The sequence below is a fragment of the Diorhabda carinulata genome, chromosome 7 (assembly GCF_026250575.1).
Source record: "Diorhabda carinulata isolate Delta chromosome 7, icDioCari1.1, whole genome shotgun sequence".
In the NCBI taxonomy this organism is placed as follows: domain Eukaryota; kingdom Metazoa; phylum Arthropoda; class Insecta; order Coleoptera; family Chrysomelidae; genus Diorhabda; species Diorhabda carinulata.
In genome coordinates, this window is record NC_079466.1 from 9,423,890 (window position 1) to 9,541,107 (window position 117,218).

At 30.9% G+C, this 117,218-nt stretch overlaps 1 protein-coding gene across 3 annotated transcripts; it reads left to right on the plus strand.

The window, feature by feature from the left end:
* The first annotated feature begins 624 nt into the window (after window positions 1-624).
* Window positions 625-111,592, plus strand: LOC130896664 (cAMP-dependent protein kinase catalytic subunit 3). 3 transcript variants are annotated; one of them, XM_057804911.1, is made up of 7 exons: window positions 625-763; window positions 20,401-20,651; window positions 68,780-68,948; window positions 94,914-95,269; window positions 95,705-95,886; window positions 108,947-109,024; window positions 109,255-111,592. In XM_057804911.1, exons 2-7 carry the CDS (start codon window positions 20,507-20,509, stop codon window positions 109,378-109,380), a joined length of 1,056 nt encoding a protein of 351 aa, XP_057660894.1. In that variant the 5' UTR covers window positions 625-763; window positions 20,401-20,506; the 3' UTR covers window positions 109,381-111,592. The 3 variants fall into 3 exon arrangements, with proteins under 3 accessions (XP_057660894.1, XP_057660896.1, XP_057660895.1); XM_057804912.1 differs by lacking the exon at window positions 625-763 and adding an exon at window positions 55,787-56,234; XM_057804913.1 differs by lacking the exon at window positions 20,401-20,651 and having other exon boundaries at window positions 633-763.
* The last annotated feature ends 5,626 nt before the right edge of the window (window positions 111,593-117,218 follow it).

Below are 117,218 nucleotides of genomic sequence, written 5' to 3' on the forward strand. Positions count from 1 at the left end.
ACTCAAAGACAAATCTGGTGCAATCGATATCGCCAAAAATTACCATTTTTGGCGATATAATAATATATATATATATTGAAAAAGAAAATTTATTGAAATATTTTATCCTCATCTTTCTAATTATATGGTTGTTTTTAATCTGAATTTTCCAATCCTTAATCTTGAGACATTTATCCATAACCCGAAAAATCTACCTGTCTGAAGTTACCAAAATTCTCACTGTTTTCAAAATAATAAGTTTATTCCATAATTTTGCTATGTATAAAGAATATTTATTAGAATCAGAGGACGTAGAACCAGTTGAATATACTTGATAATGAATTTTAAAATTTCACAAAACTTGTACATTACTACATTTTGTGTATTTGATTTAGTTTTTCAATCTCAGTAACTATGGTATGATATGCTCGTTGATAGAGAGATCAAGTGCAAGGAAATGTATCTTCTTGGAAATGTTCAACACAAATTAGTGTTTTTTATTTTGAAAAACGATAATAGAATAAGATGTATTCAATAAAAATCTTATCTATTTTGAGGAGCATGTGTATGCATGACAGAAAAAATAGGTGAAAATTGTATAAAACAGTTCAACTAAAATAAAGTATACAATTATTATCGCGTCATCGAGTCGTCGCTACTTTCAAATTTATATCTACTTCAGTCTACATCTAACGCGGAAACTGAACGGCCACGATCCAATTTTACTCTCTCGTGAGTTCTCACGTGGATCTTTTATTTGTTATCAACTTAATTCAATTAAAAGGTGAGTTTATGGTTTATGTTATGGATCTTTTGAATTATTATTTAAATTTTCTGAGTACTGAACTTTTATTTGTATTAATTCTTATTTATTTTTAAAAAACCTCGATCAATTTACAAGTTTCAAAAATTTACATTTAGTTCGTAGTCTCAAACATTTTTGCCATTTGCCAATAATAATTTTGATTATAAAGGCCCATATTGAGCCGGAACCTCATAGATTATACTTGAAAAACACATTATTTATCCAAAATGAGGATAAGGAATTTCATAATGTTTAAAAATTAAATGATTAATAATGGTTGAGGTTGTATTGTAAAACGGATGCTTCTCAACATACCCATTTTGAACAAGTGTGAATGTTTTATTTTGAATAAGCTTTAAATTAGCTCAAATTTCATAAACATTCAAAGTTTTTAGGAAAGATTTTATACGGGTAATCATCTACTGTATGTTTGTAACTATAACCATTATTATTGACTTCGACTGTTTTTATTGATATTGAATTTTACCTTATTTAATATATTTTCTATTTTCAATAATTCTCCTGAAGAATCGGTAATGTAATTGAATTTCGTTATGAAACTGAAAATTCTTACTATGCTGTGATAATTCCTTTTCTTATTATTATTAATTTTGACTATATTTTCTCTATAGCTGATGAATTTGCTAACTGCTATTGTGAAAAAACTTATCGTTAGTTTTAATGTTGGTCCATCAATAAATTTTTCAAAATTGATATATTCACATAACTACATTGTTGTCACTAAGAACTTATAGTTGTATAGAGATTTTTATACGACAACCGACTCAAGCTGTAGATTGATAAGAAATTAAGCGATCAACTTCATACAAAAACTGTTTTGAAACAAACAATTTCGATGAAGGACGTTATAATTAAATTCTCATTCCAATTCAAAATTTGAGGTAGGTAGGTAGGTATAACAGATAAAAAATTCTCAATTTCAAATTTTATTTTTTGAGTTTAAGCCTGACCTGATAAGAGACTAAATTTTTACATAATTTAAGTTTTAATAATCAAGTATGCTTTGGAAATTTTTTAAAAAACCTATTTTATTTGTCATTTATGTGACAAAAATGGAAAAAAATGATTGGAAAAAGTAGCTTAGAATCTAGCCCTATATAGGTACCAATTTTCGAAATTAGTTGTCAACAATAATTTTCAATCTCTACTATAAAAACAGAATTCTCAATTGGCTCATTACTACTGACCCAACACTAATTAGTGATAATAAAATTAGGACAAATATCCCGTGAATACCTCTAGAGAACAATTCTGTCAAGTAGTAAAGAAAAGAATTGAGACCAACTATTTTAGTCAGCTTCCCGCTAATTTCTTTTTTATGTGAATTTTCAACTGACTTGTAAATTTGAACAATGAATATTCGTGCCGACCAAATAAAAACAAGTTTTCAAAATTGATGTATATAAATTGAGATCAAAAACTGCGTATGCATATAAAAAAATCGAATAAAACTATCAAACAGACAAAAACAATTTAAGTTTGCTTTTTAGTCTGTATTGTATACATTGTTATTATTGTGTTGTGATGAAAATATAAAATTCATCATGTTATTCACGAGTTAAGATGAGCTTATTACTTTTATCCATAAAAATAAATTAATTTTTGTTTTTGAGAGAATGTGTGTATAAACCATAAAAGAAATGTAATTAAATTCAAAATAGATTCTAAACATTGAGCCAAATAAATATATTATTTACACGAGGTGTATTACGTGTGTTCATCTTTAATCTTTTAATCTTTAAAAATAGCACAATCGTTGTAGGTCATTAGTTTTTCTATTGAAAATATTAAGTGATTTTAAGTATTCGATATATTTATTTATTTTCTATCATATGAAATAAGTATACATGGTGAGTGGTGATATTTTTTAAATTTTTCCCATACCATCAATTACGATTACGGCTTCCATCTAAAATGATTTCCAGCTATATATGATGTCAAACAAATCAAATATACGATTTCTCAAATGATATATTCTCTATTGGTACTTTGAACCATGATTTGGGTTATTTGTTGTTTCTATTATTTGTTAAAAAGGTTATTAATATCAAAGGTCTCTTTGGTCAAATGCAAACATCAATTACTTTATTACTTAAAATGGAACACCCCGTATATTTTTAATAACTAATATAATGCATGAAGGTTTCTATATCTATTTTTTACCGTTCTGGAGTTATGAACACTTATGAAATGATGTATTACACTCATTAGTAATGTTTCATTATGCCCCTTATGTTAATTTTGGGAATAAAGTATACATTAATTACTAATTAATCAAGGACATTAGTGTCATTTATCACGAATTGTATTTAAGTTCTGGGGGATAGCAAAGAAAAAAATAACTCAGTTATATTCAAACAGTTAAACAAATAACAAAAAATTTCTACACTTGCTCGAATTCAGCACTATTTTTTGTTAATACAGAGGTATAATATCTCTGAAAATGTCAAGTGTTATTGCGGGGAATACTTTTCTAATTAGTAGTGAGTACTACACACAATACACACACTCCCTATTCATATATTTGGAAATTTCTATTTAGATAACTTCTTATAAATTATTTCAAATTCACGACATCTTTGCTCTGATATTTAAAGGTATATGCTCAAAGAGCTCATTATTGTATTAAGTAGGTAAGTCTGTGATTAAACATAAAGTTGAAAATATCTTCTTTCTACTGGATCAATAGCCTGGAATAGGTATCGCGGTATACCTAAATACTGAATATGATACGGATGGTGTTTGTGCTTTCTAAGAATCCTAGAAACACAAGATTGATTTACATATATATCTGTGTGAGAATACAATTTCATCTTTTAAAATTTCTCTACAACAAAGTGTTATCGTTAGAAGAAAAAAATTACAGACTTAGGCATAAGCAAAGGTTCTGTCTGTTACATTTCACAAATCTGTCAAGAATGGACAAAACGCGACTTGAAACAGATATTACTATTGTGAGAAATATATTGTTTAATGAAGGGTTAATAACTTTTAAAGATAGGAATAGGGAACGCTAATACAATGAATATGATAGAAAGTCAATAGAGTTATTCAATACATTGAAAATATACAGGGTATTTATTGATGCCTTAGTAAAATTCGACCTAGTTTTCTATGTGTGCTTCATATGAAAAATTGTATGTTCGATTTAATTCACGAAAAAATATGGAAATTGTATATTTATTTGAGAAATAATCACCAAACCTGTTCATCTATACCTTTCTTTGATATTTTCAAACGAATTATTTTATTCAGCTTTGTATAAGTTTTTTAAAATTAGAAGTGTTGAAATCATTAAAAATGAGTAATCATTATATAATAATTATACAAACTTTCAAGTCTTTACACATTATAGATGAGAAATCCCAGTTTTTTCTGTTTGTTGGAATATTATCCTAAGAATTATTTTTCTGAACTAGACTTGAAAGAAAGTAGCCTAATCGTATTTCGCAACTGAACTAAAAAGAAGTAGAATAATCATAATAATCGTTTTGTGATTATTGATGAAACTATAAAATATATTGTGAGAAGTGGAATTTTATGAATGACTATGCATATGTTTATAATATTGTTGATTCTCAGAATAGCAAAATTATTCCTACGATTTCTTTTCAGAAAAAAAATTCATTATACCTAATCCTGAAATATTTTGATCTAGCAAACTACGTTAAAAACATTATTTACTTATAAAATCTTTTTATAGACTAGTTGCTTATACAAGAGAAATGTTACAATAATCGTCATAGCGTACAAAATATATGAGACAAAATTGCGTGAATGATTGTGTCTGGAGATTGGCTTCTCGGGGGATTTTTGAGGAAATATTGTTGTTACCCGGAGTTGAGCGAAGTGGATGAAGAAGGGGTTTCCAAGTTGCTGGCAATCTCTGGCTATCGTTGCTCGTGACAGTTTGAATGTTTCTCTTTATCAATAGTTTCTCGAATAATCCTAGACTTGAAGGAGTGGAGTGGGACGATAGTTTTGGATTGGGTTTGAAGATTGTGCGAATACCGTGGGGTTTGAAGATTCTGCAAATTTTGTCTGTTACACCTTTAATGTAAGGAAGGGATGCCCTCATTTAATTTTTCAAACCCGTTGAAGAGGATAGAGGAGTTGGAGACGAAACCTTGTGGCTCCTAGAAATTAGGGATTTGTTGTAACCATTCCGAATCAATGTTTGTCTCAAAAATTGATTTCAGATGGTCAACTGGATTCGTCAGTCAACGAGATGGATCGTGATACGAGTATATTAATGACAGAGTTAAGTTGAGCCGGATGATAACGGGATTGATCGTAACGAGAAAACAATTAGTATGGATGGGTTTGCGATAGACGGAGTGACAGAAACCGTGTAAAGAAAGTTTTCTAATTGTGACGTCATAAAACGGCAGAGTTGACTACTCCTCAACCTCCATTGTGAACTGTATACAAGGATGTCCCCTATTGAGATAGAGCAGGGAGGAATTTTCTCTTCCATGGATCCAAATGAAGTGTCATCAACATATCGTAGCCAACAATTTGGTTAGGTTATATATATATATATATATATATATATATATATATATATATATATATATATATATATATATATATATATATTGGAATAACTTCATATATTTTCCGAGCTTTCGAATACTTATGTAATCATCGTCTGGGAAATAATGAATTATGATTTCTGGTGATTTTCGATATTAAAAATTAAAGCTTATAAAAATTTTTAAACTCATAGAATTCAAAATAAATATATAGAATAAAAAATATAGAATTTTGAATTCTATGAGTAAAAATTTTTACCATTTAATAATATCAAAAATCACCGGAAATCTTGATCAATTATTTCCCAGGCGATAAATAAATAAGTATATAAAATAAAATATATTGAAGTTAGTCCACTTTGGTGTTTTCTTGCCACGGTCCCAATAAAAAACCGCTCATGATATATATATATATATATATATATATATATATATATACTAGATTTCTTAATCCATTTGATTATAAATTTAAAATAAATATCATAAAGTCTATTGAAGCAAATGGTGGGCATTTTGAGCATTTGCTTTGAAGTTTTTTATTTTTGTTTACAAATTTGTTATTGTTACATATTTAAGGAATAATAAAATTTTTTGTTGAAAAAATTAAAATTTATTGAACTTTTTAGAAGCAAATAACTCGATAACCGATTGAGTTACTCGAATCAAAGAAGAGTAACGTTTTTTGTAGATTTTAACGCTTTTTAATATTTTTCTATTATTTTAGTTGTAAGTTTAGCCCACAAAAAGTTTACTTTGATTTAACAAACAAGTGTAACTAGCGCCCTCTATTAGCAATGTTAAATGAGCGCAAATTATGATTCCTCATGCCAAAAAACGTAAAATTGCCAATTTTCAAAGAGAAATTGTGAAAACATAAAAAATTATTGCGAAAATCAAAATTTAAATTAAAACTTTGAGCACCCCATATCTCGGAAACTAGCAATATTTGCATAAGGCATGTTGAGCAGAATCATCATATTTTGATGTCTAGAATCTACAGTTCAGAGATTGGACATTCTTAATGAATCACCCTGTATATTGAAGAACTATTATATAAAACTATAAGTTCAAATTTAAATTTAATAGTCGTCACAGTTATAATTGAAAGAGAGTAATATTTATTCATATACCTATAACAGCTAGACGAATTTTAGCATCAATAAACACTTCAAAGTAATCTCTCACTGTTTAATTAACTAAAATTTTGACATTTTATAATTATATAACAGTGAATAGTCAATATAATTAGCTATCTCTATCTCAACTATTTTGAAAGTATCAACAGAAGGGTGTATAATGAAGTATATATATCATATGCTATTATTAGTGGTATTTAACAAAATCGCCTCACATTATTCATATGATTACTTGAAAATCACTTGTAATAAATCAAATAGTAGATCTGAAGATATTTAGGCTAGGAACAGTTTATGTAAATGGATTTTTCGGAATTTTAAAATCACTTGAGTTGATTTTTGTGTGCGTCAATAGTTTTGTAAGCCCTTGAAAATTTGATTAATACTTGTTGAACACTACGTTCAATCTCACAAAGTTTAAAAATAAATGTAATACTTAGGTCTGCCAAAAAGTCTAGCAACGTTAGAATCGGAAATAAACTTTCAAATTTATTTCATTATTATTTATTTCAAGTTTTAATGAAAAATAGATTTCTATCGTTGGAAACGGTTATAAGTCATCTTTCATTTTGAACCGTTGTATCTACAAAATGTAAATATGAAATTAAATATAGATTAGGTCTGTATGATGTGACAAAAAAATGTAATCCATCAAAATATCTCGAATAGTCACTAGTACGTTGACATGGCATTAGTGCATTATATTTTATTAGGATATAATAGGAGAATAGGTTATGTTTGTCTAGTGGAAAATTGTAAGTTTCCAAATCCTCTAATAAGTAGCAGACAGCATATTGAAACTCATCGATTTATTTGATTGCTGGTTTAAAGTTGTTAAACACAAAAGCATGATATACAAAATGAATGGCTAGTTTACGAAACTACATACTTGCGCCAATACTAATCTAATTAGAGTTATTGACGATTTTATTAATGTAGCTTTTGGTTTAAATAATTCACAGTACTCTATTATTAAATAAATAATTTCAAAGAATCATTTTGCATTCTATTTTTAAATATTAGAGAATATTTTTTTATAATAAGGAATTAGTATAACATACTCCCAGAAGTTTTATTTCTAAAGAACTGAAACTACAAATTTGTAAGTATTGAATAATTTTTATTATTCTCAAGTAAAATGCCTGTTTATGTTTAATATTGTGTGTATAACGTGTTCAAATGCATATTTGTGTTAATTACACGTTACATTACCTTCCTAAAAACCAGTTATTGAAGAAGTAAATAATTGCTTCCATTTTTCTAAAAAAATTCGAACGGTTCCTCAAAAAATCGATCTCTTTGGCTCATCCAAAAATTAAAAACTCTACCTATAAAAAATTTTCTGGTATTCGCTTTCCTTCGTATATATTTAATTGAAAATAAACATACACAAACCAAAATTTAATTCAGGTGTAAATCCGTAAATTCAGCTGTAGACCACAAGAAAATAAAATTATTGGCGCAACGTTTAGGAATATTTGAAAAAGACATCTCAAGCATAAGTATTAAGTCGTTTTGAAAGTATGAAAGAGTATCATCGTACACTGTTTGTAAATATAAAGTTACATTACCCTTCAACCAATTGTTTCGAGTATTCAAATTCTTACCACATTATCAAATTATTTGAAAAATATTTTTAAAAAATTTTATTCCAAAACAAATACTATATCAAAAACACATGAGATTTCAAAGAAAAAATTAAAAGTATAAAAATTCATAACGAATATGTATTTAATTCGTTAGATGTGGTTTCTTTATATACAAATATTCCTATTACCATTGTGAAAAATATATTGATAAAAATTGGGACACAACTAAAGAATATACAGAAATACATCTAAACGAATTTATAAAAGCTATAGAACTCACACTTACAAAAACGTACTTCAAATATGTCAATGAAATATGTTGTGGATGTCATCCTATGTCACAAAAAAATGGTGATAATATGTTTGGCTGATACTGCATTAAAAGAAAATTATCCCGAAAAAAAAACAACATATTCAAGAAAAGGATGAACAGATACTACAATCAATTAAAAAACAAAATAGAAACGAAATATCAAAACATAAAACATTTTTCCTTATCATATGTCTATATATGGTAGACCTCTCAGTATTTAGAAAATAGACTAAAAGGTCATCAATACGATAAAAAATAAAACTGCATTAACGAACCAGGAAATATCAAAAAAACAAATTTAATTATAGAGATTAAAAAATTCTTGGAACGGAATCTAATATACGAAAAAGAGAATTTTCAGAAATGGTTCATTAAAAAACTATAAATACCCAAATAAATTGAAGTTGATAGAAATTTCTATAGATAGAAATTTCTATCAACGTCAATTTGAATATTGAATTCTATGAGTTTAAAATTTTTACAAGCAGTAACCATATCAAAAATCACCGAAAATCTTAATTAATTATTTCCTAGACGATGAATACATAAGTATTCGAAAGCTCGGAAAATATATTGAAGATAGTCCACTTTGGTGTTTCCTTTCCACGTTCCCAATAAAAAACCGCTCTTATATATATATATATATATATATATATATATATATATAAATTAATCTTTCTTCAATTTCTTATTTCTTAGACCTTTTGATATATTAATGCATCTAAATGTTCTTGATTTTAGGTCTCTTCTGTTTTAAAATTATTTTTTTTTAGAGTTTTTAAAAGAAAGATAAAATTTTGACGTTTCGACTTATCTTCAAGAAATGAGTGAGTAGTTTTTTATTGGGAACGTGGCAAGGAAACACCAAAGGGGACTAACTTTAATATATTTTCCGAGCTTTCGAATACTTATGTATTCATCGTCTGGGAATGAAATTATGGCCAAATACAATATACGTAATATGTATAAATGTATAACAATAATAAAATTTTACTTACAAAAATTAATTGAGATTGCCGATGATTTTTGATATTATTAAAGCTTGTAAAAGTTTTTAAACTCATAGAATTCAATATTCAAATTGACGTTGATAGAAATATTAATTAATTGAAATATTAATTCTGGTTATTATAGGAATTTTCATTAATTTTTGATTGGTCAGATTTTGAATGACGTTGAATTTTTATAGGTTAGATAAGGATAAGTTTTAGTGAATGATGTTCAATACTGATTGGTAAATTTATAGATAACATTAAATTTCAATATGTATGAATGTAGTTGAATATTCATTGGGTAGAATATAAATGACAATAAATTTTATAGGTTATGTCGGTATAAGTGAAGTTGAAATTTATATGTTAGGTGAGGTTAGTTCGTTGTTAATGGCGTTGAATTTTCTTAGAATTTTTTTTTAAAAATCTAAAAGATATGCATAAATTACACTAATGTTATTTAAATCAGTTTTCTTATTAATGCATTGATCATTTTGGGAAATATTATGTTGTTTCTAAAAATAAACGTTTTTTGTAGTTTTTTTTTCAATTGTCAAAACTTTGGCAGATTCATAATTCATATTGTGTCATTTGTGATAGACATGAGCCGCTAATGATCATCTATCAGGGATATGATCTGCTATCACTCTTGTGAGAAGTTATCCGACTGATCAGTGACCTTTTCGACCAATGTCACCATTTAAACAAGGTATTTCATATACTATGTTAGGCAATTTATTGATTGGTGTTTTATCTTTTACTTCAGTGAAAATAGATTGAATATTAAGTGTTTGCCTATTTTAATATTTTGTTGTTTAAAGATTCCAGAAAGTTTAGGAGTAACTAATTTTATATATGGTCAGAATTTTTTTGTACCCTATTTTTCATCTGTTTGATTAAATTAATTTTAGTGTTCCGTTGGTGATATGAATGATAATTGATATATCTTCCAGAACTTATTGGTTTCCTATACCAGTCAATTAAAATTTTATTATTTTCGTTCCTTATAAATTAAGTATCAAGAAAAGGTAACGATTTTTCAGTATTCTCCTTTTCTGTAGTAAATTGTATATAAGGATCGAAACTATTGAAGTAAAATAATAAATTATCAATTTCATTATATGGAAGGGATAAAATTATATCATCTACATACTTTTCAATGAAGAATAATTTGAAGGGTAAAACAGATATTACAAAGTCCAAGATATAATCCATTACATAATCTGCTAATATAGGGGATATTGAAGACCCCATTGGTGTTCCAAAAATTTGTTGGTAATAAGAGAAATATGTATTGTTAAAAATTAATGTTTTTAATTCTAATAGAGTTTCTTTATTAAGTTTGCAATTTTCACTTATATCGCTCCATTTATGTTGTAGAGCTGTAAGGCATATATTTAAGTGTACATTACTAAATAGGGATATTACATCCAATCCTAACAATACATAATTCGGTCCTAATATCATATTATTAAAAGTTTCTTTGATTTTAAACTAGTCTTTTTTATAATAATCATTGTGATAATCATAAGATTTAGTCAAAATTTCAGTTAACCAATTTGAAGGGGTTCGATGGGAGTGTTAATTGATGCTACAATAGGTCTAGCTGAGTAGTTTTATGAGTTTTTGGTAAACAGTAGAATTTAGCAGAAATAACGCTATAGTTTGTTAAATTCTTCTGGGTTTCTTTGTCAATTTGTTTTTTGTTAAAAACTTTTTTTATTAATTTGTTACAATTATTAGTATTAAGTTCTTTGTATGATGTATTATTGTAGATAAGTTCTTTGGATAAATCTAAATACTGTTGTTTCTCCATAATGACTGTGACATTACCTTTGTCAGATGGTATGACTATTAAATTTGAATTTTCTTTTAGAAAGTTTTTGGTTTTATATAATAAATCTCTAAAAACAGAAGATTGTTTCGATTCATGAATGTGGTTAGTTAAAATGTTGGTTGCTTTCGCTATAACGACATTTCTTTCTTGTTCATTTTGTATGAAAGAGGATATGTAATCAATATTGGCTAACATAGTTTGTTTGAAATATCTTAGTAATTCTAATTATAGGTTCGATACTGAATTTAGATCCCAAGGATAGAAACTGTGATTTATCCTTAGGTATCTCTGTATTTGAAATATTTTTAATCCAATTATCTTGGGTTCTAAGAACTGAATTGATTTTTTTGTTAATTAGATTATTAAGTTTATTCTTTTGTTTGTTTTTAATTTTATGTAATAATTTATTATAAATAACTTGTCTGCTAGAAAAATGTTCAAAAGTGAATTCATTTGTTATATCAATTATTTGGTTTTCAAATTGTGATAGATCATTCTCAAGTTTGAATATTGTTTTTTGATTACAAACAATTTCATTATTTAAAAGCTTGTGTACTAACCTATTATAGATTTAATAACTATTGTTGGTTTCTTGTTCTTGGCGTATGAGTATTTTTTCAATATGTTTGATATTATTCTGTAGAAAGGTGGGAACAATGTTCTTTTTTCAATATTGTAGTAAGAAGCATCTTCTGTTATATTTTTTCGCCATTTTCATTTTGATTTGGACCATGATTTTAAATTTTTAACAGCTAATTGACCATAAGTTCTTGAGATGGTTTGGAAGTATCCCATATTTGTATGTGAATTGTAAAGAAGTCTTTGGCAGCTATATTATGAGCGGAACGTGGCAAGGACCAAAGTGGACTAACTTCAATATATTTTATATAATTTAATGTATTCCGAGCTTTCGAATACTTATGTCTTCATTCGTCTGGGACTGAAATTATGTTCAAATACAATATAAGTAATATGTATAAATGTATAACAATAATAAAATTTTACTTACAATAATTAATTAAGATTTTCGGTGGTTTCTAATTGTATTAATTCTTGTAAAAAATTCATTCCATGAATATGATTCATTCATCCATATATATATTTCGATAAAGACTGAAGTTGAGTCGAAGCGTCAATTTATTTCTATCTAATTTTGAAACAAAAGAGACCTATATATATATATATATATATATATATATATATATATATATATATATATGTTCTTATTAGATTTTGCATATGCATTTGATTTCAAGTTATGGAGTAATTAAAAATGTTCATCTAGCTTTCGACTCATATCTGAATTTTAACATTAACAAAGTATGCCATGTTCGAGGGTCTAAGGCATTCTGACGTTTTGATGAACTGTCAGTGTACAGTGAACAATAACTGAACATTTAATTTCGAATTTATATGATTGTTAGTGTTACAAAATGCCAGATACTCATTCAAATTTAGAATATGCAAATGTAGTGTTTGTTTATGGTTTTTGTAATGGAAATGTTACAGCTGCTGCTGAAGAATATCGTCAACGTTTTCTACACCAAAGATATCCTAATAAAAACGTTCTATTAGAGTTTTTAACAAATGGTGCGAGACTGGTAAGCTTCCCAGTGCTAACATATCATCTGAACGTGCTACTCGACAAGGTTTGGTAGAAGTAAAAATATTCTGCTTTTAGTAGAAGAAGATGAAATTACTAGATTACGGAGAATTGCCACTCAATTGGGAATTCCGCAAAAAGGGTGATAAACACACTCCACACACTCCTTATCACGTACAGAGAGTACAGCACCTACAACCTAAGGATGGATAACCGTATGGAGTTTTGTCGTTGGATAAATAATAATCATCTGTTGTATCGAGTATACTCATTACGGATGAAGCTACATTTACCCGTGATGGCATTAATAATACTCGTAACTATCATGTATGGTCGGACGAAAATCCCCACCCAACAGTTGAAAGCAAACCTGTTTATATTTTTATCCCGTTGTTTTTTCGAGGCTTTACACTTTTCTATTTTGTGGTGTCGATTGAAATTTCATTAACAATTTTTTTTTCATTATTCCCATTAATCTAACTTCAATGATTACACTATTTGATTACAATTTTGAAAGACATGCTGGTATATAATGTATCTTAGAATAATTACATATCATACATTTGATAATTTCGTATTATTACGAAAAATTATTATAAATAATAACGGTATACGTTCAAAAATACCAAAAACACAAAAAGGTTAGAAAGGGTTTACCCGAGGCAGCGAAATCATACACATATTACGACGACCAGACAACCGCGAAGACAAGGGTGTATAGCCACTAGGTTAACTCGTTACAAAAAGAAAAAGACGTCCCGAATCTTCCATAGAACCTAGGGAAAAGGACAGAGTCTACATGCGAAAGGCGCACGAACGAGGATGAGGAAATGTCCCTCTTCGCATTCATCCGTGGGTTTATCCAGGAGTGGATGCTTAGAGGAGCAGAACTTCTCACTCGCACAGGTGTGTGTTTTTGTGGCCATCAACTGTTTAGTTATGTGTATGCACATTCCGAAGCAAGGCAATTGATATAGAGTCACCGAGAAACCTAGCCTCAAACTTACTGAGTAGTCCGTTAGGTTAACACGGACAGTTTGTGATATAAAAATGTGAAAACTCAATATTATAATAATGTCAACGCTAAGGAAACCTCACTCACCATTTACAATACACATAAACTTTTAAAAAAGCGTTTCTAGAAATTCCTAATAAAAAGTCTGTGACCTATTGCTTTATTTTGATGCCTTCAAACATAAATCCGGTGTCGGCTACGCAAACACTACACACCACAAGTTCCTTCCGCTAACCTTGGACACATAGTGTCTACACTATACAGCATCCTTCAGGCTTTCAAATATGTACTGACTCTCTTTCGTCCATACAAACATTAAAAACATATTCACTGACCACCCAAAACATCTACCAAACTCACATTGCCCATGATATAACAGTCTAACTCATCTGATTTCCATCGCACACTGGAATCACTGGAAACGAATTTGCAGATCGACATGCCAAAAGAGCTTCCTACAATGCTCCTGAAATCGTAGTTCAGCTTGATAATGACCTCAAGACTTATTGTGATATATGTAGCAGGAGATAGCAGTACATAACATCCATCCATCTACTTCTCCCCTGCGCGTAATTTTTTTGAGTTGGAGAGAAGCTGTGACAAGAAGAAGACTTCGCATTAACCACATAAAAATTTCTTTCTTTTAGGCACATCGTCTTTGATTATAGACAAAATTCTACCGCATACCATCAGTTTAATCTGAAACCTAACCTCAAGGAAACACTTAACCGGAATTTCTTATTACCAAGTTGTTTCAGAAAATATAATTAAGTTTTTAATTATGTATCTTTTGTTTATCATGCATGGCGATAAAATGAAATAAAAATAGTAATATTCAAAATAAAAGCTAGTTGACTATTAATTGGTTGACAGCAATGTCGTTACAGGAGCAAGTACAAGATCTTTCTCAAAATTAAACTTAATAAAAAATAATTTATATGAATATTCAAAGATGAATCAAGAAAGATAATTCAATTTGTTTTTAACGTAACGATCTACCCAATAATTTTTTCACTGCATTTTAATTCCTAGTAAGATAAAGAGAAATTATTGTATTTTGTACATTGTATACCAACAATGGACATGGACCAACAAATTCAATCAAAAAGATATTTATATATTATATTCATGAGTTAAATTTATAGAAACGTATAATTTAGAAAATATTTTTTTGACTCAATCAGAGTAGTTCTTCCATTTAATTACGTTGATATTCTCAATCTTTTCAAATAAAACTCTTTGAGACAGTTTGACATTGAAGCAAATTTTGGAAATTGAATAATTTCCAAGATATTTTTAGCATATTTTTGCGACCTCAATTTAGAAAATGTTGATACATTCACACACCTGCCTGTATACATAAAAAATCTTTCATCTTACACCTCCTCTTATTAATTATTAATGATTCACCTTCTTTACAGGAGGAATTATTGATTATTTCATCTGTGATGAGTCATTACCATGAATTCCAAAATATTAAAAGTTAAATGATATCCAATATCATAAATAATCTTCAAAAGCAGTTCGGTACAGTAAGGAGACTAGAATGTGGAATAAACAATAGTAGATACAAACCAAATATTCATATGTCATCATCTCCACCTATCAAAGAAAACTTTTTTTATTTTTCACCTACAGATTTTTCGTTTTTTCTTTCTTGATACAAATAACGATAAATACTTTGTTATCGGGAATACCAATTTCCAAATAATAGAAGCATTTTCTATTTCCTTGTACCCCTCGAGAGTTGGCTCAGTAGCATTTGGCTCTATACGCACAAAAACATACATAATAATTTTTTGATGATTCTATATTATTCTATATTTTCCGATACTAAATCATAAATATTTTTTTTTTGATTTTCCGTATTAAACGTATTAAATTTGCTAGCAATATATGTTTTGTTGTCTTTTCTTTTTCATCCTTGTTATGTGGCTGAACCACTTTTCTTCTTATTACGCTTCTTTTATGTCCCTCAGATATTTGATCTTTATAGCTAGTATAGTTTCGTAGAGCTTTTTACTCGGGATCCTTTATTACATCTTTTTCGTTACTTCTAATTAATCAAAGATGTTTGTTCTATTTCTCTACTGTTAAATGCTATAATTGTTGATATATCACTGTTGACCAGTATCATGATCTTGCAGGAGTGTATTATAACGTTAAAATAATGAAAAAAACTCATTTGTTCTTATCCGATTTTCATTTGTTTCCAAGTTATAGCATATTAACAAATAAACAAATTATCACATAAAATTTTCTCTATCGTAGTGTTCTTTCAATAAATGTTCAAATATACTGCCTATGACTTCTAAACATTTTCTGCTTCGCCTACGAAGAGCGTTTGGTGCTCTCCCAATTGATTCATATCTTTCTTCTTTAATATGGGCTTCAGTATGTGGTGTGAGGTCTGGAGATCTTGCAGGCCAACTAATGGGATCTCCATGACAAATCCAACGCCCTAGAAAACGTTCGTCCAAATGTTGCTTGACCTGACGAGCGACATGTGCAGGAGCTCCATCGTGCATTTTCGTCCGACCATACATGATAGTTACGAGTATTATCACTGGTAAATGTAGCTTCATCTGTAATGAGTATACTCGATACAACACGATGATTATTATTTATCCGCCGACAAAACAAGGATATAAGCCTTGTTCGTGGAGAATGTTTATCACCCTTTTTTGCGAAATTCCCAATTGAGTGGCAATTCACCGTGAGCTAGTAGTTGCATCTTCTTCTATTAGATGCAGAATATTTTTTACTTCTACTAAACCTTGTCGAGTAGCGTGTTCAGATGGTATGTTAGCACTGGGAAGCTTACCAGTCTCGCACAATTTGTTAAAAACTCTAATAAATACGTTTTTATCAGGATATCTTTGGTGTGGAAAACGTTAACGATATTCTTCAGCAGTAGCTGTAGCATTTCCATTACAGAAACCATAAACAAACACCATATTAGCATATTCTAAATTTAAATAAGTATCTGGGATTTTGCGACACTAACAATCATATATATTCGAAATTAAACGTTCTGTTATTGTTCACTGTACACTGACAGTTCAACAAAACATCAGAATTATCGAATGCCTTTGAGCCTCAAACATGGCATACTTTGCATATGGCATATGATGGTGCGCTCCTCCCGACCCACCCTGTATATATATATATATATATATATATATATATATACATATATACATCTATATGTACTTGATTTAAGTTTAGGTCTCTTTTTTGTTTCAAAATTAGATTTTTTTAAATAATTTTGGAAAGATAGAAATAAATTGACGTTTATATATATATATATATATATATATATATATATATATATATATATATATATATATATATATATCTCATTCTTGTTATACATTTATACATATTACTTATATTGTATTTGACCATAATTTCAGTCCCAGACGAAGAATACATAAGTATTCGAAAGCTTGGAAAATATATCGAAGTTAGTCCACTTTGGTGAAACCTTGCCACGTTCCCAATAAAAAAATACGCACTTATTTATTTCTCAAAGAAAAGTCGAAATTTAACTTTTCTTTTAAAAACTATCAAAAAATCTAATTTATATATATATATATATATATATATATATATATATAAATAATGTTTTTGATTTTATGTCTCTTCTGTTTCAAAATTAGTTTTTTTGATAGTTTTTAGAAGAAAGATTAATTTTGATGTTTCGACTTTTCTTTAAGTCTTTATCAAAATATGATATTGACCCTGACAATTTGCTTATTTATATTGATCTATAGATCCCCTTCATCATGAATATCAAAATAAGGATAATATCAATTTAGAACTTTGTTCTAACAAGAAAAATTAATTTTTCCTTGGTACATACATCTCAAATATATAGCAGTTATGAATTAAATTATTTGTATTTTTATTAGAATTTACAAAATAGAGCTATAAATTCTACTTGAATTATTTAGATTTTTATTATTCATGGCGTTTTCGTTCTTATGAATGTGAACCATTTCTAAAAATTCTAAAAAAATAATATTACATCTTTCGTTTTTTGCTGTTTTAGATTTTAATTTAGTGAAATATTTGGATAATGTATTATGTCCTTCATGATTTATACTATTATCATATTTATTGAAATAATTCGATAATTATTTATCATTTTTTCCGGATAATTATTTTCTTTCAATGCAGTTTCTGCCATCCATGAATTGTCCGCTACTGGATAAAATGTTATTTTCTTCCAATTTTTGAATTCCACCATCATTCCTTAATATAAAAGTAATAATATTTGACTACGCTCAATTTATTAGTTTTTAAGGAAAACATAATTTTGTGACCGCTCTTGTGATTATTTAGAAAAAAACAAAAGAGTTTCTTCCGAATTAACTTATATCGATACGTTAATGATATCATACAAACTAAACGTTTTCTTCGAAACAAATGTTATCTTCTACTACGCTAAATCTGTTTTTCAAAAACTCTTAATTCACATTAATACTATTAAGATAACAATTTCGCACAAACAAATCATACAAAATAAAGAGGTAACCTCAAATTTTTTAACTCTTTCATTTTAACATGCACTGACCTTACACAATATTGATAAGCGTATGTTTTAGAAAACATTGGGTGTCTTAAAACTTCAAATTTACTTTGACTTAGAATATTAGGAGATTTTGGAAACAACTGTGTTGTTAAAATGTTTAAGTTCGATTGATATGACGTTTATGTGAAAGTATGCTTCACAAGATGAATTATTAAAATATATACAAAATTGATTACAGTTTTGAAGAATTAGCAGATATTTATTCAATTTACGGAGAAAGTGGACTAAATTTAAGATCGGCGGAAAGACTGTACAGAGAAAGGTTGCATGATAGACATCATTCGAGCCGTTCCATTTTTGCCAGTATTGATAAAAGATTAAGAGAAACGGGAAATTTAAATATTAGAAGCCTTAACGCCGGACGACCTAGAACTACCCGTACAGTTAATTTTGAAAACAACGTTTCGAATAATATAGAGAATCAACCACCTAAGTATGAGATCTCTCAGTCACAGATTGAATACAAATGTAAAGAGGGTTGCAAATGAACAGTTATTGCATCCTCATATATTCACAAATGTAAAAGATGCTTTACCAAGAGATTTTGCGCCTCGCATGGAATTTTTTTTCTAATTAGTATCTTCAACAACATACGGATAATGATCAATTTTCTAAATTAATATTATTTACCGATGGGGCAATGTTTACTAGAGAAGGCATGTTTAATTCTCGAAGCAGTCATGTATGGACGGATGAAAACCCGTACACTACTTTCACCCGTGCATATCAGTAGAAATTTTCTGTAAATTTTTGGGCTGGAATAGTAAAGGATTACATTATGTTTCCTCAAAAATTAAACGGAGAAATTCATTTTATCTTAAGGGACATATTATCAGAACTTCTGAAAATGTACGACTCCATTTGAATGCCATTTATGGATAGGTCGATGTGGGCCAATTTGTTGGCCAGCTAGGTTTCCAGATCTTATTCCCCTTTATTTTTTTCTGTGGAAGCATAAGAAGTCTCTCGACCATCAAAGTTTGGTAGAAAATGAGTAAGGTCTTGTGATCGTATACAAGCAGCAATAGAAGAAATTTCTAATACGCCTAATGTTTTCCGCAATGTGGGCGGGCTGATCAATGCAGCGAAGAGCAGGGCTTGTTTAAAGGAAGGAGGTGGCAATTTAAGCAGCTGCTTTATTTTATTGTGTTTCACCTATTTTGTCTTTTGTAGTAAAAGATAACACTTTTTTATTAGGGAATGGTGATAGAATTCAAAAATTGAATAAAATAACATTCTACTCAGGAGCAGAGAATTCAGGGGAAGAAAAAGGGTCCCTAAATCCTGTTGCACGCCTATGAAAAAACTAGAAATCATCTTTTCATGTTAGAACACGAAGTTTATCAACGTGATAAAACAATCGATCACACTATTTGAAATTTATCGACAATCATTCTGTTTTTAATACTTCAACACCTTGTATCTTAGAGAGATGCGTTTGCAGCAGTAAGTTACCTATCCCGATAGGGATAATTTGACCTTAGGAATTTCGAATTTAGGGACACCCTATATATATATATATATATAATATATATATATATATATATATATATATATATATATATATATATATATATATATATATTAATGCATCTAAATGTTCTTGATTTAGGTTTCTTTTGTTTTAAAATTATTAAAAAAAAACTAATTTTAAAACATAAGGGACCCAAAATCAAGAACATATATATAAATATATATATATATATATATATATATATATATATATATATATATATTAATTATTTTTTTAATTTAATTAATTTTTTTTAATAAATAAACATAAAAATTTTTCTACTTATTTCAGTATTTTTCAAAATATTATATGGGCACTGATAATTTGTATATTTATAATCAATAGATCACCTACATCATGAATATCAAAATAAGAATAAAATCAAAATAGACATTTGTTTATTATATATTTTGATGACCCTTTTTACATAACAGTTGAGTAGTTTTCTTTATTATTATTTTTCAGACTTGTATCTGCCTGCTTACTTGAATAAACATTCTACCTGTCTCATAAACAGTTTAACGCTGAATATTTGAGATAAAAGATAGTTAATAATTGATACTTTCACATCATGACCGAGTACAGTATATGCAGTAGACAGGAGAGTACTGAAAGTTTGACATCATCGTCTGCCGTCACAAGCGAAGAATATTCAGACGATGATAAAGAAAAAGACGGCTACGGTATACAAGATTTCAATATTATCAAGACTATAGGTGAGTAGGTGTTTCTAGGTCACCAAAATTGATGTATTGTTTACAATTATTGTTTATATCGACAATTATTACATGGTAATTTACTAATGGAATAATTATATACTGCATATATTTACCAGGGTTCACATCCTGTATAAAATAGGGTGCTTTTTATATAATTTAGGTTGCTAATTGCGTTTGTCCCTAAGACTCTTCAAAATTGGTTCTATGCGCAATAAATTTATATTAATTAATTTATAAAATGGAAATTTTAGTTTACCTCACTCAATTTTTAAAACACAATGTGTATTGAAAATTAAGATTCTAAAATCTTTGATCGTCTTATAAATTGTCAATATAAATATGTCCGAAATCAATGTTATATGGTGGAGTTATCTAATATTTTTATATAACATAATGGTATGTATAATAATTTCTATGTGCTTATGATCTTTGCTTACGATGGTGATCTTCCTATATTTCTACGGCATCTGATAACCTTAATAATTACTTAATAAATCGACTAAATCCGTTAATGTAACCAGCACATAAAAACGAGTGTACACCTATTTTGCTAGATACTCTCAGTTTAAAGAAAAAGTTGGTTAGCCTGATGAAATTTTCCGAAAAGCCCTCTATTATGTATAATTCAAGTTTTATTATATATTAATACTTTGGTAGGTCCGATTTAAGGTCTATGACAGTGTCATAAGTTGTTCAATTGGTGTTTATAATTTTGAATTCGTTTGATTTGCATTATTAATTCACTATTTTTAGCGGGAGGTAACTAAAATTATAAAAAATATTCAATATTTAATTTGAATTGAGTAGAGCATTCCATGTATGTATGGAAACAGCAAGTTTTGTTCCGTTTTGTAATTTCAGTGAATTTAAGTGGTAGCGAATCAACTTTAGAGGTGTGTAGTTGTATTCCAGATCCTTCCATAATGTTAATAAACCCTATTGGATATTTGACAACTTGTTTCTCATTTCTACGTCAATCGATATGTACTTGCCGGGTAGTTATGATTGTTCTAAGCTAATTTTTGTTGTTTACAAATGGTTTTGAAATTATTATACACGACAATTTGAGTTGATGATTATCACGGAAATAGTTTAGCTGAAAAGATTGAAAAAGTTGTTATTTGACTCATGCATGGACAAAGATTGCCTACTGTTTTGTTTTTGGGATCTAAAACTATTTTATTGTAATGTATTGTAATGTAATGTGATGTAGTTGCCTTCCCAATGAAAACGATTTGAGCTATATAAATTTGATGATCTTGAAGTATGTAACGAACATAAGTAGAAACAATATTTGTTTTTTCTATATGTATTTGAAGTAATGCTAGTCTAATGTTATCTAATAATATTCAATTTTCATGTTTGTGTATAAGAAAAACTTGTCCAGGAGAGCATAAGTTTTGAGCCACTAAAGGAACGTACATAAAAATGCATATCGAAGTGAAAAAAAATTAAAACTAGTGATATACTGCACTAAATCCAAATATTCTTAAACAAGTGGGAATGATTACCATTTATTAGAATTATAAGGAAAAGCCCACCTAATAAAAACTAACAAAATAGAAATTTTATGGAATTGGAGGTTTCAATACTTAGCAATAGTTGTCTGGTGATATCATAAGGTCTTACAATTCGAACCATTCCCAAATTCTATATGAAATGAATACCATAAATACCGCTTGACTTATATGTAGAACCTATGTTGGTAACCTTGCCGTTAGTGTCATGATCGTCATCAAAAAATAATACCCAATGACAATTCTCTGTAAATGGCAGCTAGAAAGAGACAATATTTGTTAGATCTACGAGTTTAACTCTCATAACAAAACTCTTGTAGTGTCCCATAAAAAGTTTCACTTCAAAAATTTGATCAGTGAACAATCATTTATTTACCCCGCTAGGAAGTAGGCATCAACTTGTTAACCTACGCTAAACCTCAAAATAAACTAATGTTATACAAATTTATAGTAAAGTGAGAGAATTATTTCAACTTTTATGACAACGTGTGTTTTAAATATTAGATATATATTTTCAACAATAAAATATGACAGCAACTACTATTAAATATTTAAAACAGAATATGCATAAAACTTGAAAAACTAATGAACATACATTTTATATATCCTCACTTTATAACAACATCTTAAAATAAAGTATGTAGGTTTAAATATAACATTTGGACTGGATGAACATAGAAATTGAAAATTGCCAAACCTACAAATTTTTCTTCGAAAACTAGAAGTGAAATATTTCTCCAATAAAATATCCTCAAGCTATTATGATGGAAATATTATACATTTTTCTTATAAATACTTAGTACAATTTTTTTCATGTCATACCACAACATTATTGTCTTTTTATACCTTAGATATCATTTACTTAATGGATTATATAACACGCGCGTGGACCTCAAAGCACAAAAAACAGTTTTGGATCAACGTTTTACTCATGATTCATTGTATCATACTATAGTGACTGTAAGCAAATGCGAGCACTATATGATATGCTTGCTAACATCTTTGGAACTTCATTTATTGAGAATATGCTTTCCTCTATATATTATTCAACCACTGTGGCACACGCATTATCCAATACAGCGTTTATGCATATTCGTACTTGCCAACTAGTGTACTACCCAGAGTTATTCAAAGCAATGAAGAATAATCTCTTATAAGTTTCAAACTCTTCTTTTCGGCTTCATCAACATTGGTGAGAACTCATTTTGTGTCAGTTTTTATTTCTGCCAATGTTACAATAATGACTGATCATCATATTCACAAATTCTTGCCTCTGACATCCGCACAAATGTATTAAATAATAATCCGACCTTGTTCATAACATACGTTTCATTTGGTGCCCCATGAATTAATTTTAGTACATTATCTTTAGATAATACAATTGATTTTTTCAGTTGCTACCCTATTTACATTTGCTGCAAATACCCACATTATGAAAATTATAAATATTAATATCCATATTTGCTTTTTGTCAGCGAATATTTAGCCCACAGACCGCATGCATGGAAAATTTCAAGGGCATATCGTCAAAGTGTCCACAGTTTCGTTAGTGATTTTTTCATCATTTTTTGACACCTTTTTCAGGTGTGTAGTAGGATAAGATAGATTGTGATTCGGCTCCCAATGGTAATTTCTCTCCAAATTCATGTTAAAATATTGTCTCCTCGTATATATGCAATTTATATTAATTAATTAATATATTAAAATTAATTTTTTTATCCTACTCCACTTTAATCTGGAGATATGTATGTATGTATGATTATCCTTCAAACACTCATATCTTAAAAACTAATTAAGCTTAAGAGGTGAATCTAAAATGATATTGTAGGTAACGCTAGATAGTATGTTCGGTATTTTTTTAGAATATTCAAATAATTGTTAGCATAAATAATCAATGAATAAAAATTTCATGTTCCATTTTCTTGGTGTTCTTGGTAACACACAATCATCAAAAAAATATGTACTAATTCGGCACTAGTGAATACAGATGTAGAAGAAGAAATTCCTGACGTTAACTCTGAAGATTCTAATGTAAGTCATGACACCGCTGTTATTCAAACTACTGCAATCAGAGAGATAATTATTTAGAAATGCCATTTATACGAACTTTATCTACTCACAAATATTGCAATATATGTCGGATGACAACTGATCTGAAGATAATCTCCTTAGCAATACGAATAATGTTTTCATTAAAAAATGAATATTCATACCTAATAGCGACCGTTGTTGTCCAACGCATTTACTGGGAAATAATTTACCCGAAAATGAGTTATTGAACGTTGAAAATAGTCTTTTTTAACGCATTAACATATTGATCCTTTATAAATCTTTAAAAGAATGAATGAATTTACGAGGATATATTGAAAAATTCTTAGCCTACTATAGAACCAAACAAAATTTCAATGTCAAAATATTTTATTCCTCAACATATTCTCCTCTTAATTGGATACATTTATTACAGCGAACCTGCAACATCTATAGACCTTTCAAAAAATATGTTTCTTTTTGCTCTGCAAACCAGACCTCCACAGCTTTTATTACCTCCTCGTTGGAAGAAAATTTACGACCTTTTAAACTTTTTTTTAGTTGAGGAAAGAGATGATAGTCGGACGGAGCCTAATCTGGTAAAGAAGGGGGTGTTCTAGTAATTCACACCCTAAATCACGAATTTTTTGCACGGCAACATGAGATTTGTGTGCAGGGGCGTTGTCCTGCAAAAACAAAACACCTTTGGATAGCTTTCCGCGTCGTTTCTCCTTAATTTTTTCCCGTAGAGTGGTCAGTAATGTCGAATAGTAATCTCCAGTTATTGTTCTACCCTTATCCAAAAAATCTATCATGATTACTCCATGGAAATCTCAAAAAACTGAAGCAAGAACTTTTCCAGTAGATTCCATCGATTGTTGCTTTGTTTCTGGATCGTAGAAATGTACCCAAATCTCATCCATAGTAACAATTCGGTTTAAGAAGTCTACATCGTTTTCAAATCGAGCACAGAACGAATGCGATGCTTCTACCCTTGCATGCTTTTGGTCCACATTCAAACATCTGGCAGCAATTTTTCTCATGTCCAAATTGACGTGAACTATATGATGAACGCTTTCGTATGAAATATTCAGTGCTTCAGAAATCCGTCTTAGCCCAATTCGACGGTCTGATAAAATCATATCATAAACTGCATCGATATTTTTGGGAACTGACACAGAAACTGGCCTTCCCGATTGGTCATCATCTTCAATGGAAAATTTACTTCTTTTGAAGCTTGCAGTCCAATTTTTCACGGTCGCATACGAAGGACATTGACCACCAAGGGTATTAAGCATATTTTTGTTAATCTGCTTACCTCTTAATCCTTTTAAATACAGATACTTGATGATGGCTCGATACTCCAATGTTTCATTCTCAAAATTTCGGTGGACATCTTTTTTCTTTTAATTTATTGCGTAACTCTTGGTTTACTTTTTTGACATCAAACTTCGTCATGACACTTCTAATAAGTTATTGTTCGTTTCTATGGTAACGTAATATTTTGTTTATGCATGGAACTGGTCTAGGCTAACTAGATATCAATACATCCTCGTAATATGTCCAAAAGTCAAGTAAATGCTTTGACTGTCTTGGGAAAATATAATAAATCTTAGATCGTTATTGAGATCAATGCGAGGTATAAGTACTTACTTGTTATGTGACACAAGGTTCGTCCATTTTTTTATTCAAGTTCAAGACTGGCAACTCGAATAAACTAATTGCTAGTATTTTTGATTTAACGTACGAATGATATGTGTTAGAATATTGCACTTTTTTTTTGAAAAAGACATTTTGCCGTACTATTTTGGATCTAAGGCTGTTTCTCGTGAAGAACCAATTAACGATATCTGTGAAATTGCAAAAAAAGAACTAATGAATGTTCTTGGCAATAACTTGATTTGATGGCAGATGGTGCATGAATATTACACCAAAAAAGTGAGAATAACTATTATCAAAGATGATCATACTTAGAACAAAAAAAGAATTTGTGGAAGCCCTTCACAATATGCATTCCAGACGGTTTTGTTATTGATTTAGCTGGATCTTTTTTCGGCACCCTAAATTATGCTCCAATTATAAAAAATGCTTTAGAAGACATTAGCTTACATATTTCTGATGGAACTGACTACAGCAGCAATCAGCGTTATTGCTGTGATTGTCCCAATGGTAACCCCACAGTGGAGTGCTGTTCTCATGTAGCAGCTATAATATATCATTTATCATACGGACGATATTTATCCCAAATTTTGCGTTCCGCTGAAGTATTAACAAAGATATTTGAAAGATAAAATGTGACGGTGAAAACTATGATAGCAATGAAGATTAAATTTTGTCTTATAATTTTGATCGTTAAGTTCAAAATAACAATAGTTTATATTGTTAATTTATGATTATATAAACAAAGTGTGTTTTCACTTTTCTCACAATTATCTCATTTAATCCAATGACTTATGACTTGGGTTAATCATGACTTGTATGATGGCCTGTCCATCAAATTCTATTTTTTTTAAGCGTTGCACCACTTGTTTTCGATAAAATGTTCAAGATTATATTATAATATATATTTTTTGGTGGTTGTAAGTCACCGAGAACACTAAAAAAATGGAAGATGGAATTTTTATTCATTGATTATCTATGGTTGTAATTATTTGATTATTCTAAAAAATCTATCTAACATACTCTCTAACGTTACTTACGACCTCATTTTGTATTTATCTCTTTAGCATTACTTTTTGAGATATGGGTGTTTGAAGGATACTCATACATATACCCATATCTCCAGATTAAAGTGGAATACGATAGATAAATTCATATAAGTAACATATATAGGTCGAATATATTTGCGACGTATATATGACTATAAGATGCATTTAGTGAGAAGTTGTCATTGGGAGCCGAAACACAAAACTTACCCTGCTAGACCCAGTCATATGTGCCTCTCCATTTTCACAATAACAAATTTTGCGCTGCCTTTTCACCTTTTTTGCAATTGTGTTATGAATTTCAACATTTTAATACATAATAATAAACAGTACATCTATGTTTGTTTCTAATTTCTAATCAATTTTTCTGAGCAAATACCTCTTTCTCGCATACTCAAAACTGCTAACTGGTCGCAGGATTTGTGATGAATGAAAGATAGAATGATTTTGAGATTGAATGTGGTTTTCCATAAGTAACATGGGGAAAAATTAGGTATTTTCACATAAATTCTCACCATTCCTACCACAACTATAATTGAAATTTAACATGGCTGAGATTGGAAAGATTTGAAAGTGAATGAATGAATTTACAGTATGTATTTGTGGCGAAACCATATGGGAAACTTTTATGTAATTATTTTTACAAAAATAGTTCATTTTAAATAAGAGGTTTTGCATAATATGAAACTTTACATAATGAGATTCACTGATGTGATAGAGTATTCAGCTTACCTAGATTATTGCTCAATAATAATTGAATAATATACCTCTACTGAAGTACCAACAGCAGCAAGACGTCGTCGATCATAAAAATTGATATTCTAGATAATCTACGATTTCGTATACGAATACTGATGACTTTTTTCTCAAATGAGTATAAAAATATATTTTTTTTATCAATTTCATCGGTTATTTAAGATAGTATAACTTTTAAACCTTCCTCTGTACATATTTTATGAAACTATGTTATTTTCGCAAAAATGGTTTATATAGAATAATAAAACGTTCATCTAACTAATTTATGAGTCGCGAACTTATTTTGTAGGGATATAATTATATTGGGAAACATTTTATGTCATGGTCATGAATATTTTGCTCCTTTCAACAACAAACGACATTTTATACTTCCTGAAAATTAGGATTCTGTAGTTTATCCTCATATAAGGGAGTTACTGTAAAAGCCAGAAATGGGTTTTCAATAAAGATTGACCAATGTCTTAAATATGAAAGTCGATCCGATAGTTTATAATTAAAAAGAAAAAAGCTGTGGAATGAACATGTGAAAAATACGGGAATATATATATATATATATATATATATATATATATATATATATATATATATATATATTTATTACAAAATAATTTAATTTCGAAGAGACCAACACAAACAATATTGATGAATAAATGTTTTGGTAAAATATGAAAAATTACTTTATTCTCGAAGCAATCCATGTATCGGGTGGAAAACGTTCTTTGAACTTGACACTATTTAAAGAAATTTACCATTTGAATATTTGCCAAAAAAACTTGGAATAGAACAATTTCAATCAAGCACTCCACAAAGCACCACCGCGATGTTATCTATTAATTAATTTCAAAAATGTCACTGAAATTCTTGGCAAGTTAATGATTTACCGAAAATTGATATGACATCAAAAGCTTTATTCATAGTCACTTTTCATTCATTATTCGTTTTCCTAAATATTGACCATACTAAAATAATAGATAAGTGTAGTGCGTATGACATGTATCACTTAAACATTATTTTGGATACTTTTTCAAATTGTAATTATTTTCATATATACGAAAAAGCATTTATTGGATATTTTATGAATAGAAATCATTAAATATCTTTGACATTGAACAAACATACTTGAACAAATGTTTGTATACTTTCGAAATCTTTCGCCTGGACTTACTACCCGACAAGCGATATTAGTCTCTGAAAGCTTAAATATCAAATAATAAAATGAATAGTAATAATATACTGCTCAAAATATAAATTTATTACGTCTTTGTATTGTATTTACAATTTGATAGATTTTTTTATCCTATTTATTACTATATGCAATCAAAATATACCTATTATGAAAAAATGCATATACATTTTCAATAGTATTATTAGCAAGCTGGTTGTTTGTTATGTAGAATGAGTATGTTTCTAACTGATATTCAGTGACATCATTACTCACTGTTTTCGTTGGTGATTTGTGTGTGTATGTAGGAACTATTATAATTTAATAATATATAAATAAACATTTAAAAACGCTACGGTCCATTAGTGACATTATTTTAATATTTGAGTTTGTTCACTGTTGTCAAGTAGATTCACTGCTAACCCGTTCAGGTGGTTATCAAATCTGCTCCAGTAGAGTTCGTTTAGCGCTATTTTAGTTTAGTTTATAATAATTGGTCATAGTGAACAGAACGAGATAGGAAGTAATCGAAAAATTTAAATAAATTGTTAATTAAGTTAATTAAGTGTTAGTGATAAGTTAATTATTATAAGTTAGTTAAGAGTAGTGTACAGTTCTCTGAATAAGTTCTCTGTTGATCAAGAATTATTTGCCGATGATGAAGCAATAGTAGCAAATCACACAAAACCTACTGTATCAGCAGCATACCCACAACAAAATCTAATCAAAATGAACAAATTGACAAGAATCTGGGAAATCGAAATTAATTAATCAAAATCACTCCAAACCACCTTCATAAAATATAGAAGACACACAGTCTGCAGTAACGCTAAACGAACAAAACCTTACTACAAACAGGCAGCGTAAAAAAACTAGGTACCCAGAAAAAGACAAAGATATAGACAAAGCACACCAACATATCGTTACTAAAAAAACAACTAAAATTTAAATTTAGATGTCAGTCCAAATTATTAGATCCAGTTATAGGCGATAGCAGCCAAATATCACCTTGAGGTTATAAAGAGGTGTCAGTCTAAACTCTAAACTATTACCGGTTCATAGGCAACAATGAAATCAGAAAAGATCTTCAAGTGAATGATAAATAAGTGCCTTCAGTGAATTCTACTTAAACAGACTTAATAACCACCTGAAAGGGCTAGCAGTGAATCTACGTGACAACAGTGAACAAATATGTATAAGAATAATAAAATTTCTACTTAACAATAATTAATTAAAATTTTCCGTGGTTTTGAATCGTATTCTTGTAAAAAATTTAAAAATTCACAAGGTTTCACAATTCAATATTCAAATTGACGTTGATAGAATTATTGATTTATCGAAATATAGATTCTGGTTACTATAGGGATTTTTATTAATTTTTAATTGGTTAGTTTATGAATAACGTTAAATTTTCATAGGTTGGATAATGGTAAATTGTAGTGAATTATGTTGAATATTGATTGGTCAATTTATGGTTAATATTAAATTTCAATAGGCTAGGTCGTTATGAATGTAGCTGAATATTTATTGGTTATAATATAAATGACACTAAATTTTATAGGTGAGGTCGTTATAAGTGAAGTTGAAATTTATAGGTTAGATGACGTTGGTTAGTTGTTAATGGCGTTGAATCTAAAAAATATGCATATATAACACTAAGGTTATTTGAATAATTTTTGATTCTTACGAAATTAAAAATTTATATAAGCTTTAATACTATTCAAAACAACCGAAAATTTAGTTAATTATTTCCCAGACGATGATTACTTAAGTATTCGAAAGCTCGGAATATATATTAAACTTAGTTCACTTAGTTATTTCGTTGCCACGAATAAGATACCGCCCATTATATATATATATATATATATATATATATATATATATATATATATATATATATATATATATATATATATATATATATATATATATATATATATATATATATATATATGTTACGTCCCAAGGCCGATCTTGTACGGAGTCGAGCTTCGTACAATGAATTTGTACGAAGTCCGATCTGTACAAGCCATTTTGTACGAAGCCGAGATTGGCGGACTTCGGACAGAGATGATTGTACGAAGTCGACTCAGTACAACGCTGGTTGTACGGAGTCGGAGCATCGATACTCACTCGGTAATGAGCGCGCTATTAAGAAGTAGTACACGCAACGTAGTAATTGTGATTGAAACTCACAACTAGCCGGAGAACATACTTTCAATCACAATTACTACGTTTGTGTTTACTAACATCTTAATAGCGCGCTCATTACCGAGTGAGTATCGATGCTCCGACTCCGTACAACCAGCGTTGTACAGAGTCGACTTCGTACAATCATCTCTGTCCGAAGTCCGCCAATCTCGGCTTCGTACAAAATGGCTTGTACAGATCGGACTTCGTACAAATCCATTGTACGAAGCTCAACTCCGTCCAAGATCGGCCTTGGGACGTAACATATATATGTATATGTATATATATATATATATATATATATATATATATATATATATATATATTATATATATATATATATATATATATATATATATATATATATATTATATATATATATATATATATATATATATATATATATATATATATATATATATATATATATATATAATAATTATGTAAAATTTCAGAGATAAAATATCAGCAGAAATGTCGCTCTTCATAGTTGAAATCTTTTCGTCAATAGTAGCAGAAATATCATTTTCCAAATTCGACATACCGTCCTTCATAGTCAAAATATCGTTTTTTAATGGCGAAATCTTCTCGTTTGTTTCAGTAGAATTATCGTTCTTCATTTCAGAAATTGATGAGATTAAGGGGGAAGATTCTTTGAATCTCTGAATAGATAAGCTTTTGGATCAATTCCGTCACTTAACAGTGCCACTTTGAGTATCAATAATTCAGTCTGCTTACCGGAAGTTTCCATTTCTCGGTTCTCCAGTTTGTCTTTCAGTTCCTTCACTTTCAGGTCAGTTAGTTGGCCATGTTTATGTCACTATTTATTTAAAATACTCCACACCTGACACCATTGTAGGGTTTTCTCATTTATTAACGCTCTTTCCATTCGTGAGGTGAGTTTATAAACACTGTCTCTTACGTTCTTAATTTATTTAAACACTGTGTACTACTCTTAACTAACTTATAATAATTAACTTATCACTAACACTTGATTAACTTATCTACATTTTTCGGTTACTTTCTAGCTCGTTCTGTTCACTATGACTATTTATTATAAACTAAACTAAAATGCATCAAACGAACTCGTTCATATATCCGAAAAAAAATCTCCAAAGTTATGGAAATTAGAGAAATAAAACAAATAAATGAATAGACCTTCCTAGAAATTAGTTCAAAAAAAACAATGTAAACAAAGTGCCTGCTATGATAAAACTTTTATAAAAAAAAACATGAAACGAATTCCGGGTATATCAACCGTATATCAAAGTTACCGCGCCTTAGCCGAATTTTATAATTCCACTACAACCGGTCAGAACCGGATCTAGGACCCATATCACGGACCAGTTCGTAACAGTACAATAATATGGCTGACCAAATAATAGAATGAATAAAATTTCAATTGATAATTTAGATAGAAAATCAGAAAATATTTACATTTACATTGGGACAAAAAGAGGAAAAAATGCAGTTGGCAAAATAGATAAATGGCTTTTTGGAACTCTTGATTCGAATGATGAAAGAAAATATGATAATGCAATAAATATTTTACAAAAAAATCAAAAACAGATAATATGCCAATATGCCTATGCAAAAAATTAATTGATCGTTATAATAAATCAAAGCAACTTACGGCTTGACCAACAAAAAAATCTAGAAAAATTTACTATATCATTAGAAAAAAATATTTACCTCAAATAATTTTATTACATTTCACAGTGCAATTTCGCAAATAAATCTGGATTGTCAAAACTTAATCACATTAATTGATAGAATTGAAAATGAATTTTCCTATTTAAATTTTATTCATAGTTCAGAGATTTAAAGTCAAAAAATTTTAGAAATAATGAAATATACACTCCACAAAAATGATCGCATCACTCATTATTTTTTAAATATTTTTAATGTGTTGCGTTTTTCGAATGTTATTACTATTATCAATTAAAACACCAATAGATACGCCTTTTGCAATATTTATTTTATATCAGTTTAATCTACAGAGGACAAAAAGTTGGATTTACCAAAACATAGTAAATATCAAAAAAATTGTACAAAACATTTATACAAAAAAATGAACGGTGCTTAAACTAAAACCAGCCAATGAATTTCTAATAGCGTGTGTTACCGCCCCCCGCTCTAATTATAACTTCTATTCATCTTGGAAAGCTTCTAAACAGGTTCTGGACGTATCCTAGCGGCATGTTTTCCCAGAAGTTGAAAAGAACATCTATTGTTCTTATAGGTGCCGGATGTTGCTGAATTTGCCATCCTAGATGGTCCCAGATATGCTGTATTGGGTTAAGGTCTATTAACTATCAGTCTCCCGTATTTGATATATGCTTTATAGCCTTGTTCTCTTATCTGTTTCAATTGAGGTATTAGGTATTTTCTCATTGTTGTATCTCTTTGAAGTAATCTTCGGAGATCCATATCTGTGTTTCTTTCATTTTTCTAGCTTCCTCGAAAATTTCCTTTCTATTTCTCATGTTTTCAAATTCATTCCATAGAGGCCTGTTCTTCTTCTCTCCTATGATATCTTGATATCAATCTTTCCAATGTTTCTTTAATCTTGTTATTTATGGTTTGCTGTGTGTCGTTTTCTGATTCATCTATTACGTATATTACAATATTTTCTCATCTGTCTTTCTAGAGTATTAATTCTCGTGTCTTGCATTACCAATATATAAAATAACTCATTTTCGTGTCGTTTCCAATAATTGATTCTTGTAAACACATCTAGAGCTCAAAACTGAGAATAAAAGATAACTTGTGCCATCTGCATAAACCCTATATAAAACAAATGCTATTATTTAATTCTAATACATATTATATACACAGAACATACCAAATGTTTCCAAAAATACAAAGGTTCTCACTTTTGTAGTCAATTCGAAATTTTCGTTACATAGAAATATTGTAAATAAAGTAAAGATAAAACAGAATATAAAAATAGTAGACCAACATATAATAATTTTTTTATTTTTCTACCTAATATACGAGTACATACTTTTTCCCAGTACTTCCGCAATCAAAGATTATATTCTGAATATAAAAATAGATGTTATGTTCAAAAATAATTATTATTTGGTACAAAATGAATTATAATCTCTATTAAGTTGATACTTAAAATACAATATTTCGTAAGATTAAATAAAACGTTTCAATATTATTTTTGAGTCAGTTTTTATATTCATTGTACGTATTTTGGAACTATCGCTAGTGAGAATCTCAAATATTTGCAATGCATTAAAAATAATGTTTCGTGTATTAGTGTCAGGCGTTTTTGTGACTGATTTTCTCAAGTAGATTACAAGTTTCTATTTCTATTTTATTTCATCAGAAGATAATTGAAGATCACATATAAGAAATTTCTTTATATTCGACGACCTACAAAACATAATTAACTGGAAAATCAAGTAATAATAAACCCGTTTAACAAACTTTCTTTCTCTCACCTCAATGCTGTGTAAATATTTAATTCATTAAAATTTACTTACTTCTTCCATTTATCATTGCACAAATTTATGAGTAGCGAATAAAATTTGATTAACAATAAATAAAAATGATTTTATTATAAAAAGTTATTGAGTATCACCCTATACAATAATTAAATATATGGAATGAGAAATCATTGTTTGTACGAAAAGAAACATAGTATGGAAATCGTCATATGGTCCAGAATTAGAGGAGAAAATTATACTATAAGGCAATTTCTTGTGTGCCCCGTAATATACAGTACTGTCGCGTTAACTGTTCTCAATAGTACAAAGGACGTTTTAATGTTTTTACTACTGAGGAAAAAAAACTTGAATTTAGTAGCAGATAAATATCGTTAACAATTGATTGTAATTGAAGCTGAACATCCACAATACTAACTTAATATTGGTTTTTTAAATATTCACTTTTAGTATATTTTAATGAAATTTGTTGAATTATATACACCAAAATTTAAGTTGAAACTTGAAAAATAGACCACAAGTAAAGCCAATTTCAAGTAAGATAAAGAAATTTTCAGTATGTTTTTTGTACAATATCCAGTAAAATTATTGAAATTAAGTACGAAGAGTATTAACCACCCATATATTGAACATTATAATAATAACTATTTCAGTTCGCCGGATCCTAATATTGAGTATGACACTTTAAAAGTCCTATAATATTTTTCGTTTCTTCTGCTATTTTAGAATTATTGAAAGCAGAAGTTGTAGCGCTCTTTTATCGCACCAATCAAAAATTGTATTCATATCAGATTTAAGTAAGTGGCAGTCATTAATGTTCAAAATGAAATGATATACAGGGTGGCCCATCAGTGTGGGGGAGTACAATAACTTACTTAAGATAAAATATACAAATGAAAGTTGTTATATTTGCGCAGATACACATTTCTAAAAGATTTTGAGGTCTAAGCGTGATAACATGAAGTAAAATAGGATATCCTGTATATTTGTTTACCATCGAGTTGGACGTAAAATTTTGCATCTAGCCCTATCATTTCTTTTCCCATAAATTGTGACGTTGCCAACTTGGAGCGAAAAATATGGAGATTTGATGAAAATTGGTGCACTATAAACGCTGCATAGTAAACGTTATTAGTGAGAAGTAACTAAACTTGTTTGGTAAGTACGGAGTTAAAGGATGGCGAAAATGTCTGAACAGAGTAGAAGTTTCGTTTAGGTTTCAGGGTGTTTTTTAGATAAGCATTAATTCAGGAGATCTCAATTAGCCAATATATTATTTTACCATCTTATAGAACTATTTTTTCCCTTCAAATTGTGTTTAGTAATAATGTACACTCTAAAATTGACTGTTTAAGAAAATTGCATTTTTTTGCCTATGATTTAAAAATTTTCACCTTTTATTAAGTAAACACTGAATGTGACGGTTAAAATACTTCTAGTTTTTGTGACAACATTAAACCAGTAATTTTATACCTTTAAAAATTGTAATAAAATAAATAGGGTATCTACAAAACTACATTAAGCAAACATCACATTACCAACAAATGAAATGAAAATATCCATAGTTTTATCAAGTAACCTGTGAATTTGACATTTTCACAGTTTAAGTTCTGATACAAGAACTGACAGATATGATTTTTGTACTGGGTGCCAGTGTACTGTTTACTCGCACAAAGGATTTATCACCAGAAATTTCCAGATAGAAGACAGCCAAGAAAAGAGACATTGGAGAATTTGCTTCAATGATTTACCAGAATTGGTAGTGTAGCTTACGAAAAAAGCGAAAGGTTGAAGAATGCAATGTCACAGGTCAACGAGATGACCGTAAAGTTAAAAGTTACGGAAGATCCTCATATATCGACACGGGAAATATAAAAACAAACCGAAATAAGTCGTACTGTCGTCGAAAAAATTCTATCTAAGAACAAAATGCATCCTTGCCATATACAGCGAATGCAAGAACTATTGGATGATGATTAAGAAAAGCGGTTAATCTTCTGTGAGTGGGCTCAAGAACAAATTCAGCAAAACAAATTTTTTCAGTTTTGTATTATTTGCCGATGAAGCAACAGTTCATAAGAATGGATGTGTTAATAGACACAATTTCCATTATTATGCAACAGATCAACCGCATTATATACGGACTATCAGTCAAACAAGGTGGTTATTAAATGTATTGGGTGGAATAATTGGGAATCATGTCATAGGCTCATATTTCTTTGACGGAACTGTTAATGAGCAAGTTTATTTAAATTTCTTACAAAACGAATTACTCCAACTACTTCAGCATTTACCTGCTCATTATAGGCGGCGAATGTGGTACCTACATGACGGTGCACCAGTTCACCATACCCAACTGATCCGTATACATTCAAATAATGAATTTCCCTGATGATGGATACGTAGAGAAGAACCCCATAAATGTCCACCTCGTTCACCGTACCTTACAAAAATGGATTTTTTTGGTGGGGTTATGTCAAAAAACAAGCGTACAAAACACCCACGACTACTAAGGAAAACATGAAGAATAGAATTGAGGAGGTTTTCCGGACTGCTTATGTCAATATGTTACATCGTGCTAGAAGAGCTTTTGAAGATAAGTAAATGGTGGTCATTTTGAACATTTAATAAAATAGTTGTCTAAAGTTTTTAGTTCTTTCTTATTTTTTCTTAGTTATTTTTGTTTTACTTAATTTTTTTGTTTTGAGTTTTGTAGATTTATTAGTTTTTAAAGCTATAAAATTACTGGTTTGATTTTGTTACAAAAACTAGAAGTATTTTAAATGTCAAATTCAGTGTTTACTTGTTAAAAAGGTGAATAATTTTAAATCATAGGCAAAAAAATGCAATTTTCTTAAAAACAGTCAATTTTAGAGTGTACATTATTACTAGACATAATATGAAGGGATAAAATAGTTTTATAGGATAGTAAAATAAAATACTGGATGTTCCACTTAAGAAAATTAAGTTTTTGCTAATTGAAATTTCCTGAACTAATGCTTATCTAAAAAACACCCTTAACCCCAAACGAAACTTCTACACTGTTCAGACATTTTAGCCATCTTTTACCTTTGTACTTACCAAACAGGTTCAGTTACTTCTCACTAATAACGTTTACTATGCAGCATTTATAGTGCACCAATTTTCGTCAAATCTTCATATTTTTCGCTCCAATTTGGTAACCTCACAATTTATGGGAAAAGAAAAGATAGGGCTAGATGCAGAATTTTACGCCCAACTCGATGGTAAACAAATATACAGGATATCCTATTTTACTTCATGTTATCACGCTTAGACCTCAAAATCTTTTAGAAATGTGTATCTGCGCAAATATAACAACTTTCATTTGTATATTTTATCTTAAGTAAGTTATTGCACTTCCACACACTAACGGGCCACCCCGTAGCTTCAGATCATCTACATAAATGAAAAAATAGGATTTAATCCCAAGACAATGTCATTTACAAATATCAAAAATAATAGTGGTCCAAGTACTGAGCCCTATGGCACTCCAGAAGATGCGTTAATTTCTATGGAGTTAAAACCGTTGTAAGTTACTGTAAGTTTTCTATCTGTGAGGTATGAAAAGTAGGTAAAGGTAAATGAATCAGTTGAACCACCGATATCCAATTGTGCTCGAATTTAATGTGCTTAACTAAGCTTAGTTAAGTACATTAAATTCGAGACCGTAGATCTACCAGAATAAAAACAAGGCTGTTCATTACATATGGTTAGTTTCAAGTTGTTGGAAATAAATTCGCAAAGCAGAGTTACAAATACATTAGAAAAATTGGAAATAATGATGAGTCGAGAGTTCTCAATAACAATCTTTTTTTAAAACGGGTCAAATTCGTTCAACTTTTCATATCATCGTAAATTTAGCACATTTTAATGAGAAATTGACTAGGTAACATAATGGTTTTGCAAGATCAGACGCATATCTCGCAATAGAAAGGCTGATAACCCATCGGGACCAGAAAAAGAGTTTGGTTTTATTTTTTTGAGGCTAGTTAAATCTTCAGACTCAATAAAATATGGAGTAACAAAAGGCAAACAATTTGAATCAATGTCGTCGAAATAAGGTGTAAATGAGGTAATATATCCTGATAATAATCAGCAAAAACATTCACAATGTCATCTGGTTGGTTAAGAAGTTTGTTTTTATAGAACATACTATTAGCGTTATTTGTTAGCTTTGTTCTACATTTCTCATGTAGTTATGATGACTCCGACGTATTTCTCTCTTAATTTAGGCTCACATATTACTAAATTCATTGTTGTAATCATTATTATTGGTACTCTAAAATTGTTTCACCTCAAGGTTACGAAATTTTTGAAATGTTTGGGAATTTTTTAGAAACGCTAGCAGAGACTGCATCTTGAATTTGTCTGTAAAGATAATCACAAGTTCTGTCAACGTTGCTTTCAACCAATAATTGATTCCGGTTGATATTGAGCAAATCGCTATTGAGTTAGGGGAAATTAGCCTTTCGAAAGTTGTACCTCCAATTCACTGGTGATGGAATGGCTCTTTTGCATTTTTTAGCATGATAATGATGTCAAGAGAGGGGTGAAATCCATCCACATGAGTTAACGGATCAACGCATCTACTTACTGAAAGTTGATTCTGACTGAAAACTAAATCAAGAGTACAATTGTGAGAGTTCATAACTTTTAATCGTGTAACATTAAGAAGTTTTGTGAAGTTGTTTAAGGAAGTCATAAACCTATTATCATTGGTTAAGTCATCATGCATCCTGTAGTATTGGGGAATATTAAAATCACCAATCATAACAATACCATTATCATTCAACAAGTGTATACAGTTTGTGAGAGTAGTATGAAATTTATTGTATACATCTGAACTCAAATTTGGGGGAAAATATATTAACACAAAATACCAAACCTTTCCCGACAAAACAGTCTTGATTCCAATAATATCAACGATAGGAAGATCGTTAGTTATATCCCACAGGACGAAAGAGTTCGCAGTGTAGTGCTTTCTCAGTGCAAACAAACCTCTTTTGGTATTAGTTGATTCAAATTGATGATCTGACCTGAATATTCGGTAAAACGTTCAGATTCAGATACAGAGGGGTTCAACCATGTTTCACTAGTAGCGATTAAATCAAAGGAACAGTCTATAGAAGCATTTCGAACACCAAGAAGTTTAGTATTCATGCCCCGAACATTTTGATAGCAGATGGTGAACCGGTTTTTTTAGGTGGAAAGTTGAAAGGTTGTGTTTGGTCATAAGAAGAACCTCCGCTAGATTCTACAGGACCATTCAAATCTGGTTGTAATTCCTATTTGATACCAAACATATCAGATTCAAATTTTTCGAGTTTATCTCTTGGCATTGTGAATACCTTCTTGCGTAGCCTTCTTGTGGGAGTTAACATCCAGAGATAACTTTGCTTGAAGGATCTTATCATTTTTTTTCAGAAGACATATGCTTATTATATCAATAATAGAAATTCTTCGAGATAACGCTTCGATTTTGCTGTATTAGAAAACTAATTAAGCTATCATGTCCGTGCTTCTCCGTCAGTCCAGAGATCCGTTTTAGAGGATTTTCGAGTCTCGATATCATAATTGCCAGATAATTTGTCATTTGTTTGAAAAAGTTGTGCACCCAACGACAACGCCATCATCTCGTAGATTCTTAATTTTTGCTAAGCTAAAACCTTCGTCAAGAGGATTCATTTGTAGCAACATATCCGATCGAGTTTTAGAGTTGATCTAAGCTGAATCCTTGAGTTTGATCATAATAACATTTGAATTAGAATTTTTTAAGGCCGTTGAATAAGAATTTCATATTGACAGGGGTAGAATTACAATTTTTTATTACAACACGCAGTTCATGAACTTTATTGTCCACCATTGTTTGCAGGTGGTCTTTAAAATATAAGAGAGATTCATTTAGTTTTTGGTAAAATTCCTCCATTTGTTTTTTGACTCTATTTACCAAAACGTCTTTATTAAAACTACTCTTTAGAACTTCAAAATGTTTATAAATGCTGGATAGTTCATCTTTAAACTTACTGAAGGAGGCTGCTTCAATTAACATTTTTTTACAAGAATCACATACATATATCCCAGAGAGAGAAATGCTTTATTGTCAAAAAATTAATACAATTTGTAGACAAAAGCTTGTAAAAACTAAAAAACAAACAAAAATAACTAAACAAATATACAAATGAAATGAAATTTCAATATACACAAGAAAACCAGACATCTTTAATCATTAATTCATCGAACTAAGTCCAGTTGAATGATTCCCAAATCGATAAATATATAAAAAAACTCGTAAGATAGAAATGTTCACAACAACAATTTATTGTGTTGGCAATATTGATTATATATGTAAATTAAGACATGCAAAGACGTACCGCGGCCTTCATGAGCTACAGTAAGGGTTATAAATACCCTAATTAGTGTTTTAATATTTATTTCTATACAGGGTGTCCCACAACGACTTAAAACTATCTGTATATGGCAAAATCATGAAAATTTTTACGTTTGGGTTTTCGAATACAGTCTTTTTAACAAAAATATTTTCAAAGATGGCCAACTTCCGGTTCTGTAACTTTGTTATTTTAAATAAAACACCCTCCAAAAACCTTTTTCGAAAAATGCATACTTTTTGAGTTATAAATTTTTTGTAAAAAATTTGGGCGTTGCAGACCCTTATTTTGACCCGATGATACAAGCACTAAGAAATAAAAAATTCAAATTGCTCTTCTAAAAATGTATTTATGACGATTGAATTGTGAGCAGGAGCACCGTCATGAATAAAAAAAAGTTTGTTTAATTGTTTTTTAAAAAATCTTCGTCTTCCTTATTATCAAAAATTCACCAAACTCTACTCATTTAATAAAATCGGTTGATTTTAAATTTTGACACAAATTGTAAGAATAGGGATGCGTTTTATGATTTCGTTAAATACGGTGAATCGACGATTTGCTTACTCCAAGATCTCTTACGGCAACACGTATTGATGCTTCTGTATAAGCAGTAAAATAAGCAACAACATTAATTTCGGCGTTATTATTGTCAATAACTGGTTTAATTCGATTAAGTTTTGCTTTAAATGAACCGTATATCTTCAAATTGTTAAGGATTCTTATAACAGTGTGCGTGTTTGGTCGTGGTCTATCTGGATATCTTTCAGCAAATAAAGCACATGTTCTTGTAACAACGTTGTCACATTCACCTTGTATTAAAAGCAAATTTACATAATATTCGTTATTAAATTGAGAACGAGCCATTTTAACATTTTTCGATCAACAATTGCCTAATGACAGTAAAATAAGTGTCATCAAAGCCTACTGAAAGTATACATAAAAAATTAAAACTTGTTAAAAAAATATAATAATAATTTAAAGCCATCTTTGAAAATATTTTAGTTAAAAAGACCCAAATGTAGAAATTTTCATGATTTTACTATAAGTATTTTGCCATATACAGATATTTTTAACTCGTCGTTGGACGTATATTACTCAATAAATTCTCTTGCAAAGAAAGAAACTAAAAGGAGCTAATTTAGTTTGCGCTTTCTTTTATCATATCGTTAGTTTTTAACAGTACCATAACAGAACCATAGCGATGCACTGTAGTATTACTCAGAACAAAATGCTTCATTTATTAGATGATTATAAAATAGTATTGATTGCTGTATTATATACAGACATACCAATAACGACTTATAGCTCCTAACAGTTCCATAATGACATCTCTGTTACCAGTCTATAACTCTGTTACTCCTACGTAACTAACATGTAATAAAATTTAAGTAAGTTGTCTTGGATTGGGGGCTGATACACTCGATAGACAAGATGTTGAAGTAGGGGGTTTTCATAGTTCATTCCTTCGGCTCCAATCAGAGTTCGGCCTTTATAAATTTTAACAAAATAACTTTAAATTTGTAATTTAAACATAACCTCCGCTAAAATAAAAATAAGAAAATAATATATTGAAAAAAACTTTTTAGAAGAACACTGTCATCAATGGCGATAAAGAATTGTGTTTCTGTGTCATATCTCAAATCGACAGCTGATAGATAATAGAAAAGAGGAAAATAATAGTATATTATATTATGAGGATTAAAAGTGCATATTTTTTTAAGAGCAATATTTGGATATGCGAAGCGGAGCGCAGCGCAGCCGAGTGAATGCAAAATTGTGAGTATGAATCCCGAACACGATGAAAATATATAGTTGCCCAAGTAGTTTGCTTTACTAAGTTTGTAAGTGACAATGTTTGTTTCTTCAAATTTAAATTAGAGAGCTCAAATGCAATTATTCTTAGTCCTATGATTAAAAGTAGCGTTTTTAATCCTAGGATTAAAGGTGTTGCTAAGCAACGAGCAAATTTTTGTACGGTAAGGGAATTGATGGCTTTTGCAACTGAAAATAGTACAAAAATGTCAACATTTTTTGATGGTTGCAGAAAAACATTATTTTTGAATTCACAGTAACCTTCGATGCTTTGTGCTGTCACAATCCGTTTATATATTTTCAAATTTTCATCAGATTTGGAAATTTATGTAAATTAAAAAAAACATATTTATTTTCCTCTTTTAAAAAGTTATTAAAACATGATCTTTATTTCATTTCCACTTTTTAGATGTCATAAGCACGTTCTTTTATTTTCGACGTTTTTTGCGAATTTATTCAAAAGTCGTTATTTTTCCAAAGCTATTTCATAACTAATTCCATTGGTCTGATTTTTATATGTGAAACTACGTATAACTTATGTGGAATCCAAAAGCACACATAAAATTTATACGTGACTTATACACTTTTAAAGGCTAACGAATTGAAAATTTATATTAAATCAATTAAATACACTCTTCACCATAACAAATATCAAATTGTCAAATTTTTAATACATAAACAGACACAAAAGTGTAGAAACCGTTTTATTTTCATGCCCAAGACATGCCCCTGAAATCTCTGTAATCAAGTGTAATAGCTTGGAGGTTCATATTATTACAGAAAAATCTATGAGTGTACAAAGTGAACTACCGGAAACATTTAGACATGTGCTTAAGTTTGCTTATTCTAAAGACCCAGAGACACATAACAGGTGATACTCGTATTTATCTGTTATGTTATCATCGTTACTAATGGAAAATTAATAATTTTATTCATCAATATCGAAACTAATGAGAAAGTAACTGATTACGATCGATTAACAATCACGATATACATAAATACCAATTTGTTACAAAGATAGATAAGAGAATGGCAAACAGAGCTTTAACAATTCACTTTTAGCAATCTCGACCACCGCACCGTTCATTGATCTTATTACGAGGGGCAATAATGTATATTGCAGTGAAAACTGAATGAATTAATAAGACTTTCACTTAGGTTGATATGCTAAAATACTACAATCAATTGCGATACAATTGTCCAAGTCACTCACACGATACCATGGACTTACTATTTTCTTGCGTGGTGCCGATTATAGGTGCTCCACCTGCTTCTTCCTCTGAACACGTCTGTCTACCTCATTCAAATGCAGGACATCAGAATTTTACTAGTTAAGGTATATAGATTCTCCTAATCTATACACCAAATCTTTGAATTTGCGCCGAAGTCAACTCATTTAAACGCAAGTTTTCAATCACCAAGCGTTGCTTGGCCCAACTCATTTTGTGATGTGACTCTCTAAGACTATGTGACGTATTGATCAATAATGTGTTATTTATAGTTATAGTTATTTATGAATGGGTCAGGGGATAATCCATCGTATCTATTTTCTATATACTGAGTTAAAATACTTTTGTGACGTTATGTTATCAAGAAAATTAATTCTCTCTACACAATTTTTAGAAAGACCCTTACGAAAACTACCTATCAGTGAGCCCCAACATTTTAGAATATTACTCATTTTTTTAACTTTATTGTCATCATTGGCGGCATTACCCAATATATACAATGCAAATATAGTTCTATTCGTATGGAGTTCTCATTAACTTATTTGTAATTCCAAAATATGTCTTTTTCGTTAGATCTCAATTTAAACGTGAGTATCATATCCCTTTTTAGAAAGAAGTTTTAAATCAATTGATAATTTTGAACCATGAAAAATCTTTATTAACTGGTGTATAGCTTGTACTGGTGGGCTCTTCTTTTCAGTTACTTTTGGAAATATTGAGAAGGTTAAGCATATAATTTTAAAGAAGTTCCAAAAGGCAAAGCGAGTAACATGAAACGTTAGAAATGTTATTAATGGTAAACATCATATTCTTTCTAAAACAAACAGATACACAAAAATGTTTACCTGCAGATCTTAAGTCAGTCAATATTTGCTGATCAATGTCGCATCAGTAAGCATCGTCATACACTGCATAGCAGACAATTTAATTTGTACTTGGAAATAACAGTCATGAGTCATTATTGGTATTTTTTGAGCGCATTCCAAAAGATCAGTGGCTTCAAGCTTTTAAGTTGTGTAAACGTGAGTTACAAAGGTGCATTGATGTAGGAGGTAATCACTTTGAACATAAACAAAATCATATTCCTAAAAAGACTTTCTTGGTACACAGCATCATCCACTTAATAGCAATATCAACTAATTTTACGTTGACTATTAAAAGAGGATTCGCTTAATTTATCAGAAGAAAACGAAAAAAGCTAGGCTTTCTGAGTATTACTACCAAATACTACAGCAATGAAAATGGAAATAAAAATTAAAATGAATCAATTAAATATGAACTTATTCAATTATAATTTATAGCAAGCAAGATCTTTGCACCCGAGTAAAAACCTGCAAGTAACTAGGTACAATTGTTTTGCTTCCCTCGTATTTAACTGTGGTTGACCTTCGTCAACTTTCGAAGTGTTTAACAGGAAATTATTTACGTTCACTTTAAACTTTTTCCTCTATCGCAAATCAACGACAATATCATTGTTAGTATTTTGTGAAAACCGAGAAAAATTGCTACTATTCATTAGAATAATCACAATTATTGATGTGTGAAATTGAACGTACTTCCTATTCACATTGTTTCCTATCACTCTTTTAGCATCAATTTAATAACTAAAATATAAGTTAATGGATAAATCAAACAATTTATAAAAAAATACATAGAATAAATGCAAAAAATGATTATGTTTGTGGACGTTTTCATTCTATAATTATCATCTCAATCTAAATCGATTGAAATCATACAAGTTTGTGAATGTATGGAACAAATGAAACATTTGAAAATTGATTATTATCAGGCTATTTAAGAGAAAACATGTAATACTGTGGTAGTGTTGAGTGAAGACAAGAAATTCGTTCTCTTGTATACGAGTATAAAAGTATCAAGCCTTCCTGCATCCCCGCGTTGTGTTTGTTCTTTACATTCGGGGAGTGACATGATTCAAAGTAGTTTTCATTTGACTGAAAAACACGATCTTACGTGTTTCTATTTCTCAAAGAAGTTCTGGAAGTCAGTTCTCTACATGACATTCGTCGCATTAGAATCAACCGTCTGTATGTTATCAAACCGGTGTCCTTTTGACAGCATTTTCAATTTTAGAGTTATGTCGGGACTGTACGGAGACTGGCGAAGGTGTAAGACTTAGACTTGGTACTTTGTCATATTGCTGCACAAAATTAAATTAATAGATGTTAGTCGTACTAAAGAGACTATTCTGGTTAAATTTGATGCCATTTTTGACAACTATTGTTAACTAAAAAATACTATTCAAACATACATCTGGCGAAACTAACTCGACCAGTGGATAATTGCCCTCACAAAACAATTCAGTAAGACTTATTGGAGACGCCCATGCTCCCCAGAAATCGCTATGAAGATAGTTATTTTTGCGAGAATTATTGTGCTAGAACCAATACATAAAAATTGTAGTTTGATAAAGTTTGTTATTATTGTCTGTTTTTACATGGGATTTTGAAATTTATTTGGGTCAAACCTCGCTGGAAGATATAACTTTTAACACATTTCTATATTGTTTATATAAACTAATAATAAAAAGATCTCACCTACTATTCAACTCTGATAACAACAAACGATATCGCTGATGTTATTTTGGTATGTAAAGATTTGGTAACGGGTCAGGTCGGCTCTGTGTACGAAAAAACATATTTTGTGAACAACATTAACAGAGGAAAACGACAAAAGTTTAAATTTGCGTTAGAGATTTCCAAAGAATAGCATAATAAAGAATGAGTTTTACAATAAAAATAAAGTAGACCAGAACTATTCACAAAAATTCATATATGAATTTTCTTGAACTAATCCAAACTTATATTATGAGTGCATGTATATCCACATTGTACATCATTTAACAGCTCTTTGAGTTGTGTTAGGTGTAGTAATTACTATTAATACTAACAAAAAATTAAACAGATGATCGGATTTATTTTCAGTAAAAGCGTTGATTCTAGGAACTAGAACAAAAACGCTATATTTTAGATTTTATTAGTATTTCGAGCAGATTGCTGCTGTCATAACTACTACAAAATTACAAGATTATGTATGGACGATTTATTTTTAGAATTAATATCTTCCTATGTTGTGAAAATGTATTTAGGTTCAGTTCAAAGGGTTCAAAGTTCTACAATTTATATAATTAATACCTCAGACATAAACATGAATTTTATCTCACAAATTGTTATACCTATTATGTTTGTTGGTGTATATAGAACATTGTTTATAAAAGTGACAACAACGCTTAAAAATAAATATTTAGTTTACCACAAATGATCAGCGAAGTAGGATGTCGTACAGGAGAATTATATTTTATGTTCAAAAGTGTTACAGTCCAAGTATATAAGTTCCTCTTAATCAATTAAAATGTACCCCTACATATTTAGGTCCAATCGATCGAATTGTGGTTACTCTTCAAACATAAAAATCCCAATGAAGAAGTGAATCGATTAAAAATTGAGGTTAAAGAAGATACATAAAGGCGGGAACTCATATCAATTATTAGGGTCAAGACAATGTGTTGTTTCCACCAAAAGTGAGTTCGTTCCTTACATTAATCATATTGTTTATTCCTTATTTCATTCAAATTTCGATATAATAGAAAAAACTAATATCACAGATCCAATTACAAAAAATCTGGAGAAAAGGTTAGAAAATTTCGAGACAATATTGCGATATGCGGAAAATAACGAGATTGAACAGTTTGAAGATAATTATTATGAGTTATTGTAAATATTAAATCAGTAACAGATACATATTATAACGAAGTCGATCTTCAATCGGACGCTACAAGGTTGGTTAAGTAACAAATAATTCTAATCGACAAACATATGATACAGTAAAGCTACCTTCTATTCAGTTGCCCAAATTTAACGGTCAATACTGTTTTAGGGTTGGTAGACAAAAACTAGTTCAATAGATTATGAATTTTTTATAATTTGCGACAAACGCTAGTCCCAGAAGGGCTTAAAATACTTAAATCGCTAAGAGTAACGTCTAATAACTATACCATTGCATGGAATAAGTTGGTAGAGCGCTACGAAAATTAGAGTTTAATCATAAATAGCTATAACAAAGATATTTTTGAATCCCCTCCGGTAACGTCAGAATCCGCCTCAGCATTACGTCATTAACATGAACAAACCTCCAATAGTATTTTAGCCCTTTAGGCATTAGGTGAGGAGGTAGATACCTGGGATAGATTAATCATTTACATTTTGATTTCTAAATTTGACATATTTACTAAACGAGAGTCATATAAATGTGCAGAAAAAAGGCAATCCTTAAAGATAGAGAAACCTTTATAAAAAATAAGTGAGATCTCTTGGAGAAACTATCAACTGAGAAGGTAAACAATCGAATGTCAAATAGAAAGGTTTCTACATCTTTTTTAACATCCATCGAAAACATAAATCAACATAGAAAATGCATTCTATGTAAAGACACACATACAATGTATAATTATGAACAATTTTTAAAATTATCATTATCAGAACGGTGGGCAAAATTGAGAGAGTTGAAATTGTGCATCAGTTATTTAAAGCCAAATCCCATTTTGTGGAAATGTAGAGCAAAAAATGTTCAAAATACCAAAAATCCAAAATCCAAAAAATAGTGGAATAGATTCGAGTTCTACCGAAACAACCGGCAACATTCCTCATAGCAACGGTTCTGGCACAGCGCCTATCTTAAACGAGAATGAAGCTAAAGTTTCATTGGTTAAATATGCGGTAGGTAATTCTATACAAAATCAGCCATTACTTTCAACGGCAGAAGTAAAAATAAAAAATATTAATGATGAGTATTTAAATTGCGGAGCCTTATTAGATAGTGGTTCACAAAATCATTTTATTATCGAGAAAATGTGTCTAACTAGGTATACAAGCAGAACCGGCGAACTTTTTACTTAACCCTGCATCATCCAGGTCGATGCTGCGAAACTGCACATTATCACCCAGATGGGATCTGATATACCCCATAATTAGAAACATTCAATTCTGTAGGACTTTATGGAAAACTAATAAAGCAGATGTTCAAGTTATCAGTTAGAAAAGTAATATGTGGCATATCAACAAAAAAAGTTATTCATTCATTTTATTGCAGCAGCTTTCGCAAAAGAAGTGTAGGTAATTCAAACAAATAAATCTTCCGCATGTGTCACAAGTGTAATTCGATTTTTTGTCTTTACTTCTGGGACATTCTTGACATCTTCCTTGTCTGATGTTTTGTTTTTTACCTGGTGGAGGTTCCGTTTTCCCTAATATACCGAAAATCTTGAGACGTAGATCTTTCGACATTCGCGGATTATTTTTTCTTGCTTGCAAAGTTGGTTGAACTAGTGCAAGTCCCAGTTCTTCAAGGAATATCCGTCGTTTCTTGGAAATATCATTAGTATTTACTACGTATATTATTTGGGAATTTATTCCAGCTGAATCCATTAGAGCGAAAAACATTCTTAGCGGCCACCGTCTGCAGTTACGCGCTACACTATAACTTCCTGATAATTCATCCACTGTATCCACTCCTCCCTTCTTGAAATTATAGAAACTGATGATTTCTGGTAGATTTTTGTCACTAGAGGATTTATCGATTGTGTCATCGAGATGAAGGGAGGAGAGTAAGATCATATTTTTACCTTTCTTTGGGACGTGAGAAACTATGGTATTATGTTTTTGGAAACCAAACATTGATGATTTTGGTTTCCTGCTCTTTATCTGCAAAAAGGCTAATGGAATTTGTGTTTTGTTCTTTTTGAGAGTTCCCACTGAAGTCAAACCATATGTCTCACGCAACGTATTTACTAGTTCATAAGAGGTGTACCAATTATCAAAAGTAATATTGCGATGACTCCCAGAAATTGGTGCTACAAGTCTTTGTACTATGTCGATAGGTTTATTGCTTACTTGATATACACCGTTAGGCTGAGTTCCAACATATACTTCCATATTGTAGATATAAGATGAGCGAGCGTCTACCAATGCCTGGATTTTGATTCCATACTTGGCGGGCTTATTCAGAATGTACTGGCGAAATGAACAACGCCTCTGGAAAGATTCCAATTTCTCATCAATTGTCATATATTCTCCTGGTATATTTGCTTCTTGACAGTTTGAAACAAATTTGTCAAACACTGCCCTTATAGCGGCAAGTTTATCCACTTGAAGTCTTGCTTGTATATTTTCAACGTTATCAAAACGCAGGTATAGAAGAAGAAATGAAAATCTATTGAAAGCCATAACTGGTCGGAAAATATCAATCCCGGTTCCATTTGTTCGCAAGAGATCTCGCAGATGGCGATGGCCACTTCTATAAACACCAGCGAGATAAATAATACCAAACAATGCCTTCATTTCAATAATATTGGTTTCGCTGCAATAGTACTTCTCTTTATAAGCTGTGGCTTTTTGGCGTATTACACTGTACAATTGGTGATACTTTCAATAACCATTGAATCAAAAAAGAGAAGCTAGCAGTATAATGCAGTTTTCTTGTTTTTGGCACAGGATTTGGGCTCTGGTAATTGTGAAATTATATTTTCTGATTTGGTTCTGACTTTGTTATTAGCATGATGTTTATTCCATTTTGTTTTATTGTCCTTGCACAAATAAAACGCATTTGTACTTCTCTGACCATCGTATTCTGTTATATTGTCTTCACATTCACTATCGGAATGATAACTGTGAACACTAAGGTGATCCACCTCTTCATCATCATCTGAGTCCATAAACTCTCCATCGTCATCAATTTCTTCGTTCTAGAGTGCCATAAGCCGCTCTTGCTCTTTTTCGTAATGAAATAGGTACTACGAAAATAATTGCAATTGAAAATTATCACTATTTATACCAAAATTTACATTCACCTCTTATAAAAAATGTATCTCTTTATAACACAGGTGGGATTTCCCAAGAATAAATGTTTATCTTTAAGACAGGCGGAATTTCTCACATCCCAGAGTTCTTTACTGCATTGTCGCTCTTTTGACTGAATTCGCTCAAGAAACTCACAGAGTGAAGTGTTTTAGGAAGCTATAGGCAACCAATAAAACGTGCGTTCATTCAGATTGAAATAACGTTGATATGTGTTGGGATATGTCACACCCCACCTGGGTGATGTCGGGTTAAAGAAGTCGGTGGAAAACGTAAACAAACTGATAAATATTACAATAAAATCATGTTTTGATCACTATGATACCTATATCGATTGTTTAGTTTTGCCTACTATAACCAATGGCCAAACTACCAATGACGTCTTTTAATACAACTGTATTTTATATTCCAGAAATTGATTTAGCGGATTATAATTTCATTGAAAGCGGCGAAGTTGATTTATTAATTATTAATAGGTTTGTTTTGGTCATTATTATGAGTAGGTAATATACAATTAGGCCGAAATATGCCAATCTTAAGGAAAACAAAGTTAGGATGGGCGATTGGAGGGAATTTAAATAAGTTTTTTTTGGAAAACAAGGTTATTTGCTATGTTAATGTAGATATCGTAAATGAACATATGACAAAATTTTTGAAAGTGGAAGAAATTAAAAACATGAAACAACCTAACTTGTCGGAAGCAAAAATACTACGGCATTTCAGCAAAACTAAACGTAGGGACGAGTCAGGTAGGCTTATAGTATATTTTATGTTCAAAATAAAGTGTTACAGCCCAATCAAGTATATAAGTTCCTCTTTTCTTCATCAATTGAAGGTTACTCCTAGAAGTTATCTTGCAATCAATTTTAAACCTATAATTCTAAAATTATTCCACATGACCTTGAATGCGAATTTTCATTCAATTGCATGATAATATTTGAACCATCAATAATATATCCATAAATTCATCAGATTAATTGTGAAACTACGTCAAAAATAATGTTTATTTTATGTTGTTAGTTTACAATACAATAACTATTTTGATAAATTTTCCCATGTTTGTTAATTTAATACATTTTGAAGAATAAACGTATAGTTTTTATACAGTATGACTCATCTAGATTTAAAATACCCATGTAAAATCTGATCCTATTAATAAAGTTCAATATATTTATTATACATGTCAAATAAAATACATCTACTTGGGAACAAAATTTTAATATTTATTTTCATCTACGAAAATATGAAATTTTTAATGGCGATTTGTTAATAAGGAAAATATCTATATCGCTGGATTCAAAATGTTTTCAAATAGCTGTCACCAAAATTTCACAACACTACGATTATATTCATCCACAATAATCCTGGATTTTAGGTTATACTTGAATTACCAATTAATCAATATAATTAGTGACAAACGTTTATATCTCGTATTTAAGTAATAACGCAAAAAGTAATTCAATTTATCAGATATTGAATAAATTAAACGAATAAAAAAAAATAAATTACAACAGTTGTTTAAATTGGGCACCATTTTCTGTATTATGGAGTATAACTCTACGCTGATAGACTAAGATCTCTTAAAATGTCAGATGTAACTGCAGCAACCACGTTCCTAATTCGAATTCTCATATCAACTGCTTGGACCACCCCTTTCCACAGTGAGCAAGATGCACTAGAAACCTGGCCAAAAGTCCAAATTGCCAAGTGTTCAGGAATGCCGCAAAACTTGCAAAAGGAATTTTAGGTCTGTAACGCGGTGGAATAAAATATACATGCTTTTCTCATTTTTTGTCACTTGAATCTACGCACTAGTATCCCTCAGACGTTGGTTTGCGCAGTGTAAGTGTAAGATAGTAAATTCAACTGAATTCACAACGAGTAATGACGACGATAGTTTATGGCGGGACTGTATGGAGACTGGCGAAGTTGTAGGAATTGGTACTTTGTCATATTATTGCAGTTAAGTTAAGATTACTATACTTAGGTTAAATTTTACGCCATTTTCGACAACAATATAATGAAACTAACAAAAAAAGACAATTCAAACATACATCTTGCGAAACTAACTCGACCAGTGATAATTGCCCTCACCAAACAGTTCAGTGTTAGTTTACTAAAACAAATACATAAAAATTATAGTTTTATAAAGATATTTTCAGCTTGTTCTAATATTTTCTCATCTGTTTTCACATGTAATTTTGAAATTTATTTGGGTCAAACCTCGCTGGAAGATACAACTTTCAACACATGTCCATATTGTTTATATAAACTGAAAATAAAAAGAACTCACCTACTTTTCAACTCTGTTTGATAACAACACAAACGATATCGCTGATGTTATTTTACTATGGAAAGTTTTGTTAACGGGTCGAGTCGGCGCTGTCTACGAAAAAACACATTTTGTGAAATCGTAACACCACACAGGCCAATATTCTATTAAATTTAATTTAAGAAACGCATTATATCATGTTTACTATTCAGAAGACGTATCATATTTATTTTAAACTTCACTTAAATTAATGGCTGTTTCGTGTGTACTTAAACTATTGAGTATGTCAGAGTGTGTGAAATATTGAGTTTAAAATCACCCACAGCTGTGGTTGCATTTTCACTCAAGTTTTTGGCGTAAAGTCAATCGAAATTTAACCCAATCATCTTTCAGTACATACATTTTTTTCGCTGTTTGAGAACGCTGTTATTATTATTTGATCTACCTATACCCAAAATTTACTTTGGATTACTTTGGCATTGAAAATAGTGATTACATTAAATAGCAAATAAGATTTTTTGTTTCAATATGAATGAATATATACGACTGTCACTCCAAAAGAATCATATTATTCTTTTCCTTGTAGTAAAATAGTAGTATAAATAACTACCCAAACTTTTCGTTCGGTGTTCTGTATACTCGACATTGTCAATTGGTAGAACCTGAATTAATATGAGAACATCACTGTTTTCAAAATTTTAGTCATGCTCTGTATCATTGCTTACTGTCTATTGGTTAGTTAGGTTAATTACAATCATAATGTTCGGACGTCTAAAAATCGATAATAGTACGTCATGCACATTCGGAGCCTCCTCTAATCAATCCAATATCACACTCTTAGGGGGTAAGATTATGATTTAAGTGAACGTTATGATTCAATTTATACATACATAGTACGCGTACTTGGTCAGACTGAGAATGAGTTTAAAATAAACAATTTTTTACTGTTTAGCAAATGTATACAATGCGGTTCATATATAGGGAATAAATTCAATTTTGGCGTTATTATGTACTATGTGAAAAAAGCCTGAAACAGGTCGATTTTTATTCTCAAATTGACAATTTACAGTATAAATATATTATCCCCCTCTGGCACCCCTCTGAAAATTTTAAATGAGAAAGGAACCTTGTTGAAAAGGGATTTTAGTCCTCTGTTCAGCTATATGAAGTTTTTAAAATTTGCTGCAATCATAACTGCGAAAATTTTTAAAATGTAAAATTTTGATAATGTTTCCATCACGCAGAATAAAGATAATTATGTCGCATAATATATAGAATGTATTTTTCAATGCACTACATTTCCTTTGACCTAAGGGGTTATTTTGTTAATTTCTTCCATTATCTAGCTTTTAAAACAGTAATATTGTCTGGTCTATTAAAATATACTTTATAAATAATCAGATATTTTCGTATCTGTTCTACTAAACATCAGGAAATAATCTTTGAATATACTATAATATTAGTCAAACAGCCAAATAAACAATTGATATGAATCTAGTAGGCTGCTGTCATTTAGGTATTTATAGTTACTAAAAGACGTCAGTATTATTATTTGTGTGCGTATTAAATTTAATTATTTGTCCGAAACTCAAAGAATAGACATTTAATTATGATTGGTTGTGGTAATAAAACAAGTACTCAAAAGGAGGTTTGTGAAATTTTTAATTAATATATACTCTGCACAATACGTTTCGCAGTCTACAGTTAATAAAAATTAATAAAAGTTTCGTGATATTGGACATGTAAAAATTCAATAACCAGGTGGAAATGTTCAATTTACTGATGAAAAAAGTTAGATGTACTTCTCGAGATTGAGGAAAATCCGCATAAAAGAACTTGAGAACTTGCCGCCGACAATTATGTAATCAAATCATCTATTTTAAGAGTTATGCATAAAGAAAAATACCACCCTTACAAAGTTCAGTTGGTTCAGGAGTTAAATGAAGAGGATCCTGATAGAAGACAAGACAATTCTGTGAATTGATGATGGACAGAATGAACGCATATTTGCAGTTCATAAACAAAATAGCTCTTTCGGATGAAGCGACGTTCATTTAAACGGACCGGTTAACAAACAGAACTGTAGATATTGGAACAGAGAAAATCTTCACTGGATTTCCCAAAAAAGTGAACGTTTGAGGTGGTATCATTAACAATAACATTATTGTCCCTTATTTTTACAAGGTCACAGTTAATGGTGAGGTTCATCTAAAAACTTTTTCCTGATGTTAATCATCCAAATGAGATTTATTTACTACCAACAAGATAGTGCTCTACCGCATTTTGCACGTACAGTTAGACATTATTTAATCCTTCACTGCACCGTGTTGCATAATTGCAACATAATTTAAAAACAACCTTAACGTTGCCCAAATTCTTATATTCTTTCGCGCTCAATGTTTCATTATTGCTACGTATTATTATACGCCGTAATGAATCGCGCAATAAGGTTTAGATTTGAATGACCTCGTTGACGGTAAGCAGTTTTGTCTCACCGTCGGTACGTGGTGTTATTATGCGCGCTGCTAGTGGAATCTTTTACGATTTTCGATATTTATAAAACACTTTATAGTTTACGGAAGTGAAAAGTAGCTCACAAAGGTGACTTATTTGTATTGTTGTTGTATTTGCAAATTATGGCATAAAAAACGAATTTTTTGCTGGTCATAAAAATATGTAGCATATATGCAACAATGTGCATGAGTAACTAATTTCTTTTTATTATAGAAAGAAAACGCTTTCAGACAGAGAAATTCAAGATCTGGCTGATAATTTGAGCGACATAAGCGTAGATGGTTGTTAAAATGATGAAGATCTTCTAGATGAAGAAATGGAATATATTCCTGATTTTACTACAGATAACTTCAAGGCACAGGATACCTACAATGCTCAAGAAAATAGAGACGAGAGTGACTTTATTATTGAAAATTTACCAATACTCTTTGAAGCTGATAACATCCTACTAGAAACTTTGGAAGTAAACAATACTACAGTCTTGACTTCAAATAACTGCGCTCAAAGTTTCAACTCTAAACCAATTGACAGTCCGCTAGCAGATTTAGGCAATTCACAAAATAACACCCCGAGAAGAGCCGTTCGTTTTAAGCGCGTTATTACTCCTACTGCTGAATCAACAAGCTCAAGTAACAACAAAGATGGAAATTTACAACAAAACGTGCGTATAAATGTACCGAAAAATCTTGTCTGGATTAAAGAAAACATTATTTTTCCTGATGAATTACTAGAGGATCTACCACTTTACCAACAGATATATTGGATCTTTCAACACCTTATTCTTTCTTTAAGTTTTTTTTACCTATAACATTATTGACAATATTGTTGTTCAAAGTAACCTCTATTCATTTCGACAACATGCCAATAAACCTGCAAATTTAACAGCGGATGAGATAAGAAAATTTATTGGTATATGTTTTTACATGTCCATAGTTACAATATCGAATATTCGCAAGTATTGGTCTGAAAAAATTGGCTACCAAAAGATAATTGATAGACATGCCAGTTCGCCAGTTTGAAAGAATTAGGCAATTCTTGCACTTTAACGATAATACTTCTTTTTGCAAAGAAGACAAAAGTCATGATAGGATGCATAAAATAATAAGGCCACTTATGAAAGAAATTTTCAGAAACTGCCTTGTGAAATATATCTGTCGATGAGCAACTAAAGCTAGGCATTTTTTATTGCAATATATTCCCATGAAGCCTCACAAATGGGGTTTTAAATTTTTTGTCCTAAGTGGTGTTTCTGGCCACACATACGACTTTGAAATATATACAGGGCAAGAAAATGATGTATCAAAAAGGCAAGATAGCGTACCTAACATAGGAGCAAGTAGTAATATTGTTATTAGACTACTGAGAAATGTCCCAAAACAAATTAATCATCAGGTTTATTTTGATAATTATTACACATTCTTCGATTGATCCTTTGGGTGAGACATAAAAAACAGTTAACATAAATTCTTCTTAAAGTAGATAATAAAAGTTGTAATTTTGTGATTGATTTTTACAATAAAAATAAAGTAGAACAGAAACTATTCACAAAAATTCATGTAGTTATGTTAATTTCCTTGAATTTTCATATTACTTATGTGTTTCATGTATATCCATATTGTACTTTATCATTTAACAGCACTTTGTTAGGTTTTTGGTGTACTAACACTACTATTATAATACTAACAAAGAATTATCGGTTGTGTTTTCAGTAAAAGCGTTGATTCTAGGAACTAGAACAAACACGCTCTATTTTAGATTTTATTAGTATTTCGAGCTGATAGTTTGCTGCTGACATAATTTCTTCAAAATTTACAGGGTTTTGCAAGGTCGATTTATGTTTAGAATTAATAATATCATCCTATGTTGTGAAATAGTAATTAGGTTGACATCAAACGGGTCAAAATTCTATAAATTATATAATATACCTCAGTCATGAACATGAAATTTATCTCGCAAATGGTTATGCCTATTATGTTAACTTGCAAACAATTTTAAACCTATAATTCCTAAATTATTCCACATGACCTTGAATGCGAATCTTGACCTGGTCAAATTTTTATTCAATTGCATGATATTTGAACCATCAATATTATACCCATAAATTTATCAGATGAATTGTGAAACTACTTCAAAATAATATGTATCTGATGTTGTTAGTTAAACAATACAAGAACTATTTTAATATACTTTCCGATATATTTGTAAATTTATACATTTTTGGGAGTTAACGTATAGTTTTTAAGCATTTATTAGCTGTACTTGTATAAAGTGTGATTCATCTAGATTTAAAATACCCATGTAAAATCTGAAGTTATTAATAAAATTTAATATATTTATTATACATGTCAAATAATGAAACATCTATTTCGTAAAAAAATTTTGATATTTATTTTCATCTACGAAAATATAGAATTTTTATCAGCGATTTGTTAATAAAGCAAATAAATATGTTGCTGGTTTCAGCATGTTTCCAAATAGCTGTCAACAAAATTTCACAACACTATATTTATCCACAATAATCCTGGATATTAGGTTATATTTGAAATACCGATTAATCAATATAATTAGTGACATATATCTGGTATTCATGTAACAATAGAAAAAGTAAATCAATTTACTAGACATTGAATCAATTAAATGAATAAAAAAATAAATGACAACAGTTGGGGCGTTTTTTTATATTATAACCCTACGCTGTCAAGTTATTCCAGAGAAAAGAAAAGTAAGTTCTGTAGCATTGAACAAGAAAGATATAGTAAAATTGGCAAAATTATGGAATATAGTCAACCCAGAGGGATTACAAAAAATATTCTTTCATATAGCTTCTTATGAATTAGCTTGGAGGGAGGAGGGGAGAGAATCTGCATACTGTAAAATTTACCATTTTAAATAAGAAAAAAATCAAGATGGAACTTCAACAAGAAGATTTGAATACAATACAATATTTTCACACCTCAAGGTGGGTCGAAAAAATGGGCAGACAGCAAATGTATAATAACAAAAATTGGAATGGATGAAGGTATTTGTCCCGTTGCATTGTTAAAATTACTGTTACAAAAATAACTGAAAACATAATATCTGAACGACTTTTTTCAGCTCAAAAATTCTAAAAGTTGGTACAAAAATGTTCCACTGGGTATTAATACAATTTCTACTTAGATCAAATATTCTGCAACTAGAATTGGACTCGACATTACAAATAATAAAATCACCAATCATTCAAACCGTGCTAGTACAGTTCCCAATTAGCCAAAGCAGGAGTGAGTAACCAACAACTTATAAAGATAACGGGACAGTCAACATCATCATCCGTTAAGCCCTACCTCCAAATTGATACTGAACATAACGAAAATCTCATTAGTTCCTTACAAGCCTCGAGTGAAAAAAATCAAAATGAATGATCTACATGTGTGTATGTATCAATATGGATAATTATTGTTGTTGTTCATTCATATATTCATTCGTTAATTTATCTTGCCAAAATACACTTGAGCTTCTCTTTATAGGATAAATTTCAGTAATTTTGCTCGAAAAACTGACATTTGTCAAAATCGTGAGACGGAAGTTGATTTGATATCTGAATGGCATGGTGAAGAACCTTTAAAATCTGTGGACATAGCATTTATCAGCTGTATTTCACATTTTCATGAAGGTGGCAAATCGCTAATAGAATGGAAACAAGATTTTTCGAGCAAAATGCTGCTTCGCGTAAGGAACTGTTTTCATTACCTATTGTCTATCTGCAGTAAGAGAGCTGAAAGAAGAAAAAATAAATCTCTGATAGGGAAGAATTGGGCGCATCAGAATTGTTTTTTGCAGTTGGAATGGGTTTAAGAACAGAAGGAAAATAGATTGCGTCGGAAATAATTGTAAAAGTGATAATTAATGAATACTATTTAAGTATCTTCAGGGTAAGAGAAGCTTGGAACAATCGTGACAAAAATGTAAAAATAGTTCATATGCCAGAACTTCGTTGACAAACGCAATTTTTCCTATAGGGCAACTATCCGAAAAAAAACAATAATCCAGGAATAAAGATTTGATAGCATATCGGTGAAGCCACCCTTGAAAATCGTCTAGGCATTTCACCAATGCAGATCTTTTTAGTATTTTACTGGTGTCATCCGATTCAGCTATTGCTAGCTTCTGGAAATTATCCCAGAAACTAAGGAAAGCATTATCGCCGTAAATTCTAGAACTTTTGGCTCCACCCGATAAGATAAAAAACAACTGTGAATCAATTATGTTCTCCTCGGAAGAAGAAAATTCAACTGAATTCATAACGAGTTATAGCGACGATAGTTTATGGCGGGACTGTACGGAGACTGGCGAAGGAAGAATATTTTGGTAAAGACTTAAAGAAAAGTCGAAACATCAATTTTATCTCGCAAAAATTATAAAAAAACTAATTTTAAAACAGAAGAGACCTAAAATCAAGAACATTTAGAAGCATTTATATGTAAATATATATTCACTGTTATTGACATTATTTATATATTATACATATATATTTAATAGATTTCGGGTCCTTCATTGACCCATTTATCGTATCATCTGCTCATAGATATAGTAGTTTAATACCCACGTCAAAAATATTAAGCTACCAGAATCTCCATTCTCTTTATTTTAATGTCACTTAGACGGCTTAATGGGAGTGGATATAAAGACGAGAGAGAGAGAGAGAGAGATTCGGTTAAAGTTTGGTAGGATAAGGGGGATTTTTGTAACGAGTAGTTGTGTTGGAGTAGGCCCTGATATAGGAATAGCTCATCTGCAGGGCTGCGGTTTTATTTGTTTTTTTGAACGTTTTTTTTGTTTATTATTCCCTATCGTCGGCTATTTGGCTGGAGAACCGGTTCACCAGTTTGCTGGGAAACCCCAGAAAACCTGCAACACTGACGATCGAAGAAGAGTGTGTGGAGTCTGCCCTCAAGATTGGTTTTAGTGCCACCAAAAAAGAGCATTCCTGGAGTTGTGCCTCAGAGGGAGGTACTTGGCTTTTGGGTAAATGCAAAATGGATGTGGTTACCCTCGCCGCTAGTGACGGTACAGTTGTATCAGTAAAAGGGGAGAATATGCGGTGTAGCGTTTCGGCTATTAGCTCGCGAGAAGTGGGAATGGCATTCATTATTGTGATTGCCAGGATTTTAATTAGGATTTTGGTGACTGTAAAGAAGTCGTATGGGGTTTGGGTTTTTCTCAGAGTGACTGAGCAGTTTCCTGGGGGACTTTGGGGTTTCCATCTTCGGATAACGAATGGAAAGCGGGATGAGAACTACCGCAATTTTTGCATGTAGGTGAGTTTGGTTGTGGGCATTTCTCTGGCTTATGGTCAAATGCACCACAAGAGGAACAGATCGATTTGGCCTTGCAAGAATCTGCGGAGTGGCCGGGAGAGGAGCAGCGAATGCAGTACTTAGGAACTGCTGGAATTTATTTGGAGTTTGAGGCCTCGCAGTAGGGCGTAAGCCGGTGGAAATTGATGCCCTTGGTGAGAGCGTGATGGTAGGCTGTTTCGGAGTCTGTTATTATCCGAAACATTGATGTTGGTTTATTGGATGACCTGGCAATGAGCTCAGGATTTGAGAACGGGAAATTTTAGAGCGGAGAGGATTTCTGAAAATTCCTCGTCGGAATGGTCTACATTCTTGCAGACCAGTGAAAAGGTGGTTTTTCTGGTTTTAGATGGGGATCGTTGGACACGTTGAGAGGAATTTATGAGGATGACGATTTCTCGTAACCAATGGCATAACGGATTTTCCTCGTCAACGTTTCGGGAGGAAACATGGAAGGCATTTTTAGCAGGGCGGTACCGTTGGGATTTGCTTTGAGGAAGCTTATTAGTTCCCTCAAAACCTTTTGCGTGTTGAGGAGATTGTGGAGCTCCATCTTGAAAGTGTATTTTTCAAGAAGATTCCTCCAATTAAGGGTTTTGGTGTGAGAGTTTTAGGAGGAAGTACGGGGTTGTTGTTTGGAGAAGGTATAGGGTTGTTGTTGGGGTGTTCTATGAAGCTGGGTGTGTGTTGGTGTTTGGGGTTTCTAAGGTTTGAGAGTAGTAGTAGTTTAGTAGAGAGTCTTCTTTGGTAAGGTCTTGAAAAAATAAGGCGTAGTTTAAATTGTCCGTCGAGGGAGTGGGTTTAGTGGGAAGAGGAGGAAATTCATCTATAGAGGTGGTAGAAACAGGCTTGCTCCGGGGACCTGGCTAACTTGGGCATTTTTGAATTTTTTTTTGAGAATATAGAAATAGAGAATAGAGGAAAAAATTTTGATTGGACGGAAATTAGGAATTCGAAAATTGAATTCCTTCGTTAATACCTAGAGGGATTTGGCTATCAAAGCCAACAGCGGATTCACTGCCTAAGGGATTTTGCTCCCCGGTTAGAGGATTCCTGACTCTTTTGTTCACCTTGTTAAGTTAGTACTTAAATGAGAAAATAATATTCACCTGAATATTAATTGGCTCCTTGGGCACTCACTTGCACTAAGCTCACTTGGCCCCGAAATGGGGTGATTTCATTATAAATAAGCACCAAAAAGGGCAGTTGAGTAACAAAAAAGCTCCCATGGGAGCATTTTTGAGAGCTATAGAGTACTAAAACACCATAAACCCCTGGAAATACTTAGAAAGCAACTGTATAAAGATGAAGTTAGGAAACAAATAACAAAGGTGCTAGATAATAAAATAATTAGACTAAGTAGTTCACCATGGTCGTATTCTATTTGGGTTATTTCAAAAAAATTCATCATCAAATGCATTAAGGTAATGAAAATGAAAATTAGTGATCGATTAGATTCTAAAACTATAGATCATAAATTAATTTTCATTTTTCTTGCCAAGACCTTTCCCAATCTCAAGGCTCAATTGAAAGATTACATTCAACATATTACTTTTGAAACACCATTTAATTTGAAAATGCCTTATGCAATTAAGGGTTATAACCATTTAATGCATTCACACACACATAAAAGAAAACCTAAATACGTAATTGACGGTCATTTAACTTTTACGATCCTTTTAACCTAGATATTGAAATTCTTATTAATTTAATGATTATACGAACGAACGAACGAACACAAAGAGAGAACTCAAATACCAGGCTCTAAAATTGATGAAGACTTATTAAATGAAAAACAAAAACGAAATGAAACAATTACCTACAACAATAATAAAAGTAAGCACAAAACAAAACAATTTCAATTAACTCAAAAACGAAAATCATATGGATAATTTAAATGGCTTTCACAAAATACCTACGATTTTCCTAATTAACCTTTATTCTTTTTAATTTCATTGAGATCGCTTGGATCCTCGCAAAATAAAATCACCCTAAAAAACCTAGATAACAATTGCAAACTTATACCACTAAACTGCAAAAAGGATTATTATAATTTAATACATTATTACGACTTTAATCTGCTTATCAACAAAGTACACAAATACATTTTGATGGATTCCCATTTTTCCTCTCAAAGAAACAATTACTTTGAATTACAAAAACCAAGATGTACCTAATAGAAGTTACCGGCACCTACCTAATCACCAAAAGATTGTTATTTAAAATCAAGCCAAATTGAACCCATTAAATTTTTAAGAAATCTACTGATAGCCCAGTGTATGGACAATAATTATTTATTGTCTTCTTTTTCGAATTGGAGGAACCATAGTTGGCAAGAAACTTCATTACCTGTAGATGTTAACCTATAGACCTGACTATTGTTTAACTTCCTCGTTAGCCCACGAAGTTGAATTTTCGAAGGGAGGAATTATTTCACCGCTCCTTATGGGAACCGCATGTCTTAAAATCTGTTAATCATATCATTTTTGACTAACTTTCAATCTCTGAATTTGTTCACTTTTAAGTCAAGATTTGAGTTGAATTTTGTAGTAGTTATATTTTCACAGTAATAATTAAACGAATTTTGAGACAATCAACATTTCTTGCTCTTCAGCAGACATTTTCATATATATCGTTATGACGTATAAGTAGTTATTAAAAAAGTAAAAAATACAGTTCACAATTATTAAATATTATTTGCCACGGAGAAGTGATTACCATTATTCAACATGTATTACATTTTTAAACATACATGACATTTAACACTCCCGTTTATTTTTATCTTGATTGGTATTAATTCCGGTGACATGAGAAATGAACAGGAAATTTCACAATTTGTACTTGCTATTAATAATATCTGAGCTTCATATTAAACAAATGATTATGTAATCATTGTAGTTTATACATTACACTTATTGCAAATACGTAAATAGGTAACGCATCTGTCACATGGATCATAGCTATAATTTATAAAATTACCAGAGTATCTACAATAAAAACATTATCTATACACTTTATTAAATAAGCTCTACTGAAATGCAAGTGAAGTTTTTGGTTTTCTTGAAGTTATTTTTAAAAACGAAAATTTATGCAGGGACTTTATTACTCTACAATTACATTAAATGAAAAGCAAACGATTATAATTATGTAAGGTGTATATATAAACACATCACAAAAATTATCGCTTCGCTCATTATTTTTTAAATATTTCAAATGTGTTGCCTCTTTTTCGAATTTTATTATTATTAAGAATTTTATATCAGTTTAATTTACAGAGGACAAAAAGTTTGATTTACCAAAACATAGAAAATATCAAAAAAAATGTACAAAACATCTATACAAAAAAATGAAATGAAAACTTTAGTACGTTATAATTTGAAAGTACAATCCAGCAATAATTTAAATCAGAAATCTCGTATATCTAAGATCTTATTGACAAACACTTAAAAATTCAGTTATTCATATGTAAAATCTCAGGGTTGGTACGTCAATTTGATAAGCTTTTTGCCGCAATAAGACCTAAGTACCTATTTTTTGCAGCAGATGAATACTGGAGCTAGAATTAAGAATTTGTGAGCTTCTTATCATCTTCAGAAAAAAACTGAAATTTGTTGGTAGGATTGTCCAGTTATTGAGAGTAGAGTTTTCTCATATAAAATTTGTAAATTATCGGCGCTATTGTACACAACTTGATTTTTTCCGTTCTCCCCCTCATAGCATAAAACGCATTATTTCATCGATTTTTCTTCAGTACTCGGAATAATAATTTATCTATCTAGTATTGATACAGTTAAATATTACTTAGATTAAAGTGATCTTTTTACATAAAAATATACATCCCATAAAAATTATCGCATCACTGGTATTTTAGGATATTTTTAGTACTTCAGTTTTTTGGGACAATCTGTATATGTATCAACTTAATAGATATTTCTGGTTTCTTGTCATGGGCAAAAAATATCACAATTTCTTACAAATTTTCTTGGAAGCAAAAATGCTCGAGTAAATCATTTCTGTCTTGGAGAATGCATTGAGATCGAGAACTTTCTAAGCAAATTGTGTTATTGTATTGTGAAAATTTATTTTGTTGATAATGGATGTGCTTCAACGTTGAACAAGACCTGTGACGAATGAAGAAGCCGCTAGAATCAACGCGCTCATACAAGATGGCCGCAGTCAATAGACGATCGTTATTTGAGGTTATCGGCGTTAAGAATTAGGCATACCACCGCTCGAAGGCTGCAAACAGATCTGTTGGCTGCTCGTAATGTCCGATAAGCCTACAATTAGTTCGAAATAGGCTGAGAGAAGCAGGTATGCGAGCTAGAGTGCCAGCTAGAGGTCCACGTCTTACCAGAGAACATCGAGTAGCAAGATTGGAATTTGCTCGTGAACACGCAAATTGGAATATTTAAGATTGGTCCAATATTTTATTCACGGAAGAAAAAATATTTTGTCTGTATTCATCAGATAGGCGTGTACCAGTATATAGGCGACGTGGTGAACGGCACGATCAGGTTGATTTTTGTCAAACTGAAAGCTTTGTTGGTGGCTCTATCATGGTTTGGGGAGGAATTTCTTTCGAGGTTTTCCAATTGGTTAGGGAAATCAAACGACATTTACAATTTAGGAACTAGTTTCATGGACAATTATGATGGATCTACTCAAATCTAGGTTCATGACTTACCAATAGAAGTGTTATCAAAAGAAATAGCTGATCTGAGACAAATTATTAAACAAATGGCACTTATGCTGGAAAAATCCGCTGCCAAGATTAAGAAAAATTTAGCAATACACAACAAAAAGTATGTGGCCGCCTGGTACCAAAATAGACACTGCCAAAAACTTAGGCTATTCCTCACCTATCTCCACGATCTACCATCCAGCGTGTGCTTCGAAGGGCACACAAATACAAACATCAAACTAACGCTTCAACAAACTAACGGTTCAGCCGAAGTTGAAGGAAATCTTTCCGCCTTCGGGTCTTGCTTTTCAGCGGAGAAACGTCTACAGCTTCAAAAAATTAGGGAAAGCAATAGCAAATATTATTCCAGTAGCTCTCCAGGTGAAAGTGAAAATTTTTAGTTGGAGAGAAACAAGCACCCTCTGAAAGATGATGAACTGTATCTTCCACTAGATGTATCTTCCACTAGAGAAGCTTAATTTTCCAGAAATTGTTGCCATTGTAGGGGTACACTTGAATCGATTAAGAGAAAACTTATATACTTCAGTGGACTGCAACACTTTATTTTGAACATAAAATATAATTCTCCGGTACAACACCTATTTCGCTGATCAGTTGTGGTAAACTAAACTTTTATTTTTAAGCGTTGTTGCCACTTTTATAAACAATGTTTTATATACATCAACAGCCATCACTGAACATTGGATAAATAATAATGAGCCTGTTCTTGTGAAAAACTGTACCACAGTAGCCAGATTCAATAGAACTATTTTATCTCATGATGGTACTATGATCATATCCACAGATAACGACTTTTCCGAAATAACACAGTTCAATGATTTAGTATACGAGAAAGTATTTCTATCGTTTACCACAATAGTTATGACCTCTATATTGTTTGTATTTACAGAACATCTGACGCTGACGTGCATACTTCCTGTCACAAATTATTGACTTTAATGGAGTCCTAACCTCTAAAAAGCAATCTAATTCTATGTGGATATCTAGATATTGATTATTCCAGTGTGTGTGCTGGTCAAGAATGTCTTCAGTTAAGTTTTGATTTATTTAGTATGATCATGCATATACCGACACCAACCAAAATAAGACCCGTTCTAGTACTATAGATTATGTGGGACTATGTTGTATCATCGTATGATCCAGAATCCACCGACTGTACTGTCTGTAATTCAGGTCTCTCCGATAATGAAGCAGTGTTAACAAAATTTTTGGTAAAGTCCAATACTAAAAATGCTATTCGCAAATTATGCCATATCTTTTCGGAAAAAAATTTTCAAAACTTCAAGCACCGTTGTCAAACAACTGACTCTGGTGATGTGGACTTCGAATTTTCTAGATTCATAAAAACAGTAACTAGTCTCTCATCCAATTCGTTTCCCTTCAGACGTATTAAAAAAGCTTAATAAACCCTGGACCACTAAAGGTTTACATATATCTGAAAAAACATGCGATATTCATCTCACCTAAGGAAATTCTCGGATAGTGTCGTCTTCAAAAATTACGTGAAACTATACAGAAAAATTTATCATAAGAGAATAAAAGCTGCCAAAGAAATTTATTATAATAGGAGACTCGCCAATTCTCGTAAAGTTTCTAGAGAAACATGGTCCATTTTGAATGATCTAAGAAATAAGGCTTGTTTATCTAGCATGATAACCTCAATAATTACTTTATGGATGTAGCCACAAATTTATAAAATTTCTTCTTTATGCATGTAGTTTTAGCAGAGCTTGGTAGTAAAATTAATGACATCAAAAATAGATACTCATCTGGAACTGATGGACTTAGATTAAAAATATTTTGGAGTCTGCCCGATTGCAAATTACATCCCTTTACCACTTTAATTAAAGTCTCATTTCGTAAGCACGCTTCTCCAATTTCAGAAAGGAAGTTGCACGACCTTTACCTACCTATTTTACGTTCAGAATTGATTGATGGCTCAATAGACGACTTCTATTCTAATAATTATATTTAATTTCGGGCATGCTGCATACTGATTTAATTTTTGCTATGCATTCATATACGACTTATAATACAAATTATTACCTATTATTATTACCTATAATTTTGTTACTCATTGTGGTTTTCTTCTGTATATTTTGGTTTATTTGTTTTATCTTTATTTAGTTATTTTTATGTTTGTTTTCTAGTTTTAACAACTTTTTTCTACAAATTTCAACAATTGTTTGACCACAAAGCATTTCTCTCTCTCTCTCTCATACTAATAAATTTTTTTTCTTCTGGTTTTTGTTAGAATAGAAATAAATAGTTCGTTTTCGTACCTTTTCTATACCATTCTATTGAATGATTCACTTTCGCATTCTTTTTGTGGTTGTATTTACTATATTTACTAGTTCTGAAAATTACTAGTTATTTGAAATTGATTTATATCGGTAATATACAAAGATTGTCTGAAAAGTTTATCACGTAACAAAGGAACGAGACATTTTCCATCCATAATCATTTTTGTTTTTCTACATAGTCTATATATACACGTATACAAAATAATAGTTGCCACCTTGTTCATCAATATATGCGTTTAGGTATGCGATAACATTCGCTCTTTAAATACGCCTCTTTTCTCTCTCTAACCTCAATCTGACAGTCATCTAATAGCATTTAACCTTTTGGATGATATCGTAGGCTGCCTCCGTTTTTAATCGTCTTGACCGCTCGTCGTCAGTCAAGCTTATCTACCCACGTTTGAAGTCAGCTACCGAAACTTTTGCGATCGTAAATGATGAGGTAGAGTCTCCGCACACAGTGTCTGAGTCATATTTCATTTGCGTAGGCCTATTGCTTTTCAAGAAAAAATGTTTACTGACAGCTTGATATTCAATTTTGTCTATTTTCTGAAAAATCTTCACGAGTCACTTATGCGATTATCAAATAGAAACTAAGCATCTCACTGAAATTTCAACATATATACAAATATATTTTCCAACTTATATTACTTAATACCTACTGACATCTTCAGGTTGAGGTCGGACACATAGATAATCCTCGTATGAGATTTTTCGAAATTATCAATGTAGTCACCTCATGTTATAAGTAATACTTTAAAACTACTTAAAAATATTAATCAATAAACTTATTCGTTTGAAATTTCTGGAGACAATCTTGAATGTCGTGTATCGATAATGGATTTTTATCTTTATATTTTAGGTACTGGTACATTTGGCAGAGTTCTTCTGTGTAAAAATAAAGAAACGGATGAATATGGCGCTATGAAAATATTATGCTTGGCGGATGTAATAAGATTGAAACAAGTAGAACATGTTAAAAACGAAAAGAACATTCTACAAGAAATTAGGCATCCTTTTATTGTTAATTTGTGAGTACATTTAGTTAAATTGCTATCTATTTACCTATTATGACTGTATTCATTCATTAATATCCAGCTACTAATTTATATATATCTTACTGAGTGAGTATTAGAAACGGTACGCCACCATAACTTAATTGGTTTTATCCTCGATTAAAAACTTTAAGATGCCAGTTGTATTTCTAAGAATTTCTCATCTGAAATTTAATTGAATTGAAATTATTCTTTCTGATTCTTCCAATTATTATACTAATAATGTCTAATCTAAGTATAGGTTACAAATTAAAATATTAAAATATGGGATATTTATGATGTCCAGAGCCGGCTCTGCAAGGTATGATTAAACTTTTAAAATAATGAATCATAACTGTAGCTCTATAAATCATCGCCTATGTTTTAAACAGATGTTACGATCTGGCTATCTTTTGCAAGGTCAAACTAATATAACTTTCATTTTATTTGCTTTTTAAAGGTTAGTCACTTTCTCATAACATATTCTACCAGCGTGTCTAGGATCTATACAATATAAAGATTAGATAAATGTATCATGGTTCATGTATAAAAAAGATAGTTTTGAACTATAAACTACTACCCTCTAGTCGTAATGACCAACATGAAAACAGTCTTAGAGCTGCAAATTAGAGATGGTCATAAAATATAGTTATATCAAGAAAAACGATCGATAATTTTAATATCGCATCATCGATTTTTGATATTTTTCCAAGTATGTACCTTACTATATATTAAGATCAGCTTTTTATTGGAAACGTTGTAAGGAAACACCAAAGTACCAAAGTGTACTAACTTCAATGTATTTTCCGAGCTTTCGATTACTTATGTATTCATCATCTGGGAAATAATTAATTAAGATTTCTGGTGATTTTGATATTATTAAAGCGTGTAAAAATTTTTAAACTCATGGAATTCCAAATTCAATATTCAAATTGACTTTGATAGAAATATTGGATATTAAATTTTGAATTCCATGAGTTTAAAAATTTTTATAAGCTTTAATAATATCAAAATCACCAGAAATCTTAATTAATTATTTCCCAGACGATGAATACATAAGTATTCGAAAGCTCGAAAAATATATTGAAGTTTGGTGTTTCCTTACGTTCCTAATAAAAAACTACTCATAATATGGCAAAGACTTCTTTAGAATATATTTCTGAATATCCTTGATTTTAGGTCTCTTCTGTTTCAAAATTGAAAAAATATTTCAATAATTTTTGAAACATAGATAAAGTTGACGTTTCGACGATTTTTTAAGGATTTAAATGACAATTAAATATATATATATATATATATATATATATATATATATACCAACAAAAAAATATATACAGAACGTGAAATTGAACTAAATCGCGCGTGCCGAATCTCTAGAAGTAGCGTAGCTCCACGTTCGCTTCGCCGACTATATGAAAAAAGAGAAAAAGGCTTTATTGCCAAAATGTTGTTAACAATTTGTGGACAAGAGCTTGTAAATAACACCCAAAAAAAAATATATACACAAATTTGATTTATAGTATACACACGAAAAATACAATAACAACGATATTACCTTTCAAAATTTACATTGTCCAAATTTTATATGTAATATAACTAGATTTGTCTAAAAAAACAAGTTCATTGATTTGAATAAAACAGAAAATAAAATTAAATATTAAATATACAGCATTCCTAAAATATGAAAAATATGTATATATATATATATATATATATATATATATATATATATATATATATATATATATATATATCACCTTCATCATGAATATCAAAATAAAGATAAAATCAACTTAGAACTTTGTTCTAATAAATATATAGCAGTAATGGATTAAATTATTTGTAGTTTTATTAGAATTTACAAAATAGAGTTATAAATTTTACTTGAATTATTTAGATCTTTTTTATCATTTATAACTTTTCATTTCTTATGAACTATCTATAAAAGTTCTCTTTTTCATGAAAGGTAAGTGGAACCCAGGCTTTTTCTCCCAAGCGCATGTTCTGTACGGCGGCTTCTCGTGTAGTGTTCTAAACTATATCTCTTTAATGCTCTGTAGTATATGTACCCGCAGCGTGTCATTTCTAGCTGAACCTTTCCATTGTTCTGTAGATTAACAATTTATCTCGCATGGTAAGCTAGCATGTGTTTCTTGCCAGTGTGCACTTTGACCAAGGAAATAGTGGTATTTTGTAAATTTTTTAGGGTAAGTACCTAACGAGTATAGTTCTTTATATTTTAAACTTATGGCGATCGTATATTTAGTGACTTTGAGGAAACTTGCATGGGTTACACTTTCCTCAAAAAAGATAAGCTAAGGGAAAGTCTAACCGATATTGAATGCAAAACCAATCATCTAAATAACGAAATTCAAAATGAAATAGGATCTAATACTTGTTATAGTATCACTAATTTCACAAAAAAATTGAAAAGCAAACAACAACAAAACAGTATCAAATCTCAAAATATAACTAAAACCAAAGAATTTATGAATAAAAATAGAAATCTCAAAATTTTGAAAGCAGATAAATTTAATAAAACTGTTATTATGGAATCAGGAGATAATAATAATAAAATGATGAAATTATTAAACGATTAGACAACTTACAATAAAATTAAACAAGACCCACGAATTCTTATCAGAAACTCAAAAATAGTCTAATTCGATCTTGGCAAAAACCACTTTTTATTTCGCTATCAGATGCAAATGAATTGAGAAACCATAATGCCTTACCCACTGAAATTTATGGTTTACCAAAACTGCACAAATCTCATCGATTGTTTCAAGTATTCAAACTCCTCTTACCCCATTATCTAATTACTTGAAAAATATTTTGAAAAAAAATTATACCAAAACAAATACTACATCAAAAACCAATGGGATTTCAAAAAAAAATATAAAAACTATAAAAAGTCCTAACGAATATGTATTTATTTTGTTAGATGTGATTTTTTTATATACAAATATTCGTATAACCATTGTGAAAAATATATTTATAAAAAAATTGGGCGAAAGTGAAGAATTTACAGAAATACCTTAAATATTCAGAAAACCTATAGAACTCACACTTACAACATATTTCAAATATGAAAATGAAATATACAAACAAATTGATGCTTATCATATTTACAAGGGCTTTCCCAACAACTATCAAATTATTTTAATAAATATGATATTAGTATAAGTCATTAAGGACATAATACGTTATCCAAATATTTCACTAAATCAAAATTTAAAACATCAAAAAAGAAAGAAGTAATATTATACATCAAGTGCCTTGAACTAATTGTGACGCTGTCTACATAGAGCAAACATCTCAGTATTTAGAAAATAGACTAAAAGATCATCAATACTATAAAAAAACTGGATTAACGAACCATGAAATATAAAAAAAAAAAAATTCAATTGTAAATATTCAATATTTTTGAAACGGAATCTAATACTTATCCTTATTTTTATATTCATATTTCATTTCATTTTTCTATTTTTAATAATTTTAAGAAATGTAGGGTAACTTTAAATGTTACTTTAATATTTTGTAAAATAAGGTTTAACGAAATTGTTTTATTGCGGTAGGCTTAGGCCTAGGTAGGCACATGGTTGTCAACGTAGTCAGGATCCCAGGACGATGAGGGTATCATAAAATTAATAAGGAAAAGAGAAATGTGTAGCAGGCAGACTATTCGAGAATAGTTTGGAAAAAGACAGCCTTGCTTTGAGATTGAGATGGAACGAACGTCCTGGTGATCGCGAATTCGTTATTCCCTAAGTCTGTCGGTCTGTCGCAAGATATTATTAATATTGTTTGTATTCTAAATTAACTTAACCTTGTACGAGTTTATTTATTTATTCTTAATAATTGATCTTGTTGTAATCGCGACGATTAATTAATTGTATTAATAAAAATGAGTAAATCACAAGATATTGAATCTCCAACAGAAGCCCCTGCCTCTCTAACATCAGAAGTGGGATCTGAATCATCTACGGGTTGTTCTTCCAATCAGTTCCAGTTGCTAATGGCTAATCGGAACCTGATTGAATTAATGAAGACCGTAACCAAACTAGCATCCACGAATCGTAATATCTCCTTGCCAAAATTTAACCCGGAAAATTCATGTGCGGATACGTTTGCGTGGTGTGCTACAGTGGATATGTGTTTAGTGGAACGTCCTCTAGAAGGAAGTTCATTGGTTGTTGCGCTCAGTGAAGCTCTTCATGGATCTGCGTTTACTTGGTTGTCTCAAGTGTGTTACCCTGGGACAACCTGGACTAATTTTAAAGATCATTTTTATTGCAAGGTTTGCCGGAGTGGAAACATCAACAGCAACTTTAATTAATATTTCTTTAATTCTTTATTTCTTAGACCCTTTGATATATTAATGCATGTTCTTGATTTTAGGTCTGTTCTGTTTTTTGATAATTTTTAAAAGAGAGATGAATTTTGACGTTTCGACTTTTCTTTAAGTCTTTATCAGTGATAAGGAAAGATGTTTTATGGTTTATGTATGGTTTATGAATCAAAATTTGAATTTAAACTTTGAACTCTCGGAAACTAGCAATTTTCGCATAAGGTATGTTGAGCAGAATCATCATATTTTGAGGTCTAGAATCTACAGTTTAGAGATTGGACATTCTTAATTAATCACCCTGTATAAATATATATAGTGAGATTGAGGCAATTATTAAACTTTGATTATTGTGCTATCGCTCCGATATCCTCGATCATAAGACTAGTGCCCATAGGCAAGGTCACCGGATTTATCTCCACTGTATTTTTTTCTTTAGAAAACTAAATACATATATAAAAACGTAACAAACCAAATGGCATGTTACAAGGTCGTGCTGTGCGTTCCTAAGTGGATCCTAAGTGGATAACCATGCAACGTCCTTTCTGAAATTGGAAAAGCGTGCTTACGAATTAGACAAACGGATTCAAAGATGAATAAGGAAGGAAGATTCAATGATTCTCAATCTTTTGGAAAAGTCCCTGCAGTAAGCACTGCTGTTTAGTACGAGTAAATATGTAACAGCTCTATTTTGTAGTTTGAGGACTCGCTCTAATTGAATCGCACCACACATACCCTAGAAGGAAAGGGCATATCGGAGATGTGAGTCATCAAGAGCATAATAGACTGTTAAGGGGATAGATAAGTTCAGTACTTTAGAAACTGATCTCATCGCAAAACAGGAGGAACTTAATTTTTTACACAAGGCTGCAATATGTAACTCCCATTTCAAGGAGTTGTCCACAACAATCTCTAAGAATTTGACAGATTCAACAACAAGAGAAATTAGTGTCGTCTGCAACTAGACATTTTACCACTGATGTCCAGATAGGCGATGTCGTTTATAAATAGAAGAAACAAAATAGGGCCTAGCAGTGAGCCTTGGGGCACTCCACATTCTATTGGCTTGTAAGATGACATAGTTGTATCAACCCTTACAGGTTGAGGTATGACTTAAATCATGCGAGAGATTTTCCTCTGAAACCATAACTGCAATTTGTTGATTAAAATATGATGATTAGAAAAATCAAAAAAAGTTGTTGCCGTGGAGTGATGGCTGTTTAGGCTGGAGTGGAAATTATTTAGGAGGGAGAATATAGCATCGTTTGGGCATTTGTTACTCAAAATCCCAAATTGATGAGTAGAAAATATTATATATTTGAATAGAAATGATGAAAGCCTCTTTTTGACCAATCTTTCTATGATCTTAGGTAACGTGGGAAGGAGTGCAATTGGGCTATAATTTATAAGCAAAATATAATAAATTTGCCCAAATAGTCACTCAGTTTCAATGCCAAAACTGGCAATTGGCAAATTGGAAAGGTATCCCTATTATAAGATTAAACTAAAGCAAGTTGTACATCAGGTTCTTTGAGCTAGAAACTGCCAGATCTATTCGTAAGTATCAGATAGAAAGTGACATGTTTTGATATAGCTAAGAAGTTTATTGGTAATGCTTTCAATTTTTGGACTCTTCTTATTAATAACGTGACTTTTTATAGATTTTTTTCAATTTCATTTGATTTTATTTTTATAAAGATTTGCTTAATACTATTTCATCCCAATTGCACAATTGCATCGAATTCTGAAATTAAAATTTAAAGTTGTTTATTATTTCTGGCAACATTGCAATGTAATCGAAACTTGGCTACAATGTATGCAAATAAAAACCAGTTATTGTTTTTAAATAAACTCTGTTCATGAGATCGGTAATTAATATAGATAAACAAATACTAGAGTGATTGGTTCAATAATAAATTTTTGGAAGTGATAATTGTTCTTGAGAGAATGTTAAAAAAATAAACATTCATCATTTTACTTACATACTAGATAGAAAGTTTCTATAGCATTACTGGGCCAAGATCTGAAATCAAGGAATAACATGTATGGGAATAGTAACTTCAATGCAAATAATGGAATTTGCAATGAAATCGGAGGGAAAATCAAATTTTACTAGAATTTCTAGAACTGTGATTTTCTTTTAGCCATATAATGAAACCTCAAGATAGAAGAGAAATATATGACTAATAACCAATCGGGCTTATATTTGAAAATATGGTGTTATTTTCCAATATACATAAGTATTGATGCCAAATTTATGAAATATATTGCATTCAAGTACTGTTTATATTCTTACATCGGAATTAACTAGGTACGTTGAAACAAACATTTTTATTTGATAAAATAAAACATCACGATTCCTGCTAATAAGGTTATCAAAAATTTAGCTAACCGGGTTATAAGAACCGTCAAAATATATATGAACATTTCAGAATTAAGTGACTCAAAACAATAAGTTGAATCGAAAAGAAATACTGCCTTTAAATCTATAAATATATGAGCCCTATGAAATAACCTGGTAAATAACAAAAGCGACGAAGCTATTTTTGAAGAGTTTATAATAAAATAGGGTTCTTAATAAAATGATTAGCTTTTGCCAAAATAGAACTTATTATTTATAAGCTTCGATGAAATTAGACCTTCTACACTCGGAGCTACTCATTTGAAACTAATTAATGACCCAAATTACTATCTAGTCCCCGTTGAATCACTACCAATGTTATGCAATGGAACATAACAAATGACGCTACTAGTTAGTAACTAGTAGAAAGTTTTAAGGTAAGCTTTTTAAAACAAATAAGAATATTTGACGTTGATAAGAATTCGTTTTTGATGTAAAGATATACCGTTCGAATTAAATTATACAAAACAACTGGATCGTTGGCTCAACAAATAACTTTTTCGTTAGAAGAAGCTATAACACTGTAATTGATGCCTTATAGAACATATTATTTATATATAACATATATTTATTATTATTTTCAACATTTTAATTAAGATTAGAACAAATTAACATAACAACAGACAAATTGAATTATTAACAACACTAATATTAAAACTGCACTTTGTTATCAGTTATTGAATTTGTCAACACTTCTCTTCGGCATTTATTAATGCCATCTCAAAATAATGATTAGTACAAAAATAGAAAAATAAAAAATGAAATGAGTGCAACTCAACCTGGGGACCTCTCGCATGGGAGCCTTGTACTATGCTACAGAGACAATTTTACATCAGAAGTATTGTATAATAATGACTATGACGAGAAAAATAAGAAAATGGCAGAAACGTTAGATAATTTTGAAAATTTATAAGAAACCAATGATCAAACCGTACATTTTTTATAAGAGCCTCCGAAAAAGAATCAGAAATTGTAGAGATTAATTTTACTTCTGATAATCAATTACTATTCCCATATACTTCAAAATTCATTCACGAATCGGAATTAAATCATTCTAAAGAAAGAAATGAAAAATTAGGAGAACATAAATTAAATTTAACAGAAACAAACTTGAAAGAAGAAATTAATTGTGATACAAAAGAAGAATTAAAAATAGAATTGTTTGAAAAAAGCAATCAGACGGAGAATTACAGTATACAATATACAGAATTAGATGAATTAACCAGAAATGAAAATGATACTGAAATTGAAGTAAAAGAAAATGTAACTGAATTAAATAGGAAAATAATAGAAATAAATGATGATATAACAATGGAAGAGAAGGATATAAATAAAGTAATAAAAATGGATGATGAAATATCAGAAAACGAAAGTTATATTATAAAACCTAAATTAAATACAAATATATTGAATATACAATATCAAAATAATATGTTTGATGAAAGAGAAATGAACAATGAAAATGAGAAAATTGAAATTAATTACTAAACAATTAAGAAAGAATTTGAAAAGAATAATAATAAGTCTAAACTATTTCAATAAAAAATTCAATGCGATACTAAATGAAATTTTGGAAATATAAATATCAATATTATCATATTTGAAGTGCTACGCAGAAATTATAAAATGGATCTTAACAATAAGACCTTTTTTATAATGTTATAATAATAGCTAATATTCATAATCAATAGGAATTGAAATAAGTAAAATACAAAGAACAGTTGAGATACTTTTAGAAACTAGAATAATTTAAAAAAGAACTGATTGATTAGAATATATGAGAAATTTAATGATGAAATTCATAATTTTGTTCATTTAACTAAAGAAAAAAAAATAGAAAATGTATATGTAAATAGTCAATGTAATACAATTGAGACTTATCCTTAAAGTAATAAAATGAAACAATACAAAAAACAAATATAAGTGAATTAATCAGAACAAAACATAATTTTAGAATTTATTGAACCTAAACAATTATATTCCACAGAACCTTTGAAACCTGATCAATTTATTGCTACTGTACAAAAATATTTTAAAAATGCTGAATTCAAATTTGTTCATTGTATAAATCTTATTAAAGGTTTTTATCTACTGAAAAATAAAAAGAAAAAATGGAGTATTATTATGTATATAAAGAACATAGAGGAATTAATGAACTTAAAAATTTGTTAATTGCAAAATATTATTGGCCAAAAATGTCAGAAGATATAGAAAATTTCGTAAATAATTGTGAAGTTTGTCAAGTGAACAAATGTGATAGAAATTGTTCAATAATTAAATTTAACTTAATCCCAACAGCTAACAAACCATTTGATCATATACATATTGATGTTTTTAAAATAATAAATAACGTATCAGTAGTTAACAATTAATAAACGCATTTTCACGTTACGGTCAAGCCTATCCTATTTTAACTATAAATGGTGTTTTTATTGTTGAAATCCTACTAAAATATATTACTCAACACGGCCTGCTGTATAAAATAACAGCTGACTGTTATTGAGGAACATCCCATTACATTCAGAACCACAAAAAAACTTCAAAATTATTATACGATAAAATTAGAGACAAAAATGCTGGAGTTAAAGAAAAAATAATTAAAAGAAGAAACGAAAATAGAATTGATCCACCTTCATATTCAAACCAACATATAACATATATTAGAACAAAATTTAGAGATAAAAAATTACCAAAATTTAAAAAAGCTGAAATTATAAAAGACTCTGGCATACTTTTGGAAACAGATAAAGGAACTTAAAACATAATCAGAAAACCTAAAATTAATTCGAAAAATGAAATTGGCAATGTTACATAATACTCCTAACTATTTACCAGAAGAGCAAGACAGAGGACGTACAAATTACACAAATAAACAATCTATTACCAATTAATTTAGTGAACTTATATATTCTAAGCACATTTTTATATACTATATAAATTTGAGTGAAATAGGAAATTTAAAACAATATTGTTATAATTTAAGAAATAGTTTAACAAAAACAATTGCAAGAAATCATATTTCATACCATAACCTAGCTGAACAACTGCAGGTAAAAAATCACGAAACATTTTTTTCTATACTAGGTCAAAAAGAGGAATAATACATGCTGTAGAAAAAATAATAAATCGATAACGACTATACGGCTTAACCAACAAAAACTTACTAACTTCAAATGATTTCATAACATTTAATAGTACAATTTTGCAAATTAATCTGGATTTTCAAAATAAAATTACATTAATTGATAATATTGAAAACGCAATAACGTTTTCCAAATTGAATACAATTCATAGTTCAGTAATCCCTAGCCAAGAAATTATAGAAATGATAAAATATTTACGAACTCTTTATGAAGAAGAAGAAATTGCAAAATTTAATAATATTTGGCATATTATATCTTTCTGGGCTCTTGAGTAACTTTTTCCAAATCCAAAATAATCCTTGGTACCCATGTACACATACTAAAATCCCAAACCACTGAATTTTTCCATTTTTATCCTGTTATCTAGAATGAAAAAATATTTAATCTTTCACAACCCTACTTGGCCAAGACTCTAGAAGAAGTTATCTTAATTAAAGAAGAATTTTCTGTTTTGGATAAAAATATTAAAGGAGAAATTTAAGCTCAGCCACAATTGTACTATAGCACTATTAAAATAGCCGCTCTACTACAAACTGTTATGTTAGTGATATGAGCCTCCAAGAAACTATCATTGAATATAAGTGACTAATAATGAAATTCTAGTGATTCCAAATTCAGAAACTAAAGTGTTATCGAAATGTGCTTCAGACCGTTATTTAGAAATAAGAAACCCATCAATCATTAGGATTCCAGAAATTGTAAAATTGAAGTAGAATACGAAATATTTTCTATTGATCTACAAGTTGAAAAAGGAAAATCATTTTGCCCAAATTAGATTTTATATTTTTTAATAGTCAAATGTATAAGTCACCAAATTTAAGTGAAATATATTTTTAAAATCTTTACGAAATTCATAAAATTGCTAAAAACATAAAACCTAGATAGGAAATCCACAAAACCATACGAAAATTGGACTATATTCAGTAATAAAAATAATTTGTATAGTTATTTTAAGATTTTGGTTAATTCAACAATTCGAATGAAAATAAGTAATCATTATCTTTCTTATTTATTTTAGTTATCTTGTTGCAGTCCGCACCTAATCCCATAAATATTATTTAGATGTGCAGCATAGGTATTGATAATCTAATACTTGTTATAAGGCGAAATTTCTGTACTATTCGATGGATTTATGGAGAGATAAGTTAGAGCTCTAAATTTGGTCTAAAATTTCTGCCGTTAGGGGTTTTTATGTTTATTTCCTTCCCATTCCATTCCTGGTTATTTCGTCAGTTTTCTATTCCAAACTGATTATCAAGTTTGTCGTTCTATTTCTGAATGATAATACCTAAATCACGCATTTTTCCTCTTACCTTGTATTATTTGATCTGTGTTTGGCATTTGTGGCAATTTTAGAATTATATTTTCTATTTAATCGAAACTCACGGAATAGAGATATTTTATGGGCTAATGAAAAATAGTTACAATAGTTAACAGAATATAGCGTGTGGCCCCTGTTAAAAAAATTCCCATAACTTGGTGATCGTAACGCACGTCAGACAGTGCAATTGTGAGTGTTCGTGTAGTGAAAGCAGTGAAAAAGTTACTCTTAGTGAAAAATCAAAAATTTACAGTAATTCCAACTTAATTCACATATCTCAGAGAGTTTAGTCGGTAGGAAATAATAGCTATTAATGATAGAATTTTCTTGGAACCACATATTTTGACGTTGCCACACTTCTTAGACTGTATAAGCAACTCTAAACTCACTCCAGAGATCCTTGGCCATTGATATTTTCATTTGGTATCAAAGTGTTAGATTATTTATATCCATCGAGAATGTAATTATCATAGTAACATTTACTATGGAGTCAGGAGGAAACTTTACCTAGGGTAATCTCTCTAGACCAGACGGAGAGCTGTGAAACTGGCATAATTAATTTCAGAGGTTCCAGACTCTTGAACTTCCAACAAAAGCAAAGGGAAAGATTGGACGAGTAGATTTATGACCATAAATCCTGAATTAAGTTTGAGAGCCCCAAAAGCAACTAGTTTTCCAGTCTCACGAGGTATCTTTAATTTGAAAGGATGGATGACAACAAAGAGTTTTCTTCTAAACCGACCTTTGCTTATCCTTGACAATTACGAAAGATATATCAATATTGAAGTCGCCAAATACGGAAAATTATATGAAATAACTTTGCTCACTCTTCCACTCTACTGTAGCCAAAAAGTTATGCCCTATAACCCGGACATCTTTTTTTTTCTTCGATTGCTCTGGTCCCAGTAGCTGTAAAACTACCTCGAGATATTAAGATGATCAAATTACCTTTATCATCTATTGTACCTACAACGTCAATAAGATCGTTCAACCTCGGCATCAGTATTCATAAATGAAATTGAGGCGTATAGAGTACGGTAGTTTATGACTGGTCTTAGTAAACAGATAAGAAAAACTAAAATTTTAACAAAAATCCCAAAAATACTCTCTACCAAGATGATGATAGATTATCCACCGAACAAAAAAAAATAGAATAAACAAGAATAACAAAGAAAAAATAATGGTATGACATAATTTATAGTCCAGTGACAGTGACATTGACAAAGAACCCAAGTATGATAGTATATTGGATGTACTACAATTGTATGTACGTTGGAATGAAGATGATTAGGTTCATTTGTCCTAACTGTTCCCATTAGAAGGAGGTAGACTAATAAAGATTATGATTTTTTATGTGGATTTAATTTTCTTAAAAACAAACAAGATTTTCTACATTTAGCTGATTTATAATACCTACTTTTGAAGTTGAACTACTTTTAATACTTAGTTATGTTAAAGATAGGATATATAGTTACCCTATTATTCCTAAAAATGTACCTGAGTTACTTTAGGATTTTCTCTTTGTTCACAAGATATTGTTAGATGTCAAGATATTATTGTAAATAGGGAGGGTTTGAAATGTGTGATAATACCGAGCACCTAAAGACTTGGACCTATAATTAGGAAACTGTTTGATCTTAAGAGAAACAAAATTGAGTCATTAGTGGGACACACATACGCACACCGTACAACAAAGATTCAAAAATTTAAACAAACAGTAATTATTGTCAATTCATCAAAAAACTGGTCCGATAATGTCGTGCCCAGATTTGACAAAATAGTGTCCACATCAATTGCACACAAATGAGTGAGTAACAAAAGTACTAATAAAGAAAAATGAATAGCATTCCAAGTAATTTTCTTGTGTAAAGTCTTTGTAAATCTTTGTATTATATATAGACTAGTAGTCTCAAAAATACAAAATATCAAAAAATTACGCAGCAAGTTATATTAATCACAGCAAAAATCACATAAAAAAATTTTGACAGAATCTTTTCCGTTACATTCTTCCCATCCATTCGAGCATCTATAACAACGGAATCAGATTTCTCCTTTACGACCGAACTCTTGACATACGGCGTAACTATCACGATTATCTTTATCGTCATCTTCATTATCTTCGCACAGTTGAATTAGGGGCACATCCATAATATCTTCATTGCTGCTGTCGATACATTTCTAGGCTTTCTTTTTTCTTGCCTGATCCTTTTTTTCTTATTTTTCAAATTATTATCTTCATCCTCAGTAATTCCGCTGCTTTCTTCTCTGCATCGTTCTTATTTTTTGCTATCTTCTTGCCGTCTTCGTTCTTTTTGGTCTAATTTTTCCTTCAATGGAGTTGATGTGAGAATAATAGAATGCTGTTTTTTAACGTCTCTGGGATCTTCTAAGAAACGTCGTAAAATGCTCAGCTTAGAGATATCTTCAGTTAAAGCGGCGAAAGCGTCTTTTTATTTCTATTGCTGTTATATGGTATGCCTATGCTGTTTCTATAGCGAACATGTCAAAAGGATTCTGGTTGGGTTGTCCCTGAGGAGTATAAGATCTAATTTCGTTGGACCGGTCTAAAATTGATGGTGACGATGGTAGACTATGAGTGGATTCATCATGGCCAATTGCTGGTTCTATAAACTTATTTTCAACACCTGATTGACCAACTTGCCTGGATGCTTCTTCAATTATAGGATCAGCACTTAAAATATCCCTATATTATTTCAAATCCCTTGTTGGCCATTTCTATCGTAGCCACTCGAGTCTTATTGAAAATTGAAGCTAAATGGTCATGAGTACAAAATTTATATGTGTCGAACGATTGATGACAGCAATTTCTAGAATTAGAAGCGCTGAATTTTGCTTATGAGCACCAATATTTGTAGCAAAATGATGCAACTATTTCATATAAAGCTTTTCATTTATCCACTCAGATTTAGAGTATTCATAGAATCCAGTCTGTCACACATGTTTGTGTTGGTAGGTTAAGATATGCATGATGCGCACATAACTCCACTAAAATAAAACATGCAACAATCTTGCAAGCGAATGGCCCTGTGTGAGTTTATATTGACACATAATTACACTGACAGCGCTGCGGCATTAATTAAGGGACCTATTGGCGAAGACACTAATTTTGTAGTCATAAAATATTTTGATAGGGGGCATTCTGCAGCTTCGGCTTACCATAGCTTTTGTTTCAAGAAGTTGGAGGAATTTAGTGAATAGTATGTCCACAGATCGTTATTCCTGTTCCAAAAAATCCGATTTGGAAAATTTATGGAGGCGACATTTTACAACTACCTATGGAGAGAGAGTAGGAGAAAATATGTTAGAGAAAATGGAGGAAAATCTCAGTAAAGCGACAGGGGTTTCTTTCAAGATTAGCCAAATCGGAGATCACTACGCAGTATCATTTTGTACCCCATTAATGAAGAGAGCGAGTGAGAAAATTTGGCAATCGTCAGAAATCCTATTTGTGGACGCCAGCAGCAACTGTGATGTTCAAAATCATAAGATTTATTTTTTTGCGACACATTTCGTTGCTGGAGGTATACCATTGGGATGCATTATTGCTACGAGTCAAAAAGAATAAGTGTTTGACTTAGCTGATCAAAATATAATTAGTTAGTCTAGTCAAATTAAATCCCAAAGTCATAATAACCTTCAGAAGTACTGGCCCTCTTCAACTATGCTTCTTTGTATATTTCATGTTTTAAAGTCTGTTTGGAAGTGGTGAAACAATGCAAAAAATTGTATTCCAAAGGAATCACGCCAAGAACATTACCGGCTGTTCAAAAACATTCCCTATTCAAAAACTTAGTTAGAACCGGATTCAAGTTTAGAAATGTTCAAAACACAATGCAAATTTTCAAATTACGCAAAATATATTAACACCAAAATTGATTCCGATTTGCAATCTTGGTGCCTCTTCTTTAGAAAAGGGCAACTAACTCGTGGATCGGATACAAACAACTTTATTGAGGTAATGTTTAGATTATTTAAAGACATTCGTCTTGAGCGTAATAAAGCTTACAATCTACCACAACTTACTGATTTTGTAATTAGTGACTTTGAAAGCTATTACGAGCAAAGAATATTAGACTTGATTTTCAATAGGACAAACAGTGCTAGTATTAAAAGGTTTTTCCCTTCAACGCCGATGTAAATCTAAAACAGGTACAGCAATTAAATGATTTGCAGTTTACCGTAAAAAACAATAGTAGTTGTAAAGAGTACTTTGTTGATATGAGTATGTAACTACCTTACCCACGAAAATAAACTATTATTGTATGATAATGCTACTGGATCTAAACCTCAAAAGGAACTTTCTTTGCCATTACAACTTTCAAACGTTTCAAGAGAAAATATCCCAACACGTCAAAGCGAAAATATGACACACACCAACAGAGAAGGCAATAACCCTCCTGAAATAGCAAGCGAGAATCCAGAGGAAAATGAATTGAATACGGAGGAAATTATATCAATTGCACAAGAAAATCGGTCAAAATTTATTGAAAAATTTGATCATGATGTAATGGAAGCAGCAATAAATTCATGCACTACATCATATAATAAAAAAATTACATCATCTTCAAATTTAATGAGTGGACTTTTTCAAATGTTCAAATATCAACAATGTAGCACACAGAAACAGTTAAGAAAAACCCAAAGAAAAGGCAAAAAGATAAGCGTGCAGCCAACGTCTATCGCTAGAAGGAAAACTTTATCGAGTAGAAAAAGACGCTGCCAAGCCGTAAGTGCAAAGCCTTGCAAAAAAAAGAAGTAAAGCTTCGCATTCACTAAATGCATGCGTAAATTTAAATATTAACTTAGGCGACAATAAATTTCTAAGTAGTTTTCTTCTTAATTATGTTAAAGCTGATATATTCTACTACGTAATACTGTACTACGTAATATATGTTTTTGAAAATTATTCAAGTCCATCTTACATTTTATTATCTTACGATAATCTTTTCTAAGATCTAAATTCTGTGTCCCTAATTTCAACATTGGAAATTATTCAAAATATTACCATAATAATATGTTATACCTTCATCTCTTTATAGTCATTTGTTTACTCATACGAATTTCAACAGCGCATTAAACCGTATCGAACAACTAATATTGCACAGTATTGTGCAATAAGGCGCGTCCGATATAAACATAGTTCGTGCATTTCCACTGTGAAATAAGCTACGTCCGATACGAATATGCGTCCTGGCAACGGTCTGCACTTGTAACTTTCCCGACTTGCTTTAGTCGTGTTGGAGCATAAATTATACCTGGATTTTGAATTTTGTTGATTCCAGTCTCATTAACATTAATGATTCGATTGGCTGGAAAATTATGCTGTGTCATGAGTATCTTTAGGTTATTGAAAAAATGCCTATTTCGGGTTTATTAAAACCCAAAACCCTATTGTGGCTTGTGGCGACATAAACCTTAAAGAAATTCCGGGATTTCTTTTTAAAAAGGAGTACATCCAACATTTCCCAGCAATCTTTTTCTCTGACGAAAAAATATTTTTAATGTTTTTTGCAACGGCAAAATCATAGGCCAATTTATGCAACTGTTGATAAATTATCCCATTAAAAGTCTTTGCCATTAGAGTAATAATGTTTCTTTGTCTTCTTCTTTTTCCCCATGGAGTGTCATAATTTTCTCCCAACTCAAGTCGATCCCCTAATTGTTGAGTCAGATATACTGAAGTTTCTAGCAGAGAGCTGTCTATATTTCACTTGGTGGGTTTGTATATATTTATTATATTATATTTATTTTCAACAAAACAACAAAAAATTGTTTATCTTAAACTTAAATTATTGATTCCTTATCGAACCGTCGCGACTTAGTGTACAGTTGTGTTTTCCGATATGATAAATAAAAAAAGCAGTAAAACCAATTAGTGTAAATTCCAAAGTGAATGAAAACAAACAGTAAGAATTCCAATTTAACTATTTATTAAACAGCAATAAATAGATAATTAAGAATTCAACTAAAATTAAATCCTGATTTGATACCTGTTGGAAAGTGTTCTGCCAGATCCGTACTGAAAAATTTAAAAAGTACTCAAAATAACAAACCTCAAAATAAGTATACGCCTACTAAAAATATGATTCAACAACCGAAAACATAGTCTTTCAGTAGCAAACCAACTAAAACAAACACTTCCCATCTAGAAATCAAGCTATCCTATTTGACGCCATCGAAAACACTAGGCTAGAAAATTACCTCAAGACTCTAAGCCAAACAATATAATTTTTTGCTCAAAGCTATCCATTATTAAAAAAATGGGAGACAAATATTCATATCTCCATTGAAAAACCAATATCTTCCTGATTCATTCTTAATCATATACGGACATACCACTTATAGAACTTGTGTTGTTCATTGATAATCAAGAATGTCTATAGTGCAAAAAATCAACACATACCACAAAAAATTGCCCAAACACTATAACTATCTCAACGCACTCATACCCAAAAACCATCATTTCACCAAAAAAATTTTGTCGATAATCAATCCAAGGAAGTACCAAAAAACATATCCAATGATCAACAGAAATAATCGAATATCCAAACAGCGAAACAGTTTTTCGAAACATAAACCTTGAATGCTCATGAAGCTAATTACATCGAAAAAAGTGGAGAACGCACACTGACAGTCAAAAAATGCCAAATCAAAACAACCAAACCACAGAATAAGTTACTGCAGAACTCTTTCCGTTACCTACAACATCTGAACATCCACTTACTTTTGCAAAACCAAAAAACAACGAGAAGAAAATCAACCAGTCCGGAAATACTAAATCAAAAAAGACATATGAAGAAATGTTAAGTCACACTAAAGTATTTTTCGAGTAAACAAGCAATAATTATCTTCTAATTTATGAAGAGCTTCCAGATCTAGTGGAAATTCCAAAGGCTGCACAGACCCTGTTAGTATTGTGAAAATCTAAACTGAAGAAATAACAAAGTTGCAGACCTACTTACCACAATATATCCTTATTTAAAGGATAGAAAGATCAAAACCAGATGCAATTTAATGGAATATAAATTAGTACCAGAGAACCTATAACTAATAATTTCAAAATATAAACCCATTTTAATTTGTCTATAAAAAAGGAGCTTTGAAAATAAAATCCATAATTGGAAAAATTACAACTGTTTTGTTAAAAATCGAGAAAATACTAGAACAGCTATTAGATGAGAAAGGTAAGTAATATTATAAAACAAAAATCTAATACGAATATCAACCGAAAATAACAAACAGCAGAGACTCGGAAAATTCGCTAAAAACTCCTAGCAACTGTTCTATCATGTACATATTTATTATAACTATAAAATAAACACAAACAATTATCAGTCAAGTGAAAAGTTGAAGAGGAAAAAACTATTAATAACCGCAAAAAAAACTTTTTATCTTTCAAAAATAATGAGGAACACAAGACGACGAAAACTAGTTAATGATACAGGGACGGACTAGCAATGTTAAAACAAACTCGAAATCTAGAAGGAAGAGATCTAAAAATAGAATATTAATTTGAATCAACAAAGGGCCAGTCTGAGATTTGAGTCAGAACTGAACTGAGTAGGTTTTGAAATGGATAATAATTTAACAGTTAGAGGAAAAATTATCAACTAATAAGCAGTTAAATCGCCATCAAGAAGACGAACAAGCTAGACTAATTACTGAATATAATGACTGAGATGACATCAGATCAAAAGCGATAAAGAGAGATGTAGAGCACATAAGAATAGAGGAGGGTGATATTAAAAAGGAACTAAAAAAATTAACAAATGAAAATAAGGCACTAAAAGAGGAAAAAAAACATTAAAAAAGAAAATCGAGAGATCAAAGCAGAACTGAAAGAATTAAGAAAAACAATGGATAGATATGAAAAAGAGAGAAAAAGAAGCAACCTAGTGCTAACTGGAATAGAAGTGGATATGGAAGATCAAATAACTTTAAAGGAAGAAGGTAAAAGAATTATAAAAACGCATCTGAATCTGAATATTGATCTGAAAAAAGTATAAAAAAATGGAGAAAAAACTTACTTAATAGAATTAAATACGGAAAAGAAAAAACCACAACAAAAAATCAGTAAAAGTTATAATAAAATAACAGTAGATGGAAAAAAAACTAATGGAAGAAAATCAGAAAACGGAAGAAACGAAACGGCAAGGACAGAAGTAATAAGGATAGTAGTTCTAGTAGTAATTTTAGCTTTAATTTTAGTTGTAGTAATTTGTTAGAGGAAAATAGTGGTAATAGTTGCAAATATAATAATGGGCATGTTAGTAATACTAATGAGCATAGTGAAAATATAAAAATCAACGGCAATAGAAATAATATCAAAGTGGGAATACGACAAATATAAAACAAGAAAATAACAGTAAACAGCCAACCAAGACTAAATCAAAGAAAAAGAACCAAGAAAGACAACAACTACTAATACTCGTAGCAACATAGAACATAAAGACTCCTTTAAGAATCGGAAAGATGGAAGAAGTAGCAAAGGAAATAGAAAAATACAACATAGATATCACAGCAATACAAGAAACGAGGTGGGAAAACCGAGAAAAATAAAAAAAGAAAAATACATATTCCTATTCAGCGTGGAACCAAAAAGCGGAAATAGAGAGTAGGATTCTACGTGAGGAAGGACATGGGAAATAGCATAGTCGATTTTAGACCAGTAAATGGAAGAATAGCAACTTTGAGACTGAAAATAAATAAAAAATATGTTACGTTCATCATATATATATATATATATATATATATATATATATATATATATATATATATATATATATATATATATATATATATATATATATATCAGTAGCACAGAGGTAAACCGTCGCATCTCCATTATAGAGAGTTTTGAGAAATTAACGAAAACAGTTTTTATTTCGTCTATTAAAAAAATTGCCGAAAATTGAAAAATAGCAGGAATTCCTACTCTTGCACTCCGTATCAATACGCTCTGCATGACAAAAAGAAGTATTCATTGTTTCCATAACCCATACCTGAACTTGATTTTGTGGACTTACGACTATTTACTTCAACGTCAAATAGCAGGTATAGGGTAGTTACTACTCCTCATTTAATTTAAAAAATCATATTTTTAAACTGAAATTTTATTCAAATACACAAAAAGAAACATGAACTGAATGCCAAGCTTAAAAAGACAAAACAGTTAAATTTATTCGTCATCGTCTTGCCCATCTTTTGATGCTACCGGTATATTTCTGTAGTAGTCATGAAAGGTGGTCGGGACCCACTTGAGAAGTGTAATTAAGTGATCTTTCTTCTTTTTGTTGACCCCCTTTGGACTATTTCTTATGGCAGGTAAGTTGTCAGGTAGTTTCATCACCTGTCTAACAGATCTTGCAAAATTAACAGTTTTGAAGGTTTCTTGGTCGAATTTTGTTTTATAATAAATAATGGATGGTGACTCAACACGTGCCTCCAACCAAACAACTGCAGATATTAGAAAATTTTCTTTGTCCGTATTTTGTTTCCTGCTTGTAAAGGGTGCTCCGCGGGAGTTATACAAAACTTCAAAATTTTTAAAATCTTCTATTTCCATACTGAAAACTGTTGCACCAGAAGCTCGTATAAGTTGCTCCCAGTCCCAAGGAGTTACAATTTGCATCGTGGGTTGTTTCTTTACTGTTCTCTCAATCAAACCATGGATATGGTCAGCTTCCATGTGAGTATGCCCACGTAAAAGAAATTTGTGAACAACAGTTTTCAGAGACGGACATACTTTTAAGAGCCAAAAGTAACTTGTTAACATCATAATGTTTCTATTTTGGCTAGGACAGTTGTCGGACCATATTATTAAATTTTCGGTTCCACTTTCAGCAATAACATTGTCTGCCCATTTTAACAGCGCCGAAGCAACTTCATTCCCTCCTCTTCCAGCTTTGGACTCGTCCCAAGTTATACAGTAGGATTTCTTATCGGTAGCATCGTATATCGTGAGATTGAGTGTTCACAATTTTAGCAAATAGAAGCTTTGGCAATTCGACAGATATGGAGTAGGTAAACATTTTTGAAGATCTAACATTATTACCTTGGTTTTTTCAAGGCCCCTACTCATTTCTTTATCTCGCTTTTTTTCTTGGTACCGTCTTTCGGCTTCGTCAAGGTGAGCACGGTAAGCGTGTTGAGCTTCTTGCTTATCTTTTTCGTCAAAAGAGTTGTCTTTAAGTTTCAAAACAAAACTGTCACAAGTATCACAGGTGTCACTGGAAGGTTTCTTAAATCCTAGATTGAATTCATTATCAAAGACACGCTTGTAAGCCCAATGCTTCACGACTTCATTCTGTGGTACATTATCTTCTACACACTTTTGTTTGTACAATTGGTAAAGCCTCTCTGTATTTAGGTCACTGTAGTGACTCTGATACAAAGGAAATGCCCTGATAAGAGATCTAACTCTGTTGAGGACATTTTCCTGAAGTTTGTTTGAAGGTACGTGTCGACCTCTCATATCACGTGCAGCAAAACCCCCCAGAGTTCCCTTTTTCAATAACGTTCTTACTACAGTTTCTGAGATTCCTAATGTATTTAGGAAAAACACTTTGCAGACTTCTATTCGTGACCCATTTACATCAAAGTAGTAGGAAATTGTTTGCTTCCTTTGACCATTCCTGCTGCCGTCTTTCGATCTTACTCGATTTCGATCTTACTGCTGACATGTGATATTATAAATTGCCGCTTTACATCCCAGTTTTTTTATGCGTCTCAGTAACTGTGGAATATTTCGTTTCGTACATCTTGTTTAATTTTTTCTGAAAACTTTTTCTTGCAGGGCCCACATGCTTGTTTCATGGATTTTGCACATATTAACTTGCCTGTTTTAGAAATATGCTCTTTTCCAGATAACGTCTTCACTGTTCTCTTGGTTGCTTTCCATTGGTCGATATTTCTTAGTTGTTTCCTAATCTCCTTTTTTGCAGTCGGGTTTGCAGCACCATGTAGATTTTCGACATTCTCTTGTTCACTTTCCAAATTTTGGATTGAGGCTTGTTCTGTTTCAGATTCTGAACTTGCTTCTAAATTCTTCGAAATTTCAAACTCAGTCTGAGATTCCCTTTGTTTCAAAGTGCCTTCGAGTACTACTTCTCTATTTTGCGTTTGTTCTAAGGGAAAAGATTCAGGTTGAATTTCAAGGCGAGAATTAAGCATAAAATCATAATTTGCGGTTTCAGACACAGTATCAAAAATTTCTACAATTTCCGTGACGTTTTTTACAACAGCTTCATCTGATGTGTTTTCTGAAACAAAGTTTACAGATACCTAAATAGCCGTATCTTCAAAGTACATGGTCAGTGAGAGAATCATTTCTCTTTTATTCGTAAGTTTATATGAAAATTTGACTTACCGTATGTGATATTATCTTTCCTTGCATTGTAGACACTTTTTGCCCTGTTTTTTCCAACTGGGACAGATTCATTAGTTGTGGTTTCTAAAATGAAGCTTAGAGGTAAACAGTCGTATCTCCAAATTGATTAATTACTGAGGGCATCATTTTTTCTTGTAACAGACAATCAAAAAATGTGCTCTTGTATAATGTTCACATTTGTCACAAGCGTTCATTTAGTATTAGAATATAACAATACATTACTTTGCCCAGGATTTTTAAAATTATAACCTCAAAACGTACCATGTTTTCATGTTAATTTAAGCTATCAGTGAAAATTTTACACACCGTATCTGTCATTACCTTTTCTTACATTTTCCAAAGCCAGCTGCACAAGGTTTCTGCTTCTGCTCGTCATTATTAGTAGTTCTAAACAGGTGGAAAACACTGAAGAATGGAGAACGATCATTTACCACTACTGAAATCTAGCTTCAGATTCATGCGCAGTACCGCTCGGTGGAGTTACTATTATTTACTTCCGTGGGTACAGGAGATACTACAGTTTCTACCTCGAATATCTCATATACTAAATGCATTGATACTTACGATCTTTTGCCGTTAGAAAAAAGAAAATTTTGTTTGCGGTAAAGTGTAGTGAACTCAAATTTGGCGTGGAGATGCGACGGTTTACCTCTGTGCTACTGATACTATATATATATATATATATATATATATATATATATATATATATATATATATATATACTATATATATATATATATATATATATATATATATATATATATACCAACCGGCACAAGAAAAGGAAATAGATGACTTAAGAAGAGTTAAGTCAAGTAGGTGAGGAAAAATTAAAGAGAGTGAAGATAATATTACTTGGATATGCAAACGTGCAACTAGGAGAAGAAAATTACCTACGAAGAGTGATAGGAAATGGAAAAGGAACGATCAATCATGAAACTTACAACAATGGGCACAGGCTAGCCCAAGTGGCAGAAATAATGGATATGACGTGTTTATCAACCAAGTTTGAACACCCTAAAAAACATAAAGCAGCATGAAGTCACCCAGGAGGAAATACCGAAAGCAGAATAGATCAAATACTAGCCACAAAGAGAATTAGCAGTAAAACAACTGGCACAAGCACATTCAGAGGAGCACAAGCTGACACAGACCACTATCTAGTAATGAACAAAATAAAAACCTAGATCTAAGTAGATATTATGAAATAAATAAAAGTACAAAAAAGTGGGACGCAGGAAAACTAGAAGAAGAAGAGACTAGAATAAAATATCAAGAAGAATATACGAAGATAACGGAAAATTACTCAATAGACAAAAATATGTTAACGAAACGTAAAGAAAAATAAAAAGCAATATTGCAAAAACAGCAGAAGGGACACTAAACAGGGAGAAAGGAAAAAATAAAGATAAAGAAGGTATGACCAAGAGTTTGAGGAGGCAAGAGAACAAAAAACAGAGCGATAACAAAATGGCTGAACAAAAAGGAAAAATCGAAGCAAATAAAGAAATAATGTTAACAGAGGAAGAAGAGGACGAGGTAAAATGTCCCACAGAAAATGAGGTGCAGACAAAATAAGAAAACTCCGAAATGATAAAGCCCCAGGAGAAGATGGAATAGAACTTCTTAAATATGGAAAAGAAGCAAGAAATTACAGATTGGAAAAACATGCAGAAAATAAAAAAATATATGAAAATAGGGAAAAAAACACGTAAGTAAATACAACTTTAATAAGATATACACAGATGCTTCAAAAAACTGGAGCAGCCCTCTACTCCGAAAACATGTCGAAATCCTTTGTACTCCTTCCTATTTTATCTATCCAATCTGCTGAACTATTTGTCATTCTAGAAGCACTTAAGGAATTTCTGAAAATTGGAATTCAAGAATATCGTTATAATAGCAGATACCCAATGTTCAGTAACGGCAATCTGCCAACAATATCCCAACCATCCTATTGACATTCATATTAAGAAGGAGCTACTCACTTTCAAAGCATATTTTAAGAAGAAAATCCAAGAAAAATGGGAAGGAATAGCAAATCGGAATCAACACGAACCTTACGAAACTGCTAAAAATGATCACCACTATAAGTAGAAATCAATAAGTGATCCTGTCCCCTCTAAGAATCGACAAATACTCGCATCACACATAACTAGCGGGAGATCACAAACCAATATGTGGGATGTGCAATAGTGAGTTAACAGTGAAACACCTCTTAATTTACTGTTTTAAATATGACAAGGAACGAAATTGAATCAATTACCACATTCACTGGAATTGCTACTTTAAGAAGACCCAAAGAAACTTGAACTACCTGAAAGACTGCAAACTTAGTAATAAAATCTGGATTTAAAAGTCGAATGTATTAAACCTCAATTACTCAGTAATAACCCTGCGGAGTTGATGCAGAAAAAAACTTAAATTATTTAAATTTAATTAAAATCGATATTTTCGCTTAGGATTTAAAATCCCATAACCAACGCACATACAGTCACATCATACATAACTCTTTTGTCGAGGTTAAAATAAGTTAATGTATTTAAACCATAATATACATAATTCACAATTTCGCCCCTGGCGCGAAATTAACAAACTTGATCATTTTATTTTTTTACATCAGAATTATATGGAAAATATTATAGTAAGTAAAAACGTATTCTGACATTAATTCTGCATTTTATAAGCATTAAAAATGTATAGTATCAAAGTATTACAATATAAATACAGCATTACTTAGCTCTTCCCCGAAAGTTCACGAAAAATTATAAGGAGTAACGTCGCGCGACCGTAATAGCTGTGCGCAGGGAAGGTTGTAGGCTTGTCGGGCTTCGATGTATACACACTACATCACAGAACTAGTCGATAGTTTTGGATTACACTGCTTTGATTTTCTCGGTTGTGCTAGATCATTTTTATTGAATTTTTTGAAGAATAAGACGCAATTAAAGAACTATATTCATCAGATAGATACACAATTCTACATCCTTATCATAATTGTGATCATCTTCGCCTAAGAGAATTTCCTACAGAAAGGCATACACTTTTTGGCTTTTTACGACTTCATCGCTTTATATCAATAAAAATAAAATGAATCAAAACTTGTAATTTATTTTTCCGCTATATAAACCACATCAAACCTAGACGTTATTTCGTTATATACCTAACCATTTTGTAATATAGATTCACATTCACGTGGTATATTTTTTTATACTTAGCTTAATAGCTTTCATCTGTCGTATATGACTCAGGCTATCAAAAAGTCAAATGATCAAATTTCAAGTAACGACATACAGAGTATTTTATCTAAAGCAATATAAAACTTTCCCATTGTTTTAGGTTATGGTGTGACAGGGACGAAATCTGTATTTACATGCTGTTCGAATACGTTTGCGGTGGAGAACTATTTTCTTACCTCAGAAATGCTGGCAGATTTACGTCATCCACGGCCAATTTTTACTCGTCAGAAATAATTTCAGCTTTGGAGTACCTCCATTCAAAACGTATAGTCTATAGAGATTTGAAGCCCGAAAATTTATTGCTAGACAAGGATGGTCATTTAAAAATAACAGATTTTGGATTCGCCAAAAAACTCACAGATAGAACTTGGACATTGTGTGGTACACCTGAATATTTGGCACCCGAAATTATACAGAGCAAAGGACACAATAAAGCAGTTGATTGGTGGGCTTTAGGTAAATACTTCCACATTAATTCGAAATAAAAAGAAATTATTAATAGTTTCATTTATTTAATTCTGATCCTCAAAATTAAATGAAACTCTGGCAGGGGACTTGTTATTATTGTTTTAACTATTTTTAATACAACTTTTTGATCACTATTATAATTATTATTACAAGAGGAAATAAGCAACATGAAGTAAGTCCTCAAGTTTTCTTTCTCATTCTACTAACTGGACCCAAAAATTCCTTTTATTAACCAAAGACGAGCTAAATAAACAGTTGTGCTCACTGGATACCGTCTCGTGAATTACCACTTAAAGAGCATCGAAGAAACTCTTGACAGCTCTTGTCGTTTCTGCAATTAAATAAAGGAAACGAATATCTCCTTTACGCCCTATCTCATCTGAATCTAAAAATCTAATTATTATTATGAACATGTGCTTTCAGGTGTTCTGATCTACGAAATGTTAGCTGGTTACCCTCCATTTTACGATGATAACCCATTTGGTATTTACGAAAAAATTCTCAGTGGTAAAATCGAGTGGCCTAGACATCTAGATACAGTCGCCAAGGATCTTATAAAAAAATTGTTAGTACAAGACAGAACGAAAAGACTGGGAAACATGAAGGTAAAAAAATATTATTAAAACCGCTTTAAAAAATTAACATGAGCGACCTTCTATCATAGATGGAATCAATGTAAAAGTAGTGAAGTATCCAAATTTAGGTTATACGGTTGGGTTACTATCAAAAAAAGTATACAAAACTATGTTGCTACTACGAAAAACTTGTGAACATTTATCTAGTAAAAGTCATTCACATTTTATAGTTTATATGGAAACCAGATATTTTTTGAACACTCAGAATATTAACTTTGATCTATCTCACTTGCAGAGACTCAGATTGTTACATTGATTAAACTTTATTCATTCCAATACAAGTTTTAAATAAAAAACTCAATTCAATCATTTAGCAACAGTTATTCATAAACGATCAAAAAACCTGTACAAAAGATGATTAATGCAGCTAGAAGTCTAGATATGAGTTTCTGATATATGGAAGATGGCTTAGGTGATTATTATATTAAACCAGATAAAACCAAAAACGAACTGACGTCCTACAAACCTATTTCACTATTATCAATTATATTCCTAGTACATCAATTCGGATTAAGAGAGAGTAAGTATACACTTGAGAATGTACAAAGAATATCAAATATAAAAGATTTAAGCTGATTTTGGAAGAAAAGCTGATACTTAATCCCAGATCATCAATTCATATATTTTATAACTAATTTAAATTTGTTGTAATGTGAAGGTGAAATATATTGAATAAAATGTTGCGTAATAGTGGTGTTTCACAGGATAATTGGAAAAAGATAACGAAAACACTTGAACATTGATTAATTTTTAAATCAGAATAATATAAAAACTCGAAGTTTGACTACGCATATACGCTTATCTCAAGTGTGAAATTATATTTTGTAAATAGTTGAATCAGAAGAAACTTTACTCTGTTCAACTGAATGCCTAAAAGCATCGGGTGATATGCAAGTAGATATTTTGACTCTTTTGAATTCAGTTATTATTATATTCGAATTATTTCATTACTGATAATACGACTGAAATACTTAGAGATCAAGCATCATCTCGAAATGCAATTGAAAGAAACCGTTGAAACACTAAGGAATCAACATCCAGCAGTCATTCTAGAAAAGTAGTAAATATGTAAAATGTAAGTGTGTAGGTGCCACTTATAGGCATTCAAGATTGTAAACTAGGCAATTTTGCTATTTGCGACGTTAAACAACGTCTTGTTTTCAGAAGAATCCGAAACTCAAGTATGTGAGGCCATTACATTCTGGTTACAGCTACAGAAAATGATCGCGGTAACCTTACATACATCCTTTGCGATTTTGACAAGCTACCTGATTTGACTACTAAAGAGTTTCGATTGTGGAGTTATTCAAAATCTAAAGTTTATGTTAATAAACCCATTTTTCTGGGACAATAAAATATTTGCTATGAAATGCAGTTGTGGATTTTGCGAGCTCTCATTACAAATTATACTGTTCGAATAAGTGAATGCCGTAAAGCTGAAGGTTTTATTTCTTTCTTTTTTATCGACTCTCAAAATAAACTCAAAATGCATAAATATCCTTATTGATTTGGTCTACTAATGGCTGTATATGTAAATAAAAAAGTTATTGGAATAATAATTATTCTCATGATTCAATTTTTGTGAACAATTTCAAACTTGCAAATTTTTTTTATTAATAACATCAGCACTTTTACAATCTAATCTATGAGCAGAGTAATAAGTAAATTGTCTATAAGTCACTAAAGTGAGTCAAGAACCATCCATTGACGGTGCTCTTTGTGAGTATTTATTGTGGGAGATCTTCTGGCCATATTCTCTTCAATCTTCTCTTTACTAGTGGCTGGTTGGATAGATTATTTATTAATTCTTTGTTGTGGTCATTAGATCGAATTTTGTATCTTGTGAAGTTCTTTATCACATCTTGGATTAGTGAGATCTTCAGATCGTTATGAATAATTGTTTGGTTAGTAACGTACCAGGGGACTCTACTCAACATACGGAGTGCTTTGGATTGGAATGTTTGAAGTATTTTCGTATTTGAAAGTTTACTGCAGCCCCATAGCTCTATTCCATATCACCAGATTGGTATGAATATAGTTTTGTAGATGATCAATTTATTTTCGAGTCTTAGTTGAGACCTACTGCTGGAGTAGCCAGTGCATAATTTTAGGTTTCAAATCTAACTGATTTATCTTGTTTTTGATATGTGTTTTCCATGTAAGTTTTTCATCTAAATGCAAACCTAAGTACTTGACAACTGATTTTATCGAAATGAGAATATTATTGATGAACATTTGCGGACAAACAATTTTCTCGTTGTGAATGTTATTTGCTCTGATTCTCCACTGATGGAGCCAGTGTTGTAACAAATTTAGATGATTTTGTACTTTTTCTGCAGCTACATCTATTGCCACGATTGCCGTGTCGTCTGCAAATGTTGCTATGAATGTATCGTCTGTGCTTAGAACGTCTGCTGTGAATATCAGATATAGAAATGGGCGTAGAACACTACCCTGATGTACTCCAGATTCTCTCGTTTGGTAATTTGAGTAGGTATCTTCAACTTTGATTTGAAAGTAGCGGTCGGTGATATAAGATTTTAAAATAAAGTTGATGTTGTGGTATGAGTTCGTTCATGGGAACAACTGTTTGGATTTTTCATAGAAGTAATCTTTCTAGTACTTTTGACATTATATGACGTAGGCTTATAGGGCGATTTGAAATAGCTTCTATTGCGGGTTTGCTAGGTTTTTGAATCATAATAACCTGGGCATACTTCCATTGTATTGGATAGTATCAGAGACATAATATACTATTACAGATTATTGTTAACAGCACCACTTTTTTTCTTGGTAGTTTCTGTAGTAGTTCCCCTGTTATTATATCATACCCAAGAGCTTTCTTGGGATTTAGAAATTTTATTTGTTGTCGAACTTTCGACAGGCTAAATGTCATCAATGGTAAAGATAATTGGCATGGTGACTCGGATAACTGCTCTATCTTCCTTCAATTCGTACGTATGGCGAATATTTTCGTCCCCTTACGTGGTGTTTGAGTTTTCTGTAGGAAGCAAGTGTCTTTGGGAAGGAAATTTTTATTGTAATATTTGGTAACGCTTTATATATATATATATATATATATATATATATATATATATATATATATATATATATATATATATAATGCATCTAATGTTCTTCTTAACGACCTAGCCTATTGAAATTTAATGTTATCGAAAAATTAACCAATCAATATTTAAACAACATTCATTGCAACTTATCCTTATCTAACATATAAAAATTCAACGTCATTCATAATCTAACCTATCAAAAAATAATAAAAATTCCTATAGTAACCAGAATCAATATTTCAATTAATCAATATTTCTATTAACGTCAATTTGAATATTTAATTTTGACACCTATAAATTTAAAAACTTTAACTCGAATTAATACAATTGAAAACCACCGAATATAGATTTCTCTAATTTCTTATTTCTTAGACCTTTTGATATATTAATGCATCTAAATGTTCTTGATTTTAGGTCTCTTCTGTTTTAAAATTGATTTTTCTTTGATAATTTTGAGAAGAAAGATAAATTTAAAAAACATAACAGTTAAAATAAATAAAGTCATTCCTATTAAGATTTTCCAAAAATTTAAGGAAAAATGTTGAGAAAGAACTGAATCACATTTTAATTAATGCAAAGAAAAAAATATTGAGAGAATTGATAAGCTAATATTAAAACAACCTATTGCTGAAAATACAAATGAAATGAAATCAAAATGGATCGAGAATTTAACTGATACTGTCATACCAGATGAAGTGAAAGAAATTTTATCTTTAGGTCTCAATTTTGCACAAAATATTTCTAGTGACAAAGAATTACCTGTGACAAATATCTTATGTAATATTGATTGCAACATGAATCATCTAAATAACAAAATTCAAAATAAAATCGAATCTGATACTTGTAATACTATCACTAATTTCGAAAATAAATTGAAAAACAAACAACAACAAAACAATATCAAACCTCAAAATATAACTAAAACCAAAGAATTCATAAATAAAAGTAGAATTCTCAAAATTTTGAAAGCAGATAAATCTAATAAAACTACTACCATCAAATCAGAATCAGAAGATTATAATGAGAAAATGATGCAATTATTGAACGATAAGACAACTAACAAAAGAATTGAACAAGACCCTACGAATTCTTATCAAAAACAAAATAATGATCTAATTCGATCTTGGAAAGAACAACTTTTTATTTCGTCATCAGACGCAAAAAAATTGAAAATTCACAATCCCTCCTTGCCCCCTAAAATATATGGTTTACCAAAACTGCACAAACCTGACATTCCCTTTCTACAGATTGTTTCAAGTATTCAAACTCCTATCAGCCCATTATCTAACTATTTGAAAAAATTTTTATATCAAAACAAATACTATATCACAAACACATGGGAATTCCTAACGAATATGTATTTATTTTGTTAGATGTGGTTTCTTTATTTACAAATACTATTATTACCATTGTAAAAAATATATTAATGGGACAACATTAGAGAATATACAGAAATACCTCAAAAAGAATTTATAAAAGCTATAGAACTTACAACTTACAACAATATATTTCAAATATGATAATGAAATAAACAAACAAATTGATGATTGCTATAGCACAATTGGTAATGGAATATCTCAAGAAACTATCCTAAGCCAACTTGATATGAATATTCCATTCTTTTTTCGATATGTAGATGATTGCATTACTGCTGTACCAAAGAATTAAATTGAGAACATAAATAAAAAATTCAATTCTTATCATAAAAAACAATCGAGGTTGAGCAAAATAATAAAATCAATTTTCTTGATGTTACATTATATAAAATTAACAATAACATAAGAATAGAATGGTATACGAAACCAACTTAGTTCTCAAGATATTTAAACTTCAATTCGTGTCATCCTATGTCACAAAAAAGATCAATGATAATAAGTTTGTCTGATAGATCTATCCAACTATCAGATCCTGAAAACTTCATTGGAAGAAAAAATGATGAATAACATATTAAAGAAAAGGATAAACAGATACTACAATCAATTTAAAAACAAAACAGAAACGAAACATCAAAACATAAAACATTTTCCCTTGCCATATGTACAAGGACTTTCCCAACAGTTATCGAATTAATTCAATAAATATTATATTAGTATAAGTCATAAAGGACATAATACATTATCCAAATATTTCACTAAATTAAAAACTAAAACACAAAAAAAAAATGTAATATTATATATCAAGTGTCTTGTACTAATTGTAACGCTGTCTACATAGGGCAAACATCTCAGTTTTTAGAAAATAGACTAAGAGGTCATCAATGCGATAAAAAAAATAGAACTGCATTAACGAACCACGAAATATCAAATAAACATAAATTCAATTATAAGAATTGAAAAATTCTTGAAACGGAATCTAATACACGAAAACGCTATAAATGACAAAAAGGCCTGAATAAGTTAAGTAAAATTTATAGCTCTATTTTGTAAATTCTAATAAAACTTCAATTAATTTGATTGATTAAGACTGCTACATATTGAGATGTAAGAACTAAGGAAAAATTAATTTTTCTTATTAGAAGAAATTTCTTTTTTGATTTAATTCTTATTTTGATGTTTATGTATATATATATATATATATATATATATATATATATATATATATATATATATACATTAGCGGCGTGAAGTGGAATCTCCCCATGTTAAAATTGCGGTTAAGGTGGCATCAGCGGTAAAGTGGAATCCAATATACAGATGCCAATTTGCAAATCGAAAAAAGATAGTGCATTCGACTTGGAATTTCATCAGCTATCACATAAGGTAAAAATGGGCCGGAGTGCAATTTACACCATATTTGAATGGATTTTAAATTAAAGTTCACAGAGTTTCTGTTGTATGGCTCTGGTATCGCTTATTTGTATATGTAGGATTAAATGAACGGTCAGATAGGCATCCGTGTATATATTGGCCATTTAGCGGACACTCTGGCTTCTGTATATCTATATTATTTGCACTCAGGCATCCGCACAACGTTGCCAATTCAACGGTTCATCTTAAAATGAAATATTATCGTTGTAATCATATCAGTTACTAGTATAAATCAAATTTTCCGTCGCACCAATGTTGCTCTTGATAATATTCTGTTTTTTCATCAACTGAGGCAACGTATCAAAACGTTATAAGTAATATGTCGATAATTTTCGTCTGTAAAAAAATCTAAAAATCATCTAATTCCAATAAAAATCTCTCAAGTGTTTATAGAAGATATGAGAATATCAGAAAATAATGGTTTTGGATGTTCATGTAAACGCTTATTGACGAATAATTGTTAATATCTTTTTTCTTCAAGTAATAAAATGAACAAAAATGTTGATTATCCATTTTTGAACAAGTCAATGTGAAAAATTGAGAAAATTCTATTTTGCAAACCGAAGCTAACGTAACCTGACCAGGTGGCCGTGAGCGTGTATAATTATCGTTAGTGTTACATTATCTATGACATAAAATGTAATAATTAGATACTCAATGAATCAACAAAACAATGATTCGGTTCAGTTAGGTAAAAGTGAATTCTCAATATCATAACATCAAACTCTCCATGATTCAATATGAATCGCTTTGAATAATGAGTGAATCATTAATACAATAAAGACCAGTATATGGCAATCCTTATATCTATCAAAACAGTTTGAAGGATGTCTGTAAACTTCATTTCTTGATTAAAATTATTGCTTTTAAGTAATACTTTTTGTTTTATATTAATTATGAATTCTGCTCTCATTTCTTATTACAACAATAATATGAATTTGTGATGTTTTTTGAAAAGATAACCTCGACATCAGGTAATTTAAGTATGCTAAGGAATGTCAACAAACACTGAGACAAGAGAAACATAACTGCCCAAAATTGCATTCAAAGATTGTTCAGACATTAATTTAGTACTTTCCGCAAGACAATCACCAGCGATTTCATCACTTGAAACATCAATTTTCATATTATTTGAAATATTCATCTCAAGAGTTCCTAATATATTGTTTGCATCCTGTGGTTCATATTTTGTTTCAACTGGTGCTGCTTGTAGCAGCGAGGACTCAAACGTTGACATATCTGATACGGTGGACGAAGGAACATATTCGGATTCTGAAGTAAGAGATGGATCCGATATTGAAACTAAAACCAAATTTTATTTCAACAAGATTGGTAATGATAGAAATAATAATAATATTGTTGATGTACTGAGCCAATTTCTCAAAATTTTTTAGAAATACAGTCAATTCTCCAGTCCGAAACTGTTGATTGAATATTGATGCTAATTTTCAGACTGCTCCACGACCACCAGTGATTCTATCGTACTCAGAATGATTTGAATTTGTTTTATTAAAGTACTCATCAAGTGTGTGTAGGCAACTATTTTTTATTATTTCCAACAGCAAGGTATGTTTTTGAAAAGTGAAATTCTACATGCATTATTCGTGCTAAGTTAGTGTCGAAGTATATTTTTTACAAATGCTAAAAATTCAGCGAAAATATGTTTTCAGTCACAAGAGACGGAAACGTCAACTATCGTCTCCAGTACTTATCCCTCTTATAATATATAGTATTGACGACTTCAAATTATCAATGGAAAAGAAGGAATCGTTTTTATATTGAAAATGCATTTCTGAACTTTTATTTATTAAAAAGGAGATTACAAGTGTGAAAATACCGTGAGATTTAAAAACAATGTATTATTAGTTTGACATTACTCGTTAATCATTTAGATTTGTCTGTAAGTCATTTTGCACTTTCCTGGCTAATACCACGCCGAACATTGAATTACATCCACAACGAAGAGCGTGATGCCGATCCACCGACAATCGAGACAGACAGCTCAATGTTTCGCAATTGCAAGGAGAGAGGTATAGCCACCGACTAGTTTCGACCTTGTTATAATCTCATCAGGATGGCATAATACTCTCTCGTCTGGTACCCCTAAACCAGACTGAAAATTACGATGTTACCCTTTGCTTGGATAAAATTCCGCACGAATGTGTCGGTTTATAAACCTCTCTCCTTGCAATTGCGAAACATTGAGATGTCTGTCTCGACGGTCGGTCGCTCTTCTTTGTGGATGTAATTCAATGTTCGTGTGGTATTAGCCAGGAAAGTAGTGTAGTTGTTTTCCACTTCGAGGAACGGCCAGAGCGTTATTCCGAAAATATTTTTTCGGAATACATTGAGGTGTCACCACCAAAAACTCCCTGACATCTACATGACACCTCTGAGGAAATTTTGATGTTTTTCATAATAAAATAATATTTTTTTTTTATTTTGTACAATATAATGACGTATGTATTGTATTCACAAGATGTCACCACCAATTAGCTGGAAACTGTTTTCATGCCCTTACGCTTAATTTAACAGGTTGTAACTTTAACATTTTCAGCAAATATCGCACGAAAATTTGCACAAAACAATATATTTTACACGCATTCTCTGTGTTCTTATTAAATATATATTAAATAGAATCTAATAGACATATCAAACATATACACAAAATAAAATCCCAAATTCATATCCATAATTAACTAGATAGAAAAATGTCCGAAGAAATCTATCTATTATTGTAAAAGTCATAGTTATTTGATATCTTTATCATGATAAGTAATCTACATAATATTAGGAAATTTTTGAGTACACATACCGTCTTTCTCCTGAGCTAATGCTAGGCTCATAATTAGTTCGTTTCGTTTACGTCTTGACATTTTGACTGCTTGCAACACTATTAAAAACTACGAAAAGATTTTGTCTCCGTGAATGATGTTACGACGCCATGCCAACCCTTTACGAAGCTTATCGAAAAAAGGGCGCCAATTATTATTAACGTAGAGATACTCTAGAGAAGTCGTCCATCCCGTTAAATGTATAAGTATGTAAATATAAATACAGTGAGTATTGGATACACGGGGCGCGAAAAGTTATTAGAAGTTTTATTAAGGTTTTTAGATCTGAGTAATTTTTCATAAATGACTAATTGATAATAAAGAACTGTCACCATATTTATTATACAGAATAGTTGGGTCAGACGTTAAAAGCAAAAAACCTGAGTTGAAGAGCAGCATTATAAAACTACAAGCATAAATTACTAACCCTTGACAGAGCAACAAAAATGATCAGAATAATTTGTAAGAGTATCAATAAAAGTAGAAGAAACAAATGTCAATGAGATATTGTTTACTGGTTTTTCGATCCTAGGTTCAGTTTATGCCAAATTTATCATCAGTTCGTAATCAGTCAATATTAAATTCTGCTTTATTTCCCAATTCTAACCATATGAACTTGATAATGGTTTACACCGGGTATTTCAAAACATATGACCAGTTTTCCGTAAAAATTTCAACGCCATTTATTTTTTGGAATACATAGTTCAAAATTATCTTTCCACAATAATGCTAGGATAAAAGTATGTGAAAAAAGAGAAAAGTTTCAATACATCAGTAACATTATAAGAGGTAGGTATATGAGACTAATGTTTGTTAAAATAGGAACTCAATACTATACAGAGAAAGTTACATTTCATGTTGTACTAGCAAATAGTGAAGATACCAATATGAGAGTCCCAAAGAATCAGTTACAGCTTATTGCAATTACAAAGACACGATAAAATTATTCTGAGGAGAGAACTTCTTGCAAAAAATAGCAGCTGTGTTACTCGGTAACGAGTGGACAATTCATGAAAGTAGATATGCGAACAGTCACAAATTTACATTATTTGTTCTACAACAAATTTTCATTTCGTAGTCAAACTAGGTGGTCTGTAAACGTAGATGGGAGCATTCCAAGTGGATTCGTAATAGGACCCTATTTTATTGAAAAATCGGCAAATGGATAGAGTTTCAAGTCGTTTACCGCTACTTCTTAAGGCTTATCAATTTCAAAGAAGGAGTTATCCTTGAAACTCCATTTTTCTTCTTTAAATGGCGTCGAATAGCTTGATGCATTTATATCAGCATATTATGAAAATCAGCTAGACACAGCAAGTATCATTAAGGGCCCTAATCAAATGGTTCATAGGTGGAAGTTTCATAAACAACATTTAAATAGTACAAAAACTATACAGTTCAGAGTTTTTAGGTTTCGGTATAAGTTATGGGCCAATTCAATCTAAAAGAAGAGCCACATTGTTCAAATTTGGCAGAATGAAATACAGGATGACTCAAAAATGTGAAACTGTTGTAGAGAGTTTGTTGTTCTTCTGTACATGTATATACTTTTCAAAACGAGGTTCGAGTTTTATCAAATCTTTAAGTTGGAGTGGGCCTAAAAACCTTTATCTACGACAGAATATTTGGGTTGTGCGTTTCAAAGTACAGAAGGTGGTGACCTGCATACGACTTTCACGAGGAACTAGTGGAATACCGTATATGGAATATGAAAAAATATTTCTTGTTACGATGGCAAATTGCAACAAATTGAAATCTAAGATACAAAATGTCTCATGTGAAAAATTCAACTTTGTTCTAATAAGACGTTATTGAACAATTGTAATCAATTTCAAAACATGCTGAATTTGTATTCAAATACATTCAAAAAAATTGAAAATGAACAGCTGTTCAAAAGTTGAAGATATTGATAGAGTTAAGAATATTTATTTAATCAGATTTTAAAAGCTGAAACAAAATTTTATGGTACAAGAGAATATATTTGTTAACTGTTGAATACCAAAAATCATAAAATCGTTTCTCATCTCTTTGAATAATGAAAATTAGATAAAGTGCTGAAATAAAAGAATAAAACAAAGGAATTCTTCAAGAGATTTAATGAAAAGGAATGTTTCAACAACAGCTAATATTCAGGTCGAGGATCATGCTCGCCAATGGTATTTTATCCATTTTATCCCAAGCATGCTCTATGGCATTCCCATCTCTTTTGAAATCACTCAATCTGGATGTGGTCTCGCATATCATTATTAAAGAACTACCCATCTTTGTATTAGCATCACGGATTCTTCTTTCATCTTTAAGATCAATAAACCAATGAAAATTCTTCTTCCTACGATTTTTTAAGCATAACGAAGATTTGCAATTGGATAACTATCATCAATATTGTTTGTTTGGGTCCTTTTTCGTCTGTCTGTGTTTAGCCCGCTTGTAATAGCCCGAGGAGACTCTTTAATAGTTATTTTTTTCTTAGTATTATCAAAATCAGCCAAAAAATTTGTTCAGCTATCCAATATTTTTATAAAATAAAAAAATGAAAATAAGCAATTCTGGATGCAGGTTGCTTATCATAGATCACAAAAATGGAATAAAGAAATTTCCAAAAAACAGCACCAAAATAAAACTAACGTTTATTCTGAGACATCGACAACAGAAGGGTTTCTGTGATCTACCATATTGGTGACTCTGAAATAATGTCCAGTTTTTTAGTTTTTTAATCAGCTCTTAAATGTTCGGAGAGTTTTGAATGTTGCTTCGAATAGTCAGTGAAAAATTAGATTTGAATTGGCACCTTTTGCTTATAAGCTTCAATACGGATCTCTGAATATGATCACAATTTTAAACCAAAATGGTTAATTTTTTGGTTCGTCCCAAACATACTTGCGACATGTAGATATACGTTCGAATAAATAATAATCAAATTATGCTCAAACAACTCATAGAAATGGATATATGTAAATTAAGACCAAGAAAGCAAAATGCATTTATTAAATCACCATACACTTTGGCGTAACCAATACGTTGATTCTAAATATATTTTTTAAGATGCCACTTCCTCCGTTACAAGTATAACATTCATATACGGCCATCAAATCTGCAGAATGAAAGTTATTTAATAAACTCAAATATATCTATTTCAACGTTGCCAAATTATCAAGCTGCTAACCTGTCCGTTGAATATATTTTGCAAATATACATTGGTTTATATTGAAGGATTCCTGGCTATACCGTAAAAGTACCGACGCCAATTTGACCGCTGGATCTATATATATATATATGTATATATATATATATATATATATATATATATATATATATATATATATATATATATATATATATATATGGTTCGTTCACATTCATAAACGAAAAAGCTATAAATGATAAAAAAGATCTTAATAATTTAATTAAAATTTATAGCTCTATTTTGTCAATTCTAATAAAACTACAAATAATTTAATTGACTACTGCTATATATTTGAGATGTAGGGACCAAGGAAAAATTAATTTTTCTTATTAGAACAAAGTTCTAAGTTTATTTTATCCTTTTGATATTCATGATGAACGTAATCTATAGATCAATATAAATTAGCAAATTGTCAGTGTCAATATCATATTTTACATAAAGCTTTAACAAATATTACAATAAAAATTTCCCAAAGACACGTGATTCCTACAGAAAACTCAAACCCACGTAAGGGGACGAAAACATAGTTCGCCATACGAACGAATGAAAGAAAGAGCAGTTTTCCGAGTCCTACACCAATCGATGAAATTTAATTTGTTTTGTTGGATCGGTACTGGTTGTATTTGATAGTGTTGATGGTAAGCATCAAAAAGGTACTAATAGAATTGTTGGTTGGTTTAAGAAAACTGGTGAGTATTGGGTATTCATTTGGCTTATTTGTTTTTGATGATATGGAGACATTAGATATGTTGTCTGGTTTTGTATTGCATTTGGAAACTGCAATATAGTCTGATAACGTTTACCATTTGTTCCTGGCCCGTTCCTTGGTGGAAACATTATCACTTCACTGTTGTATTTTACTCTTATTTCACATTGACTAGACTATTTTATTCAATGATAGTAGGTAGTAACAATTGATTTAAACTAGTTTCTTATCTCTTAAAAATAGATTCAATCGATATAAATATTATCGATAAACGTCTGCTACGGTCGAAAGCCGATAGCGTGTTCAAACTTGCAAATGAATTTAACCTCCGAATATATCATGACCTCATTCTGTCAAAAGCGTATACTTACATGTTTTTTCCTTTTGTTGTTTGGTGATTATCAAACTAATTTATTTATATATTTTAGTGTGGTGCTGATGATATCAAAAGGCATCGTTGGTATAAAGGAATAGACTGGTACGATGTAGTTCAGAGAAAACTTACTGTAAGTATTTTTACTTGCAAAGCAAACTATAAACACTTTAGAATATCATATATATTCAACTTAGTATTTATTCATGATATAATATTTTACATTTACTGTGTTAACTAAGTTGGAATTTTTGAAACCGTTGGTGATAGTCACTCTCTGAAAACGATAACTTGGTTATCGAAATCCGCTTATATTTTGAAATTTGCTCTTGTTGAATCTAATAACTTGAATCATTTTTGCAGCCACCCATAATTCCCAGAATAAGTTACGATGGTGATTCAAGTAATTTTGACGACTACCCTGAAGAAGATTGGAAATCAACAAGGACGTTGGAAGAGTCAGAATTGAAATTATTTGAAGATTTTTGAAGTCCATAATGTTTATTTCATTATGTATTATTGGAACAATGAGTTTATTTTTGGTGAAGTAATCTAGTATGAAACTACTCTTCTTGGTCAATTTTAATTAATATTGTTGATTGTTCATTGGCATTTATAAATATGAATTGACATTAACAAATCTGAGAGAGAAACAATCATAATAAGTAGAATTTAAATAAGTATTTCATTTTTGTTTCATGGGTTTGGATGCATTACTGCTGTACTGAAACGAGATAATAATAATAATAATAATAATAATAATAATAATAATAATAATAATAATAATAATAATAATAATAATAATAATAATGATAATAATTAGGAAGCCTAACAGAGTACAAGAATTGTGCACAACCCTCTAAATGCTTGAGAAACCACATCAGAAAATTATTCAAGAAAATAGGTACTCACACACAGCATCCAGAACATCAAAAACATTTGCGTGAGTATATCGATCTGCTTCAGCACAAGCTGAAAGCGAAGTCGAAATATTGAGTGTACAGAGAAAAAGCTACAGAATAATACTTTTCATAGCAACCAAAAAGTATTTTACAGGAAACTTGTAGCTACTCCCCATAAATCACCAATCAACCTATACCATCGAAACTGACATTGGAAAAGTATTGGTCTTCATTGTGGTCAACTCCCAAAATTCACAAGAGAAATGCCAACTGGATAGCAGCCGAAGAGATACGATTAAATATTGCTCCGATTCAGTTTGATGATTTCACACTGAAAGAAATCACTGACGTAATCCAAAATACTAACAACTGGAAAGCACCGGGAGTTGATAATATCCAAAACTTCTGGTATAAGAAATTCCCGAGCGTATACATGGAATTAGCGAAGCAATTTTCTCCCTTCCTACATAACCAAGAAGATATTCCAACGTATTTAGCACTGGGTTCCACTCATTTGCTTCCAAAGAGCTCTCAGAAGGATGATCCCACTAAGTACAGACCTATCACGTGCCTACCCACTTTATATAAAATACTTACAGCTTGTATCACTAAAAGAATTTATAGGCACGTCAAGGAAAATAACATCTTAGCAGAGGAAGAGAAAGTTTGCAGAAGAGATCATCAAGGGTGCAAAGAACAGCTTATCATGGACTCTGTGATACTTCGGCAAGCACAGAAAGATCACCGAAATATACACACTGCTTTTGTGGATCATAAGAAAGCGTTTGATAGTGTACCTCATTCCTGGCTTGTGGAGGTCTTGCGGATTTATAAAGTTCACCCAACTATTCTACAAACGAACCAACATCTTGAAATCGGTCCAAATTCCCTCAGTACTGACGAAATACCCATTCATAGGGGAATATACCAGGGCGACTCCCTGAGTCCGTTATGGTTCTACCTTGCAATTAATCCCCTATCTACCATTCTCAATGATACAAAGTACGGATTCAACATTAAAGCAAACACAGACACCAACTGTACCATCTCCCATCTTTTTTATACGGACGATATCAAGCTATACGCAGCAAATAAGCGTCAAATCAATCACCTTCTCGATATAACACATCGATTCTCTACCGATATACATATGGAGTTTGGAGAAACCTTCAAATACCTAGTCTTTCAACAGGCTAAGTTGCTGGACCACAAGCAGGCAAAAGCTAGAATCCAGGATCAATACACCAAAAGGATGAAGTCACTTATGCAATCCGAATTAAATGCAGGCAACTTAGTCCAGGCAATCTACACCTATGCCATAGGTACCTGTTTTAACGTACTCTTTTGGAATCCTGAAGTGGACGAAAACAGAGCTAGAGAACAACCACCACCCGAAGTCATCCACTATTAAAACAACATTACCCCGAATGGAGGGTGGAAGAGGCTTGATTGACCTTATTAACCTGCACTCTCGACAGGTAATGAAACTAGGTGAATTCTTTCATATTAAATCGGAAGTCTCAACTCTACACCGGATTATATCCGAAGCGGATAAGGATTATTTACCTCTCAACATCGAATCGCCAGAATCTGACTTAAATGTAGTATTGGACACCGAAAAGCTGGAACAGTGGTCACAAAAGGCACTTCACGGTAGACATCATCATGACCTCAATCAACCGCATGTGTCAAAGAAGCTTCGAACAGATGGCTTACTAACGACAATCTCTTTCCAGAGACTGAAGGCTTCATGATGGCTATCAGGATCAAGTTATTAAAACGAATAACAACAAGAAAAATATAATTAAAGATCGGAACACTCAATCTGACAAATGCAGAAAGTACCAACAAACATCAGAGACCATCCAGCATATAAAATCTGCTTGTAGTGTGTTAGCTAATACCGACTATTTACACCGGCCTAACCAAGTGTGCAACATAATCCACCAGAAACTGGCCAGCAAGTATTGTTATTACTAATTTATTTGAGCAGATAACTAATTTAGTTATCTATTATAACTAATAAAAAACAAATCATATACAATTTACTAAACCTAAATAATTTACAAATTTGCAATTTTTGTTACTTTGCAATGGTTTAGTTAATATATCAGCCACCATTTCATCACTTGACACATATTTTATATTAATTTTACCTTCTGATAAGGCATCTCTTACGAAATGGTACCTGATATCAATGTGTTTTGATCTATCATGAAAAACTGGATTGCATGCCAGTATTTGAGCACTTTGATTGTCATTAAATATATTAATGCAATCCAATTCTCCTATAATCTCAAACAAAAGATTTCTTAAGTATATGGCTTCTTTAACTGCCTCGCTTAAAGCCATATACTCAGCTTCAGTTGTCGATAAAGCTTGCAGCTTTTCCATGAAACGGAACCCCCAGAAAGTTTGAATACATAGCCTGTAAAAGACATCCTGTCCTTCTTGTCCGCCCCCCAGTCAGCACCTGTGAATCCTGTAAATTTTGAATTATTTTTACTAAATTTCATGGAAACATCTGCAGTTCCTTTCAAATACCTAAGTGCACGTTTTGCATATTGCCAATGTAACTTTTATAAGAGTTGTTATACTGACTTAATAGACTAACAGCACGAGATATGTCAGGGCGAGTAATTACAGCTAAGTACATTAAGCTTCCAATAAGTTCCTGGTAAGGAATCTTCGGATCACAAGTCTCACCCTCAACATTACTCAAGTTGACACTATTATCAAGAGGAGTACTAACTGCCTTACTTTCTAACATTCCAAAACGTTTTAATAAGTCTCTTATATAAAGTTCCTGGTCTAAAGTTACATAATTTTCTACATAATCTCGGTTAATTCTAACTCCTAAACATTGTTTAGCCTCTCCAAGATTTTTTATATTAAAATGGTTATTCAACTTCAAGAAAACTTATTTCATTGGAATCAGCAGAAAAGACAAAAAAATCATCCACATATAGTAACTATTGTAAGTTGATTCCCTTCATTCCTTTTTATATACAAGCACAGTTCAAATTTTGAATTTTTATATCCAACATTTGACAAAACCTCACAACTTTTACATTCGATGCACGGCTAGATTGCTTTAATCCATACACAGCCTTTTTTAACAGGTATATTTTATTTTCATTATTTTTTGAAACAAAACCCTCTGGTTGTTTCATGAATACAGTTTTTTTCAAAACCCCCATTTAAAAAAGCTGTCTTAACATCTAAATGTAATATTTTTAAATCTAACTTAACGGCTAGTGCTATCAACAGTCTAAAAGTTGAGTGTCTCACTACTGGAGCAAAGGTTTCGAAATAATCAACGCCCTCTTTCTGTGTGTACCCTTTTGCTACCAGTCGAGCCCTATACCTATTTTTATTGTCACTGTCACTTTTCACTTTGTATACCCACTTACACTTCACAACTGTCCCCGTTTCTGGTGGATCGACGAGCTCCCATGTTTCATTCTCATTGAATGAATTAATCTCTTCTAACATGGCCTGCTCCCATTTATGCTTATCTGGCCTCGAAAGTGCTTCCTCTATGTTCCTTGGAACATCTACGCTATCCTGTGCTTTATCACTTGTACTAGCACCATTGAAATATGTTATGTATTCATCAAAGACTTTCTTCTTCGGTTCTCTTTGAGATCTTCTTGGTGCTTATATGTTAATATGTTAAATATATTGAAGTTAGTCCATTTTGATGTTTCCTTGCCTCGTTTCCAATAAAAAACCGCTCATAATACAGGGTGATTCATTTAGAATGTCCAATCTCCGAACTATAGATTCTAGACCTCAAAATATGATGATTCTGCTCAACATGTCTTATGCAAATATTGCTAGGGGTGTTCAAAGTTTAAATTTAAATTTTGATTTTCGCAATAATTTTTTATGTTTTCACAATTTCTCTTTGAAAATTGGCAATTTTACGTTTTTTATCATGAGGAATCATAATTTGCACTCTAATTTAACATTGCTAATAGAGGGCGCTATTTCCACTTGTTTATGTTAATTAAATCAAAGTAAACTTTTTTGGGCTAAACTTACAGCTAAAATAATGAAAAAATATTAAAAAGCGTTAAATTTTACAAAAAAAGTTACTCTTCTTTGATTCGTGTAATTCAATCGGTTATCGAGTTATTTGCTTCTAAAAAGATCAATAAATTTTAATTTTTTCATAAAAAAAATTTATTATTCCTTAAATATGTAACAATAACAAATTTGTAAACACAAATGAAAAACCTCAAAGCAAATGCTCAAAATGCCCACCATTCACTTCAATAAACTTTGATCCGCTTTCGTAAAGATCTCTTAATATCAAATAATCCTTGTCTCTTATTTTTAATTACATCCCCGGCTTCTTCTATTTTCCGTTGCAGTTGTGGAAGATAAGTAATTTTTTCTTTGTAAACTAATGCCTTCATTTGCGACCAAATTGAAAAATCTAAAGGATTTAAATCAGGGCCTCTTGGTGGCCAGGCAAACTCACTTCCACGACCAATCCATCGATGCGGAAACTGTTCGTTTAAGTATTGACGAACTTGTAAAGAATAATGTGATGGTGCTCCGTCGTGTAAAAACCACATATTTTGTCTTAAAGCGAGAGGTATATCCTCTAGTAATTCGTGTAAATGTTCTTGAAGAAAATCTGAATGAGGTCCATTTAAATTGGTTGGCAGTTCAAAAGGACCTATTAAATACCCACATATTACACCACACCAAATGTTAACATTAAACTCTGAACATGTGTTTCCCTCATAGCATGTGGATTTTCAGAATCCCACGGATGATTATTTTTATAATTAAATATTCCTCGTCTGGTAAATGTTGCCACATCAGTAAAGAGAATTGTATCCAGAAAATCTTGGTTAACATTTTGTTTATCTTGCAAAAAATGGGCAAATTGTAGAAGCTTAGGTAAATCTTGAGGTAATAAATTCTGAACAGGAGTGTAATGATATGGATGTTTCAGGTTAGCTTTGATATTATTATTTAAATAAAACACGATTAGTTTGAGAACACGTTTTACTTCGATCTTCTATATGTTCTAACCTAACTATCTAAGGCCCCCGCTTCCCAACTGTCACTTGCCAGATGACCATAGAACATTCAAGCTAGTACATGGCACTGTGAAGTGTCATATACGTAACATCTCCCCTTTTTGGACTTATATTGAAATAATTGAAATACTGACTAACTAACTAATACTATTAACTAGACATGAAACTAATAATAATATTTTTCCGCTATGTACAATAGTCTCTTAACCTTTTTGGTACATTGACGACCCGACCTGATCTTGTGCATTTGCTATTTGCTTCCTTGACACTTGTACATTCATTTGCCGTTTTATTATTATTAGTTCCACAATCGTTTTCCTTATATACATCAGTGCTATTAGACAAACAAGTGTTCTCACTTGATTCATCAGCACTACTAGGTTTACAGTTTATGTTTATATTTTCGTTGTTGTTTGACGCATTTATAACCGTTGGATTTTTTGTATTTTTTAGAAAGGAAGAATTTCTTTTATAAACTCTGCCATTTTCATCACTCACCAAGTATGATCGTGGAGAATTAGTATTTGATAAGACTTTTCCCGGTGTCCAATACCCATCCTTCTTCAATTTAAATAGTATATCTTGATTTTCGTTAAAATCTGAGCTGCTACGTGCAGATTTATCATGATAGCTTTTTACTGCCAACTTTCTTTCTACTTTTTTCCCATACTCGTTAGTGGTTTTGGGTTCCAATAATCTGTTGGATATAGGCAAACCTGTTCTTAGTAACCTACTTTGTAATAACTCTGAAGGTGAGGCCTCAAGACCACATAGTGGTGTAACTCTGTAATTCAACAAATGAACAAATATTTCGTCTTCATTGTTACACTTTTTTAATAACTGTTTACATATGTGTACGGCTTTTTCAGCCAACCCATTCGATCTTGGGTACCTGGGACTCGTAAAAACACATTGTATATTGTATTGATTACAAAATTCTTTAAATTTAAAGCTGTTGTAGGGATTGTTATCAGATATAAACTTTGCAGGTAACCCAAAACTAGAAAATATTACTTTTAATTGTTTTAAGATTTCATCTATACTTTTTCCTTGTATTTCTTTCAATTCAATCCAATTGCAGTAGTAATCAACTACAACTAAATAATATTTTGATGCATATTCTAATATATCAGACCCCACTATCTCAAATGGATATTTAGGTACCTCGTGCGGTATTAGCGGTTCTTTTATTTTATTTCTGCTGAATTTCTCACATATGCGACACCTTGAAATAAAATTTTCAATATCAGTTATTATACCCGGCCAGTATAATATTTTCCTTGCCCACTTCTTTGTTTTTTGCATACCAAAATGAGATTTATGTAGCTCTCTAGTCATATGATTTTGTAGTTTTTTGGGTATGCAAATTCGCTCATTGAAAAATAAAATTCCATGGCGAACCAGTAGATCGTCTTTTATTTTATAATACTGCTTTAGTTCAGTGTTATCTAATACTTTTTTATCTGGCCAACCTTTAATGCAATATTCAGTAACTTTTTTAAGAGTACTATCATACAAAGTTTCCTTGCTTACCTCAGCTAATCGTCTATTTGTAATGGGTCTTTCAATGTCAATCGTATGCACAACCTCTTCCATTTCACAATCCTCATTTACTTTATCTTTTATGAATGACCTACTTAAAAGATCAGCTACATACATCTTTGAACCTGGTATGTACTCAACTTCGAAATTATATTTTAAGATTTTCAAGCGCATTCTCTGTAGTCTGGACGTAATTTTATTAATATCTTTTTGCTGAATGCCAATTATTGGCTTGTGATCGGTTTGTACTGTTATCTTATTACTGTAAACAAATGGATGAAACTTAATTAGACTAAAACAAATTGATAAATACTCCTTTTCTATTTGTGCGTACCTTGTCTCGGTTTCAGTAAGACATCTTGAGCAAAATGCTATGGTTGACCTCCTTGCATAAGGCACCCTCCCACTCCATAATGGGAACTATCACTTTGTATTGTAATAGGTAAGTTTGGGTTAAATATTTTAAGGGTTGGTAAATTACCTATAACTTTTTTCAGATTGCTAAATGTATTATCATGATCAGCAGTCCATAAGTAATTTACGTTATTTTTTATTAAACCTCTTAGAGGTGCTACTATTTCTGACATCTTTGGTATAAATTTCGTCAAGTAATTTACCATGCCCAGAATTCTCAGCAATTCTTTTTTATTTTTTGGCGCTTCTAAAGCCATTATTGCCTCTACATATGAATTATCTGGTTTTATCCCATCTTTGGAATAAACCTGCCCCAAGTATTTTACTTCCTTTACTTTGTATTGTAACTTGTTAGCATTAAATCTTACATTAAACTGTTTAGCTCTCTCTAGTACTTTATTCATTATCA

What these genes read in the sequence shown, in the direction of transcription:
- LOC130896664 (XM_057804911.1), top strand. Translation starts at nt 20,507, where the DNA reads ATGACCGAGTACAGTATATGCAGTAGACAGGAGAGTACTGAAAGTTTG. An exon ending in CAATATTATCAAGACTATAG is followed by an intron (nt 20,652 to 68,779) that starts GTGAGTAGGTGT and finishes TTTATATTTTAG; the next exon opens with GTACTGGTACATTTGGCAGA. An exon ending in AAAGACTGGGAAACATGAAG is followed by an intron (nt 95,887 to 108,946) that starts GTAAAAAAATAT and finishes TATATATTTTAG; the next exon opens with TGTGGTGCTGATGATATCAA.